General features: G+C 35.8%; 6 protein-coding genes and 1 non-coding gene across 10 annotated transcripts; all 7 read left to right on the top strand.

Moving 5' to 3' along the window:
- Window positions 1-17,615: 17,615 nt before the first annotated feature.
- On the top strand, window positions 17,616-44,184 carry LOC120626499. Its single transcript, XM_039894026.1, has 12 exons — window positions 17,616-17,882; window positions 22,968-23,016; window positions 24,353-24,498; window positions 25,127-25,207; window positions 25,638-25,744; window positions 27,146-27,325; window positions 32,432-32,537; window positions 35,781-35,820; window positions 38,753-38,901; window positions 40,120-40,218; window positions 41,828-41,934; window positions 42,953-44,184. The coding sequence occupies exons 1-12, from the start codon at window positions 17,853-17,855 to the stop codon at window positions 43,167-43,169; spliced, it is 1,311 nt and encodes a 436-aa protein (XP_039749960.1). The 5' UTR covers window positions 17,616-17,852; the 3' UTR covers window positions 43,170-44,184.
- A 1,373-nt stretch (window positions 44,185-45,557) lies between these two features.
- Window positions 45,558-49,642, top strand: LOC120626497. Its single transcript, XM_039894025.1, has 6 exons — window positions 45,558-45,581; window positions 46,141-46,183; window positions 46,816-46,940; window positions 47,632-47,733; window positions 48,489-48,592; window positions 49,462-49,642. Exons 1-6 carry the CDS (start codon window positions 45,558-45,560, stop codon window positions 49,640-49,642), a joined length of 579 nt encoding a protein of 192 aa, XP_039749959.1.
- Window positions 49,643-58,713: 9,071 nt separating this feature from the next.
- Window positions 58,714-79,402, top strand: LOC120626275 (protein spaetzle-like). Of its 2 annotated transcripts, none has more exons than XM_039893718.1 (6): window positions 58,714-58,925; window positions 70,815-70,902; window positions 74,891-75,042; window positions 76,950-77,063; window positions 77,551-77,651; window positions 79,149-79,402. In XM_039893718.1, exons 1-6 carry the CDS (start codon window positions 58,887-58,889, stop codon window positions 79,318-79,320), a joined length of 666 nt encoding a protein of 221 aa, XP_039749652.1. In that variant the 5' UTR covers window positions 58,714-58,886; the 3' UTR covers window positions 79,321-79,402. The 2 variants fall into 2 exon arrangements, with proteins under 2 accessions (XP_039749652.1, XP_039749651.1); XM_039893717.1 differs by having other exon boundaries at window positions 70,815-70,953.
- LOC120626637 lies at window positions 75,720-75,924 on the top strand. Its single transcript, XR_005658867.1, has one exon. It is a non-coding gene; the product is annotated as a small nucleolar RNA U3 (small nucleolar RNA).
- An 8,788-nt stretch (window positions 79,403-88,190) lies between the features above and the next one.
- Window positions 88,191-98,778, top strand: LOC120626276 (protein spaetzle-like). Its single transcript, XM_039893719.1, has 6 exons — window positions 88,191-88,428; window positions 90,118-90,172; window positions 90,869-91,008; window positions 93,111-93,218; window positions 94,794-94,894; window positions 98,122-98,778. The coding sequence occupies exons 1-6, from the start codon at window positions 88,369-88,371 to the stop codon at window positions 98,303-98,305; spliced, it is 648 nt and encodes a 215-aa protein (XP_039749653.1). The 5' UTR covers window positions 88,191-88,368; the 3' UTR covers window positions 98,306-98,778.
- A 5,560-nt stretch (window positions 98,779-104,338) lies between these two features.
- On the top strand, window positions 104,339-111,080 carry LOC120626277 (neurotrophin 1-like). Of its 2 annotated transcripts, none has more exons than XM_039893720.1 (6): window positions 104,339-104,416; window positions 105,982-106,012; window positions 107,090-107,178; window positions 108,171-108,272; window positions 109,024-109,124; window positions 110,880-111,080. In XM_039893720.1, exons 1-6 carry the CDS (start codon window positions 104,378-104,380, stop codon window positions 111,052-111,054), a joined length of 537 nt encoding a protein of 178 aa, XP_039749654.1. In that variant the 5' UTR covers window positions 104,339-104,377; the 3' UTR covers window positions 111,055-111,080. The 2 variants fall into 2 exon arrangements, with proteins under 2 accessions (XP_039749654.1, XP_039749655.1); XM_039893721.1 differs by lacking the exon at window positions 104,339-104,416 and adding an exon at window positions 105,110-105,217.
- A 1,415-nt stretch (window positions 111,081-112,495) lies between these two features.
- Window positions 112,496-116,783, top strand: LOC120626278 (protein CutA homolog). Of its 2 annotated transcripts, XM_039893724.1 has the most exons (4): window positions 112,624-112,700; window positions 113,980-114,152; window positions 114,390-114,548; window positions 115,496-116,783. In XM_039893724.1, exons 2-4 carry the CDS (start codon window positions 114,057-114,059, stop codon window positions 115,658-115,660), a joined length of 420 nt encoding a protein of 139 aa, XP_039749658.1. In that variant the 5' UTR covers window positions 112,624-112,700; window positions 113,980-114,056; the 3' UTR covers window positions 115,661-116,783. The 2 variants fall into 2 exon arrangements, with proteins under 2 accessions (XP_039749656.1, XP_039749658.1); XM_039893722.1 differs by lacking the exon at window positions 113,980-114,152 and having other exon boundaries at window positions 112,496-112,700; window positions 114,391-114,548.
- Window positions 116,784-117,752: the final 969 nt, after the last annotated feature.

Here is a 117,752-nt window from a genome sequence, read left to right as displayed (position 1 = left end):
TTAACCACTTCTCATAGTAGGAGGAGACCAGTGCTCTGTGGGTCGGTAATGGGTTCAGGTGATGAAGAACTTATCGAAAAAACTACACCTATTTTCAGTTTTTCAGGTAGGTGCATACAGAGACCCTTTAATCGTGAGTCCTTACATCATACAAAGGAATTGGTTTCTCAATTTCAGACTTGCAGTCGTAATAGTGGTTAGAATTAAGAAGTATCAATGGACGAATGAGGATATGTGTATCAACTATATCTTTTATATAATCTGTATAATAGGCATAGCATAGTTCTCTCTATCAGAAGCATCTTGCTTGTGATAGAGAGAACTATGCGTGGAGTAAAAATGAGGTCACCCGTAGAAGAACCAGAGTTACTGTCATGGCTAAACGTCCTGCAACATGCCGCCCTGTCTCAATCTGAGACGTAGGTGTTAAGCCACGGCAGTGCAACAATGCTGCCTAGCGGCAGAAATAAGCATCGCGATAGCACTTCCCCGGACGAGCTCTGTCACAGAAATCTCGACTAGCCTATGATTATATACTAGACTGTGGTTGGAATGATGATGGTTTTATTTAATGTCATTATGAAAAAAAATATATATTACCTACTGTGTTGTTAGTATGAAAACGAAAACAACCATCTCGAGACGTATTTTTAATAACGAGTCAAATCCATAGGTCGTCGCTTAATGAAAGTTCTGATGAGAACAGTTTGTGATGAGGATTTTATATACTATATTTATATTATTAAAGAGTTAAAAACATATATATATATATATATATATGTTATCTGAATTTTGCACTTATTATTTTTAGGTTTTACTTTCGCTAAACTAAAAACTTTTGCTACTAGGTGTCCCAATTCGCCTACTTAGAAATCCACAACTTAGTCAGGTTATCTTTTTATAATCACAATGTGACTCTATAAAAAAACGTCAATATAACCTTAATCGCCACAAAAAAACGATTCAATAAAGCGTCGATTTTTAAACGTCGATATCTGTTGAAACTTAACATCACTTTCAAAATTATAACTTACAATACGTGCAAACACCTTATGTTTTTAGCGCTTTTTATAATATACCTGTCTATTTGAAAAAAATCATCATCCAATTAGCTCTACTATAAGAGGTGATTGTAATTAAGAGATTTGCTGACACTTTGCTGCACTTGTTAGGAGGATTGCAGTTATATTAAACCCATACCGCTATTCGGTTTTAAGCGATGTATTTTAAGCGTTATAATCGCTTGGCCGCACGTCTTGCCCGGTAGGGTGGTACCTAGCCGCGGCCCAAGCCTCCCACACCTTTTAGATTAGACCAGAGAAAATTCAGAAATTCACAAATAACTAAACCTTGACCTTTTAAAACCCATTTAGGTTTTGACCATAATAATCATAGTATGTCATCATAAAATAACAAAGACAGACAGCTGTACGTGCTCTCCAAGGCACCGAGGTGGACAGCTCCACTTGCCTAACTTCGTATCCAAATTTTTTGACATAAGTAACACCCAATATCTATAAACAGTATTTGGCATAAGAATTGAATTTAGGGTAATACATATATCGATCATTGGATCGATCATTTCATCGTGGTCACGACGAAACTCAGTTCCTAGGCGATCCATGCAACTGGGTTGAAATATCGAAAAATCCAAATAGTTGGAAAATCCAAAAGTGCACACCTCATAACCTCATTCATTACAATAAAATTGAGATTATTTGTAAATAATAATTAAACGCCATCTAATTATACCGTAAAAAGTAATAGGCGTCTGTTTCTCAAAATACTGAAGCCTATAAACCAACTCGACAAGTGAAGTATTTCGCTCGTTATCGTGACCACAAGGACGTCCAAGACGGAACTTTTTTAAATAGTTTTTAATTAGTTTGAATAATAAAAAGAGATTTAAAAATATCATGAGTGTTAAAAATAGTGTTTCTTCTCAACATTTGTCTATTTATATTCACTTATAAAATCAATAAAGAATAAAAAAAGTGACATTTTAAGTTTGGAGAATCACTCGGTGACCCACCTCAACGCTTCGCTTATGAGGCGTGCAAAATATCATCGTGGTATGTGATGTACCCGTTGAACTATATTTAAGAAATGTTGATTAAACACGATAATCTTCGTTTAAAATCTTTAATTACATAGTCGATCAGAAGTTGAAGCGATGATAACCCAGTGGTTAGGACTTCGGCTTTACTTTCGGAGGCCCAATTCGAACCCCGGCACGCTCCTCTAAATTTTTTTAAACATCACTTGGTTTAAAGGTAAAGGAAAACATCCTGCTTGCGTGAAAGTTCTCCATGATTGTCTGAAAGGCGTGTGAAGGCCACCAATACGCACTTGGCCAGCATGGTGAACCCTACTGATTATGTGAGGTGACCGGTGTATAGCGGGCCCCTAATGGGTAGATAATGATGATAATCGATCATGCTAACCCCTAGATCAACGAGTTAGTTAACAAAGCTGTAGCGTACGAGTAGGTAAGCATGTTTTCCGCGCTTTTCACAACATATAACCTACGTGCTTATGTGAAATGTTTTAATAACATGTTATAACACTTTTATCTTTTGTGAAATTATAGTTGCGAGTTACTGTTAGCCGGATAATGTGCGTTGATTAATAAGTTTACAGCGGTTCCGCATATTTACTAATCTTTAGGAAGAAATAAACTTTGCTATGAATCTGACTTCCACCAACGAATCTTCAGTAGGTAGGTATCTTTAGTAAAATCCGTTCTTATCATTGCGTCAAAATGTTGCTTCTAACGTTGAAAAATATAATACTAATCAAACCATTTTACCATTTAGACAGTGGCGTGCCCTTCATACATACACAAAATCACTGCCTACCCAAAATATTTTAATAACTCAAATAGGAGAGGCTATTTCCGTTCATTCTTCTTTTATGCTTATCCTGGGCAAAAACCCTGTGACCAAACGTTAAAAAACCCTAAACGGACAATTTTCGAGCGATGTAGTGAAACTTGGGTTGGTTTGTTCACCGAATCACAGGGATTCGCGTCATCACATATGTGTAATGAGTGAATAGTGAGTCAACTCAACGAACGAGTGCGGTGTAAGGAGTGCGTAGCAAGCATATAAAAATAAAATGGTATTAAATGATATGGCATAAAACTCCTCCTATGTTGCCAGTTATGTGAAAACGTAAGGGTAGGCAGCGCTTTTGTGCATGTAGGCACGCCACTGCTTATTATAGCACACATTCTTCAAATCTCGATCAAATCGTCATCGTCAGTCCGTCCTAAGCATCAGCGCGTACAATATAATCGATCTGTCTAGAATAGGTTTTTTTTCGTTCACACCATCTCACAAAGTCACTTATAAAGTAATAGCATTTTAATTTCATCTTGTCTCCAAGACCCCTACGGGCCTACACACATAACACATTCAATTGTTGTTGATGCTGACAATTTTTAATGGAAACAGTGCGTGGCGTATGCGGAAAATTTCTTCCAATAAAACGCGTTCAATATTAAACTTTATCTCGCAAACAACTAGGTTGAAATTCATATGTATTGGGCACTAATTTTGCAACAGTGTTTGGCGTCTTGTTTCTATATATGCCTTTATTTTGTCATAATGACAGTATTTAAGGCATTTGGCGGGTAATTTTCAGGCATTTAACGAAGGTACTCTGTAAGTGTTATGCCATTGATATAACCCACTGTGGTTGTAGCGTTGTTAGCCTACTTGCTGTTACTAAATATTCGGTTTCTTAGAATATTTCCTCAGGCAAAGTAAATGTGTTTTAATTCACCATCCTCAACTAATTACTTGCTCACTACCGCCGGGATCTCGGTCCCCCGTGAGGGTAGCTTTAACTGTATCCACTAGGCTACCACCGTTTGAATTGCTCTTTATACGTACCTAGAAGAAAGAGTGAATGATACAAATTAAAATTATTTTGATAATGTATATAAGCATAACAACCTGTTAATGAAAACCGAAATAATAAAACACAGGCTTTAGAGGTACTATTGGATAGAAGCAAGCGTTTATTTGCGGAATTCCATTATATTATAAATATATACATTCCTTGATGCATATCTATTCCAATTACCTATTGCGGAGGGTACATTGCCGAAGATCTGTTCCGTGCGGAGTATAAGGATTGAAGAAATTATAAATTACACCATACAGATTCTCCTGTTTTTCGCAGAGCATAGCTAATTAAGCTTAATTTTCATGATATATCATGGAATTCTGCAAAGTAACGCATGCTTTAATATTGAAAGTGACAGCAGCATGTCCAGAATGTAGCATAAATAATTATTCACTCACCCCACTGTTATAATAACAAAAACACGACATTCTTTAACTCGAAATAACGGATAACGTAAAATTTTCTTTCTTTCCGAAGATCTGTTCCGTGCGGAGTATAAGGATTGAAGAAATTATAAATTACACCAAACAGATTATCTTGCTTTTCGCGGATTATAGCAAATTAATCTTAATTTTCATAATACTTTCGAGGTACATTATACCATGCTCGTGACGGTTCAAAAGGGTTGTCATAAGTAAACACTTAGAATGTTTGTAAGAAAAAATAAATATGCTTCTTTTGTTTCAATCATATTTTTTAGGTTATTCCTTGTGAAATACACTTATGCATCCTTCAACATTATTTCGCAATTCATTGACACGTTGTTTAACGCACTACAGGCTATACAAGAACATCATCCAGAGAGAGAAGAACTAGAGTTATCGACATAGCCCAGCGAGTCGTAAATATTAAGTGGAAATGGCTGGGGCACATAACTGGGAGAACCGATGGAATTTGGATGTTGGGGTTCCAAGATGCTTGAATGGCAACCCAGCGGTCAAACGACATCAAACGAGTCACTGGGAGCCTCTTGAAACAAGCGGACCTGGATCGTGAATTAAAATAATATACCTGATGATGATGACGAGAAAGTGGACGGGCCTAGATCTTGGAATAAGGTATTTTTAAAACAAACTGAAACATATACCTGCTAACTGAAATATATATCGTTTTCGATGAGACATCGTACCGGAACGCTTGATCGCTTGCTAGGGGACAAGACGTGAAGCCTACAAAAGTATACCCAAGGTCGGTCATTACAAAACTATCATCTTAAAAAGCCACTTGCTTAATCTTCATTTGACGCATAGCCTATAAATCAGTTAGGTGATGATACCTCAAAAACAAAAAGTATTACAAAAAACAAAAACTGATATTCAACGAAATAATTTGGCAATAACGACTTTACGTAAACTTGTTGATCCGTCCACTTATGATCGTTTGTTTGTCACAACCGCCTATTGTCCATTCGACACTCTACAACCGTTTCAGAAGTAGGTCACATGACATAACTAACAATGAAGACGAGCAACTTCATCGAAATAAATACCTGGTTAAGAAAATATGACGAATTCATAGCGAATAGTACTTTTCGACGCCGCAATGTAATACAATAATGCCGTTACAAAAAAATATTCTTGTGATAAAAATGTCAGAAGGATTTCTGTAATAAAAAATTGTAAATTTATCCCAACTCACTTTGCTAATTTCTAAAATAAAATCACATTACTATATATCAATAAAAGTACATTACAAGCTCATATGGGGTCGTCGTTTTGAGTTATACATTTGAAAATGCATATTAAAGTTTTAGAAGTGATAGGATTTGGAACATGCGTCTCATTAATTTCCAAGTAATTTTTCTTACACTCATTCATCCACTATTATACTCCCACTAGCATTGCCGGCCCGCACCGTTTTATTCGTTTTCTCAGTTCCTAAGGGTAGCAATCTGAAAGGAACCGTAAACTTTTCCGGGATGCCCCTTTCACCGCATGCCTATAGATATAACACCATTTTTTGCGTGATTGTGATTGTGAAAAAACTACAGTCATTTGTTTCTTTATTTATACCTCTTAATATATTTTATATTGGCAAAGAAGTTATGTTAAAGTAACGCCTGTGGAGTATATAACCGCAATGTTTATTTTGTGTCATTACGAAAAAAGCTTCAGGCACCTACATTGCTTTTTGACTCAGTTGTTAATTTATTTATTATTTCTATTATTCTATTGTCAAAGACTATACTTTGTAGTCACCGATTTCGTCAAGGCACTGACACTGGCTCTGTTAATTTGCCTATTTTTCAAACAAATTATAATCGAAACAATGGTTAATAGAGTATAGGTATATGCGTGTATTTGTCAAATACATGGTAGTATGTGTAATGTTTTTTTATTAATTTAATGTACGTTTCATGCTTAGTAAAAATATATAATAAATAGCATTCTGCACTCTGAATATAAACTACAAATGTTAGAAATTTCATACGTATTTATAATTTAATATACTACTACACAATAAGTATTATCATTTATTGACGCAATAAGAGGACTTTTATATGATCACCGCTTTTTCTATATATCTGCCTTTACATCCGTGTGTTCAGTGATTCGGAGAGAACTTTCAACTATCGATTCCAGTTAGGTAACATCTGATGCTACATAATCTAACAGCAACAGAACAATGACGTTACCCAGCAATCAGCATTAAAGCAGCTTGGTGAATCCTTAGCTCAATATTCCTCTCGTCTCCGAGAGGGTTAGCCCTAGACTGCAATTTCCCCGGCTGGAGTGATGGTGCAGTCTAAGATGTTAACGGGTAAATTAACCTGTTAGGGGTATGGCTGTTGTATTAAACCTATACCCCTAATCGATTTCTACGCGATATCGCACCGGAACGCTCAATCGCTTAGCTGCACGTCGGAAGATTGGTCACAGATTAGCCACAGAGCCGAAGCCTCCTAGACAAATTACATTTGACGATGATGATACATTATTATTCTAAGGTGATATTAATCACCTCATAAAATAAATCTTAGGGTTATTTCCCTATTATTGCAAAGTATATATCATTTCTCTGTCCCTATTATTCTAATGAAGTCTATCGCGACATTCTTGCTCTGATGACGTAAATACTCCTGTGACGTCACGGAATTTGCGTCAATGTAACTCTTTTACGTACTGTACACTTACGTGTCTGGGTCAAAGTGCACGCCTCTCATTTTACCGGCCTGGGAATGTAAACTCCCAAAACTTAGTAAATTTTTATTTTTATTCTATTTATTTAAACAACTTTATTGCATAATAAAAGAAACACACACACAGGAACACTTACATTAACATAAATTATATACATAAGGCGGCCTTATCACTAGCAGTGATCTCTTCCAGGCTACCTTAACTATTGGCTACAATACACACATCGCCATCTAGCCCCAAAGTAAGCGTAGCTTGTGTTATGGGTACTAAGATAGCTGTTGAATATTTTTATTAATATAATACACATCAATACTTATAAGATACAGATAAACACCCAGACACTGGAAAACATTAACGTTCATTACACAAATATATTCCAGTTGTGGATTGAACCCACGGCCTTAAACACCGAAAGCAGGGTCGCTGCCCACTGCGCCAGCCGGCCGTCAATAAATACTTACTTATCTACTAGTCATATTCTGCATTATAATTCTAAGTATATAATATAAAGTAGACGGCTAGGTATATATTTTGTAAAGAATTCCTTTCTTTCTAAATCAATTAGTGTTTTATTTATTCAAAGAACTTCTTATTTAAGAAATAAATAATTAATATTCATAAATAATAAATCTAAATTACGAACATTCAGTTACAACACTTTAACAGTTAACTAAGCAATAAACATGAACAATTAGGGGTATGAAAACTTTATAAGGTATGTACCGGTATGTTTTTGAACAAACACAAATTAGGTAGATAAACGAACTCAGAATACTAAGTAGGTGCACATGCTAAAGATCTGACGATTGAGGGTTTTGAGTATCAAAGTCGAAGTTTTTAGTCCCATTTTGACCCATTGCTCACCAGTACCTATAGGTACGACTTTCATGACTCATCCCTAACAATAGGCCTTAAAGAAAACTCAATATAGGTTTTTAATACGTGATTTCGGACAACAATAAGAAATGAAAATGTATGTATACAATGTGTAACAGAAGTCTGAAATTATATTGGAGGATAGATAAGTATATTTCATAAGGAATCACCCTGCACTAATGTTACAACGAGAAAAGCGTTATTGTTTTTCCATACAACCGAATTCAAAACATTCTGCGTTTACTTGTGAACACACTATTAAACATAAAAGACCGACACGGGCGTAGTACCCACGCTACGTGACGCGTACCTACCTTATAAAGTGACAGGGGTCACATGATTTCCATTTTGAACGTGATGTTAGGGCTGTATCTGATTTCTTTCAGTAAAAACAATGGCAGTGGTTTACTCAAAAACTTTAATGTTTTCGTTTTCACAGATAAGTCTCAGAGGCAGTACATAATTGTACCTCTAAAGCTCGGGAAGTTTTATTTCGTTTTAATTTATTTGTCGTATGAAACTTGATATATATGTGGTATGCTACCAAATAGCTGAACTTATGGTCGATTTAACAGCTCAACGAGTTGGGAAGCTAAAGTTTCGGGGTTACGACCAAAATGTGGCCACAAGGTGCTGAAATGGCGACTTCGCAAAAGTAGCGTTGGTAGACCCCATACAAGCTTGTACATATACCAATATCCAGCGAAACTTTGATCATGTCCAATAGTAGACGTCCATCAATTAATATGTCTGTTAGATAATCTTTCTTTATTGGTGCTAGGTGATAAATATTCTGAACCTTTCACTATTCCACTGTTGAGCATAGGCTGGAGAACCTTGAGGGACCCCTTCGACAAAGAAGGTACTAGAATTACCGACATAGCTCAAAGAGTCGCAAAGCCAAAGTTGGCTCGGAGAACCGATGGACGTTGGGGCGCCAAGGTACTGGACTGGCTACCCCGCACAGGTAAACGCAGCGTTGGTCAGCCCCCAACGAGGTGGGTAGATTATGCTCTCATACTTGCTTGTCTTGATCATACTTGCATACCTACCTAAACGTGAGGTTTGCTAAGCACGACAAATTAGTCATTCATTAAAAAAGGCATGACGGTGATTGTACAAACGTCATTCGTTGTAAAAATGTTGCACAATTATTAGGGGTCCGAGCGTAATATCATAAGTTATTTCACCCAGTTAATTTCCCAATACCTTTTTTCAAATATCTCTATATCCAAATGTGAGAAAGTTGTATGTTTTAAATATTCAGTTTTTTGCTTAAAAACTAGTTCCCTACTTAAAACGAACTTCCATACTAATATTATAAATGTAAATGTAAGTTTGTTTGTTACGCTTTCACGCGAAAACTACTGAGCCGATCTTTATGAAACTTTTTATACATATTCTTGGAGGTATTAGAAATAATATAGTATACTATTCATTAAAAAAAAAAAATTACGTACGATAAAAAAATGTTTGTACTATAGGTGTAGACTATGTAGCAGTACGCTGATTCCCAAAATTACGCGGGCGAAGCCGCAGGGCACATCAGTAATATATATCAGGGCATAGTAGTAATATATATATACTATGGATGGAAACGTCTGAAATAAATGATTATTACAGTTTCGATTCGTTCATGAAGAATACCTATTAATTATGTTTTGCTTTGCCTTTTGAATCCATTGAGAAGTATTTACTCTTTTCGAAAGAAAGGAAATGCATGGGCCACTTCATTTCCTTCGGCAACAAAATTGTTTTTTTTTATGTTTTTAATAGTGAAATATGACGTAGCACCATGATTTGATTGTGAGTGGAAATCATCGCCTACAAACCAGATCAACAATTCGCAGAGCAAGCAGAGAACCGTGCAAAAGTGCAAGAAGTGTTTGTGGCTATATGTCATCAACCTGAGGAATAAGTATCAAGTCATTAAGTTCCTGTAATAACACCGGCAACCACGCCCTTCAGACTGGAAGCAATGCTGCTTTGCGTTAGAAATAAACATGGCGGTAGTACTTCCCTGGACGAGCTTTGCTTCTAGAAAAATCATATTAAAATATTAAGGATTACATGTATGATAAAAAAGCTTGGGTATGAATTGCTCTAACTTCATAGCTCAACATTAACCTGACCGTGGGATGGTGATAACAAAAAAAACCTGGCTAAGTTTGTTGTGGGCTCTTCTTAGACCAGGGCGCGTTTGGAACTTTCCTAGCTTTAGTTTTAAGTTAACGAATGCAGTTATCACCATCAATAACATTAGTGTAACATTTAAATGTAGGAACGCTTTATAAGTGCCTGGAATAAGGTCTACATGAATAAAACATTTTTGAATTTGAATTTAAATATGTAGCTCTGTCAAAAAAAACTCTACCACTACTAAAACATTTTATTGAATGAGCCATCCAGTCGTGGATGAGTAATAAATAAACAAAAGACTCTTAACTTACACTCCTTAATACAAAATGGATATCAAATTAGCAACTATTAAGACATTACATAAATTTCTGACTTAAAATTCATTCAGTCAAATTTTCACTGTAAATATTATGGCTTGCGATAGTGATTCACCCGTTATAAAATGGATTATTCCTTAAAAGAATATATTTTAGATTTTAGTTTTTCATGTTTATTAATTTCATAATTTTTGATTTTGTTTATTATTTATCTCTTTGATGATTTTGTATTTCACGATGTCCTTTAGGGGTAATTAAGCTTGTGTTAATGTGAAAAATATCTTTTGTTTGTTTATATATTATATTCTATGTTATTGTCCTTTTTATGATTATTTTGTTATTGTTTAGTCGCGTTGGATTCAGTGACGACGAAGATAATGGGGCTGGCTGAAAACCAGTGCTGCGCGTTTTAGTATGCAGCTATACTGAGCCAGCGCCTTTGTCACACATTTTTTTTTAATTCTTACCAATTTATGATACATATGTAACATTTTACACAAATGTGTGACAATAAAGACGATTTTTCTTTCTTTCTTTTCTTTCTAAAATAGTCGTAAATGTTGAAAATGGATTGTTGGATTGTCTCTATTAGATAGGATTCCCAACGTAGAGATCAGAAACCGAGCTGGAATCACTGACAACGTTAAAAGAGCAGCGACCCTGAAATGTCGAAGGGGGGACGGGCGGTGGGGCCGAGTGATAGAAGATTGGCAACCGCGCACTGGACACAGAAGCATCGGCCGACCACCAGCTCGATGGAGGGATGATATCGTAAAGGCAGTAGGGAAGAACTGGATGCAGCTAACCAGCAATAGACCGAGATGGTGTGCAAATGAAGAGCCCTTAGTTAAGCACTGGACTTAGATGGGCTGATGATGATGAAATGTTGATAGGTAGATTCCAAAGTTTCAAATAGGTAGGTACCAATTGAGAGCACGGCATCAGCACCTACTTATATACGTAAGTACATAATTATTAATTCCATGATAGGAAGTTATTCCTAAACCGCAGTAAATAATGAATTCATATCCTTGCGTATTATTGTCTTACCCAACTCTGCTAAATAATGGACTGCTAACAAATGGACGTTCGCTGCTGGACATAGGTTTTTAATAGGGAGTTCCAAATCTGACAGCCGGTTGGCGCAGTGGGCAGCGACCCTGCTCTCTGCGTACGAGGCGGTGGGTTCGATTCCCACAACTGGAAAAGTGTCAGTGGCTGGGTGTTTATCTATATACTTTAAGTTATTGTATGTATTATATTCATAAAAATATTCTTCAGTCATCTTAGTACTCATAACACAAGCTACGCTTTTTTTGGGCCTAGATGACGCTGTGTGTATTGTCGTAGTATATTTATTTATTTAAAAAAATAAAATGCCATGGTTTATCCACCTACACGCACCAACACTGCGTTTACCGATGCAGGGTCGCCATACGAGCACCTTCGGCCCCCAGTGTCCATCGGTTCTCCGACCCATGTGCCCGTCAGGTGCTACTTTTCAATTCTGATTTCAGAAATAATCCGAGCATGAGCCTTAATGCCTTTAATGTAAAGAGAGTGTCAAATACCATATCCTTTCTTTCGGCTAATTTTTAAAGTATAAAATATTGGAAAGTATTTTCCTTCTATAACGGGTAGAAGCGTCCTCTGTACTACTACTATTAGGTATCTACTGCGATCACCAAACTGTCTGCCAAGCGTGGTGATTAGTGAAAACCCTCCCGTTGCCAGAGGCTTATAAGTTATAGTGACCAGCGGTGGACTGTTATAGGCTAGATGTTGATGATCATAAAAGGCCAAATTAAATCGGTAATCATAATATGAAAGAACTTCACTTGTACATTCCAAAACTATTTGTTATTTCCTTATACCATATAGTTGTTGAAGCATTGTGAAAAATATCCAAAAAATGCCATTCCCCAGCGACCAGTATAATTCTACGAAGTTTGCCAAGTGAAATATCTGAGATACCTTAAGAAAATTCAAATGATAATGCCCATTGAAGTTTGATTGGATTAAATCGGGACTTAATTTGGATTTTTCTGAATACTTAAGTCAAATGAAACGATGATTGTAGAGTTTAGTACACGCTCCATAAGATTGATCTTTCTCCTAAATTAGTTATCGTAGGAAGCTTTCTTTCCGATTCCATTGTACACAAACATCCAAAATAAATTAAATAAACAGTAAAAAAAATGGTGCTGCTGTTTTTCAATAAGAATATATTAAAGGGCATTTAGCAATGCGTTTTTAGCAATTAAAATATTACTTGCTTCAATGGTGAAGGAAAACATCTTAAGAAAACCTGCAAGCCTGAGAGATCTCCATAATCTCCATCAACGGTGTGTGGAGTCCACCAATCCGCACTGGGCCAGCGTGGTGGACTACGGCCTTAACCCCTCCTCATTGCGGGAGGAGACCCGTGCTCTGTAGTTGGCCGGTAATGGGTTGACGTGAAGAAGATATTAAAAGGATGCCAATAAGTTTAATTTTATTAAGGTTACAGCTTTATATGTATGCAACCGAATTAAACCGTAACCTAACTAGTACTTTTATATCGTTGTTTTTGTTTACAGTAATCTTTTATCCTGCACATTCATTACAGTGTGACGTATAAAAACTTGGATTGCAAACATTTTGCAACTGGGTATTGCATTATTCACATTCATGTACGTAAGAAGACAAGATCGGAAATCCATAACATACCTAAACTAGTGCCCACCTTCGTAATGAAAATAGGTTAATTAGATTACTTGTTTAATTGTCCTTATTATGTGCGTGCGTACAGGATTATGATTATGTGATACATGTAGGTATATACGTATTTTGTCCTTCCCTGTTGTCATTGGCGTGCACAACATGTTTGCACAAAAGCACTGTTACCCTAAACTTTATATATAGCTCCTAAAAGACGAGGATTTTTGCCATTTTATACAATTATCCTGCTGTACACCCTAGTCAGAAACCCAGTGCACGCCACTGCCTGTTGTAATGTATTAGAAGTAATGAATGAACTGCTGCACTTTTTTAAATGATGTCAAATCAAATCATGTCAATTATTTCTTGTTGATATAAGCCGAAGTCTGTCTGTAGTGACTCTACCAATGGCTCCGAATGTAGATTCTACCGAGAAGAAACCGTCCGGCAAGAAACTGAACAGTTGTCTTTTCCATTATTAACCTCCAATGTTCTTTTAAATAGAGGGAGATGAGAGCGGAACTTAGAAGCAACTTTGTCGTTAAGAAATTCATCAGTTATTGTACTTAATAACCTTGCTGTAATCAATATGTTTTAACACTTTTAACTTATCGGTGAGTCCAAAATTTTAATTTACTCCGTATAATATAAGTCTGTTTGTGTTGTTCTGGTAAATAAATATATTGTATTCCATTCTATACTATTCAATATTACCTTACGAATCTTTTTATTAAACATTTACTCAATCAAACAAATGACTTCTGTAGGACGTATTTTACGCAGACGATATGCAGTTGTCACTTGTTATTTTTCGCGCAGCAACGGATCTATGGGATATTTCGCATAGCTATGGTTAATGGGCTAGAGAATAACAAAGGCAGGCTCCTTTTGATCCCATTTTTTTGGAAGTTATATTTTTAAAAGGCATATTCTACCTATTACCACCTAATGGTAAAATGGTTGAAAGTATTATAATGTTTTTGTTATCTTATTATTCTATTTTGAATATGCTACAAATTTAGTGACGTTTAGCAAAGTCAACTCAATTCATGCGTTCATTTAATGCGGTTGCTCTACTTCCTGTTCAACAAATAGCCTTATTTGGTTGAATGAGTTCATAGCATTGAAATTTCCCTTTTTATTACTTTTCCTTTATTTATACAATTTTATTCATAAACAAAAATAACCTTAAATAACTTATGTACCAAAAGAAATCTATAACGTCTTCGAGACCAGCACAGCGAGGCAAAGTGCCTAAGATGCTGGCAGCATTGACCCTTTGAATAGCCAGTGGCGTGCATAGAGGTTATACACAGGGCATACAGATGATATAAAATGAAGAAAATCTCTAGTACGAGTTATAAAAACTTTAGGGTAGTAGGCGTTTTTATACTAGCCTATCCTAAAGTTTTGTTGACTCCTACTGTAGATTTTTTGCCACCCTCTTCATACCCTATTAGAACGTCACTGTGAATAGCCAAACATTCATTGGCCAAGGTAACTGCCTACTCTAGGATCACCGGTAGACTCGTTAACCCTTTTTGACAGTTCTTTAAAAAGAGCTCAAGCCCCCGGTCCTCACGGTCCCAAAGTCTGTACTCTTATTGTTTTTCATTGTTTCAATTTTCACTTCGGAAAATCATTGTTAAGCACACCCTCTATCGTATTACTTTTATTAGCAGAATTTGGCATACTTCGGTTTCAACTGCGATCACAATCTCACTACGAATAAGAATCATAAAAGGACATGGCCAATTCAAGCCCAGTTACTTCTGTAGACCACTAAAAAGCAGTCTCCTCCAACAATGAGAAAGGGTTAAAGGCCGTAGTCCACCACGCTGACCAGCACGGCTAGCATGGGCAGGAGACAATTATCTCCCCGGGGAAAGGATATAAATTTACCTTCGCCCACAGCTTTCTCAACTCTCAAAGCACTGGCGCACAAGTGTAAATAATATCCAAATAGTATATTATGTGTATTAATAAACGGGGGTAAACTTCTCCTATTCTATGTTCCCGTGATTTAGCAGGTGGAAACGTTAATTATATCCCTTGTCAGGGGATATCTTTTTTATCTCCTGCGGATTGGTGAACTCCACGCTCCTTTGAGAACATTAAGAAGATCTCTCAGTCATGCAGGTTTCCTCACGATTTTTTTTTCCCCGTTGAAGCAGGTGATATTTTAATAAGAAAACTGAGAGGTGCGTGCTGGGATTCAAACTCGGCCCCCGGAAAGTGACGTCGAGCTCCTACTTACCTAATGCGCTATCGCAGCTTCAGTATAAAATAGTGAAAGCTTTATCATAAACAAATAATAACATCGTATTCTGAGTTGACTAATAAGCAACCAAACTCAAGGTTAACCAAGTAAATACTTACCGCGTTGACAAAATATTTAATAGACCAGCGCTTAACAGTCAATACGGGACTCTTTAAATCCTAAACATGCGTAGAAGAAGTCGCGGGAAACAGGTAGTTGTAAATAAAACGGTTTTGGAAGGCGCCTTAACATTGGATTAGATGGATCTAGGAAGAAGATGCTCTGTGAATGAGTAATTTTGAAATTGCTACTAGAAACTCGTTAGAAAACTTTGTTGCATATAACTACTGCTGGCAACCTGCCATGATTTTTATAGGAGAAATTTAATATGTTATTATAAATACCTAGCCACCTCGCTACCTAGACAACCTGACGTCAACGATGGACGGACGGACTGAGATACTACGGAATTCCCTAAGGTACGGAGTTCCGATTCTATAAGAAGTAAGATTGCCATTATGTGATGTGAAACGTAGTTCCTGTCAAACAATTCAGAGTTTGAAAATTAATATTGTGTCAAAACCGCACCGTGCCGCATTTACTAACACTGACTTCCTCCCAGTTTATTTGTTTGTTCCCTCCTTAAGGCCGTAGCTTAGCATCCAATCGACTTGACTTTTGCCATAGAGCTACATCGCCAAAAATTGTCCTTCATTCGCGTCCTTACAATACAAACAGTGGACTTCATTTTTGGCATAGATATATTATATATTACTGGCTGACCCACGCCACTTCGTCTACATAAAATCGTTTATTATCGGTTTAAATATCTTAAAGAAACAAAGAAACTCATTGCAGCGCCATCTACCGGGTCCAGTCTTATTTCCAAACTATATAATACGCGGCCGGGCGGCCCTCGGCATTTTTCTTGCTTTTAGCATTATTATACCCGTCGTAACTTCTAAACGATAGGTCCGATTAGAATAATTTAACGTGGAATTTGCAGGTACATAATCAATTTTAATTTATTAAAAAATTTATTCGAATAAGGATTAATATCATGATAGGAATGTTAAATGTACAGAAATCTTCCAGTTACAGTTTTATTATAAGTATAGATTATTATATTTTATTATTGAAATGCATTTCCAATTCTGTCACATAATTGTCAACAGACTTATCCATTGTTGCTGGTGTCTTAATTAAATAATTATTTAATTAAGACACTAACAACATTATGGTTAACTCACAATGAATGAGAAACCACTTTTGGTTTTCCCATGGATTTCGTAATTCAAAAATTATGCAATAAAGAATTATCCTGGTATTACGTATGAAGATCAAGAAGGCGTGTGTGCCATTAAGGTCTGCTATTGTACTTGTCTATTAGATGGCCAACCAAGATCCTTAGGGGTTTTCCTTCCCGTTTACAAATTAGCCACGTCACGAGCGACGTCGTTGCATGTTTTGACTGTAAATGGGTAATGTTTATGGTAAACAACGTACACTAAGCTGGTTTTAATCAAGTTTTTGTTACACGGGATATTATAACTGGTCATCATCATCATAACCATTACCACCTCCCTCTCACCTGTTTGTCCTTCCTTCACGCCCTAAACAAGCAATAAACCAAGATGGGAAGACGAAATAAAAAAGACCTAGGGACTATTCGAGTTGCGCATGATAGAATACAGTGGCGGGAGCTAGAGGAGTCCTTTGCCAATAGGCAATCTGAATCGCGCAACAAAATTTAATCTAATTTTATATTGTGAACTTGCTAAATTCAATGTTATTTACTATTCTCATACGATAGATACATATCACGAATTAATATTAATGTATGAATGTTGTATGCTACATGTAATGTAATTATTGGTTATTTTATGAACTTAAATAATTTAATGATGAAATAAACGGCTCCCATAGTCTTTGTAAAAAACCGTAGTAAAAGCGGACACGGAACGCGGAAAAAGGTCACTTATTACCATAACCCAAAAAAAAGTATGTTCTACCTTCTTAAAGGTTCCAGCTTTACATTTTCTATGTGCCCTTTGAAACATAATCAACTGAAACCACATTCCAAGAATTGAATTTTGCATCTTGTTCGCGGTATAGAGCGTTCAAAGTGCCGCGTTTGCTCGACGCACTGACAGTTGTTAACAGGGCGGCGAGTTGTGATAAGAAATACTATAATATATTCGCCGGTATACAGTACTACGGTATCCATTTATATTGCTAGCGTTTGATTCACCGGCATCATTCGCACTTTAGTCCGGTCGGAACCGCACGCGATACAGTATTTATATATCAAGTATTTAAGAACAAGTAAATAATAAAAACAAGTGTTTATAACAACAAGTGAATAGTACACGAATTTTTACCATAATTTTTTTTTACTTATCATTTTGAACTAAGAAAATTTAAACTATATTTCGAATAATTTGCATAGAAATTCTGAATATTGATATAATTTCAAGTGGACCGGAGAAAATTATTTTAGTGGTCAAAATGCTGCCTGTGTTGAGCCTTATTGCTGTCGTAAGTAGTTTTTTTTTATTTCATTTTTAAGTCACTTCTGGCAACGAACGGCATATAAGAATACAGTCTCTCTATTCCCCGCGGGTGCCGTACGTGTAAGTGTATGACTAAGGGAATTTAAAAGAGAACGTGCAGCAGTATTTTCTCGCTGCTACTACTACCATCTACTGCGATGACTAACCTACTACCCAGCGTGGTGATTATGGGCAGTGTTTCCATTCAGGAGAGGCCTATAGTCCAGCAGTGTACTGTTAAACGAAATTTAAGTTAAATTAAAAAAAAAACAAAATTCATCTATTTCGAGTACAAACTAGGCCTTAATAAAAAACATTTATTTATTCTTTAAAATAATTGTTTTATAAATATAACCTAATATAAACTATTTAAAACTAAATAAAATCTAGAACGTCCTCGAAACCACCGCAGCGAGGCACAGTTATTAAGATGCTGGCAGCATTGCCCCTTTGGATGGCCAAACTAATTCGTTGGCGAAGGTAACTGCCCGCTCTAGGATCACCGGTAGACTTGATAACCCTTTTCGATAATTCTGGACCCCACGGTCCCAAAGTCTCTACTCCAAAAGGCACAGAAATGAAGCTCCTATCCAGGTTTTCATATTTACGTATCTTGGCCTGCTCGGCACTGGTAGCAGCCGCACCCACCATTGACGAGGTGGCCTGGATGTGTGATGCGGCTAGGGTATCAACACAAGTTGCATCCCACAGAAGTGACCTTCCAAGCCTCCAAGGTATGAGCGTAAACAACGTATAAAAGCTTCTATCCATCCCCACAAAGGATTTCTGTACTTTTCTCATATCACTCATTTATGTCCGTTTCTATTTAGTCTATTGTAGATGGGTTTAAGATAGTATCTATGAATTCAACGCACGTTTTGTTTCGGTATAGTTCTAGGCCTTAGTTTTGTGAGAGAGTTTTGCCGAGAAGAGCCGACAAGAAACTTAGCAGATTGCTCTTTTCCAACATCATTTTACAGTTTAACAATATGTACAATTTTTTCTATCTTGTATAAGGCGGAGATGCCTGCTTCCAAGTAGCCTTGTCGTTAAGGAGTTCATCAGTGGTGTATTAACAACGATTGATTAAATGTATTTTAATATATTGTTTAAACTTAGGTAAAGGTAGATCTAATATTTATTTATTTTATTTTATTTTATTTTTTCTTTAATTGGAAAACCAACAGTTGTAGATACTAACTAGTTAACAGATTGATTGACTTAAAACTAATAACAGGTTTCCACAGATAAGTCTTATATAAACAAGGGTACCTGATAGAACCCAGCAAAAACGCAGCAAACTATAACAAAGTGTTAAGTTTACCTAGCATGCAACAGTTTATCTACTAAGTTGCGACGTACACTATTCATATTACCATAAAATAAGTCAATTTCGGGGTCATTGTAAACAGAATTAAGAAGGCGAGAGACACGGATTATAAAGTAATTAAATCTATTCTTAGTTTTAGTTAAGGGTACGTGCAGAATCTTTTTATGCCTAGGTAATCGCGATACCTACGGTATCATGTTATAAAAGCTTCTACCCATCCCCACAAAGGATTTCTGTAATTTTCTCATATCACCAATTTATGTCCGTTTCTATTAAGTCGATTGTAGATGGGTTTAAGATAGTATCTATGAATTCAACGCACGTTTTGTTTAGGTATAGTTGTTTATCTTTAGAATAGAGCTAAAGAGTTGGTTTATTGTTTATTTAAACATGCTTATTTCTTAAATTAGGTAAAAATACGGCTTGTATTTGAATAACCTTTTCTTTTTTAATTTGATAGCTAAATTTTTGAGGACAATTTTAAGGGATTTTTTCACACTACGACTCTTAGAAGTCAAGGAACAAGGAAAATAGTAATGAAGAATGCCTAGCGAAACTGAGTATGTAGTTCGGGCTGGCGTTTTAAAGCTTGAAGCAGCTTTGAAACGCCAGCCGGAACTTCGTGCTAATAAAAATCATAATCACAAAAAAAAAATAGTATCTATGGATAGGGAATGAATGTGTGTACGCTATTATACTTAAAACAGATTGTATGCAGACGAAGTCGCGGACAAACGCTAGCAAACACATAAAAACGTATATACCACGTGTTCAAAATACATAAACAAGCGCGTATAATATTGAAGTACCTGTGTATCTATTTACATTTACTTTCTCAACGCTGCATTCGATTTCTCTTGGAAATGGGAGAGCGAAGTGGTCCTCTCATTAGATTAACCTGATTTTGCACTACTAGGACTAGAAATCTGTACTAATAAATATGTTAACAATGTAAAGGAGTGTCTGTCAATCCCGGTTGTCACTAATCAACAACATAACAGCGATAAGACCGCCTTTGCGCATTTATTTTTCTTGTATTTCTGTTTTCAATATTTATTATCTTTATCCCTTAATTGTGTGCAATAAATAATTTATCTATGTATCTTAACAGTTGAACCAATCTTGATGGAATTTATGATAAGATTCAAGCTCTCTATTTGCTTTCTCCATCTTATTTTACCTCTTGTAGCCGAATTAAAAAAAGATTCTTTCATTTCTCTTTACAAGCGTCCTTTTTCTGGGTTATAAAAATACCCTGTCCCATCCCTCTAATGTTTTTCTCAGGCTTGAGCTTGAGTTTTGAAGGTGAAACTTTAAATTACTAATAATGGAATTTCAGCTCGTAGTTTGATTGAATCACAGAGATCTGTGGTAGTTAAGATGTAGGTGCTAATAAATACACCTGATCGCAGTAAAAAAATATTGCACAAAGGTCCCCATTCACGGGCAATCCGTCGCACTGATCACGCAGATCTCAGCAATCCATCGATTAAAAACTATCGTCCATGAGATTGATCGCTGCGATTTATCACTTTGACTCGCGGTGCAAGACAAGCGGTTTAAAACTTAAGAAAGTGTACTTGTGGAAATCCAGATTGCACGTGCATCCTTGGCTAGCAATATGGTGTTTTTTTTTTGCCTTTTTTATTTAATCGCTTGACCATAATCACACCGATGATAAGCGATGATGCGGCCTTAAGTTAAGGGTGCTTGCATGGGAGAGGCCTTTTTACTCTTGATCCAAAGGACCCGATATTATAGGTATCGGGGAATATCGTAGCCGAAAGGGCTTTTCGGGTCTTTGTGGTACGAATTTGCAACGATCAAGACTCTTCGTACTATCCTATGGGTTGTTTACAAAGTAACGGTTTGACGGCCGATTGGCGCAATGGGCAGCGACCCTGCTTTCTGACTCCAACTCCGTGGGTTCGATTCCCACAACTGGACAATATTTGTGCGATGGACATGAATGTTTTTCAGTGTCCGGGTGTTTATATGTATATTATAAGTATTTATGTATATTATTCATACAAATATTCATCAGCCATCTTAGTACCCATAATACAAGCTACGCCTACTTTGGGACTAGATGGCGATGTGTGTATTGTCGTAGTATTTTTAACGGTGCAGATCCTTAGATTGCCTTGCAGTACAACGGTACTGATGGTGGAAAGGTGAAGATGCAAAATTGAATAGTTCTTGCGACGGATTGCCAAGCGAAGGATTTCCCGTGCATGGACCTCTTAATATTATGTTTGAATATTAAGCTTAAGTAATTGTGTATTCTCGCAACACAAATGTAATAAATGAAACCTTTGTAACGATTTATAACGATTATACATAATAGTCATTTATAACGATGATAAATTATAGTATAGATAGGTACATATATGTATTTTATACGTATGGGTACGATTTAATTAATTAGCTGGCACGTTAAAATATTAATGTCAGCTTTTTAGGTATGTCTAATACTATGTTTATAAATATGATATTTGTACAAAGTTATAATATAGAAAGTAATCCCTAGGTCCTTTTATTATTTTTGCTAGTTACTTGAACTATTTTTTTTTCCACCCTCTTTAGTTAAAAATATATTAGTTTGTATTGTGTTGTGACAATGGTACAAACATCCAACCATACTATTTTTTACATTCATAGTATAAAATTTTAATAAAATAATCATTATAAACTATATATAAATAATCGGGGTGGGCGGAGTTTTAATCCTTATAAATTAAATATAATATATATGCGTTTAAAGTAACTAAAATATCACTTGCTTCAACGGTGAAAGAAAACATCGTGCGGAAACCTGCATGCCTGAGAGTTCTCAATAATGTTCTCAAACGTGTGTGGAATCCACCAATCCGCACTGGGCCAGCGTGGTGGACTACGGCCTTAACCTCATCGTGGGAGGAGACCCATGCCATGTAGAGGGCCGGTAATGTGTTGATATGATGATAATGATATAGAATTGAAATATAAAAAGAAAAACTCCGGTTTAACAACTTATTACATGTCAGTAAAAGTACTTTTAGAGATACACCTGCACAGAGTTGTCATAAGGAATACACAGTGACAACCAATACTGATCAAATAGGTACACGGATTACTGTGGCAATTAATAAATAATACGTTACTTGAAACAATAACATTCTCAAAACCCCTTTCTTCTTCTTTTTCTTCTTCTTTTTCTTCTTCTGCTTGCGGCTCAGGTTCGCCTGGTCCCTGGTGTCACGTCGACCGGCTACGATCTATTGTGACGCCGCTGTCTAGATCTCCCAGCAAGCATTGGTCGCCACCAGGAATAGCAGCACTTTCCTTGCTGGAAGAAGTTTAGCATCCTCTGGTAGTATTATATACTTCCCCAAAAGAGTGCTGCGTTTGTGCATAAGCGTGGGGCAGGAACAGTAATAACCCTTTATATCACGCATAGTTACCGAAACCGCGGGTAACATCTAAGGGCTCGTTCACATAGAATCCGACTTTACAGGATCCATTTCAACTGATCCATCGCGTCGATTTTAACGACGATCCGACGGTACTGGACCTTCGTTCTTCAGTGTATCGTCTACTTTCTACGAGGATGGACGTTGTAAATCGCGGCTGTATGCAGCACACCGCACCCCGCGCACGCGAACGCGCCCTTAAAGATAACAATTAGTAAAACCATTGATTACCTACTTATTACTATATTTAAACATTATAACTAATTACATAATTAATTATCTTTCGCAGGTCATCGCTATTAACATACACAACACAGCAGCAAGCGTTATTAAGCCACGTAAGTTACTATTTATACTTAACCCTTTTTTTTTACACCGGGAAAAAAAAACGTCTATAAACAGAGCATCACTTCGCAGGATATGCGAGGAACACGCCGTGCGATGTGCCGCCATATCAACCGGAAGTCTATGAGTTAAGCCTCATGTAAAAATAGTTTATTTTATGCACATTATTGTCGGCCGACTGGCGCAGTAGCCAGCGACCCTGCTTTCTGAGTCCATGGCCGTGGGTTCGATTCCCACAACTGGAAAATGTTTGTGTGATGAGCATGATTGTTTTTCAGTGTCTGGGTGTTTATATGTATATTCTATGTATTTATGTATATAATTCATAAAAAATATTTACCAGCCATCTTAGTACCCATAACACAAGCTACGCTTACTTTGGGGCTAGATGGCGATGTGTGTACTGACGTAGTATATTTATTTATTTATTTATTTATGTTGTACAATCTATCATTAAGCTTTAATAATTTATATTTTTTATTTTTTTATTTTTTTATTTTTATTTTTTATTTTTATTGCGATGCTTGTCATAAAACAAAGTATGTAAAATCTCAATAAACCTATTCTTTAAGAAACGAGTGGAGGATCATTATTAATTGTTTGTTTCGGTGAAGCATCGATAGGATTTATTTCTATTACGTTTTCATTTGAATAACCTATTATGTGTAGGATTTTTGTCTATTATGTATTTTTAGTGTGTATACGTATGTATAAAAAAACGGTATTATAAATTACTAGCTGACCCGCGCAACTTCGTCTGCACCTAGAAAAAAACCTAGAAACTAATTGCAGCGCTACCTACCAGGTCGAAAAATTGGTCGAAATTTAACGGAGCTATGAAATAAAATTAATAAAAAATTTCATCCCATTTCCCGGAGGAAACTTATTGTTTATCGGGATAAAAAGTATCCTATATGTTGACCCGGTATATCAGCTACCACTATACCAAATTTTATTTAAATCCGTTCAGTAGTTTTCACGTGATGGCCGGACAGACAGACAGACAAAAATGAAATAAAAATCTGTTTTGGACTCAGTGTCGATTGTAAAGGTCCCCGGTCAAAATTTTCAAAATATATTAAATTTACAGAAATCTTCCAGTTACAGTTTTATTATAAGTATAGATACCACCATCCACCATCTACACAATTTTCTTAAAACGCCTTTGGTTGCCTGGAGGAGATCGCTATGAAGAGATAAGGCCAAATTATACCTTCTATCTAAGCCTTCTGATGTATTTGCATTATTTTTTTCTTTCATTTGTTTTATTCTTTTTCTTCGTCTTATTTAGGTAATTAGATAATTCATTCATTCTTTCTCTTCATTCAGCTGACATGCCAATTCAGTACCCTGAACCCTTGCGAGTGACCGTCGACGATGATGATGTACCAGCTTCCTGCAGGGACCTCACCTACTGCACAGTGAAACCTAAAAACTACCCTGAAGAGAAATTCAACAAAATGTTCAAAGACTATGTAAGCTACGAATATTTTAAAAGTAAAAAAAATACTTTAAATAAAATGCGTATAGGTTTTTGTATTTTATATCGATTTACCCGGGAGATTTACTCGTTCAACTTTAAAATATAGGTACTAAATATAAACTATACTACGACAATACCCACATCGCCATCCAACCCCAAAGCGTAGCTTGTGTTATGGGTAGTAAGATAGCTGATAAACATTATTTTTTATGAATATAACACACATAAATACTTATAATATACAGATAAACAACCTGACACTGAAAAACATTCATGCTCATCACAAAAACATTTTTTCTGTTGAGGGGATTGGACCCACGGCCTTATATTGTAAATACATTTATTATTACGTACCAATAAGAACTTTCAAATTAAAAATTACTATTATTATTAACAAAGAAATAGGTAGGAATTGAATAGGTATACAAAACACAGCGACACAACAGCAAAGAGCAGTTGACTGCATGTTTCCCGCTCGGCGGTCCCGAGTTCTCCCGATCGAGCCTTTCACCTCAGAGCGTGAAGGTTGAGCCTAACTAACTACCTACGGAAAAATCTGTAGGCGGTGCGCTAAAAGAAGTTTTTCTTGAAGATAAATCTAATATTGGGATATTTTATAGAAAGCTGCACCGCAACCGGTGATGTTACCTGAACTGACCAATAAATACGGAGAAGAAGAAAACTGCAATTCGATAATAACCGTAAGTTTCTTGTATGCTTCACTTCCTATGCTTTTTACTTATAGTATAAAAATTAACTGTTTACATTACAAAAAAAAGAGAAAATTCCTAACTAATATAATAATAGCTGAAGAGTTTGTTTGTTTGCTTGTTTACTGGAAAGCGATGATCTCAGGAACTTGTCCGATTTGATTATGATTTGAAATTGTTTCAGTGTTCTTTAGCCCATTTGTCCAAGAAGGCTATTTATCATTTAAAAGTTTATAAAAAAAATCGCGATAGCATATGCCTATCTTTTAAGGTTGACTTATACGCGGACGTAGTCGCGAGGGACCGCTAGTATTTAATATACACACAATATTATTAATTACTCCTGACTGCCCAACACGATCCCGCATAGCTCCCGTCCTCGCTAATGTAATAATCAAACTATTATTTTTTTAATTTTCAGAATGAACCTTTGTACCAAGTCAGAGAAAAGAGGCACAAGCTGTGGCGTACTGTAGTGCAGGCTCCAGGCCACGCCTACATCCAACGTGTATTACTAGAAAAGTGCAGGTAACTTTCCAAACTGTTTCCCCAAAATGGTGTTGAGTCCATAATTTGATAAAAGAAGAAAATTGAAAGTTGTTAAATATTTTGCTATGGAACCTGACTTACCGTCCATCATTTTTTTTCCCACCAAAATAACGTCACAAAAGGTAACGTAAAAAACTACCTACTAAAATAGATTCTTATTCCTGACATAATATGTTTTACTAATCTTAATATATATAAAACTCCTGTCACGATGTTTGTCCTCAATGGAATCCTAAACTACTTAACCGATTTTAAATTAAATTGGCACACCGTGAGCAGTCTGGTCCAACTTAAGAGATAGGATAGCTTAGATCTTTAATTATAGTCGCAATTTTATTTTATTGCAAATTATTTGTCTATAATTAATTGACATGTTATATATATACTACTATACTCATTTAAGGCTTAGCGATACTGAATACTTTAAAAACAATATCAAACGCAGACGAAGTCGCGGGCAACAGCTAGTATTATATATGTTTAATGGGGAGTATAAATAATTTATTTTATATAATATACAAAATTACACACAGTGCAGTGCTAGCTGCATCACACATCCAGGCCACTTCGTCAATGGTAGGTGCGGCTGCTTCCAGTTACGAGCAGGCCAAGAGGCGTAAATATAAAAAACCTGGATAGCAGCTTCATTTTTGTGCCTTTTGGAGTAGAGACTTTGGGACCGTGGGGTCCGGAGGCAAGAGCCCTTTTCAAAGAATTATCGAAAAGGGTTATCGAGTCTACCGGTAATCCTAGAGCGGGCAGTTACCTTGGCCAACGAATTAGTTTGGCCATCCAAAGGGGCAATGCTGCCAGCATCTTAGGAACTGTGCCTCCCTGCGGTGGTTTCGAGGACGTTTTAGATTTTATTTAGTTTTTAAATAGTTTATTTTAGGTTATATTTATAATTTTGTATATATTACATATTAGTTTAGTTAAGTTGTATAGTATAAAAATACTTTAGGGATAATTTGTAAGTTTAATTAATTATAGCTTTTACTATTTACTAGTTGCTGAATAGCAATATCAAAAAAAATATTCAAGTTAGTTTATTGCTTAAATAAGTATATATATATTTCGGAAACCTGTCACTTTTTACACCATTTTAAAATAAATCTTGGAAAGAGTGAATTTAGATAAAAAAGGGTTCCACCAAATTGTACTCTCTTGCTCTATGTGTATATATCTGTAATTACTTTTTCTTTGGTGTACAATAAAAGTGTATTCATTCATTCATTATCAACTATGGGCCAGAAAATCCGTACAAATGACCTATTTCCATCACTCGTCTATCGGTTGATATAAGGATGATGTGTGAAATGAATGTAAACTCAATATTTTTATAAAATAAGTATTTTTAATCGTATAAATTGTTTAATTTAGCGATGAAGGAGCGCCCTGCTTCGAGTCAATCTGCATGGCCGGAGAGTACAAGCCCGTCTGCAAACAGAAGTATTACACTTGGGAGTTACTCGTGTCTAAAGGGGACAGCAACGAAACGGAGAAGATCATAGCGGAACTGCCCGGCTCTTGCTCATGCAATGCCCAGAAAGTTGAATTGAAGTTCTAAATCGGCGTCGATATCTGTGAATCGACATTTAAACAACTTTATAATATTATACAGTTGTATTGTATGAAGAAATGTCAAAGATTACGTTACAAAATTACTGTCGAGATAAGCATTGAAAATCAAGAGCCGTGAGACTTAAGCATAGTTTATATAAAGCCAGTATTGGCTGCCAGTAGCTCGTGCTCGCAGTCGAAATTAAATTCTGCGCCAGCAGCGTTCCAAACACGTGTAGACAAACCGTATACACCGTATCCGTATCCGTATCATAATCAAGAGAATGCTTTTATCGACATTTCATTATATGCTAACGTCAAACGCGTGCACAAGACAAATTAATGTAGGAATTAATGGTCTAATCTTAACAAGAAAGGTCGGGACAGCGGTGGCTTTTCTGTTAAACTGGCGCCAGTACTGGCTTTGTATAAATCATACTTAACTTACTGAAATACAACGTTCATTTTTAACCGCTGGATTTTAAGTATGTAAACGTATTCTTAAGCGAAGATTACATTAAAACATCCAACCCGCGTTAAAGTAAAAATTTGCGTCCAATCACAAGATAACAGAGACAAAGCATGTTTTGAGATTGGTCGCATAGTTGCATGTCACAGCGGACACGAGCTAGATGCCCTGGTTTATCCTTAGCTTCAATGTTCTGTAATTTGTAAGGTTCTTAGGATAGCTTTAATATAACTGTAGTTTTACGTAAGCTAAAAAGAGGCTTTCTGATAATACATTGAAAGTAGCACGGTAGTTAATAGCTATAGCGTGTTATTTTATACAATAACTCTATAGCTATTTTGCAGCTAAAAGTTTTGTTACATGTAAAATCTGCGGTGCGCTGAGAGCGTATCTTGGAAGCTGTGTTATTTTGTAAAAAAATCTATATTACACTATGCAGATTTGTCTTGATCTGCCGATTAAATTAAGCTTCATGTGTAATGAGTATTTACCAAAGAGTCAACTACTTTGTGTACTCTTTGGATTATCGGCACGCAAGCAAAACCGAGAAGTCATACCGCAAACGGCGCGTCGCATACGGAGGGCGTACTCCGCTCTCCTCCACACCATACCCATGCGTTGCTTTCCGTACGGCTGAGTTGACTCACTATCATAGAAATCAGAATAGGAAACTAGAAATGATGTGTAGGACTTGTCGCCGCGAACGAGACTCGGAGCACTCGAATTTAAACAGAACTTTTGCGAATTTATTGGAATTTTAAAACTACATTGCCTTGCTCATGACCCTCACCGCTTGCGCGTACGCGCTGGGAGCTAAAGTTCCTTGTTAAGGTTTATATGCTCACTATAATATACTTATTATTTTGAATAACCCAATTACATACATACTTACAGGTTTATTAGTTTTATTTAGATATTAAGCTATTTATTTTATTTATTACTGTGAGATTTATTTTATTTATAAACAGAGATTTGCAAAAATATATTAATATTTGCTCGAAAATACTCATGTTGTAGTTGTTTTATAGTGTCTTTTTTATATTAAACGTTTTTTACGTCTTACACAGTTGTATCATTTAACCAACGATTATAATTATTGATATCATCATATTAAGGCTGTTTAATGTACTACTGCGAGACTGGCCAACGAAAATACTTACACTGGCGATTTCTTAAATCGCTTCAAACAGTCAAAACGTACGAAGCGCTCACTCCTCACATCATCCACGTTTCTGATACGTACCGCTAAGGTTTTCCTCGCTCTTCCAACATCGGTGTTCCTGCCACATACAACCTGAATGTCGTCAAGGCAAACTGAATGGCATGTGAATAGGAATTTCCTCGCGCTTGCCTGCCAGCTTAGACCTCATCAATAAAAAAAAAATATATATATATATACTATGACAATACCACTACGCCATCTAGCCCCAAAGTAAGCGTAGCTTGTGTTATGGGTACTAAGATGGCTGGCGAATAATATTATGAATAATCTACATAAATACTTATAAAATACAGATAAACACCCAGACAGTTGTAAATCGTACCCACGGCCTTGGACTCAGAAAGCAGGGTCGCTGCCCACTGCGCCAATTGGCCGTCAATGCTCTCCATCAAGCATGATAGTAATCAAGCGCAACCAATTGTAGTAAAAAAAATGTGTTAAGTATTTGTACCTAAATGAAATACCAAATGCATCCCTCGGACAACTCGCAGCCCTGTGCAGTTCACAATATTTGGTGACTTCCCTGGCACAGTGAGGAGTCTTGTAAGTTTGAGGTCTATGGTAACATCCCATACAGGGTCAATTTTGGATTAATAATTTCGTATTTTTCTCGGGTTTAGCGGGAGGTCGTTTAGCTATTTAGCGTACCGATACGATGTCGCGTAAAACCGATTAGGAATATGGGTTCTAATAGAACTGCCATACTTCTAACAGGTTAGCCTGCTACCATCTTAGACTGCATCATCACTTACCAGGTGAGATTGTCAAGGGCTAACGTGAAGTGGAATAAAAACTTAAAAAACATGGGTTTTATAGTTGTAACTACAACTGCTAGGTAGGTCATACAGTGTATCTGGATGTACTAAATGTTGGAACGACCTACCTCCGCCATTACGAGATATCAGCATGTCTAAACTCTCTTTTAAAAAGAAATTAAGAGAATATCTTCTCCAACAACAAAAAAATCTTTTTACAAACAACAACAAGTAACAAAATATTATATATGTATACAAATCTTTTATATTATTTTAATTTTTATTACACATTTTGTTTGTGCTTCCTTAACGCATTATGTAAACAACCAATCTGCTTGGTTTAAGATATAAAGTTAGTTGGAAAGACAAAGAGTAACATAAGCTACTTTTAGTCAAAAAATATCTTATACCAAAGAGTGTTTTATAGGAACATTCGTATTTTTACCCTTCCTTCACGTCCTAACCAAGTAATTAAATAACTTATTCACCGAGTGCAGTACCGCGGCGCGCAGTTAGTACCTAATATTCAACAAGTAGGTAGGTATACTTACAGGAAAATTTATATCTGTAGTTCAAGCTAATCTTTGTTAAGACATCAACTATATATACTCTTGCTAACGAGCTAATTTGTGTGGGTATTGTCGTAATTATTGTACCGTATACGTCCCCATCCACATACAATCCGACGCAGCAATCGATTGCACGCAGATCGCAGCGATTCATCTCTTTAAAGCTGTCGTCAACACACATGCAATCAGTCGTTGCGATCAATCGCTATGAATCGTTTGCATCGGGACATGGAATCACAAAAGGCTAGTGTAAGTAGTATGAATGACAGTCAGTATCTGGTTTAAATAGTAGGTATATGCAATCTGCATGGCGCTTGTACCAGTAACTTGCGCTAGTACCTTGAAGCAGTTACTTTTGCATATTGAATGATTTTTTTATGTGTACGGCCGTTAAATTAATGCCATAGTACTCCTAATGGGTTTCAACGCAACATGGTACCGGAGGATTGTTCAAATACCCCCATTGCAAATAAAGGGTCCATACTCGGGGGATACAGTGCAAACGACGGATTGCCACGTGTATCGATTCCTTCAGGGGCATGCGATATGCACATACCCACTAATCACTGACACACCAGTTACTGACTGGGACATTCTACATGCACGAGCATTCCGTGAAACCACGTTCCGTTGCAAACGAGGCATAGCCATCAATTACAGCAAACGATTGCACGTGTGTGCACGGAAGTTTTGAGGCTCTGGATTGCTGCGATCTGCGTGCAATCGATCGCTGCATTGGATTGCTTGTGTATGCGGCATTTTATTCAAAATTCATATATTTCAAGTATGCTTACGCTTTTAGTTTGTCTGTTTGTAGTGACTCTACCACCGGTACTGCTAGGTAAAATAGGACATGTAGGTATGCCAATAATGATAGGATTGCCCAACTCATTTTTCACTTCGCTTCGTACACTGGTAAGGAGACGAACTAGACAAAACACTTTATTGCACACAATGGCACGCTTACGGGCATTGGGCATGCATTCGTAATGATAACAGCCAAATCGGTTCAGTATGTCTAAAATGCGTGCTGCGCGTAATTATCGCATACTTATCTAATTATGTCTACCATTTTCTCATCCTATTTATATAAGACAAGACGAGATAATAGCTGGACACAATTATCTCGTCGTCCTTATCCTGCAGGCTTTTACAAGTTTTATGGCATAAAAAATGGCATACCGACACACATCATATCAACCCATTATCGGCCCACTACAGGGTCTCCTCCCACAATGTGCAGTGAAAAGTGAATGTGGTGTCAATTGTTTATAGCAACGATAATATATATCAAACAAATAAAATTAAAATTTTCTTTTGAAAAATGCAACCATTCCATCAGTATTTCTTACGACGTTGTCACGTTCAACTATCGTCAGTAAGCCGACTTTACAGACAACCAATTTTTTTTAGATGTTTGTTCTATAGTAGATCTGCAAAGCAGTTTAACAAGTTTAGTTGTTCTCAAGTTTTTTGTGACACAGCTGTGACTTGTGTCCGGGGAGGTACTTGCTTACGCTTATTGCTTGTGCTGCTAAGCAGTTGTTGTGGACAGGTCTGCTGAGTGAGGTTGCCGATGTAATTACAGACACATGAGGCTTAATACCTACGCCTCAGGTTTTTCGTTAATCGTTTATATGCGTATGTTTTCCATTTGTAAACTATTAACAATACTTTAAAAATTCGATGCCACGATTCACTTGGCCTGACTCCAAAAAAAGTTTAACTGTCTAATATAATAAAAATATATCCTTATTTTATCAAAATAAGCGTATACATTTCATGAGTGTGAAGCCCTGTGTCGGTAGTATAAACTGTGTTACAGGAGACAGTGTATTCCCTATATCTATGGTCTTATTAACAAACGTTTGATAAGACCATAGGTATAAACAATATATATATAAACAACTTTAATATTTATAATACTATTATATATATATATATTTTCTTTTAATATTTATCTTATTAGTTATTATTACAATGTTCTTTAGTGTGTAATCTCTCATGTATATTCCTATTGCTTAGGTAACCTGGAAGAGATCACTTTTATTGATAAGGTCGCCTTTTGCCTCTAATTTTTTAACGTTACAGACTGATAATGACCGGAATCATGCATTCCGAGGCACGGATGAAAGGCCAAGGCCCAATTTTTATATCTCCGAAGTGGGTCATCAAGTTACAAATGTGGATCGTTTCTGTAAAGTGGTATATATATATTTATATATATAATGTATAATAACCTATATCTATAATATATATATATATATATATATATATATATATGTAAGTTACGGATACGGATATTTATAAATATGCATATGTGTGTATATTTATTATCAATTTGGCTTCATTAATTAGTTTCATACATATATATATAAATATAACGGGTTAAAATGGGTGAAAGTTTGTATGCAAGATATCCTTTTTATCATTATTATATTAAAAAAACAAAATCTATTCTATGGGCCTTTAACCTGAAAATAAAGAATTGTTATAAATAGATAGTTTATAAATTATATGCATTCAAAACTTTAAATGAGTCATTTAAGTTTATGTATCGTACTGTGTGTCGAGAACCGTTAGTCATCTTATTTGGCTTCCCTTAGACGCAGAGGTAGCCCGCACTGCAGAAAAGGTCCGCGCGGTTTTTATTCTCGCGATTTGCACGTAGGGAATTTCACCTAACACTCTACAACACTTCTCAACAATTTTTCCTAACGCGAATAAACTTCCTCGCGATTTTCGGTCAGTTGTTCTCGTTCTGAAATCATCCTGATCGCAGAATTGTCACGGTGTTGCTGTTTTTATTACTGTTCAATTTTACAGGCCTGACAGCTAAATTAATTTCTTTATCAGTATTATTTTTATTATTAGGATTAAGATTTAAAAAAAACGTTGGAAACATTATAAACGTTTATAACAGGAGAATTGCATGAAACGGCAAAAATCCTTCTCTTATACGAGTTATATATACATTTCAGGGTATGCAGTGCTTTTGTGCATATATGAAGTGCACGCCACTGGGTTAAAGGAGCGCTATACTATACAGTAGTCTACCCAAAGAGATTTTTTGCGAGAAAGCTAAAAAAGCATTGTTTAATTTTTTTATAAACGCGCCACCTTTTATTTTATTTTACAACTAAAAGCTGTTATTAGTTTAAGCTGCTAATTCTGTATCACACAAACTAAACGATATATTACCACTTCTTTATGTTAATTTTAATTTCTCATTCAGTGAAACTGTTTCTTTTGAGAACAAAGTTCTTTATATTCTGTAAACCTAAATAGCGCGGTTTTTTTTTATAGTGCGGGCTAGCTCTTAGCAAACATGGTTCGATTCTCACAGCTCACTCACTGGTCACTCAGTCAGTTTGCATCCTACATCTAGTGTGAGTGCACGTCACTCAGATCAAGTTTATTTACATATTATTGTAATTTGTAATAAAATAAAACGTGCTTCTATTTCAAGTGCCCTTTCGATGTTTTAAAATGTTGACTGTTGCGGCTGCTTTTGTCGTGAGTTTCATTCTTTATTTTAAGTTGAACTTTTTCTTCTTTATAAGTTACGATTATAATCTGTCATACATTATAAGTAATAACCCTTTTAGTTTTTAACTTAACGAGTATATTTATTTATTTTGTATACCTACTTAAATATAATTTATGTTTTAACACTGTTTTTTTTATTTATACACTTTATTCTTACACCACAAAAAGAAAAAGAAAACAATGGAAACAACAAGAGGAAACTTAAAAAGTAGGATACAAAAGGCGGCCTTATCGCTTAGTAGCGATCTCTTCCAGGCAAGCTTACCTTGTATAGGTACCTACTGAACAACAATGGAATAACATAAAGTGCATGTGAAACTTTGAATAACTATAATTCTGATTATAATTAAATTACTTGTTAGGTTTTTGTAGTTACCATCTTGTGAATGGTCTTTGTGAGATTTTTTAATCATTGCTTATTAGGTGTTGACAGCCGGTTGGCCCAACACTGCTTTCGTCCGCCCGCTTTCGTATTTATATGTATTATATTCATAAAAATATTCATCATCTATCTCAGTACCTAAATAGGGATGTGTGTATTGTTCGTATTTATATTTAGGTATAGAATATTCAGTCAGATTTGATACGTCACATTCAGAGCTGCTGGCATTCACGTTCGTCAAAAAGTCATTGTAGACATCCATCTCAAAGAAGAAGAAGAAGAAGAAGGGTTAATGTTGCCAGTAGTTTCTACCAAATTTGCCTTGCTTGGGAGATTTTTATGTTTCTTCTAATTTGGAAAAATCAACATTTTTCCATTTAAAATTATGTGTATCGAATAAAATCTTCGGTGCAATGAGCTAAGCAACATAATAAATTAATTAGTTATTCATAAATAAAAACGTATTAAACGCACGTTCATTACAAAATACAATTTATGAATAATAGGGCATTCTATATAATGAAAAGCAAAACTAGGCGCCTAAATAATAACATCGGCATCGTATCTATCTTTATCTATATTTTCTATATTAAGAACTAGCGAAACGCCCTGGCCTTGCACTACCTAGAAAATTGTGTGCAAAGGCGGTCTTATCACTTAAGCGATGTCTTCCAGACAACCTTTGACATACATACATTTTATCACTTAAGTTTCATTTCATTGTTACTTCATTTAAAGTTTTCATCGTCATCATCATCATAAAATCAACCCATTACCGGCCATCTACAGGGCACGGATCTCCTCCAACGATTAGAAGGGGTTAAGGCCGTAGTTCACCACGCTGGCCCAGTGCGGATTGGTGGACTCCACATACCTTTGAGAACACTATGGAGAACTCTCAGGCATGTAGGTTTCCTCACGAATTTTTCCTTCACCGTTGAAGCAAGTGATATTTTATTTGCTAAAAACGCAGCTTAGAAAAGTTAAAGGTGCGTGCTGGAATTCGAACTCGCCTTCCCAAAAATTAAGTGGAAGAAAGACAAAGTTTTTATGTGTTTTATTTGTCTAATGAGATTCAGGTGCATTTGTTTTGCCTGTTGTTAATGGTTAACTCTACTTTAACTTCATCAGTTGTACCCAAAAGAAGGGTTTATTGATGTGACACATCTATAGGCGGAGGGTAAACCTGATTGTTGGCGTGGCGACAAAGGCCATGGCGACGCATCGCCACGCTATTTAATTGAATTTTTGTATTTCGTATGTAACAATAAAAAATAATATTAATTAGGTAATAAAACAGTCATTAACCGATATACAAAAATGAGTGGTTATCGATTTGGTTGTATTTTTTTTTATTTGTGGAACAAATTTGAAATGCTTTAACTTTTCATTGTGCAATATCTGCAATAACTTACAGAGAACAATTTCGATGTTTCACATCTGCCAGGCGTCCCGTCACGACTCACGGTTTTTTTCTTTCAAATACTTACCTATTCATGTTTATTACAGGTTTTCTACATACCCTTCAGCACAGCAGCTGCGACCACAAGTAAGTAAGAAGACACTATAATTAATGAGTGCTGATCACATATTTTGTCCAGTGGGTAGGACTTCGACTTCACTTTCGGGGGAGTTCGAATCCCAGCACGTACGTTAACTTTTCTAAATAATGTGCATTTTAAGCAATTAAAATACCACTTGCTTCAACGGTGAAGGAAAACATCGTGAGGAAACCAGCATGCCTGAGAGTTCCCCATAATGTTCTCAAAGGGTGTGTGGAGTCCACCAATCCGCACTGTTCCAGCGTGGTGGACGAACTTAACCCCTTCACAATGTGGGAGGAGACCCGTGCACTATAGTTTGCCGACCGCGTTTTTCTTTCACGTGATAAAAAGTAGTCAATTGATTTACAAAACTTATCACTGTTTAAATCAATTGATTTAAACAGTGATAATTGACAAAATCGCGAGCTCGTCTGTAAGCAAACAGGGCCCCCTTAAAAACAATCTTCAAAGCTTGCTATGGCTTCGTGCTGAGGCGGGACCCTATTTGTCCACACGCTTACGTTCTGTACATACATGCCAGCCTAGGGCCCACTTCGCTGTGATATTGGAGTCGTGATTGACGGGGTGCACACAGCGTGGGGTGTACACTTGGATATGATATTTAATCAGGGCCGAAATTAATTGTATTTTTGTTATTCATATTTTTGTATATCTATGTGAGGAATGATGAATGAATGAATGAATGAATGAATGTACTTTTATTGCACACCACAAAAAGTACATAGAAATAAAAATAAGTATAACAAAATAACTTATACAATGATGTGGATAAATAAACAATTTCTTTCCTATATATACAGTGGACCCCCGGTAGTCCGGCCCCTGTCTAATCCGGCACTCCCTGTAATCCGACATGGTCTATTATTTATTATGTAATATGTATGTATAAAGCATCTTATCATTGGATCTGTAATTTCTCGGATTACAAGGTACTCTTTTGTAAAAAAATCCGGACTATAGGGGGTCTTAGGCAGTACTCTATAATCCGACGAATTCGATAGTTCGACACTGCCCTGCAAAATGTTTGTCGGACTACCGGGGGTCCACTATATTAGTCTCCGTCATTTCAACTTTATGCCAAAAATCAAACCAACTCTGAAGAAATTGCTCTTACAGAGTTCATTTCATTCAGTCAAAGAGTATTTAGTGCACAAAAATATTTGACTAGATATATATATATACACCTAATTACCTATACTGATATTATACTTAATATTATGCTTTTTAATTTCCCACGATATTTTGACGTCGCGCGTCGATGTGATCGACAAAATATGCGTAAAACACAAAATGTTAAACATATATACCTATATAAGTGTTTAGTACCTACCATACTTATTCTGCTGTTAGGCCCTGATGTTACGTATGGCCAATACTTCTTTACGGATGCGAATCCTGGACCATCAAAGAGGATCTCAGGAAACGTCTAGAAGCATTCGAGATGTGGGCCTATCGACGCATGCTGAAAATTAGTTGGACCCAAAAGGTTACCAATTAGGAAGTCTTGCGATGAGTTGGTTGTCAGCGCGAACTTTGGAAGACCGTCGAAAAGAAAAATGTTGCTTATCTAGGGCATGTGCTTCGGCATGATAGATACAGGCTACTGCAATTGATAATGATGGGCAAAGTTGCTGGAAAGTGACGCATCGGTCGCAAGAGGAAGTCTTGGTTGCGCAATATTAGGGAGTGGACTGGGATCGCGAGTGCCGCCCAGCTGTTTAGCCTCGCGAGAGAAAAGGAAAATTATCGAAAACTGACGGCCAACCTTCACTAGTTGGAGAGGCACCTGAAGAAGAAAGGATACTTATTCTTAATTGTGGGAATATAACGGAGAAAGGACAGCAGCGTCTTCTGTGATACTACTACCACGTACTGTGACTTGTCTGCCTAGCGTGGTAACACCCTTCCGTTAGAAGTTCTTTTATTCCAGTATTGGATTGTTATAGGCTGATAGATTGTACTTATGTAAGTAATTCTCGGATACTTAAGAGTGTTTTACCCGTACCTACTATTTTGCTTAAAAGTAATTTTTTTTTTTCATTTTGTTGTTAACTCTGTGTGTACGCCGAAGCAACTACGTATTATCTCGGTCACTTGTGTACTTATAATTCATCGGTTATTTGACCCACGATTGTTGATAACTTTACTTTTTAATAGATGACCTGGTGAACCTAGTAACACCATAACGCCATCTATTGAAATTTATCAGAAGTGGCAATTCCCATTCAAAAGTTAAAAAACTTCCTTTTTTAGATTGGTCTGAGATGTTCGCGGGCTGACGTTAGACAGTTATATAAAATCCATACCCCTAATTAGTGTTGACCTATGGTTCAGAAACATGGTCCCTAACTATGAGCCTCAAGGCTCAGTCACTCAGTGGGCGATGGAGAGCTATGTTAGGAGTATCTCTACGTGATCAAATCATCAGTAATTAGGAGATCTGTGGGAGAACTAGAGTTACCGTCATAGCTCAGCGAGTCGCGAAGCTGAAGTGGCAATGGGCGGAGCACATAGCTCGGAGAAAGGATGAACGTTGGGGGTCCCAAGGTGCTGGAATGGCAGCACCGCCCCCGCACTGGTAAGCGCAGCGCTGATCGACCCCCAACGAGGTGGACAGACGACAATGCCGGCTGCTTATTGCCCCCCTACCGACAAAGTCATATTTCTAACAGCCCACTAATATCTTAGAACTGCATCATCACTTATCCGTAGGGCTACCAAGCGCGCCAGAAGAGAGTTATGTGTAACCATTATCTCGCCTATCTCTATAGAAGAATACTAGTAATGGGTAGAGATAATTATCTTGCGGTGCGCATGCTAGTCCTCCAAGTGGGATTCTAACTGAGACCTAACTTTCATTCGAAATAAAAAATACCCATATTGCTTTAATTTATTTTCCATATTTTTCGATTTCAGCGAAAACTGATAGTGCCATAAGATATCCTGGTCCAGTTCACTATGCCTTCGATGACAGAGTCCATGAATCCTGTAAAGACCTTACCTTCTGCACCATTAAACCAGCTGACTACCCCGAGGAGAAGTTCAACAAAATGTTTAAAGACTATGTGAGTAACTTAAACAACGTGTAAGTGAAAACGCTAATAATACTTCACATGGTTTAGAGGTACTTTATGTAATGTCTCTGAGACTTATCTTAGAAACCGAAAACGCAAATAGTTTTTACCACTGCCATAGTTTTTACTGAAAGAAATCAGATACAGCCCTAACATCACATGCTTAATTACAATCAAGTGACTCCTGCCACTTTATTAAATACGCGTCCCGAAGCGTAGGTACTATGCGCGTTTCGGTCTTTTATAATCAATAGGGTTGCCATAAGTAAAAATTTAGAAAGTTTTTTATTAGTTTGTATGGAAAAATAAATATTCTTCTTTTGATTTTATATTTCTACAGGGTGATTCTTTGTTAAAATACACTTATGCAGTCTTCAACAGTAATGCTGTTACACGTTGTATAATCTATAAGCGGTGCTAGTCCAGTGGGAAGGACTTCGGGGCCGAGTACGAATCTCAGCACGCACCTCTAGCACAACTTTTCTAGTTATGTGCGTTTTAAGCAATTAAAATATCCCTTGCTTCAATGGTGAAGGAAAATATCGTGAGGAAACCTGCATGCCTGAAAGTTCTCCATAATGTTTTCAAAGGTGTGTGATGTCAACCAATCCGCACTGGGCCAGCGTGGTGGACTACGGGCTAAACCCCTTCTCACTGTGGGACCCGTGCCCTGTAGTGGGTCGATAATAGGTTGATATGATGATGATGAGTATCTGTAATCTGTATATATATATATATATATATATATATATATATATTTGTTAATTGCATTTCCGAATAGTCGAGCAAATTTAAAAGAAACATTTATTGTAACGCAAGCCCAGCTTTTTGCTTCTATTGTAGTACCGCCTCTGCATATTTATATACACATATATATACATATATATATAACCTAAATTTGCTCGACTATTCGGAAATGCAATTAACAAAATAATTAACACTTGATAGCAATAAGGATATAAACACAATGTTTTAACTTTTGCACAATAATTAATGGACAAAGAGTAAACTCTTTTCCAGTTGTTGGAATCGAACCCAAGGCCTTGGATTCAGACAGCAGGGTTTCTGCCCCCTGTGCCAGTCGGCAATTGTTATTAAGGTCCTTTTTATTTTCACTATCTGTGGTTAACGTTCTTACTCTCTCTCCACGCTTAGGTGATGAAGGGCCGATAGGAGACTGAAGACTTATTAGTTTATTATTTTTTACAGAAATCACTGCCTCAACCGACGTTGATAGAAGAGTTACAGCCTGATGACAACCGACAAGGGCATCCTAATGAAGAGAACGACTGTCAGAGTATAGTGACTGTAAGTGGTCAGTGCCTTACGTACTACTACTGCCTTACTGTAACCATTCGTGAACAAAAGTCTTCATAATTGACGGCCGTTTTATTGGCCCTCACACATCTCAGTGGCAAAAAATGTCGGCCTTCTTAGGAAACCCGCAAATATTTGACTACAAAACTAGTGAATGGCAAATATTTAATGGTAAAATTCAGTGAAATTACAAAGTATCGGGCGAAAACATTAAGATTGGAGTTCTCCTAACTCACCTCACCGAAGACAGTAACAGTTTTTGAGTAAACCATTGCCATAGTTTTTACTGAAGGAAATCAGATACATTATTCGGTTAGTTACACAAAAATAATCAAATCATTATATAAAGGACACCTTAAACCAAAACCATTTTCCAAACTATTTTATTCCGTTGATAGCTATATCTATCTCGTTTACTCGTGTTACATAATTATAAGTAATTGATAAACGTGACTGAAGTCCACAGAAACCAGTCAGCTCCAACCACACTCTTAATAACATCAGATATGATGGCTATAACGATTATTTTGTAATTGATATACTAACTTTTAAGATCTTCGTAGGTATACCACAGTTTATCCTTGTATACTATACTATACTGCTAGACTGCCAACAATGCAGATAATCACATGCGGAAATAGTTGTCAAGGTCACCAGCAAGTTGTGGGCACGGAATATTATATTTTTTTAATACTCTATCCGCGCTAATAGTGATGATCGCGTAGTGTTAGGGACTTCGGCTTCACTTTCAGTGGCCCGAATTTGAACCCCGGCACGCAACTCGAACTTTGTTAAGTTACGTGCGCTTTAGGCCATCAAATATCTGATAAACGACTAAGACACCGGGAGGTATCTATGCATCGTTCAAGTCCATGTAGGACTGAGTTGCATCGATAATGCAGTCGTATTTATATCAAAATACCCACCAACTCAATGTCATGAATATGAAAAGTTTAATTATGTACCCACTTTTTAAATTTACTGTAACATTTCACTGGCTTGCAGGACGAAATCTGTATGCCTGAGAGTTCTGTTAATGTCTGAGTTAATGAATGGTCAGATTTCCTCACAAACGATACATATACTTACCGTAGTAATTTTTTTATTCCACTACAAGTTTGCTCTTGACTGCAATCTCACCTGCTGGTAAGTTATGATGCAGTCGAAGATGGAACCATAAAGAAAAGAGTGGGTAATGATTGCATGTATTGGGAATACACATGTGATGATGCAGCACACCTGTTTCACTGCCCACGATCCGAAAAATAAAGGGAGAATGTGAAGAAGTAAATAGGAAGTGAAATAAAAGCAGAAAACCTAACCTCGATAATGGTGATAAAGGCATCAGAGAAATGGAAATCTATAAAAAAATACATCCAAGATAATAAAAGTAAAGGAAAGGGACGAAAGAGAGGGAAGGTAAAAGGGCATTGACTTTAGTGGTAGGCCAAAAGGCCGGTACACTAACATTTAGAAGGCAGGAGGGGTTTTTAGTCGGCAGGCGTCCGGCACTATCTATAGGGATGAATTTCCCCTCGAGAGAAAATTCAAAAATTCAAAAAGTTATTTATATAACATATTTCGTATGCTTTATTTCCAGTATGAGCCACTGTACACAGTGCGGCATAAGAGGAATGAACCGTGGCGCACAGTCGTCCAAGCGCCTGGACAAGATTACGTACAACGCGTGCGGTTGGAAAGATGCTCGTAAGTCACGGTTTTTATGTTTCTTATCAGGCATTAAAGTATATTTTGTAATATTCTTCATTTAGGGCTGTCTTCCTGCTGGGAGAGATCACTTTATCGATAAGACCGCCTTTGCACACGTAAACTAGCTTTTGAGTTTGTCTAATGTTCTTTTTTTTTGTTTTTGTGCATGAAACTAGGAATTCAACCAAAGTCGTAGATGGCTCGCTAAATGGCTCTTTTGCGTACATGAATAGTAGTGCAGTAGTCAGAGTAAATTTAAACTAGAGCTACGAGGGTTCATCATCATTGTCTTAACCATAGTACGGCCTATGTCCACGGCCATAGGCTTTTGTAAGGATTTCCACTTGTTACGGTTTTGGGCTGCTTGTACCCAGCCTCTCCCTGCGACTCGTTTTATGTCAGTTTGGAGTCACCACTCCAGCACCTTGAGACCCCAACGTCCATCGGTCCTCCGACCTATGTTCCGCGCCCATTGCCCTTTCAGCTTCGCGTCTTCTTGAGCTATCGGTAACTCTGGTTACTAAGATAGGAACGAAAATGATGTTAAAGATATTTCTAAAAACTGAACAGAAACTAACATAACTGAACAGAAAATAACAATAATAGAGAGCTTTTTTATTGGCATCACGATATATTATTAAAGGTTGCTTTTTTTATTCCACAGTAAAACACACACTTGATGATACTTGCTTTTTTTTAAATGAAACAATACTCCTTATCGGTTTTACCACAAACCGTAGCCTCTTATCAGACCGTCCAAGAGTAAATTCAGAAATTATAAATTCCGCTGGGGATTTACCCTGTGACCTCCCAATTAGAAGACCACATAGCTCACCACTGCGTAGTGGCTTTTCGTACATGCGCAAAAGCACTGCCTACCCTAACATTTTAAATGTAACTCTTATAGGAGGTTTTCTCAATGTAATGGCATCAAAAAAAACTATGTGCTCGCAATTATCATTGCGCCAAGAAGGCCATCAAAAACTAACTAATAACTATGATTTTGTGATTTCAGAGAGCCAGACGGAGCGTGTTTCACGAACTTTCCGCAATCGCCGGAATTCGTGACGTACTGCAAACAAAAGGTGACCACTTGGGAGATACTGGTCGCCAAGGGTGACAACGACACGGAGAAAATTAAAGCGGAGTTACCCATTTGCTGCTCCTGCCACTACCGGACCGTGGACTTCGCGAATAGATTCGGAATACCTGGAAATAAAATTAAAAATTAACTGCAGATAGAATTAGAAATAATAAATAGTTTTAATGCTAAACTTCAACCCTCGTATATGATGCTGCTAAAAATGACGATATGATGCTGCTAAAAATGACATGATGCTGCTAAAAATGATGATATGATACTGCTAAAAAGAGCTCTATCACCGTGTGAATTAAATTCGAAATATTACTTCACAAGATTTAGAGTTACATTATTTACTGTCTCTAAGACTTATCTATGGAAACGAAACGCTAATAGTTTTTGATTAAACCATATTACAATAATAAACGTTATTTAAGCATTTGCGCAGTGCTAACCCAAGTTCTGACATTTTAAAGGTGCTGTCAGTTGTAAAACAACACTGCGTTATGGTGGAGGAAAACATTGGGATGAAATCTGTATGCGTGAGAGTTCTCCATAATGGTTTCATAGGCATGTGATGTCTACACATCCGCACATGGTAAATGTGGTGGACAAGGGTCTAAACCTTTCTCAATCTGTCAGAAGACCCGTGTCCTGCAGTGGGCCGGGAATGGGCCGACGATGATGACTGTTTCTTTCTTTACGCCAAGTTTTTCGTTTACGGAAAACTCTTGGGCCTAAAGATCTCTTAGAAAATGAAAACGACGTGCCAATGCGTAAATTTTCTCAAGGCAAAGCCAAAACCAACGCGTTCGGCTATTGTTTGTGATGTGTAATTTTGCGACCTACCTGCGAGTCATAACAAGCCTTTTGCTCAAATCGCGTATTGTTTTCAGTCATTAATTTATGTGCCAGCTTGAATATGGGCTATAAGCTTTGGATTGACCCCTTGTCTGTAACAAAAGACAACACGTGAGAGTGACCAACTACAAATTTTAAGTAGTTTTATGGCCCACTTGATTCCGAGTGGAAAACCATCGCCTATAGACAGAGCAACGCTTCGCAACCAAGCAAGTCCTAGAAAGTGTCGCACTGTCTATCCATCATCATATCAACCCATTCCGACCCACTAAAGGGCACGGGTCTCCTCCCACAATGAGAAGGGGTTGAAGCCGTAGTTCAACAGTTTGAGAACGTTATGGAAAACTCTCAGGCATGCAGGTTTTCTCACGATGTTTTCCACCACCGTTGAAACAAGTTTTATTTGAATTGCTTAAAACGCACTTAACTTAAAAAAGTTAGAGGCGCTGGGATTCAAACTCGTCACGTATAACCTGCCAATTAAACGGGTTTGCAGCTTTGGTTTTGAAGTTAGCAAATAAAATTAGCAGCATAATCTCACAACAATGGAATAATATTCATGAATGACATAAAGGATCAATTAAGTGTTTAAAAATCTGATTCTAGAAATGATAAAATTTTTACGCATTTAATTTCGGAACCAAATCACGAATTAGGTATTTACTTTTGTCGTTATTTTAAAATAAATGTTACTTATTAATAATTAAGTTAATATGAATTAAGATGCTATTTTTAAAAAGTTTTAACTGATATTAAAAATATCTTGATATATTTTATTATTTGTTTTATTATTTAGGTGGTTTTAATAAAATTATAATATTTTATTACGGTGTAAAAGTCACAGGGAAAGCATTATATGACTATTTTTCGCAATGATTCTTTAAAAAAACTCTCTGTAGATCTAAGTCTCACGGGTCGCGTACTGTTGAATAAAGAGAGAAGAACGCAAAGTAGTTAAAATTTAGGAAAGTGTATTATTTGCACGATGAACTTGGCTCCCCGCTCGCAATCCAATTATTTCTTATATCTACAGAGGCGGCCTGTAACTGGCAGTAGGACAATAATTAGGCTGTTAAGACTTGGCAGTGACCCATCCTTATTTTAATTTGTTGTTTTAAAATGCGACTCAACAACTCTAAGCGACGAAGACGGGAATCCCCCTGGAAAAGACATTGCGCATACTGCGCACGCATTTTAAGTGATGTAAGAAACGTTCCAAAATCAAATGAACAATCTATTGTACGACACGTCAAATATTCTAGACGTTTTACCGAAACCGGTGGATTATTTCAGAACTGTACTAATTACATATAGACATTTATCCTGCATTCATATACCTACTTATTTTCATTGTTAGTTATTTATTTATCAGATTTTATTCTTGACCTAGATTTCGCCCCTATTTTGCGGACAGCATAAAATAGATAAGCCAGACACCAATCTAAAATGACTCTGATTTATTGTATTAAAACATTGCAAAAAAATAGCAATTAGGTAGTTGGTTAGTCAAAATAATTAGCAGGCGAAATTAGCACTAAACTATCACCAATAACGGATAAATAAGTAGATATTACTTATTAAGTTCGATGCTCAGTTGGTGCTTCTAGCTCACCATATCGACACGTCAAAAAGCAATTTAAGTGTTAATGTTTGTTTGTTTTTTACTGTAATTTTGAAGATGTTCGCGTCCATTACTTTCCTTGTAAGTATTTTTTCACAATTTCGTATTTTTAATCTATGATCAATCATAATTTCCCACCCAAACGTGTATAAGCCTACTCTTTGAATTTATAGTATAACCCTAATCATGATTGACAAATGCGGTCGTACCTGTGTCGTGCATAGAGGGTATGCAGATAAATAAATAAATAAATTTATTTATTTATTATTACATTATCTATCCAGGCCACTGGGTCGTACTATGTATGTTTAATTTATGATCTAATAATTGATTTTATTTCAAGCTAATTTGTACTTCAAATGGTTAACTTATTATTGTGTTGGCTTTAAATGATTTCATCTTTTGTCTCAAAAGAACTCTATGGTTCTCGTGGAGCATAATATAGATTATAAGCTAAATAGCATTAATTCAAAAATTTCGATATTAAAGCCATTTTCACCCACTAAAATACGTAGTCTTTTATGTTTTATATATAGAATTAGTCAAATAACAGTTTATCTTTAAAGATTATTTTAAATATAGCAAAATATTATTATATCGTTATCATAAAATAAACCCACTAAACTGGCGTTCTCCACAGGCTATCGCAAGTAACCTGCTCATCGCTGACGGAGCTACGACGCGTAAGTATTTATATAACAGGAAAAAAGCCAAGAGCGAGATGGACTCGTGCACAACGGGGTCCATTATTTATCATCATCATCATATCAACCGATAGACGTCCACTGCTGGACATAGATCTTTTGTAGGGAGTTCCAAATATACGGTTCTGTGCCGCTTGGATCCAGCGGCTACCTGCGACGCGCTTAATGTGGTCTGTCCACCTTGTTGGAAATCGACCAACTTACCAGTTGAGGCTGCCATTCCAGCACCTTGGGACCCCAACGTCCTACCTTTCTCCGAACTATGTGCCCGGCCCTTTGCCACTTAAGCTTCGCGTCTCGTCGAGCCATTATTTATAAAAACGGCAAAAAATCATTGATCACGGGCAGCATGCAGTGTTCGAAGACTTTGGAAGATTACATTCACACATAATAAATACCCTAAAACGATAAAACCTGATTCTACTAGCGAAAAGGTCGGTGTTGTAGAAGCAGTAGGAAAATATGTAGGTCATATTATATAATATTTTAATAACTTTGTTCTGTGATAGAGCAAATCTTAGTCGCTATCGAAACTACCCTAGATTAATTTGAGAAAGTGGGGGCAAAAACTACAGCTTTATTAGTTCCTTTATTTATATATTTTTATTCAGTACAAGAACTCAAGATCTCTGATGCTGATAGCAGTGTTCCTGAATCCTGTAAACATCGAGTATTTTGTCTAGTCAAGCCCGATGACTATCCTCAGGAGACAATCGACTATATTGTCGATGATAGTGTGAGTAAGTTTTATAACTGTCACGTATTATCCAAGAAATAGGTAGTCGATTTTTTAATAGCCTTAGTTTTGCCATAGGAAATGTTCCTGTGTGTTTTCTCCAACCAGATTTTAAGCCCAAGGCATTTCAAGGCATTCTCAAGGCCGGGGAGTATACAACGAAATCCCTGGGCCTCCAACAAAGTCAACAAGAAGGACAGGCCGTTGTGGTTTTGTGATAAAAACACAAAACACATTAAAGTTCTGTGAGTGTACATACATCTGTACTAGAGTTGATACTAGAGGATGGATCCGACCAGCCCTAATTTAATCCATAGCCATTAAACCTAGGTATACCTACAATATGCCAGAAACTGTACCAGCAGTTATGTAGAAAAGTAGAGCTGAAGAAGTGAGTATGTGAAAAGGAGGAAAGTACTATATTTTACCTGAAAAGTGTGATAATTGTGAATTCCACAAGCCTACACATCAACTATAATCACCTCAACCAAAACTGTAGGAGAGTTGAACGAAAACTGTTTAGGTGTGTGCACCGCGACACTTTCTGATCAAATGAGCGCCGCGCCGTATAAATACACCTGTTTTTACGAATACTTGTAAAAATAGGTCGTATTACCATCATTCCACTAATACAAACGCAATTATTTCAATTTTATTTGTATGACCTATTTATATTATTGCGATTTTACAGAAAGCTTTACTGCAACCAGCGCCGCAAGATGAGTTGACGCAACAGTTGCTGTTTGTTAACGACGAGGGTTACGATATGATAAACTGCCCAAGTGAAGTAACGGTAAGTAAGTATATTACAATAATATTGAGTGTTGATATAATGTTGATGATGATGGTATTAAGGCCAACAAATAGAACAAATAGATTTTATGGATTTTGCTACAAATACTTAGAAATTGTCAAGAACTACATGAAAAGTCAATGTAATCTACATTGACATACAACGTTCAAATGAAAACCGAAATAATACTTCACCGGTTTTGTAATAATAAATAAATAAATAAATGCTTTTAATTCAGGCCAAATACCCATAAGACAAAAATGACAAAAAATTAAAACAAAAATACAAAAAATAATACAAAAAAAAATGTAATTTATGTAATGTCTCTGAGACTTACCTGTGAAACCGAAAACCTAATAGTTTTTGAGTAAACCACTGTCTAGTTTTTACTGAAAGAAATCAGATACAGCCCTAACATTACATGCAGTATTAAAATCATGGGACTCCTGTCATTAGATACGCGTCGCGTCGCGTATGTACTATGCCCGTGTCGGTACTCTTACTCGTATCTCCAATAGGGTTGTCATAAGTAAACACTTAAAATGTTTTAAATTCGATTGTATGGAAAAATAAATATGCTTCTTTTAATTTAATATTTTTACAGGTTGATTACTTGATGAAATATTTTTATGCATCCTTGAACACATGAACTTCGTATTTCGGTTACACGTTGTATATAAATAAAAGTCAATAAATATGTCTATGGTCTCAATAGATTTAGAATTACTAACTCAGTGTTGAGTGCTTTATTTCAGTTCGAACCTATATACAAAGTTAAGCAACAAAATGGAGCATGGCGCACTGTGGTACAATCCCGTGATTACGATTTCGTACAACGTTACCGCCTTGAAGCTTGTACGTAAGTATCTTTCAATGGGGGTTTAAATCTAACACAAACAGAAGATTTATTGATCCCTATTTAACCCACAACGTGTGTGTGTGTCTGTAGCATCGTATTTCCCAAACTGATTTTGATTTAGTTTTCTGGATCGTTTTTAGTTATGTTTGATGAAAAGCGGTACAAGATGGCCGCCAGCACAAAATGGCGGATAACATATTTTTTTTTTATTTTCCTTAATATGGGTATCAAATGGAATGGCATGACTTCTAACATGTTCAATTTATAAACACTATTGCCCTTTTTTCAACACAACAGGTTATGTGAAAACTTACTTGTCTGCGGTTGCAGTTATATCAAACCCATATCGGTTTCTATGCAAATTCTTAACGGAACGCTAAATTACATAGCCGCGCGTCTTTGTAGTTCGGTAACTAGCCAGAAATTGTAAATTCCCGAATTGCCTCTACGGTAATCGAACCTCACAGTTAAAACTACCGCTGTGCTAAAGAATCGCTGAAATATAGTAAAGTATTATAAAAAACTTATTTTTATTTATATTCTTAGTGTTTATATTTATATTCTTAGTAATTTTGTACCACTTGCATGTCAAGTATTTTGTGACATATCACTTTCTCAATCCAAAATCAATAATCTTTAGTTATCGAAGAAGGGCTTTCTATATACCTACATATAGCTCTCATTTGCCTGTGACGTCACGAGTGCGGCCATGACACGACGAGCGTTTTCGCGGGTTTTTTTTTAAATATTATTTCCAATTAATATAAACAAGACCTTTAATAAATTTCTGCAATATTAGGATATTTTTTGGGTATAGTAAATATTTTTATCCTACCTATTGCAACACTAGTTTATCTTGTCTATTGCAGGAATCCTGGACGCTCCTGTTTTGTTGGCAATAACCCCATGGAGATCGATACAAGCTGCAGGCAAAAGTTTACTACCATGGACCTTGTTGTGATGAAAGGGTACAATGATACTGAGACAATCTCGGTCCAGTTGCCTTCTCAGTGTGGCTGTTACATGTCGCAGTCGGTCGTCAATTCTTAAAATAAACTTGTTAGATAATAATCTTTACATAGAAGAAAACACAGTAGCTCTGGGTGTTTGTAAGCTTACACCTTTTTAAATACGCAACAGACTTTAATACAATATGCAATATGTTTTCAATTTCAGAAATATATAGAGTGATTCAAGCAAAAGGTTTATACGTAGTAAACATGAATATTATAGTAGAGAGAGGCAAATACATTCAAAGACATGCAATGGGTTTTGTGTGAGATGATGTTTACGTATGTGTTTGTGTGAATCAACATATTAATTGCAAACGAGATAGATTCCATTAAAATATATAACGGACAAACTGCCCCACATTAGTATGTGTATTGCACCCACGTGAAGCCGGGGCGGGTCAGTAGTAGTATATATACATATATAGATTAAAGAATAGATTTATAAAACTCAACCGATGTCGTACATAAGTATATTATTATGTATATGTAGAAAACTATTCCTACTTGAAATAATTGATTTGCGCTCGTGACTGATTTTGCGCACGCGCTCGTGTTTGGGTGCGTGTGTGTGTGTGTGTGTTTATGTGTGTGTGATGTGTATGGGTTTGTGGCATCAAATTTCCCGAACGGATGAACCGATTTGATTTTTTTTTTTATGTTTAAAGGGTGAATTTGTCAGTCAGGAGAGTTCTTAGCTATTTCAAATGAAAACGGTTTCACAACTTCCGCAATATGACTATCAAAGTAAAGGGTTTTACAAGTAGAATAATAACTATTACAAGGATGTACACTGTATTGAAATTGAGTTATAGTTATTGAGTCGAGGGTAGTCAAGTAGCGTATACAAATCTGTCAATACAGTCTGTTTTAATACTTATAATTGTTTGACAAAGATATGGTAAGTGGATATATCACTTAATTATCTTACCACAGAATTAAGATCATACAGAACCTTTATTGATCCATTATTGTATGCAGTAGATTGTGTCCAAAAGCAGTGAAAATGCCCCGTGCAAGTCTAGCTAGCTAGCTAACAAACTTTTTCCCATTTTCATTTCCACATTTTATGGTTAACGTTTAGAACAATATAGGTTAAATAATTTCTATCAACTGCTTAATTAAATGAAGTGGCTAACCACCCTAACGCCCTGTTCAAGAAACACTACTAATGCGGTTTCGGTATGCTTTTAATTCTGTGTTACATACACAGAATTAGAAGCATACCATAAAAAAAACATTTTTTTTGACGTGACAACGTCTTATAAATTGGTTTGCCGGGTGACACTTCAAGAAACTGCGTTACGCTCCGCTCACGTTATGCGCTCACAATGAGAGCGAGTGAGAGGCACGCGTCCCTTCCACTCGGGCATGGTTAGCCCGCCTAAGAGCGAGAGAGACAGACATAAAAAGTGAAAGGCACGCGTCCCTTTGTAGTAAACGCTGTTTCATTGTACGCAAATGTATTGCAAGTTATTGTATGTATATTTGTATATAAATACGTATGTATGTGTAAAGGTAAAAATAAAATTTTGTTAATATGAAATTCAGTGCGAGATTCTTTGTATAAATTAATGTTTTAAATATAATTCTTTGTATAAATAAATGTTTTAAATTGTTACTATTATTTCATCCTTCTTCCTACTATACGAATGAATATTCACATTAAAATTATTTTACCACTCAAAGTCGTTGTCACGTAAAACTTTCGCCCGTATACCGACTTTACAGGCAACCAATTTTTTTTTTTATAATTTAGTAAAACCTACCTCTTCTTTTTTTTTTAACAATGATTTCAATATGAACATTTTTGCAACCCGACCAGAGAGAAAGGAACCCGTTCCTATTTTGAATGTCTTAAAAAATCAGGATCTGTTTACGATTGTATAATACGAAATCGGAACCATCTTGTAGAAGTTTATTCACTGACAAATTGAACTCTATGCGTATAAACTTACAGCCTAAAGACAACAATTCCGATAAAATAAGTCTGTTAGAATCCCAGTCTGCTGGACCAGTTTGCCTCAACATTTTGAGCGCAAGTGAAAGCGCGATTTAGTATTAATACTAGCAACTTGTTTGACTCTCACTATCTTTTTATTAGATTTATTCATTATTAACTTGTTAGTACACCACAGCTGGGTCTAGGTCTGCCGGAGTTCTATGGGGATTTATAGCTTAGGCCTTATTGTACCTACTTTAATTTATTTTCTTCTTGGCCTCATCCAACGTCATGGCATTCGTCATTCAGAAGTACTGGCTAGCTTTTTATGGCAGAGCTCGTCTGAAGAGCATGTTTGCCGGTTTAATATAAGGCACATAAGCAGTGGCGTGCATAGAGGGTATGCACAGGGTATGCAGATAAAATAAAATAAAGAAAATCTCCAGTAAAGATATCAAAACTTTAATAACTCTTCGTATCCGTATGTTTTTCATAACCCGTATCCGTGGAGATTTTTTTAAATTTTATATCATCTGCCCGCTCTCAGGCACGCAGGTTGTTTTCCTTCACCGTTTAAATACAAGTGATGTTTTAATTGCTCGAATTAAAGACGCACATAACTTCAGTGATCCATTGATCTCGGTCATGACATGAGGCTTATCTAATTCGAAACTCAAATTAAAACCTCACTTGCCAACATATCTATAAGTAACTTTTCGGAGCTATGCGCATTTTCAGTGAAGGAAAACATCGTGAGGGAACCGGCATGCCTCAGAATTCTCCATGCTATATAGGCGTGGAAAATCCGCACTTGGCCAGAATGGTAGACTACGGCCTAAAGCCTTCGCATTCTTGCCGGCTCTTCTTAGTGGAAACTGCCTTCCGAACCGGTGGTAGAGTCACTACAAACACACTAACTTGACGTTTCAAAAGTGCTTATTAATTAGGCCTACTTGAAATAAATGAATTTTAAATTTTGATTTTGAATTCTGAGAGAAGAATCATGTCCTGTACCGATGATGTGTATATATAAATGATTCCTTTGACCTACGCCTCAGTTTTGTGTACACAGGGCGTCTCAGGTTAGGGTACACAGGGTAACACTTTGTAGGACTTGCTCCTTGCATGCCCTGCGAAGTGTAGCACTATTTCCCAATAACCATCAGTTGGACCATCTACTAAACAATTTTCATTGATCCTCATTATGGAACAGTCAACATCTTAAATAGAGATATGGATATCGACTGATTTTACTGTCAAAACTCAAAACTAAGGTCAATAGCTACCTACATTGCAAAATAATTTGCGTCGTACGAAACTATAGGATGCAAAATAAAAACTCCGATGAAAACAGCTCAGATCACTTTCATTATCTACCCACTAAAGGTCAATAAATCACAAGTAGTTATAACATACGTCCGGATTTTGTTATTAATTTTATTATACAACAAAAATACCTATAAATACAATTAAAGTGAATGTTTCATTTGGAAACAGCTACTTTTTATTTTTACGAATATAATGTATGCGACTAGCTCTGCTTAACTGCCTCGCGGTCTAGTGGTAAGCTAGTTTTACCAAGGATCACAAAGTCCTGTGTCCGAATCCTCGGTTAGGCCATAGATTATTCAAGATACAACAAAGCAGAAGACATCGAGGTTTTTAACTCACATTTTTTTCTTCAATATCATCTGTATATGAAATATAATAGCAATTTTTATGAAAAGACTCTGGTAACTTTTAACTTTGTATTACTTGAAATACAAACCACAATTTTCATCAGTTCTAATGGCTATTGAACATGATGATGATGATGACTGCTATCCCCTGGTGGTATGAGATGAATGAATGAATGAATGAATACTCTTTTATTGTACATCAAATGCAGAGACATACATATTATAGAGTAAGAGACAATTTCACCACCGAAGCACCGTAGGGATGTTAGCTCCCTTTGTGTGTTCTATCGACTCTATAATGGAGAATGTTCTGAAGAGTTGTTTGAGTTGATACCTCCTTCAGCCAGAAATAAATTCCACCCTCATCATCTGGATGCCTGGTATTTTTCTACTGTTCGAAATACCAGATCATGTCTACCGCGCACTTGCAAATTATGGAAGAATCTCCCATCTGACGTGTTTCCTCAAAAATACAATCTAGGGTTATTCAAGGGGCGGATAAACAAATTCCTCAAAAGCCGGCAACGCATCGGTGACTACTCTGGTTCTGCAGACGGTTATGTGCGGCGGTGATCACTTATCATCAGGTGACCTCTTTTCTATGTTTGCCACCTACCTAGGTGGTGCAATAAATGAGATGTAAACATTAACCAAATATATGAATATAATATATAACTTGTTGGCAACACCGCGCGTTTCGTGTGCGACGATGTACGAAGATCGACGCCAGCGCCACCTTGGCAGCTTGTCGGTAGTTGTGACGTCAGCATCGGGTCACCAAGAGGCGGAAAAATATGGCGGCTCTGGCCTGAGGGTGGCATGACACCACAGGGCACTTTTGGCTGTGACTTCGAATAGGACACAACCATTTTAATATAATAAATCTAGTCTGCAAATTAATATATCTTTTTTCCTGTGAGTTGCGGGACGGGATATTTATAACAGCCGACACAGGAAGTCGAGGGAGTGAAGATCACGAAATATTATCCCCATCCCTATCCCTATCCCTATTAATATTATAAATGTCAATGTAAGTTTGTTTGTTACGCTTTCACGCAAAAACTACTTAACCAATCCTCATGAAAGTTTGTACACATATTCTTGAAAGTGTTAGAAGTAATATAGGATACTTTTTATCCCGACATTAAGCTCGGTTAATTTGACGATTTTACACCATAACTCCGAATGAATGAATGAAAGAATACACTTTTATTGTACACCAAAGTAAAAAGTAGTTACAGAGACATAAATAAATAGCAAGAGAGTACAATTTGGTGGCCTCCGACAAATTGAAACCGTTTTAAATAATTATTTTTGTACTATAGAGGTTTTAATATGTGTTTAACTTTGCCCAAACTGTGGTTGGAGATAAAGGACATAACTCCTCAGCGGACAGCAGCAAACCCCTCATTTAAGGCTTAGCGATTCTGAATACTTTAATTTTTTATTAGATCTAATTTAATGCCACATCAAAAAACAAAATCAAACGCAGACGAAGTCGCGGGCAACAGCTAGTATTATTTATTATCACAGATGCGGTTTAAAATGTTAACGGGCTAACCCGTTAATTGCATTGAATGCCATACCCCTAATCGGTTTCTTCGCGAAATCGTATTGATGATGATTCATGAAACGCATTTCGACATAAAAAATTCTGCACTTAAAACAATCAAAAATACCAAAGCATATAATTCGCATTCGAACAACAAAGCATTAACGTCATCGGTTTCTTCCTACGTCATTACTTGTGCATCAAAGTTAAACTGACCTCCGAATTAATGTAACCATTGGAAGTTAAAGGTTCTGGTGAACTGGTTGTATATGTAATTGACAGGAAATGTACACCAGCGAATTACAAAAATATCATTTATGAACCTAAGAGCCTTTGTTAGTACCATTTCCAGTAAATAATGCAGGTAGAAGGGTAATTGGTACTAAATACTTAAGACTACATCCATTAATGGATACTGAAATTGGTTCATTGCAAGAACCAATAGACTGAACTTGTGTTAACGGCCACATTATATGTTGTGACGTCACTAGAAGATTCATTAATATATAATCGCTTAATTAGTAATCATTTGCTTAATATCGTCATCATCATCATCATATAAATCCATTACCGGCCCAATACAGAGCACGGGTCTCCTCCCATATTGAGGCGGGGTTATGGCTATAATCATTATATGTTGTGACGTCACTAGAAGATTCAATAATATATAATCGCTTAGATTGTAATCATTTGCTTAATATCATCATTAACATATAAACTCATTACCGGCCCAATACAGAGCACGGGTCTCCTCCCATATTGAGGCGGGATTAAGGCTGTAATCATGATATGTTGTGACGTCACTAGAAGATTAAATAATATATAATCGCTTAGATAGTAATCATTTGCTTAATATCATCATTATATAAACCCACTTACCGGCCCACTACAGAGCACGGGTCTCCTCCCATATTGAGGCGGGGTTATGGCTGTAATCATTATATGTTATGACGTCACTAGAAGATTCAATAATATATAATCGCTTAGATAGTAATCATTTGCTTAATATCATCATTATATAAACCCACTTACCGGCCCACTACAGAGCACGGGTCTCCCCCCATATTGAGGCGGGGTTAAGGCCGTAATCCACCACGCTGGTTTACTACCCAGGCGGGTTGGTTACTTTATATAATTCGTAATAATTCTAATCTAAATAATATGTTTTCCAAGTAGTTTAATAACTATATAGTTTATGAAATAACTTACCGAAAACTAATACTTACCCTAAAATATTATTATTGATTCGTTTCGTTTTCAACATTGTAAACTTATCCGAGCCGTATAAAAGTATAAATAACAAGCAATGTACAGTACAGTAGAGTATCAAAATAAGACGAATTAAATTACCTTTAAACCTCTTAATATATAATGTAAATGGTTTTGTATATAAAAACTACTGAGGTCAATTTCGATGCGTTTAAATCAGATTTCTGAGATATATTTCAAGGTTCTGCCACTTAGCCGTGACACCCTCGATAGAAGCTTACTATAATAATTAGAAAAGTATGAAATATGAATGTAAACAAATTCTTAATTATAGTGATCTATACTATTCACGTTTGCAGTTTACTCGGCTACATAAAATTGCTAATTCATTCAAGGGCAATTGTATATTCTTTTATAACAAATTAGCGTATGCAATCTTGGAGATGTCTCGCAATAAGTTCAAGGTTTTTATAAAACGTTTAACTCTGAGAAAAATCCTATTATAATGTTAAGGATTACTTAAACGATGAAAAAGTTTGAGTATGAATCACTCTAACTTCATAGCTTAATATTAATTTACTGTGAGATGGTGATAACAAAAATACCCGGCTAAGTTTGTTGTGGGCTCTTCTTAAACCAGGGCGCGTTTGTAACTCCATCCCCATCCCCTGACAATTATGTAAACATATTATATTCATGAACGCTTCATAAGTGCCTGTGATAAGCCAGTCCCAGCAGGTACCTTTAACTTAAAAAGTTAAAATAAAAATAACAACACTTATTTCAACGGTAAAGGAAAGGAAACCTACATGCCCGATAGTTAGATGGTTCACTAATCCGCACTGGGACAGCGTGGTGGACTACGTAACCTAAACCCTTCTTTCTCATTGTGGGAGGAGACTCGTGCCCTGACGTGGGCAAGTATTGGGTAGATATGATAAAGCAAAGATAACCTATAAGAAATCATTGTTATTTTAACACTGGTAGTGCCACTGTAAGATTGCCTTATACTGGAAAATTATTTTTATATTGACTTTATGTAATAAAGTTATCCCTATCCCTATTCCTACTAATATTATAAATGTCAATGTAAGTTTGTTTGTTACGCTTCCACGCAAAACCTGCTTAACCGATCGTGAAACTTTGTACACATGTTCTTGGAAGTGTTAGAAGTAATATAGGATACTTTTTATACTGACATTGAGCTTTTTAACTCCGACAAATTATAACCGATTTAAATAATTATTTTTGTACTATAGAGGTTATAAATAACTTTGTGTTGATCTGATGAATGTGGTTGTAGATAGAGGACAGAACTCCTCAGCGGACAGCAGCAAACCCCTCATCTAAGGCTTAGCGATACTGAATACTTGAATTTTATATACAACTAATTAGAATGCCACATCAAAAAACAAAATTAAATGCAGCCGAAGTCGCGGGCAACAGCTAGTTTTTAATAAATTAATTCACCGCAAACATCTCAAATGGGCAACAAGCAAAACAATGGTTTTATTTTGCACTCCATCGTCCTTTTTATGTTATTGCTTGGGACAGTGGCAAATAGAAGAAACAACTTTATTTTAGTATGTATCATATGTTATAGTATAAGTATATTAGTTTAACATTTTTTATATTTATTATTATTAGTATTTTATGTGTATGTGTGTAATCTGGATAAGTATTAGTGTGTCATTGTTCGTATGTATATAATAACACACCCCACCAATCGGTTTCCCTTGGTAATAAGGGAACCGATTCCCTAATCCTAAGGTTGCCTGGAAGAGATTGCTACTAAGCGATAAGGCCGCCGTTTGTATACTTTTAAGTTTATTTTTGTTGTGTCCATTGTTTATTTTCTTTTAGTGGTGTACAAATAAAGTGTATGAATAAATGACTTTAACCCAAGATGCTAAAGAAATAGGTGACCTACTTTGGAAGTCCATGGGTCTTCATCATTCGTTTCCTAATAGTTTTCTTTTAAGTAATATTGCATAGTATATACTGACTGTCTTTTAACTCTACCTTCAAGTGGCGTGCACTTCATACATGCGCAAAAGCACTGCATAGTGCATACCCTAAAATTTTTGTATAACTCAAAAAGAGGCAGGATTTTATGCCATTTTCCTTCTTTATGCATACCCTAGTCAAAAACTCTGTGCACGCCACTGCTACCTGCGCCGTTACTTAGTACCTTAAGAAACATTATATTATAACAAAGGTATTTATTTAGGCCTGTTATGGGATGTAACCCCTTGCTATCAAGACTACTAGGGATACAGCCTTGATGGAAAGCGAGAGATTCAATGGGAGTTTGTTTATGGAGATGGGGAAAATAATTTGCAGCAGGCAAATCATATTCCCCGTCTCCATAAACAAAGACTAAACTGTAGATAAACGCAAGTTTACCTGGAAAACGATTATTATTTTACAATATCTCTTTAATTAATGCTACATTTAAACGGCTTAAAATGTTATAAGGAACTATACCGATGTTAATTGCCCACTAAAACAAAAATGGACTTGGGAGTCGGGAAACACTTATATCATGTCATCATCCAAAATAAATTGAACCTCTGTGCCCTTCTCAACGGATAACATAATAGACTGCGAAGGATATGTCATAATCAAAAGTGTAGGCCAGGCTACGCTGGTCAGTGTTAATGGCATACAATTTAACCAGTCGCTATCGAGTGCGAGCTAACCAGCGAATAACAACCAGTTGACATTAAGCCACAGAACTTGACGCGTGTGTAGTTTCAACACAATTAACACCATTTCACGTTTTAAATTGTGTTGTGATGTAAAAATTCAAGTGGACAGTGAGAAAAATGATGTTTTTAAGTATTGTGCTTGGGAACTAAAGTGGAGTTGTGGACGGAATATGGTTAAACACCAATAAAACATGGCCTGGATTCTACGTTGTATTCTTTGGGTTTCACTGGTAGGTGATAGTTTGTTTAGTCTAGACTAGAGTCACATACAGACAGATGGGTTAACACTAAAATCATAGCACATATTTTATATTTGAATTCACGTCCACTTCTTACTCAATTGTTTACAAACTGACACTTCACAATTACTCGCTAGTTGACTAGCTTGTGCCTGCGATTTTGTCCGCGTATATTTCTTTCTATTTAAAAATTCCTGGGAAACCGCTCGAATGTCGGGCTTAGAAATACCCCGTCTATCTGTTCCCATGCGAAATTTCGTGAAGAAGCTGTGCAAAGGTAATGAAAGTGAATTATTTAATAATTGAAGATTATTTTCCGGATCCGGTTTCTGATGTTATTCCAGGATTACGGGATTATAATGGGGACAGAAAAAAATACTGAATAGTATTTTTTTCTGTCCCCATTATCATCGGTTCGGGGGATATTATTTCCATCATCAATACTATTGATTCCCTACCTTGTTTTTTACTTTACGTCAACAGCTTGCTATAAAGTGCATTTCGCAACGTTTGTGAGTGTGTGAGTTTGTTAGTTTTTGACGTTGTAAGAGGTAATCTCTGGATCTACTGAACCGATTATCAAAATTACTTGACCAATAGAAAGCTACGTTATTGTGGAGTGTCATAGAACTTTGCGTAGTAGTCAGATCTGCAAAGTAAGCCGGAGAAAAACGCGCGAACGAAAACGTTCCATACGAACGAAGCGTTCGATGTAAATATTTAACGATGAGAGATATATGATGGAGTTTTATAGAAAAGTTGTACAGCTTGATCATGCCTACAAAAAAATCCACGATAGCACATGTATAACTTTTATACTTCATAAAGTGTTAAGCCGAAAAAAATATGTATAAGGTATCAAACAGTATAACCATCATGGTAATTAGAATGTTGTTTTTATTTTAAAATAGGTACCTACGAAAAAAGGTTCTAAAGCTTATATATTCGGAGTGCTCATTGTCGCGAACACCGGAAATAGCTATTTACCTACTTGCTAAAAGGTGGTCACTTCCTGACTCTTTCGTACCCATTAATAATTTCCATGGTCTCATATTACTGACTGGCCGAAACAAGGTCGCAAAGTTTACTTGAGCTAAATAAATTCAAAATTTCTTTATTCATGTAGGCCTAACACAGGCACTTATGAAGCGTTCATACATACATGTTTACATAATTGTAAGGGGATGGTGATAACTTCGTTCTCCAACTTAAACCTAAAGCTACGACAGTTCCAAACGCGCCCTGGTCTTAGAAGAGCCCACAACAAACTTGCCGGTAATTTTTTTTTGTTATCACCATCTCACAGTAAATTTATTTAGCTGTGAAGCTTGAGTAATTCACACCCAAGCTTTTTATCGTTTAAGTAATCCTTAATATTATAATAGGATATATATAATATGCCAGTCAGTCTAGTTGGAACCCGTTAACCAACCATATACCAACATAGCTTATCATCATCATCATGTCAACCCATTACTGGCCCACTACAGAGCACGGGTCTTCTCCCACAATGAGAACAGGTTAAGGCCGTAGTCCACCGCGCTGGCCCAGTGCGGCTTGGTGGACTACACACCTTTGTGAACATCATTAGAACTCTCAGGCATGCAGGCTTCCTCACGATGTTCCCCTTCATCGTTGAAGCAAGTGATATTTTAATTGCTTAAAACGCTCATAAGCCATAAATGTTTGATTGCCAAATAAAACGCGCTCCTTCCTAAAGTCTCCACTAAGCTATCACCGCTTTCTAACCACAATGTAGTATATTGTCAATAATATTTACATTTTTACCACTGCTGGAGTAGACTCTTCCAATGAGAGAGTTTGCCCATAAAATCACCACGCTGGGCAAAAAGGTTGGTGACACCTGTAGATCCATAAAATCACCACGCTGGGCGAAAAGGTTGGTGACACCTGTAGATGGTAGTAGTAGCACGCTGCTGCCCGTTCTAAGTTTCGTACGGCACCCGCAGGAAGAGAATGGGTGGTGTCGACCTGTATTCTGATCTGCCACCACCAAAGACATCACAATTTCATTGAACTAACTATTCATGAAACTTAGTTTATGGGCTTTTGCTTCAAAAATAACTAATATCTGCCACCATTATGTTTACACCGTTAAATTTTTTTTACTATGTAAAACCATTGGTTAAACAATACAAAAGACATAAGTAGGTACCATAGAATTAAGAACGTACAGAAACCGTGTACACGACTAGTATTGAAGCATCAAAAACCACTCCACTTTGGTAGTGTTTCCCGAACAGGCGGTTAGTCACATAAACGTTTATCATTAAATGGGGAAAATGGGAAAAGTTTGTGAGTTAGCAGCATTCCGCTGGTGTAAAGTGAGCCGTGCGTGCGGCGTTTTCACCGTTTTTGGACACAATGCACTGCAAGCATTAATAGCTGCATAAGGGTTCTGTACGTTCTTAATTCTGTGGTAAGTACCGACTTTATGTATCAAGTTATTAATTTATTAATGAATGCTGCATTACAAGTAGTTTATAAATAAATGGCGCAGAAAACATATATACCTATATAAAAATCGCGTATTCTCGGTAGTATGTGATTGGCTTCATACCGATATACCTAGAGTCACTAAAAAATGTTTGAATAAGCACATAAAAAGATAATTACACCAATTATAGGATTTAAACCCGCATCTCCTATCTATTGCGGCCTAATGATATGCCAATTTTACAGCCGATTGGCGCAATGGGCAGCGACCCTGCTTTCTGAGTCCAAGGCCGTTCGATTCCCACAACAGGAAAATGCTTGTGTGATAAACATGAATGTTTTTCAGTGTCTGGGTGTTTATCTGTATAAGTATTATACGTATTTATGTATATTATATTCATAAAAATATTGATCAGCTATCTTATAGTCGGAAAAATGTAATAGGCCCGTTTTGACATTTGTGCAAGACCATAGAATGTAACTTGGAACGAAACTGAAAGAAACAAAAAAATAAAAATCAATTACATACAGTGTTTTAAAAAATACGTAAATTTTTTTGGGACGTTAAATAATATGAAAGAATATATCGCGAGTATTCTTTTTGCGCTTACTTCATAGTAGCATGCAATTTATAATTGTTGCGAAACGTTCCGAAAACAGTTACGTTCTCAGTCTTTTTTTTTATACTAGAGCTGTAACCATTTTTTTACTGAATATCGAAATTAAATATTGTGTAGTTATCTTTACTGCAAAGAATGAGCTTGGTTCTCAAAATGGGTTCTAAATAATGAGTCTGAGATGATGTATCTGACCAAGCGGCACATGACTGAAGCGTCCCCGCGTGCACTGCGCAGTTTTTCGTTCCTCATCTTGTAAAGTTGACTGTGCGCTCGTTTAAGTTTGATATATATTGTTTACTATTACGTTAACTATGGCTCTTCTATTTTGGACATTAATTTAAACATAGTAATTTGACTCGATTTTTGTGTTTGTTGTTATATAGTACTAACTGTGTTTCAACATGTTGAAAAGTGGACGTATAATCAACAGCCAGTCACGCGTATTGGTTGTGAAGTTAAAGGAATACTTTGAACGAACGAACACTTTACAATACATAATAATATCAATCAAGTACTGATACAAACTTGAATTGATTTATCGTGAGTATCGAGTACAGAGTCTTATGGTTCCATAACTAGTTACGTCGCGATGACAAATGTCAAAACGGGCCTATTACATTTTTACGACTATAGTACCCATAACACAAGCTACGCTTACTTTGGGGCTAGATGGCGTTGTGTGTATTGTCCTAGTATATTTATTTTATTTATATAATTGTGCCACGGTCCACGGAGTATCGAAGTACAACAGATACGGGTACAAATCCCGCCGGTTTGACAACTTTTATATAAAGTCAAAGCCAAAGTAAAAAATAACTTTATTCAAGTAGGCCCATAGGTGGCACTTTTGATACGTAAATTACATGAGTATTACACGGTAGTGAGATGATGGCGATAACTATTTTCGCAAACTTAAAACTAAAGCTACGAGGGTTCCAAACGCGTCCTGGTCGTTACTTAAGAAGCCTACAACAAACTTAGCCGGGTGTTTTTTTTGTGATCACCATCTCACATTGTCATTTAAAATTATTAGAAGAGCGACCTGGTTAGAGCAATAATTCACACCCAAGCTTTCTTATCAATACGGAGTCCTTTACACTATAATAGGGGTTTTCTATAAGCTTACGTTTAATACAAACTTTTAGCTTTTAATATCTCCTATATATAGGTAATAGTCTAAGATCCCGTATAAGATATTTATAACCTCATATGCTATTTTTAACTAATAAGAAATAATTGATAGATAATACGTGCTTATTGACATATCCCGAATAGGTTGCCCGTTCAAATCGCGTACGGATCATCATCATCACATCATCCCACACGCCACCCGGGGCACGGGTCTCCCCCCCACAATGGTAAGGGGTTAAGGTCGTAGTCCACCACGCTGGCCCAGTGCGGACTGGCGGACTTCACACACCTTTGAGAACATAACCTTACAGAACAACAACACAACCTTACAGAACCCTCAGGTATGCAGGTTTCTTCACGATGCTTTCCTTCACCGTTGAAGCAAGTGATATTTTAATTGCTTAAAAGAGGTGCGTGCTGGGATTCGAACTCGCCCCCCTCCGAAAGCGAAGTCCTTGTGTATTTAACGGAAGCGTTGATAGTCCACTGGGCTATCAACGCTTCCGTTAAATACACGCAATTTATTATTAAAACTATATAGTATAATAATAATACTAAATAAATATACCTACTACGAAGTAAGTGTAGCTAGTGTTATGGATACTTAGAGGAATATTTTTTATGAATAACATACATAAATACTTAGAATATACATATAAACACCCAGACACTGAAAAACATTCATGTTCATTACACAAACATTTTCCAGTTGTGGGAATCGAACCCACGGCCTTGGACTCAGAAAGCAGGGTCGCTGCTTTGCGCCAATCGGCCGTCTATATATATATACTAGCTGTTGCCCGCGACTTCGTCTGCGTTTGATTTTGTTTTTAAAGTATTCAGTATCGCTAAGCCTTAAATGAGTATAGTAGTATACATATAACATGTGACTGTCAATTAATTATAGACAAATAATTTGCAATAAAATAAAATAAAATGTGTGACTTTACTTAAAGATCTAAGCTATCCTATCTCTTAAGTTGGACCAGACTGCTCACGGTGTGCCAATTTAATTTAAAATCGGTTCAGTAGTTTAGGAGTCCATCGCGGACAAACATCGTGACAGGAGATTTATATATATTAAGATGTTTATGGAATCATTGTTTCTAGAGATTTAGTCCCTTTCGGAGAGACCGATTTTAGTTCCCGGCACGCTTTGACGACATATTATTTGACGAGATGTTGGTTAATTACTTGCTTTAACGGTGAAGGAAAACATTGTAAGGGAACCTGCATTCCTGAGAGTTCTCCATAACGTTCTCAAAGGCGCGTGAAGTTTATTTATTTATTTATTTAGGAAGCCAACGTTATATACAATGCCTTAAAATGATTATAAACATAACAGTAAAATTCTGAATTTTATATTGTATACCGCATTTACAGGCTAACTCTGCATGCATCATGTATGAGATACTACAAACTATAATAAAAATAAAAATAATAATAATAATAAAAATAAAAATAAAAGAGGATAACGTAACAGACAGTTTTTTAATTTTGCGCTTATAACACAGAGCGGAATTGTGAAAAATATCTAAATCAGCTTTTTGAAATGCACAATTGTAGGCTGAGACAAATATATTTTGCGGTTAAGTTCACCAATCCGCACTTAGCAAGAGTGGTAGTTTACGGCATAAACCATTTCATTATGAGAGCAGACCAGCAGACTCGGCCCCCAGGTAGTGGGCCAGTAATAGGTCGATTATGGTGACGTGTAACAAAATCCTCCACGTATAGTAAACTTAATTTAATCTATACTTATAATAAAACTGTAACCGGAAGATATATGTACATTTAACATATTTTGAAAATTTTAACTGGGGGATGCTTTATAGTAGATACTGAGTCCAAAACAGATTTTTATCGGGCATCACGTGATAACTACTGAACGGATTTAAATCATATATGGTAAAGCGGTGGCAGGTATTCCGGGTCAACATACAGGATACTTTTTATCCCGATAAACAATAAGTTTCTTCGGGAACGGGATGAAAATTTTTATCAATTTTACTTCATTTGAAAGAAAATACTATCAAGCATGTATTATTGGGTTTGATTTATATAATCATTGATCAATTGAACCTATCGCTTAGAAGTTGCGACGGGTATAGAAACGCAAAAAGCAAGAAAAATGCAGCGGGCCGCTCGGCCGCGAATAACATAGTTTGGAAATAAAACTGGACCTGGTAGGTAGCGCTGCATTAGTTTTTAGGTTTTTTTAAGATATTAAAACCTCTAATAAACGATTTGGTGCAGACGAAGTTGTGCTGGTCAGCTAGTAAAAAATAAAATGAACTTACCTACCTAGATAAGATATGTTTGTAACCAACTGTTTTTTATCTTGCAACATCAATAAAAAATGTTGAGTCAAAATTATACAAAAATATCATAATGACTGAACCGCAGTGAGACAATAGGTGATAAAACTTGTTGTGATGCAAATTTCAATTTACTTCGTTATTAGTTATTACACATTGGATTATGGGTTTCCCTTATGTATCTAACCTTACAAAAAATGAGATTACTCGAGACTCAGTGACCGTGAGTGTAAGTTTCTTAGTAAACAAACGTCGTCAGCGCCAGTCTGCCGTTTTGTATAAGTACATAAAAAACGTCATAATTTGAGATAGGTGTTTTATGTTAAACGACTAAGACACCGGGAGGTATATTGGCATCGTTCAAGTCCATGTAGGACTGCAGTGTATCGATAATGCAGTCGTCAAAATACCCAACCACCTCAATGTCATGAACATTGAAAAACAGTAGTTGGTAGGAGCAGTGGCGTGCATTGGATTTCTTACCAGGGTATGCATACAATAGGAAAATTGCATAAAACGGCACGAATTCTCCTCCTATTCCAGTTATACATCAATGTTACGGTATGCAGTGCTTTTGCGCATGTATGGAGTGCATGCCACTGGGTAGGAGTAGCACAGAGGACGCTGCGGCCCGTTCTCATATATATTCCCTTAGTGTCCGTTCACACAGACCGTCTCGGACCGGATTTTGATAGCGATTAAAATAGAGTGTTGGAAAGTTGAAATAACTTAAAGAATGCCGGAGAGCAAACTTTACGCGGTTAGTGTGAAAAAATAAAAGGAGCCGACCGGCTACGTATGATTTCTGATGACGCGCTCTTCCGCTCTCGCGCAGCCGATCAGCTCCGTTTGCGCTCCAGCCGGTAGGTATATGTAAAATAAAGCTAGGTCGCTCCGGTCAGTTCCAACCGTACGCGCGCCTGAGGTACTAAGATGACTGATGAATATTTTAATTAATACCATACATAATACTTAGACGGCCCATTGGCGCAGTTTGCAGCGACCCTGCTTTCTGAATCAAAGGCCGTGGGTTCGATTCCCACAACTGGAAAATGTTTGTGTGATGAACATGAATGTTTTTCAGTGTCTGGGTGTTTATCTAATAAACTCATGTGAGTTTCAGGATGCGAAGATTTATAACTTTATTAGTTTGTGTAATAAATAAATAAATAAAATAAATAAATCTGTATATTATAAGTATTTTATGTATATTATTCATAAAAATATTCATCAGTTATCGTAGTACCCATAACACAAGCTACGCTTACTTTGGGGCTTGATGGCGATGTGTGTATTGTCGTAGTATATTTATTTATTTATTACTTATACAGGTAAACACGTCTGGGTGACTGAAAAACATGGTTATTCATCACACTACATTTTCCAGTTGTGGGAATTGAACCCACGGCCTTTATATGCAATCCAAATGTTTAATTATTGGCATACGTATTGTCAATCGCGATTCGCGGGCACTACTTCTAAGATATGTTATGGGTATTTTTAGCAAGTAATTAAGTAGCGACAAAAAGTTTCTTGGCGGCCAAATGTCAAGGGCGAATTTGGACGTCCAAAATTTGTCACTCAAACAGGGACTAATTACGTTCTAATTACCTACTTAATTATTTAATTACTTAATGAAATATAAAATTTATTAGACATAAAAATAATTAGATACTGTCTGTCTGTCTACTTAGTTAATTACATATTTAATAATTCGGCTAACGTTTCGAAACACGACGCGCACGTAATGTTATTTAAAGGAAGAAAGTTGACGTTACTTTTACTTTTATCGTTTGAATGATAGTGAAAACGTTTTGTGAAATTAATTATACTTATGTTTGCCGACAGAGGAGTCTGAATGTGTTTGGGGTTACGTGTGTGTGTGTGGTTGTGCGTCCGTTACCATTTACGATTTCACAAAAGTCAACTCTGGTCACATATGTCTTCCTTAAGTCTTCAACAGACATGATGACTATTTTTGAAAAACTGCCCTTTGTATACGGTAGATACTTAACTTACTTAATATACAAAAAATATGTTATTTTTGCAGAAATTAGAGGTTTTGTTGATGAATATTTCCCTTGAAAAAGCTCACCGGGTGTCATGGCCATACTCGTGACGTCATAGGCAAATTAGAGCTTTAGTAATTCCCTGTTCGGTGTTCCATAGCTAAAGAATATTGATTTTGGTATTTTTATTAAAAAACGCAGCATCTTAGAAAATACTTTAAATGAAACGATAAAATAAAAAATCTTGAGATTTTTTAAGTTCAAGAGGAAACAACTATATTTACAGGTATAGGTAGCTAGATGGCGATGTGTGTAATGTCGTACCTAGTATATTTATAAGTATTTATAAAACGTGACGTTATAGTTTGGAATTCGGCGTTTCACCTGTCCTTGCGGATAGCTAGATTTTGCAGTTCTCTTTATTGAAAATCACTTCGAATATAAATAAAAATGCGTTTTTTGTAATACATGAATCATATTTCAGTAGATAAATACAATATTTTAGCGATTCTTTGTTACTGTCATTATGCCTAATATAAACGTGTCGCAATGGTCGATCGATGATATCTTGGTTCTAAATAAAATGTAACTGATTTTTTATTTATTCCATCAATTACATTAATTAATCGCCTATCCCTACTTCTCTAATAAATGCCAATGTAAGTTTGTTTGTTATGCTTTCACGCAAAAACTACTCAACTGATCCTCATGAAACTTTGTGCACATATTCTTGGAAGTGTTAGAAGTAATAGGATACTTTTTATCCCGACATTAAGCTCGGTTCCTTTGAGAGAGGGGATGAAAGTGTTTGACGATTTTACACCATAACTGCGACAAATTATAACCGATTTAAATAATTATTTTTGTACTATAGAGGTTATAATATGTGTTTAATTTAGCCCAAACTTTGTGTAGATCTGAAGAATATGGTTGGAGATAGCGGACAGCAGCAAACCTCTCATTTAAGGCTTAGCGATACTGAATACTTTAAACTTTTTTACTACAACTAAATTGAATGCCACATCAAAAGACAAAATCAAACGCAGACGAAGAGAATAGCTAGTAGAAGGCAATAGCTAGTTATTCATAAAAATTTGCATCAGTCATCATAGTGCCCATAACACAAGCTACGCTTACTTTGGGGCTAGATGGCGATGTGAGTCATATATTTTTTTTATACTGAGACAATTTCATCACTGTACAGTCTACAATAGGTTGATACTTCTTAGATGTGATTAACGGTAATAAGCACCCATTGCCAATATCCTCAAAAAATATCACAACGATTATGTAGAGGCTTATTTAATAGATCTGATATTTTTTGAGGCTCTCATTATTATTTTCTTTTATTATTATTGTGGTTTATCAATGCGCCATAGTAGTTCCGTCGTCGCCTTGTATAATACCCGCGGGAAGAGCAATGGGTTTTAACAACTGTATTCTTATCCGTCACCACAGTATACAAAAAATCCAAAAGCTTCAGATGACTGTTTGTATTGATTAATGCTATCTTTTTCCTAAACTCTACCCGTTAGATAAGATTAGCAGACGCTCGACTACATTCAATCTGTCATCTGAAAATCTTGGGTCTTACTAACTTTGCGTCCAAATAAACACACAACGTAGCTTCAACCATGCATTGGTGCGAAATCAGTTAAACTGCGCATTTTTAACCGTATGCTAACAACTGTTATCTTTAAACGCTATGATTACACGCAGTAGGTAATCCAAGACGTTGAACGGTCATAAATCTTGCTTTAAATATTAGCTGACATCATTCGCGGTCCGACCGCCGAGCGATAAAACAGTCAGTAAACTAATGAGTCAGTCAGTACTCAGCGTAAGGTCAAAATAAAATTAAAATGTTTGTCTCTGTTTTCTAATTAACTGCCTGTTACCTATTAAGAATTCGTAACGCTTGGATTAGGTACTTGATGTGTATTTAAACGAGGACATAAAATTGTTGTCATAAATATACCTAATATTACTTCAGAACGACTAAACTATGTTGTAGAACGTTGAATGGGACTGAAATAATACTCGGTATCACTTATTACATTTGAACTCATAATCCGCTTAGTAGCGGATAGATTCAGATAGTTCTGAGACGGGCTAACTTGTAGTGGAATTAAAAAAAAGGGTACGCCTGTAACCTTTACGCGCTATTGAAGTAGAACTTTTAATATTATTTATTGAAGAAAGAGTAAAACGTTTCTAGGACTCCGCCATTTCATTAAATATTCACTATTTCATTTTATATTCTATTTAAAATTCATTAATATCACTTTCACATTTTATAAATATTTTCATTTTTTAAATAGAATAATTGAGAGTAAAAAATTGAAGAATTGAGTAGAAATTTAGATCAGCACATGTCAATATAAGCTTGACATTGAATATAGTAGAATATAGTAGAATGTGGCAATTGTCAGAAAATTTATTAATAATTTATTTATTTCAAAAGTAATAAAAAACAAGTATATTTAGAGGTTTTCAAAAAACATTGCAATTTAAATTATTTTTTTTTAAACTGTTGAATTTTTATTCACTTTGCTATTCACAATTTATCCGTTTGAAAATACTGGAAATAAATAATCCTAATTGATTATGATATTTGCCACTAGCTGGCGTATAAGACAAGAAGCGTGGAGTATACATATACTTACGACCAACCCAAATTATTATTTTTAAATAGCGGAAACTACACAAACGTCTGACGTAAGCGTTACTTCCGTCAGATGATATTTGCCACTAGCTGGCGTATAAGTCAAGAAGCGTGGAGTATATGACATATACTTACGACCAATCCAAACTATTATTTATAAATAGCGGAAACTACACAAACGTCTGACGTAAGCGTTACTTCCGTCAGATGATATTTGCCACTAGCTGGCGTATAAGTCAAGAAGCGTGGAGTATATGACATATACTTACGACCAATCCAAACTATTATTTATAAATAGCGGAAACTACACAAACGTCTGACGTAAGCGTTACTTCCGTCAGATGATATTTGCCACTAGCTGGCGTATAAGTCAAGAAGCGTGGAGTATATGACATATACTTACGACCAATCCAAACTATTATTTATAAATAGCGGAAACTACACAAACGTCTGACGTAAGCGTTACTTCCGTCAGATGATATTTGCCACTAGCTGGCGTATAAGTCAAGAAGCGTGGAGTATATGACATATACTTACGACCAATCCAAACTATTATTTATAAATAGCGGAAACTACACAAACGTCTGACGTAAGCGTTACAAAAATTAAAAAAATCTGAGTTACTCGCCTGAAGAAGTTTTACTTAAAAGAATGTAGTTATTAATGTTATTTGTCATCAGTTTCAGATAACAACACAATATGCCCCTGCGTTAGCGGAGGGCAGGTCCGTGCGAGAGGGCGAGAGGGCCGCCAACCAGAAGTCCAACGGTTCGTACAAAATACTGAATAGACTTGTGAAGCCCTTTGTCAGTAAACGAGGTTCGTATGGGACGTGTTCTTTGACATCGGGTTCAAAATGGTGACTAATATTACTAATCTATACATATTATATTTTATATTTTTGCTTTGTTTGTTCTTATTTTTATATATAGGGACGTTCAAGTATTACGTAAGCAGATGTTTTGCAATTATTAACCCACCCCTCACCCTAGTCATCAAAAGTAAGCAAATCTACGACCCTTCCCCCACATGCTTTCGTAAACATTGGTACAATTAATTGATTTATAAGCAGAATAAGGAATTGGTTTGGTTAATTTAAATAAACTTTATCGACACGGTATTCAACATAGAGTAATTGACAAATATTATGATATTTTTTTTTTTTAATTTTTGGTACATACTATATACTTATATTAACTCCAATTAACAGTCTTCAGTCCATGACACCCGAATCTTTGATTCTATTTTCGATGACATTGGATGTTTGCTGCTCAGTGTCATAAAAAAATTAGCAAAACGAAGACTCCCGCCCATCTATAGTTCTTACGTAATACTTGAACGGCCCCATATTAGGATATATACACATAAAATATATGTATATGGATATATATTTGCATCTAAATATTATATTAATTAGAAGTAGTTATATTATGATTATAGTATGATGATGTTACATTCTATAACGTATGTGTTGATATACAATCAAGTAAATATAAAGTAAGCAAAACAGTTTCGTTACTACATAAACACTTTTTCCAAACATATATTTTAAAACAAACACTCACTAAATTGACAGGCCTAGGAATAATGTTGACCTTTTTCACAATGAACGTACTGAAAAGTATGACACTAATTTATGAACTGTCAATTTAGGTTAGTTTAGAGATTTGTGTACAAAAGAATAGGCAATAATACATTTTGATATATTATCCGGCAGCTTATTGTATTTGTAAACTATTTCTTTTATATTTAATAATTCAATTTAATTTTCTGTAGCCTAGTATAATGCACTGCAAATTTATTATTTTCTTCAAATGTTCGCACTAATGCATAAAAATCCATAAAACCATCAATGTATTATCTGCCATATATTATACAAATTGATCAGTCGGTAGTATTCTTAGCTATGTTTAATGAAAATCGATCGAAGACCATCCGTTGTCGTAGTTGTTGTTGATCAAATGAAAGAGCTTGAGTTGTAGAATAATGTACATTATATCGACCTCCGAACTTCAATATGAAGATGGCACCTAATGATGATGTACATTTAATTGAAAGCCGGAGGTTTTTTTAAATTTTAAATTTATATATAACTAGAACTCAATTTAGTTAAGTTTAGAAATTAGTGTAAGCACAACGGAATTGGCAATGCAATGTTAGCTTTTGTAAATCTCGCAATATTTTATCTTATGACATGGGCTATGATCCAACATGTTCTGTTAATGGAGACATTAAACGACTCGCAGGTTTAAAATACCTTTATATTTAAATATTCAACCCGGACATCCAGCAGACCAGCCGACGACAGAAAGTTGCGCTTATTGAAATGCATATTAATAAGAGATTGCCAATAGCCCTTTTAGATGTAGAATAAGATCTTATCTTATTCTGGATCAAATATGGCTTCTAAGTGCACAGTGTACAAAACACGTGGGCAAAGCCATAGGTATACCTAACTTTAACTTAATTATATTTATAACAATTTAATATTTGTAAAACAAAACATTCATCTATATAAAAAAAGTGGATATAAACAATCGACTTACTAGAAACGGTCATAAATTATTAATATCAAAATATCGTCTTAGGAAAGTACAGAAAACTTTTGTGGGGCTGAGTATATGCTTTTATAACATTGTACCGAAAGTAATATTAGATTGACCATTACATAAGTTTAAAAAATGTATAAAAACACATTTAATACATCGAGGTTACTATACTATTGATGAATTTCTTAATGACAAGGTTGCCCGGTAAGAAGCTGCTCCGCTTTAATCTCACACAAGATAGAACAAAGATTGTTAAATTGTAAAACGATGTTGGAAACGAGCAACTGCTGAGTTTCTTGCCGGCTTCTTCTCGGTAGAATCTGCCTTCCGAACCGGTGGTAGAGTAACTACAAACAGACATACTTGACGTTTCAAAAGTGCTTATATTAGGCCTACTTGAAATAAATGAAATTTTGAACTACTTTTTGCGAATCATGTGTAGCTGCGTGAAGGAAAGGTTAGCCAACAAACAAGTCTCCTGGAATATTCAGGTTGAAAAGTTATAATAATAATAAATTTTATTTCATTAACAATTACATCCATAATTTAATTATTACGCTGAGATCTCCTTTTAAGCATATAATATACTTGTACCAGGAGGTCTCTCTCTTCTATAACAAAAGGTGTACGTACATTGAGCTAATTTTTCTAATTCAGCTGTATATTATTCAATTTTTTTTTATAATCTGTTTAGCCATTGCAGTATGATAAGGTTTGCGCTTTAGATGGAACCTATATAAACTGTGGTAATTTTTTGGATAAAGCACTAGCCCAGATTGGCAAAAAAGATATGCAAAAGCAAATCTATTGGATAGAAGCAGGCGTTACTTTGCGAAAATCCATAATATTTTATGAAAATTAAGCTTAATTTGCTATACTCCGCGAACAGTAGGAGAATCTGTATGGTGTGATTTATAATTTCGTCAATCCGTATAATCCACACCAAACAGATCCTCGGCAATGTACCCTGGACGTTTCGCTTCTAAACCGGAGCATCCTCTGGAGATGTTAACTTTACAATGAAATTTTGTTAGCTTAACAATTATTCATTTTAAAGTCAACATCTCCTGAGGTTCGCTGAGTGTAGGAAATTAAGCTTAATTTTCATAAATGCAAATCTGTGGCTCCCGCCTGCATGGTCATGAAGGACAAACCAACAAATTAATAATAGATAAAGATTTAGATGCCTGAAGCAAAAATTTATTCAAAATGAAATTATAAAAATAATGTCTTACTTAATTATTATTTGTATATAGCAAATTAGTTCTGATGTTTTATCAAGTTTGACTTAAAAACCATTTGCGAAATATATCGCCGAATAAATACCTCAGCATTGACATCATAGCGGTCGCAATTACACAAATGTTTGAGTAAACTACTTAAACAATTTTCTCTGAATGGTTTATTGGAATGGTCTAAGCAAAATTCTTATTTATAGGACATTTAATGCTTTGTATTGCTGTGTCTCTGAGCATTGTCTTTTTATGACCTAGCTCATGTTTTAAAATACTATTCTCCCGTCATGATCGTAAAAGTGACCATTATGCTATTTCAGAAATTAGAGATTATAAAATACAGCCTTTTGCCTTATTAGGATTCTCTTTATTAACTCTCAGAGTCAGCCGTAACCTGACCTTATTATCTAGGTGACTTGAACTAAAACAGCCTTAGTGACCTTCAGATGATAGATTTAAAGTATTGCTTTTAATTTTGTTATTAATTTTTTTTTGATAATAATGCCTTTCCGTTTTACACAATTCCCTTAATTAAGTAAACTGACTTTCCTTTACCGAATCATTGTGAAAAGGACATCAATCCTTTTAGACGTGTCAATTTAGTTTATAGTTAGGTTCTACAGACACGAGCCGTTTTAGAACATATCTAGTTTTTTAAATTAATTTAACACACAAAACTCAATATCATGACATAAATACATAAAATAAAACTATACACTTTTCACCACCTGCGCGTACGAATGGATGTGACGAATTTATGTGCTGGGATATTTTACTAAAAATTTAATTATTATATTGTGGTGGTAGTAAACAAAATTATAAATGGGATAACTGAGAGATTTATAATAATAATAGTTAGAATAATTGTATAATTTAAATCTGATGAGCAATTTATTGAAAGTGTTGATCGAAGCTTTAAAGAAGTAAGCTAATATATTAGTAAATGCTAAAAGAGTTTTTACCATCTTTCAGTGGACGACAAGGTTGTGTTCCCTGGAGAGTACGAGAAGTCGAAACCCCTGGCGTTTGAAAAGCCGCTAATTCCCGAGGAATGCAAGGAAGTAGGAATTTGCGAAGACATCCCCAATTATCCGGAATACCTTGTTAAAACTTTGATTCATGACGTAAGTCCAACTTCAAATGTTGTAAGCCAAACAACATCTTATTTAATCTACCATTAGTAATCTTCATTTCAATATATACTCCCAAAATTAAAATAACGCATCTTATCGAAAATTTTCTGGTCAAACATTAAATTTATAAGTGCACCGACTTCCTTTTTCTACACTACACTGTCGATAAGCATTGACTTACGACAACGTAAGCTGAAAACTTTTGGATTTGAATAATAGATGTTATGTAGATGACATAAGGAGTATATTTGTCAATATTGTGACTGAAAATTGTATTATTAATAGCAGGTTTATTAAGGAATAATTTCATCTATGTCTAGCTTATGTTAATGGCATCATATATTTTGTAAAACAACGAACAAGTTACTTTGTAGAACCGAAAAGTGTTCCGACTCTTTCATTTCTTTCACAGGACTTACTGGATTTGAATCACATTCAAATTGAATTTAGCCCACAGTAGTTATATTCGTGAAGTAGTGCTCAAGCATGTTCTCGCAGTGTCGCTCCTTTGTCGTTGACCTTGAGTTAGGCAAATAAAGATTATGGTTCACGTACCAGTTATCAGAGTTACCACTAGATGGCGCTAGTAATCTATAACGTAAAATAAAATCGCGCTATGAAGATTTTTTCTCGCGGAATGACCTCAGCCGGTATTTATATTTTACATTAAGACCTTACTTCATAGGATCATTTCTATAGTAAGCTCTTCACGAGACTCGCACACTAGGTGAGACTACACCAGCCATGTTGATGAGATGTGGCGCGGTGTCCTGAGCGTGAGACGGACGATGACCTGTGGTTATCAGTCTTCGATGATCGTTCACTTGGCTCCTTCGGGGGTCAGGCGTGGGATGCCGTCGCTTTCTGAGTGGCTTTTTGAAACCCTTTTAATTATTAATATTACGCTAAACTTATCATGAACTTTTATAAATTCTTGAATTCCAAAATAAAATTTTCGACAAACTATTAAGTAAACGTTGAATGATTAGTTCACCCACCTCTTTACATATTTAAAAAAAAAGGGGAAAATTATTTCCAAACCGTATCTAACATCAATTTTAATACTACAGTTTTACGGGAGATATTATATACCGACAAAAAGAACCTTTGTCATATAAAATGAGGCAACAAATATAGAAACAATGATTAAAACAAAACTGATGGGCAATAAATATGATTTACAAACCGTATTACTAAAAAAATGCAATCTATTAGGTATCAAAGTTAAATCAGTCCATTTGTTTTCAGTGAAAATGTAACACACATAAACAACTAAAAATACGAATTCCATTTAATTTTTCATTTAATTTTCATTCCTTCTTCACTTACTTTGTTGAACATATATATAATTAATAAATTTGCCTCCAAATCATTTATTTTTTATAATAAAGTAATTTTGTTGTTTTTAAGGCAAAGCAACAAACACTTCTCTTTGAATTTTCAGGTTGAATAGTTTCCTGCTTTTTTCATCACATTTATGTTTCTATGGGTTACATCTAAAGAGGTTTGCGCTTTAGATGTAACCCATAGAAACTGTAATTATCATTTGGGTAAATACTCTATGCCAATCGCTATATGCCCAGATTTGCATATATACATTTCTTGTCTTTATATATATTCTTGTGTGCGTGTGTATGTCACTGAACTCCTAGACGGCTGGACCGATTTAAATGAATTTTTTGGTATACGTTTGGGTGGTACCCTGGATGGTTTCGATTCACAGATTAGCCCGACAGATGTCGCTGGGGTCCGCTAGTATAATATATAAATAAAATACACCTCTTTGTAGCAATGCATTGTCTTTTAATCAGCAAAATTGTCTTGTTTAAGAAAAAGATTACACCGATTGATTATCATAGTGTGAGAATTCTTCAAATATTTTATTTTGAATATTGCAGCTAATGAGACAGAACAGAACGAGGTTCAACAAGGATATGTTGGATGTGCCACAAATAGCTCAAAGAATAGGTCCTGAGGACGACTACGTTGAACTCTGCGAGACCGAAGAGAGGGTAAATAAAAATTATTTACATGCAACTTACTGAAAGTAATCCCCACTAATAACAATTATTCATTGTAAAGTCAACATCTCCTGAGGATGCTCCGGTTTCGGAGCGAAACGTTCGTAGCTAGTTTAGGTGTGCAAAGGCGGTCTTATCGCTAAAGCGATCTCTGCCAGACAACCTTTGGCGATAGTAGTTTTTGTAAGGAACGGGTTGGTGCGGCAATAAAAATTTCTACCTTCATAAAAATATTGCAAACTAAACTACATGGTATAAATTTTAATACTACACATATAATTATTGTCAGGCCGAACCACTGCTCAGGCGACGATTGGAGTGAAAGGGTTACGGACGGTGATTAGTCCGCACGCTTCCGACAACGAGAATCGAGCCCACGTCCGGATGACGTCAGAAGTCGGGGACCTCGTCGCCAGCGAAGACGCTTTGCAGAGACTTACGCAAAGTGATATTCAATCATTGCTGTGAACTATTTCAGATATATGCGCCGAGAGCAGCTCAGGATACTAATATGGAGTGGCACGTGATAGTTAATGATAAGAAGCAGCCTCAGCAAACGTTCCGTGTGGAAATATGCAAGTAAGTTCGTAACAAAAAGTTTCAGTGCTCAGTAACTTTACGATAGAAATTAAAAATAGTACCCATTCAGAGTACCTACTTCGTTTAATTACAACAACAACAGATTCGCAGTAATACAACTAGATGGCGTTACGTTACTGGGAATCGTTTTTTATCTTCGTTTCTGATACGCGTCGCTAAGATGTGGAACGCCCTCCCGGCAACTGTGTTTTCTGCCACTAGAGTGCTAGAGTGAATAGGCTTTTTCTAGGCAAGCGTGCTCCAACCTAGACCTCATCATTTCTTTCTAACGGGCATGATTGTCGTCAAGCGCTGGCCTATCGTTAATAAAAAAAGGTGTTATTTTTTAACACCTATTTACCTGTATCAGAAAATAAATAAAATTGAATTGAAGGCCTCCCCCATCGGGAGGGTTTACCTATAATCACCACGCTGGGAAGACGGGTTGGTGATCGTAGTATATGGTAGTATTAGCACAGAAGACGCAGCTGGCTTTTATATAAAAGATACCATATTTTTTTTAATTCACTACAATTTGTCTGCAATCTCACCTGGTAAGTCATGAAGTCTAAGATGTGCGTGCTGACACCCTCACTCTCAAAATCCCCCAATCTCAAAGTCATTTCATAGATGGAATGTGCATTTGCATTTGCGCACACACTTGTGCACTAAAATATCTCCGGCGTATTTAGAAAACCTCTGTGTAGATTGACCACCGTGGCCGGAAGCGGTCAGGGAAACTGCAGGCGGGCATAGAGAGTGCATCTGTGTTTGCGCACACACTTGTGCACTAAAATATCTCCGGCGTATTTGGAAAACCTCTGTGTAGATTGACCGCCGTGGCCGGAAGCGGTCAGGGAAACTGCAGGCGGGCATAGAGAGTGCATCTGTGTTTGCGCACACACTTGTGCACTAAAATATCTCCGGCGTATTTGGAAAACCTCTCTGTAGATCGACCACCATGGCTGGAAGTGGTCAGGGAAACTGCAGGCGGGAATAGAGAGTGCATGTGTGTTTGCGCACACACTTTTGCACTATAATATCTCCCGCGTAGTTTGAAAACCTCTGTGTTAATAGACCACCTTGGCCGGAAGCGGTCAGGTAAACTGCACTCCGATTTTGTATCACCAAATTTAGCTATAGCCACTGTGGAAAGTTGCCACCAAATAACAATATTAATAATATTTTAATAATAATATTTTCCCTCCGCGAAAAGCAGGAGAATCTGTATAGTTTAATTCATAATTTCTTCAATCTTTTTACTGCACACAAAGCAAAACTTCGGCAATGTACCCTTTTCTCTGCACGCACGTTTCGTTCCGACAACGGAGATCCTTAGAAGATGTTAACTTTACAATGACTTAGTAATTATTCATTGTAAAGTCAACATACTTCATCTGCAACAATAACACCATATAGATTCTCCTGCTTTTCACGGAGTGTAGCAAAATAAGTGTACTTTTCATACTATAAAGACGACCATAACTTGTGTTCCAGGGCCAAAGAATCACCGTGCTCGGCGATAGCGTACTTCCAAAATGGATATAAAGCTAAATGCGTCCAAAAATATATGTTAAGAAATATGTTAGCTGTCACCGAACAGAAAGTAGTGGTCGAAAAGCCCTTCCAAGTCCCCAGCTGTTGTTCCTGTGTCGCCAGACAGACGTGATGTTGGCAACCGTCTGCGGGCTCCTGCTCGAAAAACGGGCATTGTATCATACTGTATCATAATAAACAACGATAAGAAATAATGGCTTGTAAATTTATTCAGATACCTTTCACCCTTTAATTAAAAATGAGGATGTTGTAAAACAGGTTCGACGTTATTTTTTTTAATACCTGACGTAAAATGTCGTGGTGTAAAATGTATAAGTTTGACGTGTATTTTGTGTGTTTATGTTTGCAGTGCGTGCGTGCAAAGAGGGTATGCAGTTCAAATTAAAGGTTGGCTATTTATAACTCTTGCAAAGCCAATCCTTAAGTTTTTTTACAACTCTTACTGGAGATTTTGTGCAATTTTATATGATCTGCCCGCTTTTGCATACCCTGTATGCACGCCACTGTTATTACATTCATTTTCACAATGCCCTCAATTTTGTAACAAATAGCAGGGCACGGGAAAAAATTTAAAACCCCCAACTTTTAATATTGTGTACATTATTCTACTAGTCAAGCCCTTTCATTAGATACCCATTTTGAGGGAGTTGTGAAAAAATTGTAATCCGCCACTTTGTGGTAGCTTCCATCTTTCACCGTGTTTCATCGAATCTAGCTGAGAAACCTTCCGACTAATTCATTTATCAGACAAAAAAAAACTAAATCAAAATCGATTAATCCGTCGGGAAATACGCTGCCACAGACAGACACATACAGAGTTGCAAACTTATAACACCCCATCGTTTTTGCACTTTGTTTACCTGTTTGCATTCTATCATGACGTACTTAGTTTTATCCAAGGCATTTGGGACGTCATGATTTACAGTTATCACAGCATGTTATTTCCCTACGCAATCATCTTGCTATTATATAACGTATTAAATAATGCAATTACTATGACATACCTAGTTGATTATTTATTACATGACTACTAAAGGTATTTAACTGGTAAGTATTAGCGAATCAACTATGAATGAATAAACGAATGAAAAACCTTTATTGTACACCACATAAACATATATGTAGGAAAAATTTAAAATAAAAATTTAACGAAAAGTAAACAATTTGGCGGTCTTATCGCTACACAGTGATCTCTTCCAGGCAACCAAAGGAGTACAACACAGGTCAAGAAGCGAGGTAAGGGGTGCGTGTGTATGTCACTGAACTCCTCCTAGACTGGTGGACCGATTTGAATGAATTTTTCGGTATGCGTTTGGGTGGCACCTTGGATGGTTTAGATTCTCAAATCTGCCCGACAGATGGCACTGGGGTCAGCTAGTATACCTATATATACATAATAATAATATCTTTATTTTATCAAAATTATCATTTATTTTATCAATATTATTATATTATTATTTATTTATAATATGTTATACTATATATATAAAATTCAAAAAAATTCAAAATTCATTTATTTCAAATAGGCCTAATATAAGCACTTTTGAAACGTCAAGTCTGTCTGTTTGTAGTGACTCTACCACAGGTTCGGAAGGCAGATTCTACCGAGAAGAAGCCGGCAAGAAACATAGCAGTTGCTCTTTTCCAACATCAACAATTTACATTTTACATTTTAACATTCATTTTTCTATCTTGTGAGAGCTAAAAGCGGAGCCGGATGCTTCCAAGCAACCTTGTCATTGAGAAATTCATCAATTGCATAGTAACCTCGCTGTAATAAATTTGTTTTAACAAATTCCTTAAACTTATGCATTGGCAGGTCCAAAATCACATTAGGAATCATATTATAAAAGCGTATACTCAATCCCACAAATGACTTCTGTGCCTTTCGCAGACGATATGCAGATGACACTAATTTATGACCATTTCTTGTAAGACGACTGTTTATGTCCACTTTTTGTTTATAAAGACTAATATGTTGTCTTACAAATACTATATTGTTATAAATATATTGTGAAGCTACAGTAAGTATGCCTATTTCTTTAAACTTCTCACGGAGGGATTCGCGTGATTTAAGTTTATATATTGACCGTACAGTTCTTTTCTGCAATATAAATATGGTTTCGATATCAGCTGCTTGCCCCCATAACAAGATTCCATAGGACATAACACTATGAATGTACGCAAAATAAACAAGCCTAGCTATTTCAACGTCAGTAATCTGTCTATTTTTGCTGACTGCGTACCTAGGCAGCCGAGCTTAGTTTACCCGCTAGTGAATCTATATGGGCACCCCACTGTAGCTTATTATTCAAGGTCACGCCCAGAAAAACTGTGGTAGTCTATATTTTTAGTGATTCACTATATACTAAAACAATCATGTTTATTAAAACATAAAGTGGCACATACATTTCGTACAGAGATGATATTTTGTGGCATTGAGTATATACTTTTATATCATGATTCATGAGGTAATTTTGGACCTATGATTGATTGAATGTATACAAAATATTCCTACAGCATCGAGTATACAATTTGGAGGCTTTATCGCTTGGTACATAGCGATGTCTTCCAGGCAATCAATGACGAAGAAGAGGTAGGTAAAGTTTATGTGAAGCGGTGATAGCCTTGGTAAGGCTTCGACTTTCCCCACTTGGAGGCCGAGTTCGAGCCCCGGCACGTATCACTGACTTTTCGGCGTTATGTGCGTTTTTAATTTTAGCAATTTAACTCAACGCTGTGTGAAGTCTACAATCCGCACTGAACCAGCGTGGACTACGGCCTAAAGCATCCTTTCAGAATGAGAAGGCGCATTCTGAGAGGAGACCCGTTTCCTGTAGTGGGCCATGAAAAAGTCATTAAAACCAAAGTAAATTAAAATTCTAAAGTATAAATAACGCCAAAAATTTTGAAATAATAAAATTGGCAATTCAAAAAAACTCCTATTACTATTGATAGGATATTTTTTACCTGTTTATGTTTAACCAGCCCGTGCTTATTTTAAGGCACTTGAGACGTCATTATAACAACGTCATAGTTATTGCCATTTTGTTATTTCCCTCGCACATAATTCGATAAATAGTGTAGGTACTATACTCATTTTTTTCCAACTACTAGTAATTATTATGTAAACAATAATTTTATGATTTAATAGATGGATAGAATGTTTTGATACTTTTTTTGTTCGTTTCATTTTGTTAGCCCTTGATAATGGCTATATAATTTAGTTGCTATATAGTTTAGTTTAGTTTATTATGTGCGTTTTTAATTTTAGCAATTTAAATATCACTTGATTAACGGTAAAGGAACATCGTAAGGAAACATGTAGCCCTGAGAGTTCACCATAATGTTCTCAACGGCGCGGCGCGGCGGCGTGTGAAGTCTACCAATAGCGTGGTAGACTACGGCCTAAACCTGATTCTCAGAATGAGAAGGGTACTGGGTGCAGGGACTCATGCCCTGTAGTGGGCCGTGAAAAAGTAAGAACTTAAAACCAAAGTTAATTATAATTCTAAAGTATAAATAACTCCAAAAATAACAGGGTATTGCTCACTAAACAAACACCTTTTCATTTTAGGTATAACCGACAGTGCAGAGCATGCATGGAGGCAGATGAAACACCGAATCACGTACTGCTCCAATGTAGAGGAGTAGCAGAACAACGCGCAGCATACCTCGGCTCCCCATTACCATCACTCCCTGAAGCACATGGCGACCTGGGCGGCCTGCTAAGCTTCTGGAGTGAGCTCGGCTGGCTGGAGTGACCCAGCGGGGAGCTGAACCAGTGGCACTACTTACAACGGGAGGTTCCGGCCGACCAAGTACGGAGACAAGCCCAGAGAGAGAAGAAGAAGAAGAAGAAGAAGTCCAAAATTTTTAAATCCCAACTAATATTATAAATATCAATGTAAGTTTGTTTGTTACGCTTTCACGCAAAACTACTTAACCGATCCTCATGAAACTATGTACCCATATTCTTGGAATTGTTAGAAGTAATATAGGATACTTTTTATCCCGACATTAAGCTCGGTTCCTTTGGGAGAGGGGATGAAAGTGTTTGACGATTGTACACCATAACTCCGACAAATTATGACCGATTTAAATTATTATTTTTGTACTATAGATTTTATAAAATGTGTTGAATTTTGCCCAAACTTTGTGTAGATCTGATGAATGTGGTTGGAGATGGAGGACAGAACTCCTCAGTGGACAGTAGCAAATCTCTCATTTAAGTCTTAGCAATACTGAATACTTTATTTTTTTTTAAACTACAAACTAAATTTAATGCCACAACAAAAAACAACACACACAACACAAACATAATATAGTAATAGGATTATTTTTTTTTACCTGTTTATGTTTATCCAGCCCGTGCTTATTTTAAGTCAAGGCAATTGAGACGTCATACACAACGTCATAGTTATCGCCATTTTGTTTTTTCCCTATGCTCTCATCTCGCACATAATTCGATCAATAGTGTAGGTACTATACTCATTTTTTTTTTAACTCGTACTAGTAATTATTATGTAAACAATATTTTTATGATTTAATTGGTGGAAATAATGTTTTGATACTTTTTTTTTGTTCATTCCACTATAAGTTAGCACTTGTTAATTGGCTATATAATGGATAAATTTTAATTACTTAAAAACGGTCATTACTTAGAAAAGTTAGAGGTGCGTGCTAGGATTCGAAGTCGGCCCCCCGAAATTGAAGCCGGAGTCCTAACCACTGGGCTATCACCGCTTTTGAGTAATTAAAACCTCACTTGCTTCGACGATGAAAGAAAACATCGTGAGGAAACCAGCATGCCTTACAGTTCTCCATTATGTGCTCAAAGGCGTGTTCCGTCCACCAATCCGCACTGATCTAGCGTGGTGGACTACCTACGGCCTAAACCCTTCTAATTGTGGAAGGAGTTGTTTTAATGCACCCATATCCAGTGGCATAGAGGGGCACAGGGTATGCAGATGTTATAAAATGAAGAAAATCTCCAGTACGATTCGAATCGATTTTTACACGAGAGGAATGACTAATCTGTTGATATGGTGATAACTAGCCACGGCTACCGTTGAAGCCGGACCTACCTACCAGACCAAACCAGAGAAAATTCTGAATCTATAACTTCTCAAATTGCCGTCTAAGAATTGAACCAGGGACTTCTGACTAACAGGACGATGCCCACCACTGCGCCAGAGAGATTGACAAAACAATAGCTCTAGGTTTCTTTTTCATGGAGATTTTTTGAAGATCTATATATTTTTTATTTATTATTTCTTTATTAAGAATACTTTATTGCACAAACTTAGAAACAATACAAGAAACACACAAGAAAGAAAACAAATAAGTGAAACTAAAAACAATTAAAAAAATAAATAAAAATAAAGTTAAATACAGTTGTGTGCAAAGGCGGTTAATTGCAAAAGCAATCTCTTATAGACAACCCTTGGTGAAAGTTATAATAGAAAACATGAAAGAGGGACAGTGCAAACAATGAAACATACACAGGCGAGAAAAAAAATTAATAAAATAATTAAATATATATAATAAAAAAAATTATGTACCTCTATTATATTTATTGATCGAAGTGCAAATACAATAATGAGAAATAATATTTGTGATGTATTAACGATTATGACCGCGGAACCTCCAGTCCGCGAGCCAGAGTCGCATTTGCAGTTTTTTTTTTCATGTAGAAAAGTAATTTCATATCTTTACAAATATTCATCATCATCATCATCAAAATCCCTGTTATAGTCCACTGTTGGACTAAAGGCCTCTCCCAACTGGAGGATTCGCCCATAATCACCACGCTGGGCAGCCGGGTTGGTGATCTCAGTAGATGGTAGTAGTACCACAGAGGACGCTGCCCGCTTTGTTAGATTCCCTTAGTCGCCTCGTACGACACCTGCGGGAAGAAGAGGGGTGTTGACAACTGTATTCTGGTCTGCCGTCACCACATGTAAACATAGTATGCGGCATATAACAAATATTGTCCACCACGCTGGCCCATTGCGGATAGGTGGACTCCACACATGTTTGAGAACAGTATGGAGAACTCTCAGTCATGCAGGTTTCCTCACGATGTTTTCCATCACCGTTTAAAAAAGTGATATTTTATTGCTCAAAAAGCAAATAACTCCAAAAAGATAGCGGTTCGCACCGAGGCCTGAGATGAAGCGATGTCAAAGAAGAGAGGACCTATATGTGACCCTTGTAAGACTCCCAAGGGTATGGAATAATAAGCACACGCTGGTAACGACTGCTTGGCTACTTTGGATTTCACTCGACGGTATAGGTTACATGAATACACAGAAGTAGGAATATTCATAAGCGAAGAAATTGATTGCACATCAGCAGCGTTAAGTAACCGCACCACCAGTATTTGAGGGCTAAGTTTAAACACTCAGTGGCGTGCATAGAAGGTATGCATAGGGTATGTAATAATGTAGATGACATAAAAAGAAGAAAATCTCCAGTTAACCTCCACCTTAAAACAAACTTAAGGATAGGCATTGTAAGAGTTATAAAAAGCCTACCCTTAAGTACTGGAGTTTATTTTTTATTTTTTACCATCTGCATACCCTGTGCATACCCTCTATGCACGCCACTGACCTTACACTAAAAACACTTTATGTCTGCACCTACATTACACTCGCGAGATGTCGAAAAATAAATAAAATAAAATAAAAGTATTACCACAATACACTCATCGCCATCTAGCCACAAAGTAAGCGAAGCTTGTGTTATGGGTACCTTTGTAAAGGTGAATACCTTTTCTTTATGAATAATATACATAAATAATACAACAACAATTATTCATTGTAAAGTCAACATCTCCTGATGATGCTCCGGTTTCGGAGCGAAACGTGCGTAGAGGGTATATTGCCGAAGATCTGTTTGGTGTGGGGTATAAGGATTGAAGAAATTATAAATTACACCACACAGATTCACCTGCTTTTCGCGGAGTATAGCAAATTAAGCTTAATTTTGATAATATAATATATAAATAATCAACCAGACACTGAAAAATATCTCTAAGTAATTTATTATCTAATTGAGAGCATTACTGCTATATTGGATTGAAGCAGGCGTTACTTTGCGGAAATCCATGATATATTATGAAAATTAAGCACAGGAGATGTTGACTTTACAATGACTTTACTTAACAATTATTCATTGTAAAGTCATCATCACCTGAGAATGCTCCGTTTTTTGAGCGAAACGTGCGTAGCCTACATGCCGAAGACCTGTTTGGTGTGGAGTATAAGGATTGAACAAATTATAAATTACACCATACAGATTCTCCTGCTTTTCGCGGGGTATAGCAAATTAAGCTTAATTTTCATAATATAGCATTACTGCTGTTAAACGGTTCAATTTTAATTTAAGATAGAAATGATGGAAGGTGCAACAATGAAGCGCATCTTCAGTTTAGTAAGCATGACCAAGCTTAAAATCCCCTTTAACAAGAAATCTATCATCAAGGTGTTCAAAAACAATATTATTAGCAATTTCAAAGAACTCAGTCAAAGAACCAATTCATAAAATTTTACCTGTACCTACGCAATGCATAATTAGATTATACCTACTTATAATATAAATGCAAAAGTGCGTTTATTGGTCGCTTTATCCTTAATTTAGACTGCAAATGATCAATGGATAGATGTTACAAAAATAATTTTAACTTGAAAAAATGCACGCTTTGACAATTTCAGCAGTTAAGCGTATTTTGTTACTATCTTAGAAAAGTAAAAAAAAATATTTTCGCCTGGACTGACCTAAGTATACTAACAAATTCGAAAGCAATTTCATTGCTTTATTATTTTTTCATCTAATAACTTTTGGATCTACATCATTGGGCAGAGTACCAAGGATATAATACATCCACACGGATGTAGCTGCGGGTAGATCTAGTTTAATTATTATAGTCCAGCCGCTGTAAAAATGCATTCCTGACATCTGACAGTTTTTAAAATTATAATTCTCTTGGCGCGATGGAGAAAAATGAAGAGAGTGATTATTCTACACCTACATTCACCTGAATTCTACATCGTAAAGGTAGTTAGAAAATCGATAGCTATGTTCAAGTTGTATATTCTAGTATTTTTATATTTAGAACACGTGTTTTGTAACATGGTATATAGGTAACCATCGCCTATAAACATGGCAACACTTCACAGGGCATTCAAGAAATTATTAAGGCTCACCACAAGGCACCGATCCCCTCCTATAATGTGCAAGATCTCGGCAGAGACCTAGTGGCGCCCTGAGTCTATCAACCTAGGCGTAGGTATTAAGGTGACGCATCGATAATCCAAAAAAATAAAAAACGGGCGGTAGCACCACGCCACCGCACGTTACCCTCGGACACTTTTACGTAGCGATCGAATGCAATCGACCGCGCGCCAGAACAATGACATCTCAAGAGTTGCCATTAATTTACTTTTTGTTTGAACTTAATTTTTTTCAAGTTTTTTACCTAATTATTTATTTAAATTACTAACAACTTATGTGTGACTAACAAGAGACTTATGATTAAAGCCCGAGGTAGAGTTTTGGAAGAAATAGCGTATGCGTACACTTTTAGAGAGGTCTGTGGTAATAATCAACAAAAAAAATATGGAACCGGAAATTTAACATTGAAGGCAAATATCGTTCGGAAACCTGCACCACGCCTGTGAGTTTTTCATACTATTCTCAAAGGCGTGCAAAGTTTACCAATCCCCACTTGACCGGCGTTTTAGACCACGGCCTCCATTTTCGTTCTGAAAAGAGACCAGTGCTCTGTAGTAAGTAAATATTGATTTCTTATTAAATTAACATTAAATTTAATGCAAACATACAAAAATTATTATCAGTTGACATAACTATGTAGTTTGTAGGTATATGATAATAAAATAGAAGGTCATTTATAAAAAAAACAATATTTTTATCGTACATTCAAGGCCACTGCAAAGTTAGATTTCCTTAAGGTGACGATCTGGCAAGAACGCATTCTTAAATCGGTCGAACTGTAATAAACTGTTATTAATTCATTTCTTAACAATTATGCAGGTAATTCGTAAGAGGAAAATAATGTTTGGCACTTTACTATATAACTAGTGAGAATATATTTTTAAGGCATCACTTGCAGTTCGTTTCTTTGCACAGCGGCACCATGGCGGGAAAATTTAATTATTTAACTTTACAGAGTAAATGTGTTGTGATTGTTATAGCGGTGAGTTTTATTTTATTTATTTAATTTGCATTTAAACGTTTACATAAAAATGTATCTACCTATAATTGTAATTACCATTCATAATGTGGTCACACATAGTCAAAGATTTCTAAGGCTTGTCCCATTTAGCTCTGGATTCCACTTTTTGTGACATTTATTTGATAAATAAAAAGAATAAATACTTTCGTCTCAGTTTCTGCTTTAAAATTTTTTATTATCATTCAGTCATTAAATTTACAAAATAACGATTTGTTATGACACAAATGTGGTATCTGCTCTCACTTTTTACTACTTAAAGAGATCACCTGCAGCTTGTCATAATAATATGACGTTTTCAACGCGATGAAAACTTATGTTTTCTGTCAGAGTTTCTTATTATTGAAACTTGAATGGGAAATCAGATTTATTAAAGGTGTTTTCTGGTTCTAAGTCTGGAATAAATTAACAGATTTATTATAGGTACCTACATATGAAATTGGATGATTATCGTATATCTATCTCATCACCTTTTTCGATCCTTTTCCGTAATTTTCTTTTAGTACCTATTTATTGTTGATTAAATTAAACTGTCGATATATTTAACATTCAATTTAGTGACCAGGTTCCTTGGTATATGGTGATACTTGTACCGGTTTTGAAACTAGTCATCGATTTTGATTGTCAAGTCCTTGACTAGCTCAATAAAAGGTTAATTTGTTGTCGTTCTCCATTTTCGGTTGCGTCGTTTTATTATGTAGTTTTTATTTATTCTCTCTTTCTCATGATGTTAGAAGTTTCAGTAGTAGTAGAACTTTTTGTGACAAAGCTCGTAAGGTAAAGGAGTACTTTTCTGGACGAGCTTTGTCACAAAAAGCTCATCGCATAGTTACAATGCTGTGTTCTGATCTAAAGGGCGTACTTAGTTGCCGGTGTAAATACAGGCACATGAGACTTAACGTCTACGCCTAATATCGATAGAGGGCGACACTTTGTAGGATGTGTTTGGCATGCCCTGCGAAGTGTTGCAATGGTTATAGCTGATGTTTTTCCACTTACTATCAAGTGACCCATCTGCTTGGTCTATCAATATAATACAAAACAAAAAAAAACGTGTGTGTACTTATGTACACGCGTCAGAAGTCATACTTCTTTGGCGTAACAAGATAATTTTTTTATCTTTCGCCTTATTCCACGTTTGTAGAAAAAACGACACAACACCAGAAATAAGGGTTTTTAATACATTGAAAACATTTTATTTTAACGCATTACTAGTTATCTCATTATCGGACAACCAAGTTTCCCACAAAATTAAAATTTGAGATTTTTGTACAATTGAATCTATTAAAATGACAGACTTTGACAATTATAGGTACACTGTCAAACCCCTATGTGTTGTTTACACATAGGGGTTTTGGGGTTTTGTAAAACAATGTTGACTATAGCTAACTTCAGGGTGTAGTGCTTTTTGTGACGGTGTGGGCGCGCTTTGTAAAAATTTACTCTCATCGTTTTTCCCTAACGCGCCAAAAGAAGTATAACTTCAAAAATTTTAAAATTGACTTCATGGAAAAAGTATCTGGAGTAACAATTTCTAAAAAACAAACAATATTGAGAATAAGGAGACTAAAAGCAATAACGTAGATGAACATCTACGTTATAACCTACTTAGTTATGAATGTTTTATTTAAAATATATTCTTGTTTTTTCTAGTTCACATCCCAATTCGCAAGTGTAAATTCAAGATATTATGTCCCTACGGAGGATGGTAAGTTTAAAAATAGAATAAATACTAACCATTAAATAAATAAATATGGGGCGGGCGGTGGAGAGAGCTATGCTAAAAGTATCTCAACGTAAATAATTCAGAAATCTCTGCGTAAATAAATCAGAAATGAGAAGATCTCAGATCCGTAGAAGAAGTAGAGTTACCCACATTTCTTAACGAGTCGCGAAACTGATATGGCGATGAATTGATAGACGTTGGGGTCCCGAGGTGTTGGGGCCCCGCACCGATAAAGGCAGCGTTGGTTCGTGGATTTTGGAACTACCTACAGATATATGACCAGCAGTGGAAGTTTATTCGTTGAAGTGATTATGATGATGAAAGTACTAACTAAGTAAGTATAGATATTTATATAAAATGGGGGGAGGAAGTTTATTCCTATACTTAACTAGCTGTTTTCCACGTTCTTTGTCCGCGTTGGTTATTGTTTTTTTAGAAATGCCGTGTGAGCCCTTTATTTTGCAAGGATAAAAATCATATGTTACTATCGACGGATAAAATTCTTTATACTAACTCTATGCCAAAAATCAAGTTGAATGGTTTCTTGGTTAGGGCGTTCAGCAAGGACTAACAAACAAATACATTTTCGCACTTCTAATATTAGTAAGGATTAAATTTCGACACGTCACACGACATGCAAAAGTGAAATAAAAAAAAAACATTTATTCGTTGTTCTAGAGCCGAAAGCCCTTTTGTCCTGGAACGCCGACAAATTTCCAGTCGGCGCACCGATAATTCCCGATGCTTGCAAAGAAGCTGTTTTATGTGAATATGTTATAAACCATCCAACGGAACTCGTGACCATGATTTTTAACAAGGTAATAATAAAATTAATTAAAATTAATCTCGCGAAAAGCTTCGACCAACATCTCAAGGAGCTTTCGCTTGGTTGTTGGATCAAGGGTCGGATACAGAAGGCAGTAGTCCTTGAAACGGCGCGTATTGTGAGGAGGTTTCTCACTCTGGAGCCCTGACCACCGGTTGCTTGGGCATTCAAAAGCCCCGCAAGCGGAGGGTGGAAGTTTTTTTTTTTTTTTATAAATTTTTAATAGTGTTTTTTAATTTATTCTTAAGCATTGCTAATAATTTAAAAAAAAAAAAAAGAAAAATAATAAATGATTGAAATAAAAAATTAATTAATACTAAGTTACTAAAAAACTACATATCTGTCGTGTTATTATTATAAATGAACGATACGAAACGAAAACGAAAATACTTCTCATGCCAGTAGGTCATCTTCATCATCATATTCATATATATATATATTATAGTTATATTTATATATATATATATATATATATATATATATATATATAAATATAACTATAATATAATATATTTATATATATATATATATATATAGATATAGATATAAATATATTTTATTTATATTTATATATTTGTATAATTTTTAAATCTTATTTATTGCACCACCTACCTCTTTTCTATGTTTTTTCCTTTTACGCCATTGGTTGCCTGGAAGAAATCGCTATGTAGCGATAAGGCCACCAAATTGTACTCTCTTGATTTGTATTTATATCTTTGTAACTACTTTTTGTTTCTTTGGTGTACAATAAAAGTGTATTCATTCATTCATTCATCATATCAATCCATTACCGGCCCACTACAGGGCACGGGTCTCCTCCCACAATGAGGGGGTTAAGGCCGTTGGCCCAGTGCAGATTGGTGGACTTCGCACACCTTTGAGAACATTATGGAGAACTCTCAGGTATGCAGGTTTCCACACGATGTTTTCCTTCACATTTGAAGCAAGTGATATTTTAATTGCTTAAAACGTTACCGTAGAAAAGCTAGAGGTGTGGGACTCGAACTCGCCCTCCCGAAAGTGAAGTCGAAGTCCTTCCCACTGGGATATCACCGCTTCTCAGCCAGTAGATATTACTTCAAAATAGCGTATGGTTTACCGCAAACTTTTTGAGCTAAACAACTTGTAAACAAAATAGGAAGGGGTGACTGAAAGTGCGAGCGATCCGCTGCGATGGCGGCGGTATCATCACTGGCATTGCACTGTTAAAAGGGAATTCAAATAGTAGCAGGAATTTCGATCAGATCAGGGCAAACCTGTGAAAGCTAGATTTGACAGTTCTTATAAACAAAATTACTGCGTTGAAATTGACAATATTTATGTATATGGAAATTTATTATTTCTGAATTTTCTCTGGTCTGGTCTGGTGGGAGGCTTGGCCTGTGGCTAGTTACCACTCTACCGACAAAGACGTGCGGAGCGATTCAGTGTTCCGGTCCGATGTCGCGTAGAAACCTTTAACATTAGGGGTATTACCACCGTACTCCCTAACAGGTTAGCCGGCTTCCATCTTAGACTGCATCATCACTTACCACCAGAGATTGCAGTCAGGGTTAACTCGTAGTGGAATAAAAAAAAAAGCAAAATAAAACTATCTATTACATAATACTACACTATCAATCTGTCTATAATAATATCTATATTATATTATATAAAAGAAAGTAGTGTTAGTTACACCATTTATAACTCCAGAAAGGTTGGACCAATTTTTATGATATTAAATTTTTTGGATTCCTCTTAGACCGGAATAGAATAATAAGTATTAAAATATAACATTCAACGAAAAAAAAAAAAAATGATTCGCGGTACGAAGTTCGCCGGGACAGCTAGTACTATACTATATATTATATTATTGCGAAATTAACACAGATTTGGAAGTCAACTGTATCCATAGTAGGTACTTATATCAGAAACTATCTGAGTGTCTTTCGAGGGATGGAAATGTATACGTGGCATATTATTTTTTGTTGTTTTGATTTACATTTAAATACTCTAGTATTCTACTTTAATTCTAACACAGCAAATTAACCTTGGTGTTAATTGTAGATGTAGTGAAGTAAGAAAAAGATACCAATTAAATAAATTTCTTTACAGCTTAGTTTGAAAAACATCACCAAGTTCACAAATGAGGATATAGATGAAATCGAATATGACAATGATCTCGGGGAAATTCAAGATTTGTGCGAGTCAAAAAAAGAGAAGGTAAGAAATCCTTTCTAACACATCCATACTAATATTTCAAATTATAAACATATTATATAGTAACATGAGCTACTTTTGGTCCTGCAAAAACTACTCTTAATTCCAATAGGGCTGGTTTACAGGAACATTAAAAAAAACATAAAAAATCGTCCATCATTCACGTCCAAAAGTAACCAAACGACTTTATTTTTGGCACAGAAATAGTTGAAAGGACGCAGAATAAAGGAGACACAAGCGTCCTGAAAGCGTCCTGAAATAGTGCACTGTTTTGTATTCATGATCGGTGTCGTATTCCTTCTGGGTTTTCAAGTTCAAAGTTTTTCAAAAAGCCACGCGGTAAAAGCTAGTTTACCTATAAATGCGAAAGTGTTTTTGTATCTTTGTCTGTTTTTGAAGTTATACTTCTTTTGGCAGATAAGGGAAAAATTATGAGTGTAAATTTTTGAGCTGCGCGCGCACACCGTCGAAAATCAAAAATCGACACCCTGAAGTTAGCTATAAGGTTTAACAATGTACACTTTTAATTGCCAAAGTCTGCAAACTCACTCCGGTGATTTAATTGATTCAATTGTCCAAAAAAATCTCAAATTTTAATGTTCAGTGCAACTTGTTTGTGCGATTATGAGTCTATTTATTATATTCCAAATTTAATTATGTTATTATGTCAATTTCTTTAATTATGTAGATTTTTTTTTTTTTGTGATATGTTAATAACTTTTTTGACTAGATAATGCGTTATAATAAAAGTTTATATGTATTAAATACCCATTTTCTATTGTAAAAGTCGTTTTTTCTACAAACGTAGAATAAGGCGAAAGATAAAATTTTTGAAATGATTTTTATCTTGTTACGCCAAAGTATAACCGCCTGTACACACAATTTTTATTTCGTCCTTCTTTTACGGCCAAACTAAGCAACCAATCAACTTAATTATTAGCATAGAGATAGTTGGAAGGAGTAACATAGGCTAATTTTTATCCCTGAAAAACCAATGGTTCCCACGGGATTTGTAAAAAACCTCAATAAACTCGGACGCGATAAGAACGCGAGCAAAAGCTATAAAAATTAAATTATAAAGAGGAAAGATTTTTGTGTTCGTTTGTACCGAGTAGACTCTGAAAGTTGTAGACTTTCGCGACATCGTACCGGAACAATTTTCACACCCTTGCAACGGATTGCCAGCCGACTATGTATGGGCCCCTTGAAAAAGTCTGGGACATTTCTCAGGTGAGTTCCCTGGCGAAGCTGTGAGCGTTGTGGTTTTAAAGGGGAGTTGCCAGGTTCCCCAGCAATTGAGGGTCAATTTGAGAATTCATAATTTCTGAACTTTCTCTCGTCTGGTCCAGTGAGAGGCCGAGGCTGGTGAACTCCATACCGACAAAGACGTGTCAACAAGCGATTTAGATATCTGGTACGATGCAATGTCACGTAGAAACTGATAAAGGTGGTATGGGTTTAAAATAACTACCATAACAGTCCTTACAGCCCGTTCGCATCTTAGACAGCATCATTGGGGTGGGATTGAAATTGAATTATCAGGCAACTTGTTCTATATTGTCGTTTATTAATTTACAGATTATCTTTCCCCGAGCCGCCAAAGACCAAGATAACAATTGGCAATTCATCTTGAATATGGAGGGACGAAAATTTCAAAGCTTCCGAGTGCATGAGTGTCTGTAAGTATAAGTAGAACTTCTTGTAGTAGTAGAATTTTTTGAGTAGTGATAAAGCTTTTTGTGACAGAGCTCGTCCGGGGTAGTAGTATCGCCATGCTTATTTCTGCTGTTGCAATCAGTGGCGTGCACTGGGTTTCTTACCAGGGTATGCATACACAATAAAACGGCACAAGTTCTCCTCCTATACGAGTTATATATCAATGTTAGGGTATGCAGTGATTTTGTGCATGTATGGAGTGCACGCCACTGGTTGCAATGCTGTGTTCCGGTCTGAAGGGCGTGGTTGCCAATGTAATATGCACATGAGGCTTAACAGCTACGCCTCAAATTAATGGACACTGGGCGGCATGTTGCAGGACGTGCTCTTTGTTTTTTTTTTTTTTTATTTTTTTTTAATAAAATAAATATATAAATTCAATATAATACGACAATACACACATCGCCATCTAGCCCCAAAGTAAGCGTAGCTTGTGTTATGGGTACTGAGATAGCTGATGAATATTTTTTTATGAATATAATACACATAAATACTTATAATATACATATAAACACCCAGACACTGAAAAACATTCATGTTGATCACACAAACACTCTCCAGTTGTGGGAATCGAACCCACGGCCTTGGACTCAGAAAGCAGGGTCGCTGCCCACTGCGCCACTCGGCCCTTTGCATGCTATGGGGGTATTACTCTGTTTATAGGCGATTGTTATCAACTTACCATGAGCATGGTCCCTCAATTTATTACACTAAAAAAAGATGTTTGATTCTTAACTTTCTTTGACAAAGGTTAACAAATTCCGGTATTGTAGGTGCAAACCACCTCCCATTACCCCACCAACCTCGTGGTTATATAGGTGGAAGCGGTGGGAGGCTGCCCAATACTCACTGGCGTGTTCCATTCTTGACTCCCTACAAGTTCTTTGTTCTACGTCTTTATCGCTTATTGCCCTCCCCTCATTCTTGTGGTGGACGGCACTCACATCATTATCACGAAGTCATGAACGTCCATTTGCTCTAGTCTTATTTTCCTTTGAGGGATTTCTGCACTCCACGCTTATAATCCGCTTTCCTAGTGACTCCCAGAAAGGGTTTTTTTAAGTCCTAACTGAAGGGGGTTAAGCACCTGATGGTGTAGTGAAAAATCATCGCCTATAAACCGAGAACACTTCGCAGGGCATCCAAGGAATACGTTCTGCAATGTTTCGCACTGTATCTATCAACCTGAGGCGTGGGTGTAACCGGTGGGGTTATGGGAGGAGGTGTGTACCTACAATTCCGGAATTTGGTTACCTTTATCAAAGAAAGTTAAGAATCAAACATCTTTTTTTGGCGTAATAAATTGAGGGACCATGCTCATGGTAAGTTGAAAACAATCGCCCATAAACAGAGCAATACTTCACATGGCATGCAAGGAGCACGTAAGTCAAAGTCAAAAATATCTTCATTCAAGTAGACCCATAGGTGGCACTTTTGATGCGTACATAAGAATTACACGGTACCTAGTGAGATGATGGCGATAACCACATTCGTAAACTTAAAACTAAAGCTACGAGGGTTCGAAACGCGTCCTGGTCTAAGAAGAAGCCCACAACAAACTTAGCCGGGTGTTTTTTGTTTTTTTTGTTATCACCATCTCACAATGTCATTTTAAATTATTAGAAGAGCAACCTGGTTAGAGCAATAATTTACACCCAAGCTTTTTTATCGATTACATAGTCCTTTACACTATAATAGGACTTACTGCAACATGCCGCCCTGTGTCCATTAATTTGAGGCGTAGGTGTTAAGCCTCATGTGTCTTTAATTACACACTCCTTCTGACCGGAACAGATCATTGCAAGAATACTGCTTAGCGGCAGATATAAGAATGGTGGTAGTATTTCTCCAGACGAGTTCTGTCACGAAACGTTCTACTACATCCATCTATGCTTCATGTTCCATGGACTCTGTCCTCAGAGCTATTAGCCCGAGTATTGCCACTAAAAAGCCTATCAACACATAAAACATAAACATATATTGGGTTTGCTTCTGAGCAGTGGCGTGCATAGAAGGTATGCACAGGGTATGCAGATGTTATATATATAAATGAAGAAAATCTCCAGTAAAAGTTATAAATACTTAAGGGTAGAATTTTAATACTCTTACACTTACTACATTTTATACCATCTGCATACCCTGCGCATACCCTTTATGAACGCCACTCCTTATGAGACTGTTAAAGACCATGGTCAAGAGTCATTAATCATCAGTCACAACCACCACTGGTTTTTATTGTCTTACATAGAAGACAGGGGCTACTTCTACTATCGCAGAAAGTACTATTATTCTAGAATGTCAGTTTTTACGAAAGAGACTTATAATTATGAAACACAAAGTAAATAATACTACTGTTAATAAAGTTAATAAATAAAAATAATACTGTTTAAAGAATTGGTATACCTAAATATCCATTAGGCTATCACCACTTTTGAAACTTTATTTAATTTTTTTGAAGTTATACTTCTTTTGGCGCGTTAGGGAATAATGTGAGAGTAAATTTTTACGATGCATGCGCAACCCGTCACACAAAACCGACACCATGAAGTTAGCTATAGTCAACATTTTAGTTTTTCTAAAAAAGGTTTGTCAGTTGACTTTCAATAATTCAAACAATACCTTTTTTTCTATTGTTAGTGTAGTATTTTCTACAAACGTAGAATAAGGCGAAAGATAAAATTATTGAAAAGATTTTTATCTTGTTACGCCAAAGAATTATAACTTCTTACGCGTTTCATAACTACACACACGTTTTTTAATTATACATAAATATAAAACAAAGAAAACACATAATAATATTTAAAAACTAACATTATTATTTACAAAAAATATAAGCCGTATACCTAAATTATAATCTATTAAAATAATCTATTTATAAAATGTGACACGATTTTAGGTCAGCAGTGAAATTGGAAGATCAGATCTCTTTTATATTTTTCCATTCCTTCTAGATTTATTTATTACTCTTAAATTTGCATTTTCGATATGTTTTATTAATGTGGATTTATTAATTTAACGATGGTATGTATCAACATACAAATTCTTGAAATCATTTTCATTAATATTCAGTACCTTAAACCTTAATACTAACAGGTAACCTGGCTGTGGTTGTATCTGTTGAACAATAATTTAAATTTCTTACCATTTTCTAGTTACAGTACCTTATTAATCTTAAATTATTATTTTTCAGAAACGGTCACGAAGTTTCTTGCTCCCAAACTTTTTTCGTTAAAAATACTATGAGTTACAGTTTGGAGTGCGAGGAAGAATTCGCCAAAAGGAAAATGGTTTACTTGAATCTAGAGAAGAGGGTAGTTGAAACAAGCTATTTTGAAGTGCCAAGCTGTTGTTCATGCTTTTTGAAACCGAGGTGAACGAGCTATCGCGAGATTGAACTTATTATGAAACTATTTAGAATAAATACAAGAATCTTGAATATAAAAAAAAAAGATTTAGTGGTTAAATGAGCATACATTAAAAGTCAATCGATTTAAATCCTACGCTGCATGTTCCAGAGAGAAGACCCAACTGCAGAACTTTTGTAGGTGTATGTAAATCGGTCCGCTGAGTTGTAAGCCCGCGGATAGCCACTAATTAGCTATGCTAATCAACTCATTCAGTTAAGCTTTCTTACGAGACTGTTATTGACCATGGTTAAGAGGCATTAGTCATCAGTGGCAACACGCGCTACTTTTGACTGTCGTACATAGATCACAGTAGCAGTATTATTCTAAAATGACTTTTTGAAACCGAGGTAGACGAGCTAACGCGAGATTTAACTATGTAACTATATGAAGTAATTACCGAAAATCTTAAACATTAAGTAAAAGATTTATTAATTAATTTAAAGAGTTAAAAAATCATTGTTTTAATAACTTATAAACGCGCTACCTTTTATATACCTACTAAAAGTTGTTAAGTATTGGTTTAAGCTGCTAGTTTTGTATCACCTTAAGTAGATAATATATTACCGCTTATTTATGTTATTTTGAAATTTCTCATTAAGTTAAACTCTCTCTCTCACTCTTTTGAGAATAAATGTATTTAAAAAATTACCTAAAATTTATAAGTTACATTAATCGAGCCGTCATTGCAAGTCGACCGATTTAAATGAACTACCGGATAAAAAAATATTGAAATAATGGAGTACTTAGTTATAAAATAACAATTTGTTAAAACACCAATTAAACTCAGTTAATTAGATAATTATGAATCGAGATTGACGAGATAATGAGTGGATATTTTTTTTCGTGGCCATAGAGGAGTGAAAAAGAAAGAATTCAGTTCTAAAGTGTAAAATTTCAAAAAAAGTATATTTATTACTCTAAACCCTAAATCTAACTTTTACCGACGCCCGATTTGCGCAGTGGGCAGTGACCCTGCTTTCTGAGTCCAAGCCGTGGGCCGTTCGATTCCCACAACTGGACAATATTTGTGTGATGAACATGAATGTTTTTCAGTGTCTGGGTGTTTATCTATATATTATAAGTATTTATGTATATTATTCATAAAAATTATTCATCAGTTATCTTAGTACCCATAACACAAGCTACGCTTACTTTGGGACTAGATGGCGATGTGTGTATTGTCGTAGTATATTTAAAAACTTTACTTAAAAAACAAAATTTACATTAATATTTTCGTTTGTTGAGAGAGTGATAAATTTTGTCATAATAATGTTTGTATATTCTACATTCAAGATGTGCCATCAGCCCAGTCGAAATTGCTATTGGAAAAAATATATGGAGTCTGCATAAGAATTAGTTTAAGGGCTTATTTTATAAGACAGCTAAATTGTATTAATGATAATTATATTGGTACCTGATTACCGATTACATTCTTGTCTTTCATTTAAACACAGTACCTACAGTTATTGTTAGCTTAAGATTTGCATGCTCGCAATCGATGTTTCATTTGCAAGCATCAAAACTTGGTAACGTCAAAGCAAAATAGACCTTATTTGGTTTTCTTTCGAATCGCAATTTTTGTAATCCAGTTCTTTGTTTGGCCAAGAGTGCTTATGAAATTAGGAAAATTTTGGACTTTAAAATAGGTTAGTATACATTGCATACTGATAGTGAAACCGACCTTTGATTAGGACTGTAAAAATCTTATAGGAAGGGTAATCTCTAAAAATGAATAATAAATATTCGTAATTAATTCATTGTTCGTATAATAATCTTGTATATACTGTTAATTTGATAGTAGGTACTTGTATAAAGATATTGTGTCTAACGTCTCCTAGATGCAGATCTTGCACCGGCAACTAAGTACTGTTTTGTCTAGATATCAAGGATTAATTTTTCATATATTCATTAGGCCCGCCTCGCCCTGCGACTACTATAAGGGGCGATGCGTTCGGACACTCAGCACTCCGAAGCCGGAGTGTTAATATCGTGTCCATATGAAAGGTAGTGCTGATGATGTGTAAAGGCATTGTGGAGGCAAACTTTTGAGATATATACGTACTACTGATAATTTGAACTTTTAAGAAGTGGAATATGGAAGTTACGATTTAGGAATAAATCGTTTTTCTGTTCACGTGGTGTTGTGAACGGAGTGTTATTTGAAATAATGCAACGGGGCGATACTCTAATAGTTGAGTTAGTACTGCATCGCCCTGTGATGCTATGACGTGATGCAATAACATGGTTAACATAATGTGATTCTAATATGTTGTTTTATGTTAGGCTGGGTTTTAGGCCTGTTGCATACTAGTCCCCGCAGTGAGCCGCGCCCTGCCTCGACGTCTAACGTGCAGAACGCGCTCACAATCGACTTGTTTCTAGTCCGAGCTCGGGTAGGAGTCCACCGTTGCAATGCGTGTGTTTGGGCTCGCAACTACCATTAATTCAATAAGAGATATTGGTCCCATAAAGACTTCTTCCTATACTAAGAGGAAGGAGTGATACATAGTGAATCCACTATGCCGTTTAACGGAAATATGAATGTCTGAAGCAGAGAGAAGTTGAATATGCTATAAAGTATTGAATGATGAGGAGATTGAGACATTATATTGATAATGGGATCTAGTGGTTATCTAAATCCTATTTTTATGCCAATAGAAATCTAGTCTTGTGAACTCGTTGCTTCTGACGCTCTAAAAGTCTTGAGTTTTTATGGGACAACAAGCTTGGGGTCTTAGCCTCTGGATGATCATGTATGTGCCAGTATTATTTAAGAAATTACGAAACCTTACGGAGATATCTTTAATAGGACCCAGTTGGCTTAGTTACACAATGTATATGTGTATAAAATATATATTTTTTTAAAGTACACTGAAATTCTTTAATAAATTTCGTTGATATTATGAATGTGTATCTATTATTTTAACAGTAACAGAGCTTAAGCCGAACATGAGGCTCAGGCGACACGACGATTGGGGTTTCGGACGGTGATTATTCCGCACGCCGTCGCCTCTGGTGTGAGCCCACGGCCGGATAACATCAGAAGTCGGATACCTCGTCTTCTCCGGCGAAGACGCTGTGTAGAGGTTGATTGTGTGAAAATGGACACGAGGTGGCATAGGACGGGTTCATATCCTGCAAAGTTTTGCTTTGACGATGGTTTTTCACTGACCTTAAACGGGAGCTATGATGACACGCTCAAGCGTACCGATAGGAAGATCCTCCAAGCGAGTGTTTGTGCTCGGGGACCGAGTTGTCGAATTTCGAACTTTTTCGACGGTCGATAGACTTATTTTTTGAACCGAGGCTTTATAGCCATACTAAACTGCCATACATCGACTGTTAGAATATTCTACATTCTGCTTTCTAAACATACTCACAACCGCTTCTGCTCGAGATTTTTACGGGTCCGCTATCGAATTGGGATGTGCTTCGTGGCCTGCAAAAGAGAAGTTGTACATTTGGTCAACCTTTAGGGAACACTTCGTTAGCGCGATGCAGGATCATTTGTGGCGCCATCTAGTTTGGTAATTTGAGACCACCACAACCATCAGGCAAGGCATCTGCTTGGCCCGTCAATTTTTTTAATAAAAAAATGATCACCTACGCTGTATTGGCGGTATTTGGACTTGCCTACAAGCACAATCTGATGCTGGCGATATTGCTTGCAACGGATTGCCAAGCTATGAATTGCCCAATGCATAGACCGCCTTATTGATGACCCGGCATACCAAGTGCCATATAAAATTAATTTGATTGTAGGTATTCTTATGAGATCACTTTTAATCCTCATCGGACGCCATGGATTCAAATTAAACCAGAGTGTTAATTTTCATACAAAATTCCCACGTTCCACGCCTTTCCCTTTGGGGTGTTTCCTATTTTTTTCTCTAAACCACCGAGGCGTACATTTCCAATGTGTCGAGCGATTTTCGAGTGCTTGCGAGACTAATGCACTGCATTGTTATAATATATAATACTACCTGTTATTTACTTTGCTTAAATTATGGAAACAGATGAAGTATAACGGTTTTTCATCGTCAATAACTGCAACGGTACTATACTTCAATGGCACGCCTTTTAATCTAGACTTGTATATTAAAAAAGGCCAATACCATTTTCGATTCTTGGTCATGTGCTCTATTCTATTCTTTATGGTCTTTCCACTTCCCTTTATCATAAAGAACGTGTTATCTTTTCTCTTCATCTTGACTCATCTTTTTGCGGCGCTTGCGTTTGAGACTCTGGGCCCGTGGTCTTCGGACACGAAACATTTTATTAACATCGTGTCCCAACAATTGGTCCTGACGTCTTAATTACCTACCTACCTACGACCTAAGAGCTGGCGCTTATTTAGCCCAACGGCTAAGTCTAGCAATTCAAAGGGGCAATAGCGCCAGAATTTTGGGTACCATGCCCATAAGTGTTGTGTGAGTTAGACGGGTTATATTTATTGTAAATATTAATTTAAGTTTGTAATTATTATTTCCCAAGAAAAATATATTTTTCGTTGGTTCATTAATAAATAAATAAGGTCCGTTCTGTCTTCAAATTTTAGTTTATAAATTTAGTTTTGTTGTAATTAGTCCCAAGTTTCATTAGTTGAATTTTTAGTACACACTTTAATAGTATAGAAATATTTGTGCCTTATATTGTTTAATGGTAGGTTAATTAAGATCATTTTACCCGTTACTATCATCAAGAAAATGTATAACATATAATTTACAGAAGTCTGGAATTCCCATATTATTATGTTAATAAGTACTTCGTGTTTAAAGATTGCGAGCATGACTACAGTATGTACCTATACCAACGAAATATAAATAGCATTACCCTAGAAAAGGGAATAGCACACAAAATTAACATAGAATATATAAAGTTACAGATTCATTTTCATAAGCATTTCCACAAATATGAACACTGCATTTTGCACCGATTCCAGAAATTTCTTGTGGGATATAATTTATATTAATATGCTTAGTATTTATACTATCACAGAAAGCTCAACTACGACTTGGTTGTTTATGCTTTATATATTTTGCTTTGCGGCCGGAATTAATCAACAGAAGGGGTTTTTTATCATGATAACGCTAGACCTCACACATCTTTAGCCACTCAGCAAAAATTAAGAGAGTTTGGCTGGGAGGTGTTAATGCATCCGCCGTATAGTCCTGAACTTGCACCTTCAGATTTCCACCTGTTTCGGTCTCTTCAGAAATGTTCAGGCAGTGTCAGGTTAATATCACGAGAGGACTACCAAAAGTACTTGTCGCGGTTATTTGATCAAAAGCCCCAAAATTTCTATAGCAATGGGATAATATCCCCTGCCTACAAAATGGCAAAAAGTTATAGAACAAAATGGTACCAACATACTCTAGTTAAATTTAAATAAACTGTAATAAAAAAAAGAGTGTGTTTACTTATGTACACGCGTTAGAAGTTATACTTCTATGGCGTAGTGATTGACGATAGATATTAAAATTAATCAAAAAGATTTTATTTAAATTAAAAAGGTTTTATTAACGTAATAATATTTATTTGTCACACTGTTTGTACTGTTACGAAACACGTGTTCTAAATATAAAAATACTAGAATATACAACTTGAACATAGTTATCGATTTTCATGTCACCTAGAACTAACTTTACGATGTAGAATTCAGGTGTCGCATGGGCGCGCGTTGTAAAAATTCACTCTCATAATTTTTCTCCATCGCGCCAAAAGGAGTACCTATAACTTCAAAAATGTTTTGAATTTTCTTAAGAAATGCGAAGAAACTTTTTCCCCAACCTAATATGTACAAGTATAGCAAGTTATGCTTATTTTTGATTGATGACAACCTTGCTTGTTAATAATTCAAAAGATTACAGATAGATTGAAAGTATTTAATTAATGTCAGGCAAGAAAAGGTCAGTTGTATAGGTCTTAAGTTTGTCTCATAACAAATGACGTAATTACCTACTGAGTACAAATTAAATGTACGTTTGTACGCGACAATAATGTCACACTTTAGTAGACTGTAGTATTTGGAGGATAACTATGGCTCTACCACGTGTAATTGTTTCGGCTTTACAATTTGTGAGTATTATTGACATAATATTCTGTCCGTCGTCGTTTTATATAGTATTTATAAGGAATCGGTATCTAGCCTATCTCTATTTGGTTTCCATATACTAAAATATTTTATGTTTTATTTTTCCCAAGTACTCGTAACATGCGTATTATTAGTTATAAAGCTTTAAATAAAACGGCTCATTGGCGCAGTGGGCAGCGAACCTGCTTTCTGAGTCTAAGGCCGTGGGTTCGATTCCCACAACTGGACAATGTTTATGTGTTGATGAATATTTTTATGAATTATATATACATAAATACCTAGAAAATAAATATAAACACCCAGACACTGAAAAACACTTATGCTCATCACACAAACATTTTCCAGTGGTGGGAATCGAACCCACGGTCTTGGACTCAGAAAGCAGGGTCGCTGCCCACTGCGCCAGTCGGCCGTCGATTATTAAGTTCATAACATAATTCAAAATTCAAAATTCATTTATTTCAAGTAGGCCTAATACAAGCACTTTTGAAACGTCAAGTCTGTCCGTGTGTAGTGACTCTACCACCGGTTCGGAAGGCAGATTCTACCGAGAAGAAGGTATAAATATCGCTTCTCAGTAATAATTTGAAATAAGTATTTTATCCTTATTCGAATTAAGGTAAATGCCTATTTATGTTATGTTATTGTATTAAATAATATACCTATAATCCGGCCGCCGCGCTGTAAGAACGCGTTCCTGATATCTCTTAGTTTGTCGTTATATATAACAATAAAAAACAGTTGCCATAACCTTGTAACAGCGAACTATGGATTTTAAAATACAGGTATAGTTTTCTCATTTATCTTATCTTACATCTTTAAACGAGCAATTCTTGTATATACATAAATGATAATCCTTCTTTATTAGACCAAATAAACAATACAAATATTTTAATCGTAAATTAACGTTATTTCAAAGTTTACAAAGCTGTGCCTTGCCTAAAAGCGAGAAGGCCACAGCAACTATTCTGCATAAAAAAAGCGTTTCTCGAACGCGTGATGTTTAAAATAGTGTTTTTTTTTTTTAATTGAACTCTAAACGCCGCTAAGGACGTAGGTTTATCCATGAAGGTGCAATGCTTTACCTACACCTCCATGGATTTGACGCAATTGTTTGAGACTTACTATACTGAATATATTATGTTATTTCTTCCATACAACTGTGCCCAAATAACATAATAAGCACTTTAATTCGTATAAGCAATATGGTGTTAATAATTTAACTAACAGTAGCTTCTGCTTCGCAATATATTTATAATAGCAGACTGCTCCGCTCTCATAATAAAATAGATAAATTCTAAAGATTGTTTAACTGTCAAATGATGTCGAAAAAGAGCAATCTGCCGAGTTTCTTGAAGGCAGAATCAGCTTTACGAACGTAGTAGATGGAGTTACTACAAACAGAGCAACTTGAAGTTTCAAAGTGCCTATAAACTACCTATAACATAGTGCCTATAATATACTTGAAATAAATGAATTTTGATTTTCTTATTTTTAATTACACTTAGGTACCTTAAAAGTAATTTATAATCAAAAATTTTATTTTCAGATGTTTATATTGCAAACAACTTTGCCATATGGTATGTATTTCAACCAAATTAATATATAAATATATCTATAACTAGCTGTTGCCCGCGACTTCATCTGCGTTTGATTTGGTTTTTCGTTGTAGTTCTAAAAGAAATTAAAGTATTCAGTATCGCTATGCCTTAAATGAGGTGTTTGCTGCTGTACACAATGTTTGGGCAAAATTAAACACATATTATAACCTCTATAGTACAAAAATAATTATTTAAATCGGTTATAATTTGTCGGAGTTATGTTGTAAAATCGTCAAACACTTTTATCCCCTCTCCCAAAGGAACCTAGCTTAATGTCGAGATAAAAAGTATCCTATAGTACTTCTAACATTTCCAAGAATATGTGTACAAAGTTTCATAAGTATCGGTGTAGTAGTTTTTACGTGAAAGCGTAACAAACAAACTTACATTCACATTTATAATATTTGTAGGGTAGGGATAAATCACCTTTGCCTATCACAGTAATTATTTGCGTCTTGAATAGTCTAGCAGGTTGCAGGTTTCTCCCCGATGTTTTCCTTCGCCGTCTAAGCAAGTGATCTTTTTAATTACATAAAACGCACATAACTTAGAAAATTTAGAGGTGCTCTGAGGTTGGGATTCGAACTCGGCCCCCCGAAATGGTGATATCTGCATATCGTCTGCGAAAGGTGCAAAACTCCTTTGTAGGGTTGAGTATACGCTTCACAACATGATTAGTAAGGTAATTCTTCATTTAAAAAATGTGTAAAAACACGTGTAATTCAGCGAGGTTATTATACATTTGACGAATTCCTTTATGACAAGGTAGATTGGAAGCAGCCAGACTCGCTCTCATCTCGCGCAAGATAGAAAAATGATTGCAAATGTTGATGTTGGAAAAGAGCAATTACTGAGTTTCTTAACTCGATAGAATAAGCTTTTCGAACCGATGGTAGAGTCACTACAAGCATACATACTAGACGTTTCAAAAGTGCTTATAAAGTAGGCCTACTTGAAATAAATTAATTTTGAATTTTGAAAGTTAAGTCGAGCCACTGCGCTATCACCGCTTCCGCTTCTTTATATCAACTTATTTGTTCTAATTAAAAATTTTAGTGCTTGCTTATGACCCCTGTGAAGAATTTGGGATCTGTGAAGACGTCGATAATTACCCCACGGAGCTAGTAAGGGGACTTATTAAAGAGGTGAGATTTATTTTTCCTTTCTATAGGCCACGGAAAATTCCGCGCAGCGATCGCTTCTACTCAGATTTCAGCGAATCATAGCTTCTAAACTGTCGTACATAAACAATATGCAATTAATTGGTCGCTGCGATTGTTCGTTCAAGTACAAACAAAGCTCGTGCTAGTAGAATGCTCCAGTCAATACTTTGTGCAAAAATAAGTATGTGCTTGTCGCTTGCAAAGATAACTTGTGCAATATTTTACCAGACGATATATAAAAGTTTCAGTAGTAATAGAGATTTCGTATCGTCCTTAATCATATTCCTATTAAAGTCCCTGTGCACTTCTGGCCACACGCCTCCTCTAATAGGGGCAATTTCTTAAAGCACGGTCTATCCACGCTTCTCTAATACAAGTTGTTGGGCCATAACGATTATTGAGTATTATGAAAAGTAAGCTTAATTTGCTACACTCCGCGAACAGCAGGAGAATCTGCATGGTGGCTTAACAATTATTCATTGTAAAGTCAACATCTCCGGAGGATGCTCCGGTTTCGGAGCGAAACGCGCGTAGAGGGTACATTGCCGAGGATCTGTTTGGTGAGGAGTATGCGGATTGAAGTAATTATAAATTACACCATACAGATTCTCCGAGTATAGCAAATTAAGCTTAATTTTCATAATATTATATGGATTTCCGCAAAGTAACGCCTGCTTCTATCCAATTATTAAGTATAAAACTATAAAGAAAAATAACTGAGATGGCCTAACGTGTACAAAGCGGCTAAGGGAATATAAATGAAAACAGGCATCATCAACCCGTCTGCCCAGCGTTGTAATTATATACAAAACCGTTGTTGCCACTAGTCCAACGTAATTGGATCTTGATTATGTCACATAATTTTGAAAGTAGGTAATTTAATATCCACGCGATAATTAATGCCGTGCCGTGCTGCAGAAAAGCCTCTTTTCGTGACGCGGAGAGTGAGATTTTAATAACATTTTTTTTTTCAGCTCAAAAGCAAAAACACAATATTCAATAATGATGCGATCGATATGTTCGTAGCAAACAGATTTGATGTTGAAAAGGAAGAGCTATGTGATTTTACTCAACTGGTAATGAATCTAAATATTTATGTTTTTCAATTTTGTATGACGTAACTATTTTCGTTTTTCACTATTACATTCATGAGAACATAAAACCTTACTAATTACTTCACAAATCTATATTCGGAAGAATAGCAGCATTTTTCGGAAACCGTTTGCCGGAAAAATAGCAGCTGATAACAACCCGCGTCAATTTTATTGACAATATTCTCCATATTGACAATAATATTGCCAGTGTGATTGAAAAATTTAAGTATTGGTATTGGTATTATCAATATATATATATATATATATATATATAGGTATGTTGTTATAAGGGGTTGTACACGAAATTCGAAAATTGTTATTATACCTACTAAAACAAGAAAGGAGTAGTATGTATTTAGTTCAAATTAATGAAACAATGTTTCAGAACATGTTTTTGCATTCGGTGATATTTCGGCACACGTAAACAACATTTGTTTCGTGTTATAAAGTCACTTGTAGGCTTCACACCTGTATACCTGTTTAATGCCGTGTAGAAACGGATTAGAGATATGGTTTGAATATAACTGCCATACGTACGTCTCACAGATTAGCCCACTAACATCATAGACTGCATAATCAAATCACACCAGGTGAGGTTGCATTAAACTAGATAAATTTATAAAAAAACAAACACTGCAGGACTATTCCGGCGATATTTCACGTTTAGTAGGTAAATATTAATTTAATTAATGAATTTTTCATTAATGTAGACATTTGTCTTCTTGGTTGGCAGCATATGATCCCAAGGAAAGCCAAGGATTCCAAAGGAATACTGCGTATTATTTTGAATGACTTAAATGATCCTGTCCAAGGATTTAATATTGCCACTTGCAAGTAAGTATGGTTTTCAGCTATTAAATAATATGAAAAAGCTTCAAAAAATGTTTATAATACAAACAAAACCAAAAACAAAATGGACGGACTTATCAAGGACATGTCAAGATCCTTGCGAGTAGCGTTTTGAGTGTGAGCAGTGAGCAACTCCGAAGCTTTTTAGTCACTAACTCCAGTGTACAAGGTACTATGTACTGACCACTTTTCGAGTAGGTACCACCAACACCGAAAGCAACAGTTACTAGACATCATTACACTCTGCATGTCATTCATTCAACCTTCCCTATCCCTCAGTGTCGATAGGAAATAAAAAAATAATTATTATTTTTATTAACTTTAATTATTAGTTTAGTGCAATGTCCTAAAAACATGTAAAAAAAAAGCCCGGTGCACGTCTCAGCTTACAGTAACTTAGTCGCTAGCTGATAGCTCACAAAATTTCGTTCTCTTTCTAAATTTTAAGGTTAACGTTTAAAACCTTATAAATAGATATATCTGTATTCTGTCCTATTCAAAACCTACTGTCCGTTCATCCATGCTTGACGCCTGTACTTATTGGCAGTATTCTGTGATGCAAATATGAATATGAAACGGGCCCAAAAATGAGGGAATTATTATTTTATTTGTAATTATTCAAATAAATTATTTTGTAATAAGATCCAAAAAAGACATCGTGTTTTTTCATACAGGTTACTATTATATTAGCCTGCAAAAATAAAAAATGATAAATATTACTAAAATAATAAATATTATTTAAACAGCCCACGAAACCGACGACAAAAATACGATAAGGTGGTAGTGTAGAGGGTAGAGGGTACCTACACTACACATCTACCAAAAACAACATTAATTAACAGTCATGACCGAAAAACACAGTCATTTAATTTAATTTTTTTAATTTAAAAACGTGTATCGCGTATAGTTTAGTAACGTAACTGTATACACAAATATGTAAACTTTCACTGGTAAAATCTAAATATTAATATTGACGGCCGATTGGCGCAGTTTGTAGCGACCCTGCTTTTTGAGCCCAAGGCCGTGGATTCGATTCCCACTATGTGTGATGAGCATGAATGTTTTTAAATGGCTGGGTGTTTATGTGTATTTTCCAAATTTAGTTAGGTATATAATTCATAAAAATATTTATCAGGCATCTTAGTACCCATAACACAAGCTATGCTTACTTTGGGGCTAGATGGCGATGTGTGTATTGTCGTAGTATATTGATTATTTTTTATAAATATCCTATTTATGGCGGCAACTCGGGGAATGTAAATTAAGCTTTTTTCCGCTTTTTCTTTTATAAAAATGATTAAAGTGGTAGAATTGCAACCGATGAAACTAAACGATGAAGTCTAGGGAAAGAGCAAGAATCGATCATGCATCAAGTTACGTTGGACGGATAATACAAAGTAGGCACAGACAACGGAACATAACTTTATGATAAGCAAGCAATAGTTCAATAGATTGTGCAACAAGTGCATAATACATTGAATATTGTATATAAGTTAAACCGAAGATTTATAAAAGATTAATGACCAAGTTATACACGGCACTACATATCGATTGCGAAGAAATGTGTTTTGTAATTTTACACTTATAATGCATTTAGCATTAGATAAACTTTTTGTCTGCATACATTAATTATAAATGACAACAGCACAAGAAGTGAAAATGTTTTTTTATATTTTCTCTATAATTAAGATCACTTGTGACTACACAAAGTATGATATTAACCTTTTTTGTTTTTTTTAGTAAAAGGAATTCAAAATGTACAGATTTACTTGGATTCTCAGCAACCCACAAAGGTGTCTGTATTCAGAAATTCACGTTGCGTGAAATGTATTATTTAGATGATAATAATCAAACTGCAAGAACTCATTTTAAAATCCCCATATGTTGTTCTTGTATGTTAAATCCCATTAATTAAGTAGACAATAAACATATTAGCTTTAATGGCCTATTTTATTTCGTAAAAATGTGTATTAATGCAGATTTTTAAAGTAGCGGTTTCCCGCAACTTTGTTCGCTATTCTACAGAATGCACCCTAAATGCGTCGCTGTATGCGATATTACGTCTTTGTTCGGTGCAAATGACGTTAAATAGCCTAATAATCTTCTTTGAGAATTGGGCTATAAAAACAAAAGGATTTTCAAATCCGACTGACCGTTCCTAAGATTGAGTAAGTATTCTGACGGCCTGTATACACAGCCCGTTGCAGTGATGCAGTCTTCCATATTAATGTTTTGGCCACGATTGCCATGGCTCGTGCGGAGCAAAAAAGTGTAGAAAGGGATGGGCAGAAAGTATTTCAGCTCTTTTCACCACCATAAGATTTTTTTATTATGCAAAAAACAAATAATCAGCTGACCACATTAGACAAGATGGCGAGTAGACGAAGTGCAAAAAACGATGCAACAAATGACTCACGCGTCAAGGTAAGTTAAGCGGTAAATGTATTTAACATAGTGGCAAAACAGCACAATGCACTTTGTCAGTGTCGACTGTCCAGTAACTTGGAAAATAGCATAGCCTGAGGCAATAAAGAGCTGAAATATTGACAGAAGTTAAAAAAAAATACTAAACTATAGGTATTATAGTGCCCATCTCATTACTCAATAACCGTAGTCAAATACTCATAATTAAACTATTCTACTATAAATATTTTATAAATTATAATACTGAATAGTATAGTCAATGATATTTGCCTGTCCTGAAGGATACAAAGAAAAGACAATATCTTATCTTTAATCTTCATTGTAATATGTAATATCCCATTGGTCTTTTTCCATAGCATCTGTGACTAACTTTTAGAAACTGTACTTATGGAGGGTAGAGGTAAGGAGAGTCATCTGTGTATATGTAAAAGGGTCGTCAAAATGTATTAAATTAGGATGGCGCCACATTTGCATCAGGGTAACTCTTAAAAGAAGCGCCAAATATAAATATTGTTAGAGTAGGCTTGAAAAATAAACAAGGAAGTATGGAGATACAAGGAAGTAAGGTTATATTTACCACAATATTTTGTACAACGTAAGTTGTGGAAATTCTCAATAATTAACTACTTTAGTCGATAATGACATTAAATTTTTTAACTCGGCATACTTCAATTCATCTACGATTGCTACATTCATACCATACCCTGTGCATCCACCAGCGCCATTGTGGAGGATTTTTGAACTGTTATTTAGCTCAACAACTGGACACTTTTTCAACTTTTCTCCCATATAAGATGACTCTCCTTACCTCTACCCTCCATAACTGTACTGTAAAGTGAGAAGATTTATTAATATTCATTTACTAGTCTGTGGATACTACCACCAATATTCTTTAACTTAATACAATAGTCTTTGTTGTCCTTTCAGTCATTGGATAATGGTCTGTGGTGAAAAGTATTTCTCGTAAAAACAAAAATAAATGTGCTGTGAAAACTGATTTTACTCAAAAAACAGTCAAGCTTAAAATGCTCAGTAGTGTGAATAGGAAATACCTATTTACATTTTATTTCTCTATTATACGACCCTGCTTTATATTGGCTCAATCGAATATGACTTCTTCGGGCAGTGTGGATGCCGGTAATTATACAAAATATATGTAGCTTATCAATAAAGTATACGCAACTAGATTGTGCCATGTGGTTAGTGGTGCCGGCAGATCAGAATACAGTAGTCACCACCCTTCCTCTTACCGAGTGGGTCGAATTAAGCGGCTAAGGGAATATAAGATAGAATGAGCTTTATTCAATGAATGAGGGTTATTCAAGGGGCGGATAAACAAATTCCTTAAAAGCCGGCAACGCATCGGTGGCTCCTCTGGTGCTGCAGATGTTTATGGGCGGCGGTGATCACTTACCATCAGGTGACCCACTTGCTCGTTTGCCCGCTATTAATATAAAATAAAAAAATGAGCAACAGCAGCATCACTACTACAATCTACTGCGATTACAAACCAGTCCTTCAGTCTACCAATGGACTGTTGCAGGCTACTGATGATGATAACTAGATTTATATCACTACTAGCTGTTGCCCGCGACTTCGTCTGCGTTTGATTTTGTTTTTTGATATGGCATTCAATTTAGTTGTAGTTCTAAAAAAATTTAAAGTATTCAGTATCGCTCAGCTTTAAATGAGGGGTTTGCTGCTGTCCGTTCTGGAGTTCTGTCCTCTATCTCCAACCACATTCATCAGATCAACACAAAGTCTGGGCAAAATTAAACACATTATATTATAACGTCTATAGTACAAAAATAATTATTTCAATCGGTTATAATTTGTCGGAGTTATGGTGTAAAATTGTCAAACACCTTCCTCCATCTCCTCTCCCAAAGGAACCGAGCTTAATGTAGGGTTAAAAAGTATCCTATATTACTTCTAAAACTTCCAAGAATATGTGTACAAAGTTTCATGAGGATGGGTTATGTAGTTTTTGCATGAAAGCATAACAAAGAAACTTACATTCACATTTATGATATTAGTAAAAAAGTATCCTATATTACTTCTAACACTTCCAAGAATATGTGTACAAAGTTTCACTGATTTCAAGCAGTAATTTTAGGGTGTAACATTTGGCATTACAGGTGTGTTAGTTGTGTGCTAGGATAATAATGTATTATCATCATGATATCAACCCATTACCCGGCCACGACAGGGCATGAGTCACCTCCCACAATAAAAAGGGCTAAGGGTTAAGGCCAGCCCATCACACCCAGTGATGAAGGTGGTGGAAGGATTCCAAAAAGCGAGGCCCTTCCATTGCAATAATCTATATTGAGACGAAATATTACTCTGCCATAATTATGGATGTGTAATATTTTAAGCTAATCCTTTTAAGCTAATGTCCAGCTGCTTGGCACAGGTGCTCTCATTGAAGCGGGAAAACCACACTGGTGTGGGTAAAATATTTATGCTTCATTACGTCTCGCAAACTGAAGAATGAATAAGAGAGTGAGGAGTGCATATGTCACCTGCACCAAATGGGCAGATTATATAAAGTGGGTAAAATCTTCAAAACAAGTTATACAAAATGATGACAAGGTATTATATTATGAAAATGGAACTTAATTTTCTTAATTCCTCTAAAAATAGAATCTGTATGGTGTAATTTACAATTTCTTTAATTGTTATACACATACATAATGTACCCTCAGGAGATGTTTTTTTTGCAATGAAATTCTGCAAAGTAACGCCTGATTGTATCCTATACTTATGTATGGCATTAAACAATGGAGTGCCTATAAATTTAATCTGTGTCTTTTAAATTTTTCAGATAAATTTTCTGTGGCATATGTGACAGTACCAAGTAAAGATGTGGGTAAATCAATTGCACTTGGCTTAGTCAAAAATAAGTTAGCTGCCTGTGTCAACATTGTGCCTGAAGTTACATCCATATATGAGTGGGAGGACGAAATAAATGAAGATACTGAGGTAATTTATATTCAACTAATGCTCACTCACATACATACTAAAGTCGGATTATGAATTCACTGGAGTAAACTGACATTCTTTACACATTTTCACATTCTTTACACAAATTTTAAAGTAGTTGATCAAATAAAATACATTAATTTTCTGCTGCATGAAATAGCATCAATTTATTGTATTGATACTACTGCATCATCTCTCCGTTCACTTACTCATTTATAAATGTGAGCTCTCCAGGTGGGAGTAAGGTTGAACACCCTGCAGGGCAATTTAGGAATTTATTATTAATAAGTTTTCTCTGCTCTGGTCTGGTGGTAGAATTCACCTGTAGCTAGTTACCGACAAAGACTTGTCACAAAGTGATTTAGCCTCTGAGTATATGTTTACTCAAAGTAAGTAATTAGTATTAAGTGTATGCCAGCAGTATATATCAAATAGCCCTCTACAATGTAAGACTGCATTTTTCAAATTCAAATTTAAACTCTATAATTCTTCTATCATGGAGGGTGGTACGGTAAGGGCAGGCACTTATGAAGCGTTTTTATGATATGTTTACTCAATTGTAAGGTTATTTTGATAACTAAACTTAAACTAAACCTAAAACTACTAGGCTTCCAAACATGCCCTGGTCTAAGAGCCCAACAAACATAGCCGGTTTTTTTGTTATCAACATCTTACCGTCTAATGATTTTTGAAATGATCTGACAGTCAATTAATATTAAGCTAGCGAAGTAAGAGCAATTCATACCCAAGCTTTTTATTGTTTATTTTTATCCTCAATATTATAATAGGATTGTTCGGTAAGCTCACTTTTTATATATATATACTTCAAATTTACAGAAAAGCATTTTGTTGAGATTGCAGTCAAGGGCTAACTTGTGGGGAATAAAATAAAGTGATCAAGATTTTGCTCCTGATTTTCTTAAATAATTTTTCTATATTATTTCCAGGCTCTACTTATGATAAAGACCCGCACTTCTCAAGTGGACCAGTTGACGGAATATGTGAGATCAGTGCATCCATATGAGGTATGCGAAGTCATATCATTGCCAATCAAGAATGGAAATCCGCCCTACTTGAAATGGATCGGCGACATGGTGCCTGAAAAGAGTTAAAAGTGTTATGTTAATTTTAAATTATTATGCTTGTAGTTTTGTTGTTATTCATATTAGTTATTTTTAAGTGAAATGAAATCTATAAAGTGTGATTATATGTACAAATAAGTAGTTATTTTAAGTATGGTTGTTTAAAAAATATTAAGTAATTGTTGTATGTATTTATTTTGTGGCTTTGCTTTTTTTTTAAATAAAGTAAGATACAATTTAAAAAGGGTTTTGTAACATTTAGTATGTTTAAGAGAAACTTTCATCCCCTTTAAAGGGGCTTATAAAGGGTATGAAATTTGTTATAACATGCTAATCTCTGGAAATTCAAGTCAGATTTCCAATATCTTATTGTCAAACAATAGGTTAATTTTTAACGAAGACTTGGCTTTATAACTATTTAATATTAAGCCCTTAGGAGGTTTATTAATTAATTAAGGGATGAATGTTTGTATGAAAGTACGTCATTATTCGAAATATACCAATATATTATTTAAAACGAGCGATAAATATTTGATTAATGTCTTTAAATTAAATTGAATGAAATTACTGCTATATAAATACCCTTGATGATAAAACTAATATTTTCTTTATTAATACTGTGATACTAATGTATCCCAATTTTGTCTCTACCGGCGCGCTGCGAAGTAATACAATATTTGAACACCAAAGCTGATAGTTAGATATATTTCGCGGCGTCATCTAACTTCGATTTTGATTAAATTTTGTGTTTATATTTCAATGGATTCCTGAATAACACTATTGGACCCGCTAGATGGCGGTCCTGTCGGTAACCAAATTTAATTAAATATGTAATGCGCTGCAGTATAAAATAAGAAGTCTAGTTTTCGAGATGTAACGTACATTATATTGGTGATACCTTAATTAAATAACGAAAACTTAAATAAAACTTATTTGTACAAATTGTATTTTAAAGCACATATTGTTTTCGTTCATTCTTATCTAAGTTTACCTTGAAAGCCTAAAAGTGGTAAGGGAAAACATACCAGAAAAATGACTAGACATACCTACCTGAAAAAACCATATGATTTGACGTCGAAGTTTAATCTGTTATCGAGTAGTCTACCGGAAAACAATATGATTATTATAGAAATATATTTTTCTTGGCTAGACACTAGACGCTTCAATAAAAAAAAATTCAAATTAATTGAAATAAAAATAAAGAAATTAATTAATATTATATCTATCTATAATAAAAGAGAAAGTGTGTGGGTATGTTCCGTATAGGCTCCGAAACGGCTGGACCGATTTCAATGAAACTTTCAGGGAATCTCCGGATTGACCTGGCAAGTAATCCTGTAAAGTTTGGTGACGATCGGAGCACTCCTATTTTAGAACTGTCATACTGTCAAATACAGCTTTTATTTACTATGATGATATTCTATTGTTGGGTGTACATGGGTGTAGATAATGATCTTCACTCGATCGAGAAGACAATAGAAGAGAATGAATACGGAGAGCAATAAATGATTTAATATATTATGAGACTTAAATTAAAGATTTAATGATGTTTAAATAAAATAAAGCAAAATCTAGCGCGGCGTAAAAAATTATCTATTTAATAAATATAATTGTTATTCTATTTAAGTCCCAAAGTCTTTTTGATATTGAAATGTGATAACAACTAAGACACCAAGTATCTTTGCATCATTCGTGTCCATACTGTAATACTATAGTGTATCGAAAATGCACTCTTATTTATATCAAAATATCTACCGGCACAACGTCTTGAACATTAGCTGTAAATCAAATATATTTTTTAAGTATATCTTCAAAACTATTTATTAATTTAAAAAGAATTTGTTAAAATGCTAATAAAATTAATAAATTATTAAAAATTTGGAGTTTATAAATTCATCATTTTTGACGACCTCTATGGCGCAGAGGTGAGGGTTGCCGCCTTGTTAGTGGGTGATAACGGTTTCGATTACCGGCAGTGACAGTTTGTAATATATTTTATTTATTTATTTACTTGCAATGATTAGTTTTTTTCAATGTTAATTCCAAATTATATACCATATATAATGTACCAAATTATATCAAGATCGGTGCAGTAGCTGAGCCCGAACATAAATGGAAAGAA

Source organism: Pararge aegeria, chromosome 9 (assembly GCF_905163445.1).
Source record: "Pararge aegeria chromosome 9, ilParAegt1.1, whole genome shotgun sequence".
Lineage (NCBI taxonomy): Eukaryota > Metazoa > Arthropoda > Insecta > Lepidoptera > Nymphalidae > Pararge > Pararge aegeria.
The sequence above is the reverse complement of the archived record's forward strand: the minus strand, read 5'-3'. Positions and strand labels throughout refer to the sequence as shown.

Bases quoted from the DNA above. Each gene is read 5' to 3' on its own strand.
- LOC120626499 (XM_039894026.1), top strand. From the start codon at position 17,853: ATGCTGCCTGTGTTGAGCCTTATTGCTGTC. The intron at 23,017-24,352 runs GTAAGTTACTAT...CTCTTCATTCAG, and splicing joins AGCAAGCGTTATTAAGCCAC to CTGACATGCCAATTCAGTAC. The intron at 25,208-25,637 runs GTAAGTTTCTTG...TTTAATTTTCAG, and splicing joins ACTGCAATTCGATAATAACC to AATGAACCTTTGTACCAAGT.
- LOC120626497 (XM_039894025.1), top strand. From the start codon at position 45,558: ATGTTCGCGTCCATTACTTTCCTT. The intron at 46,941-47,631 runs GTGAGTAAGTTT...GCGATTTTACAG, and splicing joins ACTATATTGTCGATGATAGT to AAAGCTTTACTGCAACCAGC. The intron at 48,593-49,461 runs GTAAGTATCTTT...TGTCTATTGCAG, and splicing joins TACCGCCTTGAAGCTTGTAC to GAATCCTGGACGCTCCTGTT.
- LOC120626275 (XM_039893717.1), top strand. From the start codon at position 58,887: ATGGCCTGGATTCTACGTTGTATTCTTTGGGTTTCACTG. The intron at 70,954-74,890 runs GTTCGTATGGGA...ACCATCTTTCAG, and splicing joins GCCCTTTGTCAGTAAACGAG to TGGACGACAAGGTTGTGTTC. The intron at 77,652-79,148 runs GTAAGTTCGTAA...CTTGTGTTCCAG, and splicing joins TTCCGTGTGGAAATATGCAA to GGCCAAAGAATCACCGTGCT.
- LOC120626276 (XM_039893719.1), top strand. From the start codon at position 88,369: ATGGCGGGAAAATTTAATTATTTAACTTTACAGAGTAAATGTGTTGTG. The intron at 88,429-90,117 runs GTGAGTTTTATT...TGTTTTTTCTAG, and splicing joins GTGTTGTGATTGTTATAGCG to TTCACATCCCAATTCGCAAG. The intron at 93,219-94,793 runs GTAAGAAATCCT...ATTAATTTACAG, and splicing joins GCGAGTCAAAAAAAGAGAAG to ATTATCTTTCCCCGAGCCGC.
- LOC120626277 (XM_039893720.1), top strand. From the start codon at position 104,378: ATGGCTCTACCACGTGTAATTGTTTCGGCTTTACAATTT. The intron at 107,179-108,170 runs GTGAGATTTATT...TTTTTTTTTCAG, and splicing joins TAAGGGGACTTATTAAAGAG to CTCAAAAGCAAAAACACAAT. The intron at 108,273-109,023 runs GTAATGAATCTA...CTTGGTTGGCAG, and splicing joins TATGTGATTTTACTCAACTG to CATATGATCCCAAGGAAAGC.
- LOC120626278 (XM_039893722.1), top strand. From the start codon at position 112,589: ATGCTCAGTAGTGTGAATAGGAAATACCTATTTACATTTTATTTCTCT. The intron at 112,701-114,390 runs GTAATTATACAA...TAAATTTTTCAG, and splicing joins TTCGGGCAGTGTGGATGCCG to ATAAATTTTCTGTGGCATAT. The intron at 114,549-115,495 runs GTAATTTATATT...TATTATTTCCAG, and splicing joins AAATAAATGAAGATACTGAG to GCTCTACTTATGATAAAGAC.